Here is a 118,849-nt window from a genome sequence, read left to right on the forward strand (position 1 = left end):
ATATTTAATCAATCAACCTTTTAGTGCGAAGTGCATCCCTCCAACCCCACTGTACAGCTCCAGCACACGCAACCCGCCACACGTTGCCATGTTGACCATTTCTGAAATAGATAGAGTTATTCCCCCCTTCACCAGAAATGTCTTTTCACGCGACATTCAGGCTTGCATGGTAGAAGTTGAACATGGTAAGCGTGTTGCTCAGCAGTTGTTGCAATAAGAAGAGCACCCGCATCAATTAAATTTTATACAATAAATGGATAAACATTATTTCCCAAGCCCGTTGGAATTTTTTATCATTATTATTAATATCATTATAATTTTCAAAGCAAGTCGGGACTGTTGTTAAGTGTTAATTGAGTTTGTTTTCAGTGTTTCAACTTTTACAATATTTTTCTTTCCAATTATAGACGAGATATGATAATGAACTATCAAACTTCATAGTCTGTTTAAAGCAAATTATATACTACAAATGAATTAACCAACATCCTTCAGGAAAACAGACGCTCTGTCGTTTCAAATTAACTTGGACTGAACTTAGCAAGTTACCTGCCTCCGATAGATGGCGCTTGTATCTTACCGATGTTTCAACAAGCATTTTGTTGAGTTTACTTAATTATTAAAAGTGCAATTATTTGTTTTGTGGAGTCAATTGATGTCAAAAATACATTTTTGAGAGTCATGATAAATACTAACAAAATTAGAGTTTGTGTTAATGGCTGATGTACATTTTGCACTTTAATCCGTGGGGTGCGCTCAGCAATTCTATCGGCCCAAGTCGAAGGCGAGGCTTTGAAATGATTGACACATTTGAGTGTGGACGACTACGGGAGTTTACGAAAGGACGGACGATTAATATTTGGATTTACCTAGTTTGAATCAGGCTGAAGCGAATGTGTGACGGTGAGTTTTCTATTTATCCTTTACATTTGCTAAACTGCGTGGTGTCGTCTTTTTCCAAATGGTGATGAGATTGCAACAGCTAGTGGTACAACTATCTGAGCAGGCTCAGATCTGCCAGCCCATGCAGACCTACCGGTCGTCAGCGATCGGCCTATCCAGCTTTGTGCTGTAATATTGAGGAGATTTTGGTACAGTTTGTAACTCGGTGTTTGCAGTGTTGATTATGTTGCATCCTATCATCTTCATCCGACCTGGGATATGACTTAACCATCTAGCCCGTAACCGTCCGGCCTCGGTGTTCGTGTCAGAGTGTGAAATGTGCGTTTGTTTACCATGCCTCGGAAAATTTACCTGTGCCCAGCTCGAAAATGGCCGACATCTCCCACTTTCAAATCATTTTAAAGAATAAGTAACTGCGCCAGGTTTAAATTGGTTCTGTCTTAAGATCTAATGAAGTTCTGAAGAGATAAGAAAACCAGTCTAAAACAAATGGAATTTGAGAAAATCCATGGCTCAGGATGTGATGATCCAGCAAGTACACTTTCCGGAACATAGGCCTACTTACAAACCAGAATTCTTGTGGTTACAGATTTCCCTTTACTTATTTTCTGCCCAGAAATGCTTCCTGTACACCTGTCCATACATACATATGTATATATATATATGGACAATATATAAAAATATTTTGTTTTTGTTTATTTTTTTTGGTATCGAATAGCTATGAAAATGCTTTTAGTAATTTTGGCAATAGTGCCATTGAATTAACAAATGTCAAGAGAAGTGTTGTATATTAGACAAGCGATTACTTCCAGAGCCTTATTGTATCGCTGACTGACACAGTCAAGTGGACACTTAACAGTGATGATAAGCTCCCTATGTTTGTGCCATTGGTATTCTGTAATTCATCACATATCCTGTTCAGATAGTATCAGTTTTAGAAACATTAAAGCTGTTGCCAACCCATTTGCATCAAGTGTAATTGTATATACGCATACAAGCACAAATACCTTTGAAATACCAGAAAATTTCCCATATGTGTAGTGTCATTTGATGGTTTGGTATTTGTAGAAGCCTAAAGCTGCTTACTGCTGATAGGGAAGTAATAATTTGCCATGGAGTTTAGTGATAGGTTCTTGAGCACTAATTAGCTTAATGCGTAAATTTAATAATGATAGAGTGGGGTGTGGGAAATCTGATGGTGCTAATTACACGTTCCTTTTAACGGACATTTATACCTAAGTCTATTATATCGTCAGTTGTTCACGTACCTTAAGTCTCTCAAGACTGAAAACCTGTAGAACATAGGCTTGATAGGGTACTCTCAACCTGATAGATGTAGCTCTCCCTTCTTTATGTAACATGTTATTCCTTGTCTCTTTATTAGATAACTGTAATTATGTTCACACCTGAATAATTATCCCTCTAGTTAAAGTGGATTTGCTTGAAAGTAATGATTACTCAGTTGCATTATTGTTTCTAGCCGAGTAAATGAATAGAATGACGAGTACTACCTGTCACAAATTGTATGGTTATTTTAGGACTGTTACAGACATGTGATACATGACATTAAAATTGCTAAACTGAAATAAACTTCCACAATGTGTAAAATGTCCTGACAAACTAAAATGATACATATTTCAGCTTGACTTGTTTTTCAGCTTGACTTGTCTTCAGAGCAAAGAAAAGCTCTTTTTTGGTGAAGCCTTTTGATTTGGTTGCAGTATTCATTATTACAGGTATTAGTATGTGAACAAGTACATTTATCCTGATACAAGATACATGTACATCAGTTATCTGTTTTATTTACCATTTATGTGTATTAAATCCTTGCCACTTCCTCAGCCATTCCTTATTACGTAGTTTCACTGGTGAACATTTCAGTTAACGATGAAAGAAAAACTGGCGAGGGTATGTTGTAAATGAAATCTTTGATAATAGAATTTAGGATTATGAACAGTTTCTTCATGTAGAAATAAACAGGAGTGGATTGGGCTTCTGGTATATCAGCCTGTTCTGCTGAATATTTCTTTTAGCTGCATCATGTCCAGAGTGAAAACAATGTGACCTCTGTCAGTGTGTTTAGATAGCCTTTCACCAACACAGCATGCCCCCTTTCTCTCTTGGTTTTCTCCAACCCCTGACCTTTGAACTTTGGGCTGGTTCTGCTGGTGACATCTGGTGAAGCTGTGGGTACTGTGACAGGAGTGGTTGGACTTGAGTAGTGAGTGAATGCTCTGGGGAGGATGAAGGTGTACATGTCTAGGCAGTAAAACCTGTTTTTGTCTGCATTTTGTCCCACCTCCTTATATAAAGCACCAATGACTGTATGCAGGTACAGGTATGTACATGCAACCACTGGGTCATTAGTTCCTGGTTTACAGAGTACCCAATAGGACTGCATATGTTTATGTTTATTTATTTATTTGATTGGTGTTTTACTCCGTACTCAAGAATATTTCACTTATACGACGGCGGCCAGCATTATGGTGGGTGGAAACGGGCAGACCCTGGGGGAAACTCACGACCATCCGCAAGTTGCTAGAAGACCGTCTCACTTACGCATATGTTTATATGGAATAATCACATACCCTCACCTTGCTCATGATTGTGTAATGAGAATTGGTGTCTGTACGTGATTGTGTGACGTGAATTGGTGTCTGTACGTGATTGTGGGATGAGAATTGGTGTCTGTACATGATTGTGTGACGTGAATTGGTGTCTGTAGGTGATTGTGGGATGAGAATTGGTGTCTAAACATGATCATATGATGAGAGTGGGTGCCTGTAGGTTATTGTGTGACGAGAATTGGTGTCTGTACATTATTGTGTGAGGAGAATTGGTGTCTGTGGGTGATTGTGTGACGTGAATTGGTGTCTGTAGGTTATTGTGTGACGAGAATTGATGTCTGTAGGTGATTGTGGGATGAGAATTGGTGTCTGTACATTATTGTGTGAGGAGAATTGGTGTCTGTGGGTGATTGTGTGACGTGAATTGGTGTCTGTAGGTTATTGTGTGATGAGAATTGGTGTCTGTACATTATTGTGTGAGGAGAATTGGTGTCTGTGGGTGATTGTGTGACGAGAATTGGTGTCTGTAGGTTATTGTGTGATGAGAATTGGTGTCTGTGGGTGATTGTGTGACGAGAATTGGTGTCTGTAGGTTATTGTGTGATGAGAATTGGTGTCTGTACATTATTGTGTAACGAGAATTGGTGTCTGTGGGTGATTGTGTGACGTGAATTGGTGTCTGTAGGTTATTGTGTGATGAGAATTGGTGTCTGTAGGTGATTGTGGGATGAGAATTGGTGTCTGTAGGTGATTGTGGGATGAGAATTGGTGTCTAAACATGATCATATGATGAGAGTGGGTGTCTGTAGGTTATTGTGTGACGAGAATTGGTGTCTGTACATTATTGTGTGAGGAGAATTGGTGTCTGTAGGTGATTGTGTGACGTGAATTGGTGTCTGTAGGTGATTGTGGGATGAGAATTGATGTCTGTAGGTGATTGTGGGATGAGAATTGGTGTCTGTACATTATTGTGTGAGGAGAATTGGTGTCTGTGGGTGATTGTGTGACAAGAATTGGTGTCTAGGTGATTATGTGATGAGAATTTGTGTCTGTACATGATTGTGACGAGAATCGGTGTATCTAGGTGGTTGTGTGATGAGAATTGGTGTCTGTAGGTGATTATGTGATGAGAATTGGTGTCTGCACATGGCTGTGTGATGAGAATTGGTGTCTACATGACTGTGTGACGAGAATTTGTGTCTGTACATGACTGTGTGACGAGTATCTGTGTATCTAGGTGATTTTATGATGAGAATTGATGTTTGTACATGATTGTGTGATGAGAATTGGTGTCTGTACATGACTGTGTGATGAGAATTGGTGTCTGTACTTGACCGTGTGATGAGAATTGGTATCTGTACATGACTGTGTGATGAGAAATTGGTGTCTGTAGGTGATTATGTGATGAGAATTGGTGTCTGTACATGACCGTGTGATGAGAATTGGTGTCTGTACATGACTGTGTGATGAGAATTGGTGTCTGTACATGACCGTGTGATGAGAATTGGTGTCTAAGGTTATTGTGATTGCAAGAAGCAGTGATGTTGTCAACTGAAAGAATGAATGCTTGTGGTCTGACGCATGTTGTCAACAGTTTCTGGATATTTGTGGATGATTTTTTTCTCCTCTAATTGGTCAGGGTGCATCAGTGCTTGTGTTCAGGTGTAGATGTTAAATTTGTTAATGCACATGTACATGTAGAAATTGTTTTAAAAGTCCTTTCTGTTCTTTAGCATTCAAAAATTGTCTGCATCAAATACTTTCAGCAGCTCAAAGCTAAGCTTTGACAATTAAGTCAGTTGTAATATACTTTTAGCAGTCTTTGTGTCCGTTCAGTTGATCAGTTTTAAAGGCGATGGCCTAAATTTTTTATACGGAGATGCCTGACCTGCATACAGGAATGTCCTGCCTTCACCTGTGATAAGCAGGCCTTAGTTAAGGTTCAGTGGCTCAGTATCACAACGCCACCTCATTGAGCATACCAGTTAGCACTGTCATTTCCCAGTGTGGGGCGCTCCAGGTTAGCACTGTCAGTCTGTCATCCCTCACGGTGGGAATCACCACAGGACACGCATTCCACTGGAAACTTACCCAACCATGTCCCATTAAAAAACACCACCCTTTCCCCCCATTTTAGATGCATTATGCTTACCAATACACTTTCTTGACACACAGATTATGATCAGTATTTGCTGGAACATTCATGTACCGGTATGTACATAAGGGAAAGACTCGAAATTGAAGCTAGTCCAAGGCAAGTGGAATTTTGGTGGCGCTAGTCGAGTTAGATAAACATTGGTGCAACTGGGCTTTGCTTTATCAAAAGTTAATTTGGTTAAGAGTGACCTTACTTGTCTATTAACTTACATTGACTTACATGTATAAACTATAAATGTACATATGTCTTCTTCTAGACACAGTACATTTACATGACTATAGATTTTAGAGCAGTTTGATAATGTATTCCTTCATTTAACTGAATGACCAGCTAATATATGGTATGGAGGGGGATCATCTAACCAGTAGGTTCCAAGATTCTATTGGCCAGGGACTATTGGCAGTTGCTTATGAAATGATGTTTTCTGTGCTAGAAACTATCTGTTAATAAAGCAGTAATGTACATGTACCTGTAGTTAGTGTACCATGTACCTGTAGTTTATGTACCATGTACCTGTAGTTTGTGTACCATGTGAGTCCTGAACCTTGTGCAATACTTGCACCCATACCACTCCCTGCACGTCACATTTTTGCATGCTACAGGTTGGTGTAAAGTTAGCGCTTCATTTTATCAATAATAATATTGTGGTTTTATAGTACATGTATATTCATTAATGTGGGTAAATATTAAGGTCAAAGATTTCCAGTGTCCAAATGAACTCGACTGCTGTAGGTATTTCTGTGGTCTAGAGAAAGCTGAGACTCTTTATCTGCGCATAACTTCCATATACACATTCACATTTGTACAGACACAGACTGTATGGTACAGGTACACACAGACTGTGCTTTCCAGCTCACCTCAGTACAGTGTTTACCTTTGTAATATAATATCACACCTTTGTTAATGTGCACAATATGTCATGAAGATACTTATTGGAATACTGTGTGTCAGAATCACCTCTGACCTGGCAAGGAGGCTGAGAAACTGGCTGAGCTGAGTGTCTGATGTAAATATCCTAATATCAGTGTAATGTGTGTCAGAGTCACCTCTGACCTGGCAGGGACACAAAGTGTGCTGAGAGACTCACTCAGTTGAACATCTGATGTAAGTACCCTAATTCCTTGTAAGCCCAGGTGAGAGTATCAGAGTAGTGTCAACCGTCAATACGATGACGTTGGTAATGAAAGTCTGAGTGACAACCTATAACGATCATACACATGATCACAAACGTTGATGACGTATAATCACACATACTTGATTGGTGTGCATTCTTCAGCATTCAGTTCATTGATTCAGTTAATAAATTGTTTAAGCCATGGTACAGAGCCGTGCTTGGATGCATATATGTACATTTACAGAAAAGGACTTTCTGCATTATGTTTAATTCTGAAACTTTTACATCAAAAACAGATGTGAGCAATAACATTAAAGATGTAAAATTATTTAATCAGCCAACATACACATCCAAGAAATAAGGGTATCGGTGCATGTATTTGTGCGAGCATGCCTAAAGCTGTCATGGGCTTTCCATAGACTGTTGAAGTGCAGTACTCTATAAAAATACATTTACCTACATATACTTTATGTACAAGCTGTGTGTACCGATACTTCACTGTTTGCTGGAGTACACTTGTACTTACTTGTTGGACTAATAGTGCTGTTCTGCTGTCCCATAGTCTGACAATCCTAGCTGTCAAGCTGATGTCAGCCTGAGTAGTAAAACGGCAATTCAACCAAGAATGGTGGTGTATCTGAACCTGTATATGTGTTCCAATACACAACAACAAAGGAACATTAGGTACTTATTGCTGTGAAAACCTGATTTATTTGACACTTAAAGATATTTTGAGAAGGATATTGACCTTGCAACTGTAGGAAGTTATAGATTGACATGTAGGTAGTATGTGTAAGACACAATTTATGGCGTCTCATGTACATCGTGACTTGCAGACGGCATTGTGTATATATGTATGTATGTATGCTTTAGGTTTTACATGGTACTTAACAATTTTTCAGTCATATGACACCAAGGAGTCTGTCTTCTCGTGACATGAAGAGATCGACTGCAGTACAAATGAATAATACATGTATGTTATCCAGAATGAAGTGCACGTGTTGATATGTGTTAATGATCCTGACCCTCCAGTAGAAACTACAAGTCTGAGGACCTGATATAGTGTCTTAGCACAGCCTCCCAACATTATCCCTCCCCCCAGGAAGTTTTCCTCTTTGTTTCGGAATTTTCAGGTTGAGGCCTGCGCGTGACTAGAGATTGTTCAGTGTACAGAAATCCTGGACAGTGGAACACACGTAAATACTGATCAAGCCTGGTGAGCTTCTCTCACCCAGACAGCATCCCTGCCTTAGCAGGCCTCAGGCCACTACAAACATCAAAGAGAACAAAGTTAGAGTTTCTTAACCTGGGGTGTCAGTCTGTGTCCATACTACACAGGCCTCTAACAACACTGTCTCAGATCTGCGCCATAGATCCACTCTATTGTATTCCCAAATAACCCCTGGCATAACTTCCTGGACAAAATGGTTTGAATGCTTTAGCTCTCAGAAATTCTTGACAGTTTTGATGGTTATAAGATATTATTAAATGCCAGACTCATGTGTTTGTGTATTGTATTTGTGGCAGATGTCTGACATTTCAAAACAGGATAATTTGCTGAGTCCTCACTATTTTACTTGAGTTGTACATGTACATATATGTGTGTGTAATAGGTTGACATTTGCTGCTGTTAAGACTACTTGACAATTCTCATTTCTGCTTGACAGTTCTCATGTCTGCTTGACAATTCTCATTTCTGCTTGATAATTCTCATTTTTGCTTGACAATTCTCATTTCTGCTTGACAATTTTCATTTTTGCTTTTCTGCTTTGAGCGTGTGTGCCATGCACAAATAGGATTAACTTTATACTGAGACACACCTACATGTACGTACTTCAGGGACCTGTTTTTTTCATTAATTGTGCTATACTTACATGTATTAATGATATAATATATATATATATATATATGCTCGCGCCCATCTGATTCTGTCATTACACATAGTTCTGTCATCACACCTGTACTCACACAGGGCACCTGATTCTTTTATTACACCTGTACACACACAGGGTACATGGTTCTGTCACTACACCTGTACTCACACAGGGTACCTGATTCTGTCACTACACCTGTATTCACACAGGGTACATGGTTCTGTCACTACAACTGTACTCACACAGGGTACCTGATTCTGTTGCTACAGCTGTCCACACAGGGGAACGGATTCTATCACTACACCTGTACTCACACAGGGCACCTGATTCTGTCACTACACCTGTACTCACACAGGGTACCTGAATCTGTCACTACACCTGTACTCACACAGGGTACATGGCTCTGTCACTACACCTGTACTCACAAAGGGCACCTGATTCTGTCACTACACCTGTACTCGCACAGGGGACCTGATTTTGTCACTATACCTGTACACACACAGGGCACCTGATTCTATCACTACACCTGTACACACACAGGGCACCTGATTCTGTCACTACACCTGTACTCACTCACATATTCACATTCACATATCTGATGAAACCTCAGTATGGTACATATACTAGAACTTCAAGGCCTTTATCTAGCAGAATAGGGCAATCTTTTGAATCACAATTAAAGCTGAGTTTCAATATTTCATATTTGTAAATAACACAAAATATGAAAATATTATTATTTGGTATCCTACACTTCCAAACCATTTTGAAGGGCTCAGTAAAGCCATGGATCAGACTCTGGCTTCCGACATAAAAATATATCACAACTTCTGGTAATGTGACTGTCAGTGTAAACATTTCATGCTAAAACTAATACGAATGTTGACACATTGTAACACATCTGTGCACATCACTTGTACATGTACATGTAGGTAAAGTTTGATCATCCTACTCAATGTTGGCATGTGGTAAGTAGATGTGTACATACATGCAGTGCTGTCTGCACTTACTATTGATCTGACCTTCAGCAGTGCAACTCACCAGGGGATTTATGCTGGACCTATTCTCATATGTGAATATTAAATTAAATGAAATAATCAATAAGTCTCAATAGTCTCCAGTACAAATATGCACACATACACTGTGAGTTAATTCATACTTTTACAAGGGAACATTGTAACTGGAACCCAGGCTAATTTATATGCAGTACCCCTGGCCTGAGGGGTGTAATGGGCACACTGTAAATATACCCTGTGTTCTACTAGCACAGAGAGACTGCTTGGCTGTGCAGTTTATGATATAGGAGGGAACCTCGTACACTGTAGCTAACATGGTCATCAGTGGCCTGTATAGTTCTGTATGTTGTGACCAGTAATGCCTGCATGTACACACACAGTTCTATATGTTGTAAAAAGTAATGCCTGCATGTACACACACGGTTCTATATGCTGTAAAAAGTAATGCCTGCATGTACACACACAGTTCTATATGTTGTAAAAAGTAATGCCTGCATGTGCACACACAGTTCTATATGTTGTAAAAAGTAATGCCTGCATGTACACACACAGTTCTATATGTTGTAAAAAGTAATGCCTGCATGTGCACACACAGTTCTATATGTTGTAAAAAGTAATGCATGCATGTGCACACACAGTTCTATATGTTGTAACTAGTAATGCCTGCATGTGCAAACACAGTTCTGTATGTTGTAACGAGTAATGCTTGCATGTACACACACATTTCTATATGTTGTAACTAGTAATGCCTTTAGGTACACACATAGTTCTGTATGTTGTAACTGGTAATGCCTGTATGTACACACTCAGTTCTATATGTTGTAACTAGTGATGCTTGCATGTGCACACAAAGTTCTGTATGTTGTAACTAGTAATGCTTGCATGTAGACACACAGTTCTATATGTTACTAGTAATGCTTGCGTGTACACACGGTTCTATATGTAGTTACTAGTAATGCCTGCGTGTACACACACAGTTCTATATGTAGTTACTAGTAATGCTTGCATGTACACACACATTTCTATATGTTGTAACTAGTAATGCCTTTAGGTACACACATAGTTCTGTATGTTGTAACTGGTAATGCCTGTATGTACACACTCAGTTCTATATGTTGTAACTAGTGATGCTTGCATGTGCACACAAAGTTCTGTATGTTGTAACTAGTAATGCTTGCATGTAGACACACAGTTCTATATGTTACTAGTAATGCTTGCGTGTACACACGGTTCTATATGTAGTTACTAGTAATGCCTGCGTGTACACACACAGTTCTATATGTAGTTACTAGTAATGCCTGCGTGTACACACACAGTTCTATATGTAGTTACTAGTAATGCCTACATGTACACACACAGTTCTATGTATTGTAATGCCTTTAGGGGCAACAGAACCATTTCCAAAGTGTAGAGGGGTGCATTAGGCTACAGGTGACTGAAATGAGAAGGTCCAGGTTTTGTCTAACATACTCTCTAGAGATGGCTGATCTCAAGTCAACCAATCAAACACATCTCGGTAAAGACTGCCAGTGACTGATGACTGGACTTCAGTCTACTGCAGAATGTTGTCCACTGTGTGACGTGATAACAGAATTTCAGCCTTGTTGGCCTCTCGGTTATGGTTTGTCATGAATTCCACAGATATTGACACCTGATCTGCTGCCTGTGTCACAGCACTACAGTTACAGTTACAATGTAGTTGTATGTGGACTGGTCCATAAAACTGCTCAAAACATTGTTGGCTTCGTTAAAGTTGGACATAAAACTACATGCACATTTGTCTGTATCTGTGTTTAAAGAGTCTTCATGCCTGACTTACCTCTAATACAAGGGAACAAAAGGGTACAGGTATTGAGTTCACAAGATCAGGTGTGTATGTAAGACCTAGGGAAGTTCAGCACATAAAATGTAGGTGTTTGCTGGTGAAGTCCCATCTGGATTGTTGAAGAAGTGTGGTTAACCTATAGTAAGTTGGCAAACCCACAAAAAGACACGGTGAACCTAATCCTATACCTGAACCCAGGCCCCTTGAGTGGGTGGGTTTGAACACATCACATGTAGAAATTATAATTTGTTTGATGTACAAAATCATCTAGTATGCTGTTGAGTGAAGAATATCACATATATATAAATACATGTAAACAGTTGTCAGGTGGGTGGAGTACACTTTGCCCTTTGCTAGGTATTGGACACATTTCTTCTGATAAATTCACAGCTTACATGTACTTATTATCACACTATATACGTCTATATGTAGTGCATCCACATGAAGATACATGTGTCTTTCTCTTGATAAATGGTAGGCTGGTATTCCCCTCCACAGTTGACCCTACATGTACAGCTGTACCAGTTCCTTTACTAGAGTTCTACTACTACATGTACAGCTGTACCCGTTCCTTTACTAGAGTACTACTACTACATGTACCTGTGCCCATACGAGAGTTCTACTACTACATGTACCTGTGCCCATACTAGAGTTCTACTGCTACATGTACCTGTGCCCATACTAGAGCTCTGCTACTACATGTACCTGTGCCCATACTAGAGTTCTACTACTACATGTACCTGTGCCCATACTAGAGTACTACTACTACATGTACCTGTGCCGATATTAGAATTCTACTACTACATGTACTTTTTCCTACTACCAAGCCACATGTGCTTTCATAATAAACAATTTCAGGGCTCACTCTGGTTTGTTTATCTGCTGCTGTTTGTGCATGGTACATGGGGTTACCGATTCAGGGCTACTATCTCTGGTAGGCCAGCTGTTGAGTCTGGCGCCCTGCCTTCCACCTGTATTTTAGTGGGTATAACTAGGGGCCCAGTGTACAAGTGCCACAGTGGTTATCACCAGGTGCCCAGCAGCATGTATCTCAGTGGGTATCACCACTGGCTCAGCATAGCTGCTCCCTTCATTCAACCATACTGTACACATAAATGTAACTGAAGCATGTTGTGCCTTTCTCGAGGTGTTACTGTTCTGTGATGTAAAATGGTGTGGAAAACACTGAATTTACAAGATTTATAGACAGGAAGAACCACCAGTCGGCTGTCTTGAATACATGTACATGTATGACAGTTTGAAGTTTATATTTGTCTGGAAAAACTGTCCTTGAACATGTACCTTGTATCTTGTACATTTGCTCCTATAACTGTCCTTATGTAAAACTTCAGGTATGCTGGGAGGCTGAGAGACAAGGGGGCAGTCCTTGAACATGTACCTTGTACATGTGCTCCTATAACTATCCTTGTGTAAAACTTCAGGTATGCTGGGAGGTTGAGAGACAAGGGGGCAGTCCTTGAACATGTACCTTGTACATGTGCTCCTATAACTGTCCTTGTGTAAAACTTCAGGTATGCTGGGAGGTTGAGAGACAAGGGTACCTTGTATCTTGTACATGTGCTCCTATAACCTTATACATCAGACATACATGTATGTTTGCATAAATGTAACCTAGTCTCAAATTCTACACCCAGTCATAGTATTGTATTGTCAGGGCCTTTGAATACTAAGTATATATGGATTTTAGATTTTGTCATAAAAACTGAACTTGTAGTTTATTATGATACTGTTTTATTATAATTGTAAACACACTCTCTGTACTAGTGTATTTGTTCTGACCTGAAGGGTTCATTTATAGTCAGTTTTTCTGTTCATGGGTATTTTTTATAATGACCTCCTAAAAACAGTAGATGATTTTTAAAAAAACTTCTGCTCCGTCTGTGTGTATGAAGGCGTGTATAGAATAAGAGCACTGGAGGAATCTGTGCTGGCCATGTTATTGCCCTTGTGACACAGAGGCTAGGCTTGCTGTATGAAGGTGGGGCAGGCCTTCTTAGAGGTTTCTCTTTGTCAGACTGGCATACAGACATACCTGTCAGGTGAGTCAGAGCAGCACTGATTGCTGCAGTCACTGCCGCACAGCCTACCCCAAATACCATTAGTGTACATGTACATGTATGCATAGCGCATAATGTACCTGTTACCATGAGAGGGACCTTGGCACAGTGGCTATTATGTAGCATAGGTACTGCTACACGTACTACCTGGGGAGGCTCTAATACAGGGTAATACTAAGCTTCATATAAAAACCAATCATTGGATAAACACTATTCCAGATTAAATAAAAGGCAGTCAAGACTGGAGCATGAGCCTTGTTTTGAAAGAGTATGGTGTAATACTTTCTGTGACAATACATGTACATGTAATTGGTCATTAGTGCCCATGGACTGGTTATTCCACCAATTTTCACGAAAGTCCAGGTTAATCAGTACGTGTAACTTGGGTAAAGTCGGTTGGCCCACCTGTAGTGAATGACAATCAAATAAATAAATAAACAAACAAATAAATGTACATGTATGAGGGCTTTTGTACTTCAAGGGAATGGTCACTTGGTTGAGTGTGACACAGTCATGGCAAAATAAGCCATAACTCAGTTTTAAATGTTATACTAAACAAAACATAAAGCCAGTTTGCAGTGATTGCTCAATGCATCAAGTAGTGCAGCATTACAGACAGCAGGCCTCATGAGCTGACAAACTGAGAAAGAAAACATGATGTTCTAATTGTTTTGTCTTGTGTGCTGCTTGTTCGTCTTGAAGTTAAAAAGTCTGTCAAAAACACAAACATGGCAATAGCAAAAAGTTGCTAGAAGATGATGCACATGTTACATGTGTCTTGTTAGCTTGTGGTGAACAAGAGGCATGCCCGACACTTACTGGTATGTGAGGTTGTGCAGCTACATGTCCATTGTATGCCTGTGGTCATTGACTTACATATCACACATGTACAAGTTAAAATTTCATATTTAGTCACGGATGAATCTTTATACATATAGGTCTGTAATTTTGCATGTTAAGGTTTATGGTACAGTGCGCATGTACCAGTACTTCTAAGGAGCACTGAATGTTGTCAGCCAGAAGTACTGATGAGATACTAATATAAGAGTATAAGAGATGAGAAAACTCTGGCTCACAGATCACATTCAAACTGGCTATAGTGTTGCTTTCATGTGTAAACAAAATTATTGCATACGTGTACGTGTACATGTAGTCAGTAGTGATAGACTGATAGCCAAGTTCACACGTGTGCATGATTTGTGTTCATGGTCGGATTTAACCAGGTTACGTACACATGTAGCACAGTAGTGATAGACTGATAGCCAAGTTCACACATGTGCATGATTTGTGTTCATGGTCGGATTTAACCAGGTTACGTACACATGTAGTCAGCAGTGATAAACTGATAGCCAAGTTCACATCTGCATGATCTGTGTTCATGGTCGGATTTAACCAGGTGACGTACACATGTAGTCAGCAGTGATAAACTGATAGCCAAGTTCACACCTGCATGATTTGTGTTCATGGTCGGATTTAACCAGGTTACGTACACATGTAGTCGGCAGTGATAAACTGATAGCCAAGTTCACACATGTGCGTGATTTGTGTTCAAGGTCGGATTTAACCAGGTGACGTACACATGTAGTCAGTAGTGATAAACTGATAGCCAAGTTCACACATGTGCATGATTTGTGTTCATGGTCGGATTTAAGCAGGTTACGTACACATGTATTCAGTAGTGATAGACTGATAGCCAAGTTCACACATGTGCATGATTTGTGTTCATGGTCGGATTTAACCAGGTTACGTACACATGTATTCAGTAGTGATAGACTGATAGCCAAGTTCACACCTGCATGAACGGTGTTCATGGTCGGATTTAACCAGGTGACATGTACATCTACACTGTAGTACTGAGTTATGAGCCATGGATAATAGATGAGTTGTTGTGATGAGGAAACTGCTCAGGCTGTCTCTGCCATCCTTGGCTGACCTTGCCTTACAGTACATGACTTATACCATAACAGTGTGATATAAATCAATGTGTCTGGCTTCAGCCCCTGGAGACCCGGTGTATCAGAGCAGGACCAGAGCAGGACCGTGTGTACTTTTGGAGACCCAGCCTGGGGTGTATCAGAGCAGGACCAGGTGTACTCCTGGAGACCCAGCCTGGGGTGTATCAGAGCAGGACCAGGTGTACTCCTGGAGACCCAGCCTGGGGTGTATCAGAGCAGGACCAGGTGTACTCCTGGAGACCCAGCCTGGGGTGTATCAGAGCAAGACCCTGTGTACTCCTGGAGACCCAGCCTGGGGTGTATCAGAGCAGGACCAGGTGTACCCCCAGCTCATACGTAACAGGACAAAGTATATAGATTTGCAGATTAGCCAGTCTGTCCATGTCCCTTGTACATGTCACTTACATGTATCCATGTTGCACTTGATTGACTGGTTTACTCAATGCTCTTCTTGTATTTATCTTGGTGAAGTAGTATGAACATCACAAGTAAACCTGTGCATGTGGGTGATAGCAAACCAGGCTGGTGAAGTAGCATGAACATCACAAGTAAACCTGTACATGTGGGTAATAGCAATATCACCAGTAAACCTGTACATGTGGGTGATAGCAAACCAGGCTGGTGAAGTAGCATGAACATCACCAGTAAACCTGTACATGTGGGTAATAGCAATATCACCAGTAAACCTGTACATATGGGTAATAGCAAACCAGGCTGGCGAAGTAGCATGAACATCACCAGTAAACCTGTACATGTGGGTAATAGCAATATCACCAGTAAACCTGTACATGTGGGTGATAGCAAACCAGGCTGGTGAAGTAGCATGAACATCACCAGTAAACCTGTACATGTGGGTAATAGCAAACCATGCTGGTGAAGTAGCATGAACATCACCAGTAAACCTGTACATGTGGGTAATAGCAAACCATGCTGGTGAAGTAGCATGAACATCACCAGTAAACCTGTACATGTGGGTAATAGCAATATCACCAGTAAACCTGTACATGTGGGTGATAGCAAACCAGGCTGGCAAAGTAGCATGAACATCACCAGTAAACCTGTACATGTGGGTAATAGCAATATCACCAGTAAACCTGTACATGTGGGTGATAGCAAACCATGCTGGTGAAGTAGCATGAACATCACCAGTAAACCTGTACATGTGGGTAATAGCAAACCATGCTGGTGAAGTAGCATGAACATCACCAGTAAACCTGTACATGTGGGTAATAGCAAACCATGCTGGTGAAGTAGCATGAACATCACCAGTAAACCTGTACATGTGGGTAATAGCAAACCATGCTGGTGAAGTAGCATGAACATCACCAGTAAACCTGTACATGTGGGTAATAGCAATATCACCAGTAAACCTGTACATGTGAGTAATAGCAAACCATGCTGGTGAAGTAGCATGAACATCACCAGTAAACCTGTACATGTGGGTAATAGCAAACCATGCTGGTGAAGTAGCATGAACATCACCAGTAAACCTGTACATGTGGGTAATAGCAATATCACCAGTAAACCTGTACATGTGGGTGATAGCAAACCAGGCTGGTGAAGTAGCATGAACATCACAAGTAAACCTGTACATGTGGGTAATAGCAAACCAGGCTGGTGAAGTAGCATGAACATCACAAGTAAACCTGTACATGTGGGTGACAGCAAACCAGGCTGGTGAAGTAGCATTAACATCACCAGTAAACCTGTACATGTGGGTAATAGCAGTATCACCAGTAAACCTGTACATGTGGGTGATAGCAAACCAGGCTGGTGAAGTAGCATGAACATCACCAGTAAACCTGTACATGTGGGTAATAGCAGTATCACCAGTAAACCTGTACATGTGGGTAATAGCAAACCATGCTGGTGAAGTAGCACGAACATCACCAGTAAACCTGTACATGTGGGTAATAGCAAACCATGCTGGTGAAGTAGCATGAACATCACCAGTAAACCTGTACATGTGGGTAATAGCAATATCACCAGTAAACCTGTACATGTGGGTGATAGCAAACCATGCTGGTGAAGTAGCATGAACATCACCAGTAAACCTGTACATGTGGGTAATAGCAAACCAGGCTGGTGAAGTAGCATGAACATCACCAGTAAACCTGTACATGTGGGTAATAGCAGTATCACCAGTAAACCTGTACATGTGAGTAATAGCAAACCAGGCTGGTGAAGTAGCATGAACATCACCAGTAAACCTGTACGTGTGGGTAATAGCAAACCAGGCTGGTGAAGTAGCATGAACATCACCAGTAATCCTGTACATGTGGGTAATAGCAGTATCACCAGTAAACCTGTACATGTGGGTGACAGCAAACCAGGCTGGTGAAGTAGCATTAACATCACCAGTAAACCTGTACATGTGGGTAAAAGCAGTATCACCAGTAAACCTGTACATGTGGGTGATAGCAAACCATGCTGGTGAAGTAGCATGAACATCACCAGTAAACCTGTACGTGTGGGTAATAGCAAACCAGGCTGGTGAAGTAGCATGAACATCACCAGTAATCCTGTACATGTGGGTAAAAGCAGTATCACCAGTAAACCTGTACATGTGGGTGACAGCAAACCAGGCTGGTGAAGTAGCATTAACATCACCAGTAAACCTGTACATGTGGGTAATAGCAGTATCACCAGTAAACCTGTACATGTGGGTGATAGCAAACCAGGCTGGTGAAGTAGCATGAACATCACAAGTAAACCTGTACATGTGGGTAATAGCAAACCATGCTGGTGAAGTAGCATGAACATCACCAGTAAACCTGTACATGTTGGTAATAGCAATATCACCAGTAAACCTGTACATGTGGGTATTAGCAAACCATGCTGGTGAAGTAGCATGAACATCACAAGTAAACCTGTACATGTGGGTAATAGCGACATCATCAGTAAACCTGTGCATGTGAGTAATAGCAAACCATGCTGGTGAAGTAGCATGAACATCACCAGTAAACCTGTACATGTGGGTAATAGCAAACCAGGCTGGTGAAGTAGCATGAACATCACAAGTAAACCTGTACATGTTGGTAATAGCAAACCAGGCTGGTGAAGTAGCATGAACATCACAAGTAAACCTGTACATGTGGGTGATAGCAAACCAGGCTGGTGAAGTAGCATGAACATCACAAGTAAACCTGTACATGTGGGTAATAGCAATATCACCAGTAAACCTGTACATGTGGGTAATAGCAAACCAGGCTGGTGAAGTAGCATGAACATCACAAGTAAACCTGTACATGTGGGTAATAGCAAACCAGGCTGGTGAAGTAGCATGAACATCACAAGTAAACCTGTACATGTGGGTAATAGCAAACCAGGCTGGTGAAGTAGCATGAACATCACAAGTAAACCTGTACATGTTGGTAATAGCAAACCAGGCTGGTGAAGTAGCATGAACATCACAAGTAAACCTGTACATGTGGGTGATAGCAAACCAGGCTGGTGAAGTAGCATGAACATCACAAGTAAACCTGTACATGTGGGTAATAGCGACATCATCAGTAAACCTGTGCATGTGGGTAATAGCAAACCATGCTGGTGAAGTAGCATGAACATCACAAGTAAACCTATACATGTGGGTAATAGCAAACCAGGCTGGTGAAGTAGCATGAACATCACCAGTAAACCTGCACATGTGGATAATAACAAACCTAAAGTACATGTATCAAAGCTGTTTAGACAGATATAGCTAAGTGCGTCTGTTGGTTATAGTCCTGTATGAAGCTTAAGAATATGAGTGTGTGCTCTGTGATTCTGGTCACTCCATGGGTTGGGTTACGGACAGTGAATGACAGACTTTATCACTGTGTGGAGGCTTCTCCTCAGATAAAGCTGGCTTCCTTATGGGGAGGGTCAGAAGCCATCATAGATATGTCTGCTGGAATGTGTCGGGGGGAAAAAAATACATCTAGTATGTGTTAAAGTACACTGTTAAAGACTTCAAAAAGTGATACTATATGGAATTATTTAAGACAACATCTCAAGAAATGTTCAAACCAGAGAGGAGTTTCCTAGATAAATACATGTACATGTATGTCTTCAGTACATGATGAATGGTCATAGAATCCGATTGTGATTAAGCCATGTGGAATTGGCATACATTTAGTCAGCATAATGTATGTTAGCTTTGCAAGCCAGTGTGTAAACCAGCTGGTGAGTGACCGCTGATACAAAGCTGTCATAAGCAATTTGTACAGGGTGTTTATAACGTGGTGAAAGAGGAGGAGATTCCAGTCATGATTCACCTGTCAGCACATTGGTCACTAAACACTTCCTGGATTCTCAGAATTGGCTGGATTAGCCCGAGCATAATGGATAAATTGTCTTTAATAGTCTGTCTGAAGCGATATGGTTGTGAGACATATATCCACTGTGTCATTCAGAAATGAGAAAAGGCTGATTAAGTATGAAAAATTTATAATTACCTTTTTTATTAATTTTTAATATTAAACTTTCATGTGTTTAATGATCATCTGAATTTTGAATTTTCTTGCGTTTAATCTAAATTTTGAAGGCACATTTCTATTAAGGAGAAAAAAATTTTGATTAAAAATTGCTGTTCATTAATTATTTATAATTATGTATCTTACATGTATGAGTTTTTATGTCCTTGTAAGATGTTAATTTGATGCATGCGTAAATCAGTCCCACAGCCCAGGTGATTGGTAGATACATGTAGATCTTGATAACTTTGGCAGCAGGTCTTGTAAAGGTGTTTCTTGATGAGTATGAGGAAGTATGAACCAGCTGTAGAACACAGCAGTCACCAAGGCTTATGTTACCCAGGGGTAGTGTGTAACAGATGATGAGGTGCATGTAAACCATGTAAGGGTGAGGAGGAATGCAGAGACATCTGGGATATCCCAGCTGTCTGTTACAGGCTTGTCCCCAACGTAAACTCTGTCTGTTTGTCTCCATTCATATTAACTACAACATAAGCCAGACTGAAGGCCAGTATGGATCTGTACATCTGTCACAGTAGTCAAATATGTGCTACCGTAGATTGCATCGAGTTTAGCATAGGTTTTAAAATGTGCATCCCATGATTCCTTGTGTCTAGTTGTCTCTAATTGGACACAACTTGGGGTCATTGGGGGTCTGAGATGTGTGTTCACAGGATTGTATATACCTGTAACAAGAACAATAGACACACTCACACTTCACTGAACATGCCACTGTCAGCTCTAGTAGCTGCTACACAGCTACTGCTGGAATGCACATCTCGCCTATGGTGTGCCCAGTGAGTCGGCCAAAACATTTCAGTGAGCAACGAAACTTTGGTAGTAGTAGGTCTGCCATCACTACATTTCTTCTGCCAAGAATGCATGTTTCACGTATGGTCTGCGAGAGTTTGTTGTGCCAAAAGCGCAGGATTGTGGTCAGACGGTGGACCGGTAACAAATAGGCATTGCAATTCTGCTCGCTGTAAATGGGTTCCGTGTGGTTCAGTAGCAAAGTCCAAAGTGGTCTCACAAAAATAACTGTACATGCATTTCACTGAGCACGTGGCTGGATGTACATGTAAATTAGTGAACCTCTGTCTGCTAGTCTAGATTCGGTGGGAGATTTCACAATTGTGACTATTTCAAGGGGTGGGTCAGTGAAAATAAATGCATCTAGAGTTACCTGTTAACATTTAGGCGCACCTGACTCTGAGTTCTCAGTCATGGCAATCGGCTGTTACAACAATGCGAGAACGAGGTATATCTCTTTTCGGAAACTTTGCTGAAATGTGTTTTCTGTGTTGAACTGAAGGTACCCGATGTGATTTGGCGGGAAAATAGAATTCTTCTGAAATAGGAGGCTAATATCTCACAGGTCATTCTGCCCCCAACTGAGACTGTGCGAAAGTGACAGATGGGGGAAATTTTAGATCATTTTCAGCAAGACCAGTGGCCTGTTGGCCACAGACCCCCATTAGTTTCCATAAGCGACAATGTTAACGTTTAGCGCTGTAGCTCAGTCCCAAACATTCCGTGGCCAATAAGCTTTGGTGCATACCTGGCCCAGCCTGTGAGAAAGAAGCCATAAAAATCTTGACGTAGGTTGACTGTCAAAATCTGGACCTTTCAATGCCGGCAGCTGGGAGAGGTGCCTAGCTACACCAAGGGGACGTCACTCACAGCCTCATCACCACCTGTCTCCTTGCATCCTCTCACCCAGAATTTCAAACTTTCATCATTAAAACTCATACCTGCCCAAAGGTTAGACAATTTCCATCATTTTGATACCAAGCATGCACCTGTACACCAAAAACTGCAGGCTGGCAGCAAAAATAGACTTGACACCCTAAAGTACACAGTATTACATTCGTACCTCTCGAAGAACGGAAGTTGCAATGGGGGTCTGTGTCCTGTTACACACAACAAACATTTTTAATCGGGGTCTAGATGGACAAATAGGTGTATAATCACGCTTCTCTCAATCCATGCCTGGGGAGTCTACCCCATGCGGTGAGACTGCCAGCAGCTAGACTATCACCCGGGATTACTGTACCGGTTGGGGCTGATCACACCCCTGTCATCTCGAGCAACTCAAATCGGCTAAACTTTACAGCCAGAAATTTTAGGCTAAATATTACAGCCAGAAATTTTCGGCTAAACTTTACAGCCAGAAATTTTCGGCTAAATTCTGCGTTATTTGCGGGAAATTGTATCCTGCAGTTTTGTTTACTAACAGGATGAGTCTAACCCTCTGTATGTATGCAACTACATAATCACTACTGGTGAAGTAGCATGAACATCACCAGTAAACCTGCACATGTGGGTAATAGCAATATCACCAGTAAACCTGTACATGTGAGTAATAGCAAACCAGGCTGGTGAAGTAGCATGAACATCACCAGTAAACCTGTACGTGTGGGTAATAGCAGTATCGCCAGTAAACCTGTACATGTGGGTGATAGCAAACCAGGCTGGTGAAGTAGCATTAACATCACCAGTAAACCTGTACATGTGGGTGATAGCAAACCAGGCTGGTGAAGTAGCATGAACATCACCAGTAAACCTGTACATGTGGGTAATAGCAATATCACCAGTAAACCTGTACATGTGGGTAATAGCAGTATCACCAGTAAACCTGTACATGTGGGTGATAGCAAACCAGGCTGGTGAAGTAGCATGAACATCACCAGTAAACCTGTACATGTGGGTAATAGCAGTATCACCAGTAAACCTGTACATGTGGGTGATAGCAAACCAGGCTGGTGAAGTAGCATTAACATCACCAGTAAACCTGTACATGTGGGTAATAGCAGTATCACCAGTAAACCTGTACATGTGGGTGATAGCAAACCAGGCTGGTGAAGTAGCATTAACATCACCAGTAAACCTGTACATGTGGGTAATAGCAGTATCACCAGTAAACCTGTACATGTGGGTAATAGCAAACCTAAAGTACATGTAGCATAGCTGTTTAGACAGATATAGCTAAGTGCGTCTGTTGGTTATAGTCCTGTATGAAGCTTAAGAATATGAGTGTGTGCTCTGTGATTCTGGTCACTCCATGGGTTGGGTTACGGACAGTGAATGACAGACTTTATCACTGTGTGGAGGCTTCTCCTCAGATAAAGCTGGCTTCCTTATGGGGAGGGTCAGAAGCCATCATAGATATGTCTGCCGGAATGTGTCGGGGAAAAAAATACATCTAGTATGTGTTAAAGTACATTGTTAAAGACTTCAAAAATTGATACTATATGGAATTATTTAAGACAACATCTCAAGAAATGTTCAAACCAGAGAGGAGTTTCCTAGATAAATACATGTACATGTATGTCTTCAGTACATGATGAATGGTCATAGAATCCGATTGTGATTAAGCCATGTGGCATACATTTAGTCAGCATAATGTATGTTAGCTTTGCTTTGTAAACCAGCTGGTGAGTGACCGCTGATACAAAGCTGTCATAAGCAATTTGTACAGAGTGTTTATAACGTGGTGAAAGAGGAGGAGATTCCAGTCATTTTCACCTGTCAGCACATTGGTCACTAAACACTTCCTGGATTCTCAGAACTGGCTGGATTAGCCCGAGCATAATGGATAAATTGTCTTCAATAGTCTGTCTGAAGCAATATGGTTGTGAGACAAATATCCACTGTGTCATTCAGAAATGAGAAAAGGCTGATTGAGTATGAAAAATTTATAATTACCTTTTTTATTAATTTTTAATATTAAACTTTCATGTGTTTAATGATCATCTGAATTTTGAATTTTCTTGCGTTTAATCTAAATTTTGAAGGCACATTTCTATTAAGGAGAAAAAAATTTTGATTAAAAATTGCTGTTCATTAATTATTTATAATTATGTATCTTACATGTATGAGTTTTTATGTCCTTGTAAGATGTTAATTTGATGCATGCGTAAATCAGTCCCACAGCCCAGGTGATTGGTAGATACATGTAGATCTTGATAACTTTGGCAGCAGGTCTTGTATACATGTTTCTTGATGAGTATGAGGAAGTATGAACCAGCTGTAGAACACAGCAGTCACCAAGGCTTATGTTACCCAGGGGTAGTGTGTAACAGACGATGAGGTGCATGTAAACCATGTGAGGGTGAGGAGGAATGCAGAGACATCTGGGATGTCCCAGCTGTCTGTTACAGGCTTGTCCCCAACGTAAACTCTGTCTGTTTGTCTCCATTCATATTAACTACAACATAAGCCAGACTGAAGGCCAGTATGGATCTGTACATCTGTCACAGTAGTCAAATATGTGCTACCGTAGATTGCATCGAGTTGAGCATAGGTTTTAAAACGTGCATCCCATGATTCCTTGTGTCTAGTTGTCTCTAATTGGACACAACTTGGGGTCATTGGGGGTCTGAGATGTGTGTTCACAGGATTGTATATACCTGTAACAAGAACAATAGACACACTCACACTTCACTGAACATGCCACTGTCAGCTCTAGTAGCTACTACACAGCTACTGCTGGAATGCACATCTCGCCTATGGTGTGCCCAGTGAGTCGGCCAAAACATTTCAGTGAGCAACGAAACTTTGGTAGTAGTAGGTCTGCCATCACTACATTTCTTCTGCCAAGAATGCATGTTTCACGTATGGTCTGCGAGAGTTTGTTGTGCCAAAAGCGCAGGATTGTGGTCAGACGGTGGACCGGTAACAAATAGGCATTGCAATTCTGCTCGCTGTAAATGGGTTCCGTGTGGTTCAGTAGCAAAGTCCAAAGTGGTCTCACCAAAATAACTGTACATGCATTTCACTGAGCACGTGGCTGGATGTACATGTAAATTAGTGAACCTCTGTCTGCTAGTCTAGATTCGGTGGGAGATTTCACAATTGTGACTATTTCAAGGGGTGGGTCAGTGAAAATAAATGCATCTAGAGTTACCTGTTAACATTTAGGCGCACCTGACTCTGAGTTCTCAGTCATGGCAATCGGCTGTTACAACAATGCGAGAACGAGGTATATCTCTTTTCGGAAACTTTGCTGAAATGTGTTTTCTGTGTTGAACTGAAGGTACCCGATGTGATTTGGCGGGAAAATAGAATTCTTCTGAAATAGGAGGCTAATATCTCACAGGTCATTCTGCCCCCAACTGAGACTGTGCGAAAGTGACAGATGGGGGAAATTTTAGATCATTTTCAGCAAGACCAGTGGCCTGTTGGCCACAGACCCCCATTAGTTTCCATAAGCGACAATGTTAACGTTTAGCGCTGTAGCTCAGTCCCAAACATTCCGTGGCCAATAAGCTTTGGTGCATACCTGGCCCAGCCTGTGAGAAAGAAGCCATAAAAATCTTGACGTAGGTTGACTGTCAAAATCTGGACCTTTCAATGCCGGCAGCTGGGAGAGGTGCCTAGCTACACCAAGGGGACGTCACTCACAGCCTCATCACCACCTGTCTCCTTGCATCCTCTCACCCAGAATTTCAAACTTTCATCATTAAAACTCATACCTGCCCAAAGGTTAGACAATTTCCATCATTTTGATACCAAGCATGCACCTGTACACCAAAAACTGCAGGCTGGCAGCAAAAATAGACTTGACACCCTAAAGTACACAGTATTACATTCGTACCTCTCGAAGAACGGAAGTTGCAATGGGGGTCTGTGTCCTGTTACACACAACAAACATTTTTAATCGGGGTCTAGATGGACAAATAGGTGTATAATCACGCTTCTCTCAATCCATGCCTGGGGAGTCTACCCCATGCGGTGAGACTGCCAGCAGCTAGACTATCACCCGGGATTACTGTACCGGTTGGGGCTGATCACACCCCTGTCATCTCGAGCAACTCAAATCGGCTAAACTTTACAGCCAGAAATTTTAGGCTAAATATTACAGCCAGAAATTTTCGGCTAAACTTTACAGCCAGAAATTTTCGGCTAAATTCTGCGTTATTTGCGGGAAATTGTATCCTGCAGTTTTGTTTACTAACAGGATGAGTCTAACCCTCTGTATGTATGTACATGTAAGAATGGAAGCTGTACATGGGCATGTTTTGACAGTCTTCAGAGGCTTGTATACAACAGTAACATACATGTAAATTATAACATGAAGCATAATGTTCAGCCTATGTAGTTAATATAACCAAAACTAAAGGTGACCAGATAGTCATACACATCTACATCTAAATCATCTTCTGTATAGAAATGTTGAACCACGCATGTACACTGTAAACTCCACAAGTTTGCTTACATTGAGAGGTTAAGGATTTTAAAGCTAAACATTTTCTGAGGATAACAGATCCTTCTTTATAAGTCAGTTGTGATATATTCAGTAATTCACATTATTTGCTTTTTGTTTAATGTCCTATTCACAATGTTTTTCTCACATGTACACAAGGTACATGTATGATGTATCAGTGATTATGTCCTATTCACAATGTTTTTCTCACATGTACACAAGGTATGATGTATCAATGATTATGTCCTATTCACAATGTTTTTCTCACATGTACACAAGGTATGATGTATCAATGATTATGTCCTATTCACAATGTTTTTCTCACATGTACACAAGGTATGATGTATCAATGATTATGTCCTATTCACAATGTTTTTCTCACATGTACACAAGGTATGATGTGTCAATGATTATGTCCTATTCACAATGTTTTTCTCACATGTACACAAGGTATGATGTATCAATGATTATGTCATATTCACAATGTTTTTCTCACATGTACACAAGGTATGATGTGTCAATGATTATGTCCTATTCACAATGTTTTTCTCACATGTACACAAGGTATGATGTATCAATGATTATGTCCTATTCACAATGTTTTTCTCACATGTACACAAGGTATGATGTGTCCGTGATTATGTCCTATTCACAATGTTTTTCTCACATGTACACAAGGTATGATGTATCAGTGATTATGTCCTATTCACAATGTTTTTCTCACATGTACACAAGGTATGATGTATCAATGATTATGTCATATTCACAATGTTTTTCTCACATGTACACAAGGTATGATGTATCAATGATTATGTAGAGATGGATGAAAAAAAAAACCCACATACACATAGTACTTAGTCTAGATCCAACACTGTAGTGATAGTTTTGAAATTATTGTTTAATGATATTGGCCTTGGGCATACAGATATAACATACAAGTATACTGTACATACAGTTAATGACTCAAGTGTTAGTGGCCATATGGACTCCCAGGCCGGGGTTAGTACACACAGATACATGTATGTGCAAGTAAATAACCCCCAGACCTCGAATCATGTGGCAAAGATTGACTTCAGCCATACCAAAACTTGTGCAGTATTAAGACTATGTCATGGAAATAGGGCATTGAGTGAGCTCTCTAATGGAGATGCCATTAGCACATGTGTGGTAAAGAAGGGAGAATGTGGGCTAAATCTCTTGGGATAAGACTGTCTGGTTAAGCCACCATATTCTGGTAAAACCGCTCGGTTTTTACAAAGTCTTTATGAGAAGTGCTCTTCCCGACTGTCTCCACCTTCGGGTGTTACCCAGGCAGGAAAATGCCACACTTTGTGGCCATCTTTTTTTCCATTTCTTTTTTTTTTTTTTGAAGTACATGCATTCAGTTTAGCTGTTGTGTAAATGCCCATATAGAAGTCTGGTTGTGTGATGGCAAGGCAAGGGCCCTCCCTGGCAATGGAGTGTTCATGTATTGGCTTCTGCCAAACATTCTGTGTAACAAAATCACATTTTGTTACAGTGGATGTTTGTGTATTCTCAGTATACAACTGTAGTTCATTGCTAAAATAAACATTGAAAGCAGATGTGGAATAAGTATATGTGAAGTGTTATTAATTGGCAACAATGCACCAATGTGGTCACTGTCAGTACAAGTTCAGCTCAGGCTGGCTTCCTCTCCAGCCATAGATGAGAAGATTTGTTCGCTGTCTGTGCATGGTTGTGGGTTTCCCTCTCGCTCTACCCGTTTTCTTCCCAACATAATACTGACCAGCACCATTTAAGTGAAATATTCTTGAGTATGGCACAAAACACCAATCAAATAAATAAATGGGCAGCTATGTAAATTTATGGAACTGAAGAAACATCTCTGGAGAGGCCAAATATATACTTTGTGGTAATGGTTGTCTTGTTCCTGTAACTGACATTGGCTTATGAAGAAGGTTGTATTGTTTCAGTTTATGGGACAAGGGTGTGAACGGTGGGCGTAGGACATAGCCTGAGGTCCGAGAGACATGCCTGCTGGGGATTACGGTTACGATGACACTTCTCTGATGCAAGGGTACCATCACCCACCTCCGCAGTCTCACCCAGGTGACCAATCAGCTGCCAGCATCCTGCGCTCAGTCAAAGAACAGGTCAGTACACATGCACCCAACATTTGTCACAGGCAGAACGCAAATGGAAATGATAGTTGTCACTGTGTCAGAAGTAACGCAAGTTTCAGGAATGTCCTTATCAATAGGCTCAGGCTGTAACCAGGAAGGCTGTGGTGAACTGTACATGAGGTTTAATCTTGGCAGAATTTGGCTGTTTGGGGCTTTATTTTTACAATTTTAACAACTTGATGAACAGCACTTCATTTTCTTGGTTAAATAATTGGCATTCAGATCTGGAAAAGTATTTATTATGCTAAATGTGGTCGTAGTTGCCTTTGAGAACTAGACTAAAGTTTAGGTCATATACCATGTTTGGTACAGTTTCAAATTCACAGAAGGGTCATGGTTGAGTCCGTGCACTGACAGCTAAGGTGTTTGAAGAGAAGTGAGTTCAACACCAAGTTTAGACAAGGAATATTCACCATATCCTTGCTTCCATTTTTCTTGCAGCCATGGTAGCAATACACAGTCGATTGTGCTTTTTGGTGTAGTTTTACATGTATGTGAAGTTCATTGGAGACCACTTTCCACCAATAAGACCTGCAGTACTGTATGTCACACAGTTCCAAAGTTTTGCAATATACACTGTATGTGTGACTTTCCAGAAGGTCAATGGGTTATTCCTCGCAGTCCGGTTTCCTCCACGCATGAGGTCTTCCTTAAGAAATTCCCTTTTGAGTATAACACAACCCTAATGAAAAACTAGGATGGATTCGAGGGTATGGTATTTGTACATTTTTTTTTTAATTTTTCTCGAAAAGATAAGGATTTCAAAGAAACAAGCATTGAGAGAAAAATAAAATGACAAGTGTCGTAGCTTGGTTATTCTGTGTAGGTGACAGTGTACCATGCCTTACATGTACATGTGTGACAGGTGTAACTATTGTGCCCTGGCGTTTACATGACCAGGCTTTGATGCCCACACATTGCGTATCTGATTCCAAGACCAATAAGAAGCCGTTGGCAGTCATATCTAACAAACCCCACAGATTTCAACTTGTCCTAGCTGAGCTATTGTTAAGGTGCTTTGAGCATTGATGGGAGGTCTACCGCCTTTAGCATCCAGGCTTGCTGTCCCTCAATGACATTTCCCCCATTGACTTTCTCATGATGATAGTGAAAAGAAGGCTTGCTGCAGCTGCAATCATTTTGCCAAGTGCCAGTGAATGCGAAGAGGTTGTTATTAGACAGCTGAGCAGGAGTTATGTCTGTGACTGACCTGAACTCTGCTCACTCACTAACATCCACCTTGACATGTTCATAGTCGTTGTCTTCAGATATCACTAAAGCTGACTATGCATGTAAATCACCTTTTCAATATTACACAAACAACACACACCAGAAAGCATTTAGCATTCCATCGTTTTTGTAACAAAGACGAAAGAGAAATTTGTAAAGGGGGGGGGGGGGGGGAACGTGTGGATTTGTCATTTTGCAGTTCTAAGGAGCAAAGGATATATCAGAGTTTAAGTCATTTGAAAATAAACACAGTCATGTATGGTGTCCATGACAACCAAAAGTATTTTAAGAGAGTTTCACAATAATATCATCAGGATTGGTTTATATGCATGTATATAATTTCTTGCCTGAGAAGAGTTACATTTCGTGTTTTACAGACGAGCTGATACTAAGAGCAATTGAAAATCCACCGTTTTATTTTATCTTGATGTTTTTAATGATTTTTCCAGTTTTTCATGGCTTTCAAGTTCCAATCATGTAAATATGTCTTCAGTAGGAAAAATTGGCTGAAACAATCCCCATTTCCCACAGATTAGATGATTTTTAAGGTTTATTTTTATACCCTTCTCTGACATTGTGGGGAAAAGTTGATTCTGTCCTTGTAACATCAGTGTAAATTGGTGTGGCCTACTGGCTAGTATTGTCTCCATTCAATGGGCAGAAATCACTGTAATATTAGACAGGTTTTCTTGTTAATCAAAGTGAGCACATGTGCTTGATTGATTGTGTGGACACATAAAGCCTGAATTACGAATAACTTCCTGATTGAAGTCCTCATTGTTGTCATCTTTTTCTAGGAAGTACAATTTGAACGCCTTACACGAGAATTAGAAGCGGAAAGGGAAAGTGTAGCTCATCAACTGGACAAGGTAAGAACAAACTTCCTAACTCGTACATGTGACACCATGTTGCAGATTTTGTTAGTCAGTCTGATTTTGACATGTCACCATCGGTGGCACACCCTAATACTTCCCTTCATCTGTCTGTCATTTCCACATGTATATGCCCTGTCTACATGTACCTTTTCTCGTCATTTCCCGGAATGGTCTCCCTTATCTTATCATACACTTTTTTATATCACATATGAAGATCATGAGTATATACCCTGATAGTGATGGCTGTGATTGTCCAGTCTGTTCCGTCTAGGACTGCCTAGACAGCATTGAGATTTAGTGTGGGATTTTCTGCTTACCTCTTCCACATACATGTACACGTTACACTACACAACTGTGTGTGGAAATGGTTGACAAATATTCACCACCTGCTGTGACACACTCACATACATGTACGTGCACCTGTACACTTTAATGGTGGGTACATCCATACAATTTGCACAAAGTACTAATGACATATATATTCATATAAAATTTATTTTATTTCAATGATATTTCCTGTAAGTGCATCTAAATTAACTTATTATTCTGGGTGTGGGGGGAGCATGTGGAGAAAACGGAGTAAGATGTTTTCTGTTGAAACCATGTGCAGAAAGTTGTTGGTATACAGGTTTGTGCTCTTCTCCATGTTGTTTAGCTGCTCACACCGTCTCACAATTAGACAGGCTTCTTCAGAGGCTGTTACTGCAGTTAGCAGATGTAGGTTACATGGGAGTGAATTGACAGGCATGTACACGTATGTATTGCAGTTTTGCACCTCACAAAAATAGAAGTTAGTCGCGGAAAGTAGGCGGCATCCGTAAACAAGTACTATTATTACCCTGTACAACACCCCGTCTTTCCCTGAGCACATGGTTTTTGTGTGCCACAGTCAGAAACACACATCAGACACAGATCCAGATGTTCCTCTATATCCACCAGTAGCAACCTTACAACCACAGGATTAGCTATCTGTTACGGTTTGTCAACAAACAGCAAATCATGAGCTACTGTTTTTACATCTTTCCCTGCTGTGTCTGCACTTGAAGCTACCTATTTTGATCCTGTGTTTATATCCATGTAGAGCTACATGTAATTTAGCAAGTCCCTGCCTGGGTTACTAGGCACTGCCCGTCACCCCAGATACCTGTACAGATTAGGGGCTATCTGTTAGATTGTGCGACATGGCTTATTCCTTGATGCCAGAGAACTTTTCTGCCAATTACTGGGTGATTGATGAATGTTGTGGTAATACATGAGGTATTAGAAACATTCACAACATGTTGTGGTAATACATGTGATATTACAAACATTTGCAACATGTTGTGGTAATAAATGTGGTATTACAAACATTCACAACATGTTGTGGTAATAAAGATTGTATTACAAACATTCACAACATGTTGTGGTAATACATGTGGCATTACAAACATTCACAACATGTTGTGGTAATGCATGTGGTATTACAAACATTGGCAACATGTTGTGGTAATGCATGTAGTATTACAAACATTGGCAACATGTTGTGGTAATGCATGTGGTATTACAAACATTCACAACATGTTGTGGTAATAAATGTTGTATTACAAACATTCGCAACATGCTGTGGTAATAAATGTTGTATTACAAACATTCGCAACAAGTTGTGGTAATACATGTTGTATTACAAACATTAGCAACATGTTGTGGTAATGCATGTGGTATTACAAACATTCACAACATGTTGTGGTAATAAATGTGGTATTACAAACATTCACAACATGTTGTGGCGATACATGTGGTATTACAAACATTGGCAACATGTTGTGGTGATACATGTGGTATTACAAACATTCACAACATGTTGTGGTATTACTGTACATGTGGTATTACGAACATTCACAACATGTTGTGGTAATAAATGTGGTATTACAAACATTCACAACATGTTGTGGCGATACATGTGGTATTACAAACATTCGCAACATGTTGTGGCGATACATGTGGTATTACAAACATTCACAACATGTTGTGGTAATACATGTGATATTACAAACATTCACAACATGTTGTGGTATTACTGTACATGTGGTATTACAAACATTCACAACATGTTGTTGTATTACATGTGGTATTACGAACATTTGCTACTTGAATCAAGTACAGTTATGTCATTATAAGGCAAGAAGTCTCCACAAGGTACAAGAGCACAATCATAAACTGCCCTGTCTTTAGATGCACTGGATTGAAGAAACACCTTTGAAAACAATTCACCATTTCATGAAGATCATGAAACAGGCTAGAAAGTAAATCTGAAGTTAGGTCATAAAGTATAATTAAACAGTGGCTTGATGGATGCATAAAATATATTCTTACAGCAGAACACGGTTACATGTACATCTCAGACAAATAACAATTAAACATCTGTTGCTTTTTCTTAACCCTTCCTTCTACAATGTCTGTAGAAGAGATTTCAAATGAGAATCGGGGTGCCCCATAACATATACCACAATACTGTTGAGACTAGAACACCAAGTAGAAGAAATGTAGTCTTGTATGAGCCGTTCAAGTGTCAGCCTGGCTGTGTTATACGTAGGTTGTGGTGAACATGTAAGTGTAGCTTTTAGCGCACATAATCCTCTTTCTCCATAGATTTTAAATCAGGTGCTGCTACCTGATGTGTACATCTTATACTACAGGTAACCTCTCCTAAACCCATACAGTTTACAGGTACATGTGGATCATCAAATGCCTTACACACTTTAAAGGTACATGTAGATCATCAAATGCCTTACACACTTTACAGGTACATGTAGATTATCAAACGCCTTACACACTTTACAGGTACATGTATATCATCAAATGCCATACACACTTTACAGGTACATGTAGATCATCAAATGCCATGCACACTTTACAGGTACATGTGGATCATCAAATGCCATACACACTTTACAGGTACATGTAGATCATCAAATGCCATGCACACTTTACAGGTACATGTAGATCATCAAATGCCATGCACACTTTACAGGTACATGTAGATCATCAAATGCCATGCACACTTTACAGGTATATGTGGGTCATCAAATGCCTTACACACTTTACAGGTACATGTAGATCATCAAATGCCATACACACTTTACAGGTACATGTAGATCATCAAATGCCTTACACACTTTACAGGTACATGTGGATCATCAAATACCTTACACACTTTACAGGTACATGTAGATTATCAAATGCCTTACACACTTTACAGGTACATGTAGATCATCAAATGCCTTACACACTTTACAGGTACATGTAGATCATCAAATGCCTTACACACTTTACAGGTACATGTAGATCATCAGATGCCATACACACTTTACAGGTACATGTAGATCATCAAATGCCTTACACACTTTACAGGTACATGTAGATCATCAAATGCCTTACACACTTTACAGGTACATGTAGATTATCAAATGCCTTACACACTTTACAGGTACATGTAGATTATCAAATGCCTTACACACTTTACAGGTACATGTAGATCATCAAATGTCTTACACACTTTACAGGTACATGTGGATCATCAGGTGCCATACACACTTTACAGGTACATGTAGATCATCAAATACCTTACACACTTTACAGGTACATGTAGATCATCAAATGCCTTACACACTTTACAGGTACATGTAGATCATCAAATGCCTTACACACTTTACAGGTACATGTAGATCATCAAATGCCTTACACACTTTACAGGTACATGTGGATCATCAAATGCCATACACACTTTACACGTACATGGAGATCATCAAATGCCATGCACACTTTACAGGTACATGTAGATTATCAAACGCCTTACACACTTTACAGGTACATGTAGATTATCAAACGCCTTACACACTTTACAGGTACATGTATATCATCAAATGCCATACACACTTTACAGGTACATGTAGATCATCAAATGCCATACACACTTTACAGGTACATGGAGATTATCAAATGCCATACACACTTTACAGGTACATGGAGATCATCAAATGCCTTTCACACTTCACAGGTACATGGAGATCATCAAATGCCTTACACACTTTACAGGTACATGTAGATCATCAAATGCCATACACACTTTACAGGTACATGGAGATCATCAAATGCCTTACACACTTCACAGGTACATGTAGATTATCAAATGCCTTACACACTTTACAGGTACATGTATATCATCAAATGCCATACACACTTTACAGGTACATGTAGATCATCAAATGCCATACACACTTTACAGGTACATGGAGATTATCAAATACCTTACACACTTTACAGGTACATGTAGATCATCAAATGCCATACACACTTTACAGGTACATGGAGATCATCAAATGCCATGCACACTTTACAGGTACATGTAGATCATCAAATGTCTTACACACTTTACAGGTACATGTAGATCATCAAATGTCTTACACACTTTACAGGTACATGTACATCATCAAATGCCATGCACACTTTACAGGTACATGTGAATCATCAAATGCCATGCACACTTTACAGGTACATGTAGATCATCAAATGCCTTACACACTTTACAGGTACATGTAGATCATCAAATGCCTTACACACTTTACAGGTACAGGTAGGTCATCAAATGCCATACACACTTTACAGTTACATGGAGATCATCAAATGCCATACACACTTTACAGGTACATGGAGATTATCAAATACCTTACACACTTTACAGGTACATGGAGATCATCAAATGCCTTACACACTTTACAGGTACATGTAGATCATCAAATGCCATGCACACTTTACAGGTACATGTAGGTCATCAAATCTTACTTGGGATGTCTAAAGCTCCACTCAGCCTGGCTTTTAGCCCACCTGGCTCACCTTGTGATTTCCAGAGAAAATAGTCTCGCTTCACTGGACAACTTTTTCCTCACAAACTCCTGAAAGGAAATATCATTTATATAATTGCTTTTCATTCAGGTTTTGTTACCCAGTGAATTTGTGGTGATAACTTTCTACAAGAGACTGGAAGAGGAGAAAAGCAGGATAATATTGATTTTGTCCTGTGCGTTAGCTCATGACTGGTGTGGTTTTTGTGCCCATATGATACACGGCATCATGAAGCCCAGCAATGGCAATAATGTGAGAATGACTAGGCTATTGAATTACTGGTTATGTCATGGTTGTTTCGAATGGAATTACTTAATAATGTCATGGTTGTTCCCAATGCAAACAGATATTATATAAATGTGATCAGTTTTTTTTTGATAGCTGTAGAGCTGTATTTTTTCTCTTGTGTTGTTCTCTTGTAATAAGGGAGGTCATACCTGGTGTCATGTAATATTTATTTATTTATTTGATTGGTGTTTCACGCAATACTTAAGAAATTCGTTTATACGACGACGGCCAGTGGGAGAAACCAGGGCAGAGCCCGAGGGAAACCCACGACCATCTGCAGGTAGTGGGCATACCTTCCCACATAAGGTGGAAGAGGAAGCCAACATGATCTGCACTTCAACTCACAGCGAACGCATTGATGAGAGGCTTCTGGGTCATTATGCTGCACTAGCGCGATAACCAACTGAGCCATAGAGGCCCCTCGTGAAGTAAGGGAGGTCATACCTGGTGTCGTGTCATAAGGGAGGTCATACCTGGTGTCGTGTCATAAGGGAGGTCATACCTGGTGTCGTATAACAAAGGAGGCCATACCTGGTGTCGTGTAACAAGGAAAGTCATACTTGGTATCTTGTAACAAGGGAGGTCATACCTGGTGTCATATAACAAGGGAGGTTCTACCTGGTGTTGATTAACAAGGGAGGTCTCACCTGGTGTCGTGTAACAAGGGAGGTCATACCTGGTGTCGTGTAACAAGGGAGGTCATACCTGGTGCCTTGTAATAAGCGAGATCATACCTGGTGTCATATGTAACAAGGGAGGTCATACCTGGTGCTGTGTAACAAGGGGGGGTCATACCTAGTGCCTTGTAATAAGGGAGATCATACCTGGTGTCGCATGTAACAAGGGAGGTCATACCTGGTGCTGTGTAACAAGGGGGGTCATACCTGGTGCCGTGTAATAAGCGAGATCATACCTGGTGTCATATGTAACAAGGGAGGTCATACCTTGTGTCATGTAACAAGAGAGGTCATACCTGGTGTCGTGTAACAAGGGAGGTCATACCTGGTGTCGTGTAACAGGGAGGTCATACCTGGTGTCGTGTAACAAGGGAGGTCATACCTGGTGTCGTGTAACAGGGAGGTCATACCTGGTGTCGTGTAACAAGGGAGGTCATACCTGGTGTCGTGTAACAATGGAGGTCATACCTGGTGCCTTGTAATAAGGGGGGTCATACCTGGTGTTATGTAATAAAGGAGATAATTTCTGGTGTCGTGTAACAAGGGAGGTCTCACCTGGTGTTGTGTAATGAGGGAGGTCATACCTGGTGTCATGTAACAAGGGCGGTCATACCTGGTGTCATGTAATAAAGGAGATCATTTCTGGTGTCATGTAACAAGGGAGGTCTCACCTGGTGTTGTGTAACGAGGGAGGTCTTGCCTGGTGTCATGTAACAAGGGAGGCACAGTGTGATTGCCTGGAGGCCCACGGCAGTGTATGCTCAGTTAGAGACTGTGGTTGAATCTGTGTTGTGAACATGTTACTTCGGACCTGTATAAGATATGTGATTGATACGTATGCATTTCTAGGTACACCCAACACGTAGTCTATGTAAGATACAGATAGCAGAGTGTAAGCTTTCCATAAAATACACACAGGATAGATACATGTAGACGGCTGTTTTTTCATGTTGAAAAATTCCATTGTAGGAATGTAATGATAGGCTAGTGTACTGAAATGTGTCACAGGTAGTCAGTGATATTAAATAACAGACCAGGATCTTATCTATAAATAAAGTCTCTGTTTGGACTGGTGGATACATACATATACTTGTGCAAACACCTAGACAGCTGTCTGTATGACCAGTGTTTCATTTGAACAGTCTAATACATAAGCTGCATTGACACACAGTTGAATGGCCTAGTGTCCGGCATATAAGAACAGTGTATGCTGGCCGGAAACACCAGTCTTTGCAGAGTGGATTAAGGATGTACACTTTCTTCTTGTATGGGGAAGTTTTAGCATCAAGCTACCAGTTCTACATTCTATTTTATGAGCATGGCTCATAAGTCTGGCGGCTGGTCCACTGGGAGTTTTTCCTATTAGGTTATTTGTCATTGTTTGGCTAAGAAAGGCGTGGAAATTTGCCACTGAGTGGGTGAGAGCATGCCGGCTGAGAGACGACCCTGTAGAATTATAAAATATACACCGGGATTGTCTAGGTAAACTTTTGTAGGTATTCTGCACGCTCATGAATATTGATGAGGAGATATTCAAACAGTGTGAAGCAGTATTCCTACTACCTATTATTATTCTCACCTTGCATGATCTTGTTCACCAATTTGGTAACTTTTTGTGTGATTTTAGTGAATATGTGGAAGACATAGCACGAGATGTGGCTGGTATATTGGTTTGTTGTATCAAGCTATACCTATGTTAAGTGTACGTACGTGTACTGTAATTCTTCAGTGTTTTCACACGTTTGCAAGGTGTCCCTTCAAGCTTATTCTCCATAGACTGATAAAATTACACTTGTTTTGAAGCTCTGAAATTGGCCTATCTTACCAATGTAGTTTTGTCTCCAAAATCCCATGAGAAGTTGTTGTTACATGTGTGCAAAAAGGTCGAGGAATTTATAGGGTGCATGTACATGTATTAACCCACTTGTAGCAGAAAGTGTCTACAAATACCTGTAGGACTGGATGTTTGAGTCTAATCTATCACAATCTAATCAAACTGTTACCATCAAGTTGGTAAAAATCAGTGATATAATTTAGGTACAGTACATGAACTGGAGGGAAAGTCAATTTACACATAATACCTGTAGATGCTATTGTGTTCCTGTGCTCCTCTGCCATATGGTTTCCTGTTACCAGTGCATGTCTGTCATCAGTGTGATGAATCCATTAGCTTCTGAATGTATAGTTATAGTGTGCATATAGATAGCAGGTAGGAGCTCTGGAGGACATGGCCTGACTGTGTACATACGATTGTACAGCTACATCCTATATTCCAGCAGCTTGTTCATGTTGTGTCTCATGATCTCTAGTATGTTATCAGTGCTGGTCTTGTTTGGTCATAATAAATTTCCACAGCTCCTTTATTTACTTTTGGGTTATTATTGCAGAATGATTTTGAGTATGTCATAAAACACCATCCAGAATAAACAAAAAACATCATTCTTACACCAAATCAGAAGATATCAGGAAGATTGGCGACTCTTTGACTCCTTGCTTCATGTTTTAATAATTTAATAAATGCCAACATGTTATCCACCTCTATTATTTATATATAGGTGAATGTCAAGATCTCCCTCACTGATTAAAGTGTTATTTCACATACATTCACGCATTAGATATCACTACTTCAATTACATTTTCATATTACACACGCTAACCCAATGACATGGACATTTTGCTGTAAAATGTTTCAGTATGAGCTCAATGGCACAACATTATAATACAGGTTTAGCCAACTTTTAAAAGCCTACAGCTAAAAATACTTGCTTGACTTGTTCAAATACACAAAATCTTGATATTGTCAAGAAATAGAAAGCTCAGTGAGCTTGAATACATTGAGTATTGCTCTCATGATGGGAATGAGGTGGGAATGATAACCCTGGAGAGTGGAAGTTATCATTGTCACCTCTCACTCCAGCAATACTGATGCTATTCAACATTCTCTGTTTCATGTCCTTTATCTATTCTTCCTGCCCACCATTGTACATGTATATTAACAGTCAGAATTGTCAGATCCAGGTGACATTCCAACAGGCCTTCTGTGAAACAGGCTGATTTAAGTTTAATCTAGTCTCATGACATCAAGATCAGTTTATGCATGTACACATCTTAACTGACTCCACACCGCTCTGTTGTCTGTTTGATATTTGCAGTAAGCATGTACAGTAAGTGTACTTGTTTATATTGTGTGGATGTATTTGTTATCTGTGCACAATTTGGTGTGTATAGTGTGGATGTATTTGTTATCTGTACACATTGTGGTGTGTATAGTGTGGATGTATTTGTCATCTGTGCACAATGTAGTGTGGATGTATTTGTTATCTGTGCACAATGTGGTGTGTATAGTTTGGATGTATTTGTTATCTGTGCACAATGTGGTGTGTATAGTGTGGATGTATTTGTTATCTGTGCACAATGTGGTGTGTATAGTTTGGATGTATTTGTCATCTGTGCACCTTGTGGTGTGTATAGTTTGGATGTATTTGTCATTTGTGCACATTGTGGTGTGTTTAGTGTGGATGTATTTGTCATCTGTGCACAATGTGGTGTGTATAGTTTGGATGTATTTGTCATCTGTGCACATTTTGTGTGTATAGTGTGGATGTATTTATCTGTACACATTGTGGTGTGTATAGTGTGGATGTATTTGTCATCTGTGCACAATGTGGTGTGTATAGTTTATATGTATTTGTCATCTGTGCACATTGTGGTGTGTATAGTGTGGATGTATTTGTCATCTGTGCACAATGTGGTGTGTATAGCGTGGATGTATTTGTTATCTGTGCACTTTGTGGTGTGTATAGTTTGGATGTATTTGTCATCTGTGCACATTGTGGTGTGTATAGTGTGGATGTATTTGTTATCTGTGCACAATGTGGTGTGTATAGTTTGGATGTATTTGTCATCTCTGCACATTGTGGTGTATATTGTGAATGTATTTGTTATCTGTGCACATTGTGGTGTGTATAGTGTGGATGTATTTATCTGCACATTGTGGTGTGTATAGTGTGGATGTATTTGTCATCTGTGCACAATGTGGTGTGTATAGTTTGGATGTATTTGTCATATCTGCACATTGTGGTGTGTATATTGTGGATGTATTTATCTGTACACATTGTGGTGTGTATAGCGTGGATGTATTTGTTATCTGTGCACCTTGCGGTGTGTATAGTGTGGATGTATTTATCTGTACACATTGTGGTGTGTATAGTGTGGATGTATTTATCTGCACATTGTGGTGTGTATAGTGTGGATGTATTTGTCATCTGTGCACAATGTGGTGTGTATGGTTTGGATGTATTTGTCATCTGTGCACATTGTGGTGTGTATAGTGTGGATGTATTTATCTGTACACATTGTGGTGTGTATAGTGTGGATGTATTTGTTATCTGTGCACATTGTGGTGTGTATAGTGTGGATGTATTTATCTGTGCACATTGTGGTGTGTATAGTGTGGATGTATTTGTCATCTGTGCACAATGTAGTGTGGATGTATTTGTTATCTGTGCACAATGTGGTGTGTATAGTTTGGATGTATTTGTTATCTGTGCACAATGTGGTGTGTATAGTTTGGATGTATTTGTCATCTGTGCACATTGTGGTGTGTATAGTGTGGATGTATTTGTCATCTGTGCACAATGTGGTGTGTATGTTGTGGATGTATTTGTTATCTGTGCACATTGTGGCGTTTTTATAGTATGGATATGTTCGACATCAGCTTCATTAATTCACATGACATGTATGAATGCACTTTCACGTCACAGTTTTAAACACTGCATGGCCTTGCCATTTTATTTTTGTTCCAGTGTAAACTTGGTAGTGATACTGCCAGTATGAATAGCATGTCTAGCAATGATGACGCCTATCACTGGCGAAGCCCTGCCCACAATGATCTATCCGACTCCCGATTGGACGATGACAGTGACCTTCACGCCCCTAAAATCGAGAGCTCACTCCTCCTCGATTCCTGTCTGTGAGTATTGAAAGACGAACCCAGTGTCAACCAACTTACCCGACCTTACGCCCTGAGTTAACCCAATCCTCTTCATGTTCGTCTCACTAACTTTAGCATTTTATTAGGTCATTAGGGTCATTGACCCATGGATACCAGCATTAGGTTTGATATTGTTACCTGGGAATAAATGTCACAGGTAAGGTTTGGTATTGATCATAGGATACCTGTAACCCAAACTTATTCCAAAAGACACTTTGTCTGGAACTTTGGAGTGGTGGAGTTGTGTCCCTTGGTTACAACTTCATCTACCTATTATTACTTGCCTGCATTGCTTTAATTGAAAAAAAAAAGGAATTCATTTTCAAGTATCCCCTAATCCATCAATATTTGATGCCACTTTTAATTCCTTCCTTGCCTTTGTTGTTTATATCTGTCACTGTCCCAGAGCTAAATACAACCTTGATTTTGTAAACTTTGGCCTATGACCTCAGAGCAGCCTATTGGAGAGGTCACCAATGCCAGTGCTGTTAACCAATGGAGGACTGTATTAGATCATTGTGATGGGATATACATGTATGTGTGCCACATAGTTTGAGTTATTATCAGTGCTGGTATGCAGAACATCCCATGAGCTGGGAGAAGTGTTGATAAACTCTGACATGAACCAGTTAGTAGCTGGGCTGTCTGCCTGTTTGGCCTAGAGAGCAGCCAACACTTCCTGTCTTTGTCTCTGTCATGCATGCCAACTTGTAATAACTGTTCTCAGCTATTAATGGTGTGAATTTTAACACCCCTGTGCTTTTTTCTCACCTTATTTGTGGTCTTTGTCATAATTTCTCAAGACCATTTTTCATTGTTTTTTCACCATGAACGTTTAACTGTTTCCCCTCATTTTTTTAATTTTGGTTTGAAAACAAGGTAATTGCCTTGCTTCTCATCTTTTTCAGTCATGAATTTTGCATGTAACAATGGTTGTTGTTGTCTTTTGTGTCCTGCATGTTTTCATGTGTGCTTATCATTGCTGCTTTTTGTTTTTTTCATTCATTGCCTTTTCCATTATGTCTTTTTGTATGAATAAGAGGGTATCTTTTATGCACAAGTTTTTTTTCAAATTATTAACATGTTTTCTATTTATATTCAATGTATATTATGATTTTTTGACCTTGTGGATTGTAAACTACAGTTTACCCGTGTTTCTTTCAGCTGATAGATTTCCACATACTGATTACAAGGTTGATATTGTATATGTAGTACCAAGACATATATCTTCAGCCAGCTGTCATGTGCATTACTGTATAAATCTTCTGCTTAGATGCTTGACATACAAATAAGATTATGACAGTAAGCCAGCCCTTAATAAATTATAGTTTTGATCTTCTGCTGAAAGCTAAACATGCTAACTATACATGTCAAGTATATCTGGGTTATGCTAGGAGTCACCCTGTCATTACATCCTGCAGTGCTCCTGTCATTACATCCTGCAGTGCTTCTGGCATTACATACTGCAGTGCTCCTGTCATTACATACTGCAGTTTTCCTGTCATTACATACTGCAGTGCTCCTGTCACAGTTTATAGACCTACATGTATGCAGGTTCTGGTATCAGTCAGGTTGTGTTGTGATTTGCAGGAATGTAGGAATAGTAAACACCTTGTGGGAAAAGTCACTGGCTAGTGTTTGGCTTGTGTAACAGTGTCCAGGCAAACTGAGACAATTTGAGCTTGAACTGGGGGCTGATAGAGCTTCAGATGTTGTTGACAACTTCTGTTATACAAACAGATATCATTGCTGTTGTCCACTGGTGTCACAGCCAGAGGTGTAGCCTAGATTGTTTTGACAAGAGACCTATGTAATGTTATGACATGAAACAGTCTGACCTACATATAAACTCGTCACACTGAGACAGTTCCTTGGAAGTTAATAGAGCATACAGATTATTTTCTACCTGTAAGTTTATTTCTGTTAAATATGCAACAGTGTGAAGACAGCCCTATCTTGAGGTTATTAACCTGCAATGATGAATGTGTGGCATCCAGAGTGTATTGTTTATGTCCATTGTCAGAGAGAGACAAGGCGGAAATAGCCCACATGTACATGTAGATAGGACCCTGTGACAGACTGGGATGTTTTCACACTGTGCTCATCCAGGCACTTTACTCTCCTGCAGGGATACATGTACACAAACAATGGAAAGTATAGGGGATAAACAACAATGGATGAAATGCTGAGAAGTATATGTGTGTCTGACAATATGTTTGTCTGAATAAGCGTATTGCAAACAAAAATGGTTGAGGAACTACAGTAGGTGTATACAGACCACAGTCTACTTATATTATGAAAGTTCAGAAGAGGCAGGTTTTATTTCATGTTGCCTTTAGTCACTATTGATTTAAGGTTCAGACAGTAGTGCCGTAGTGTCGAGTAAAGGTGCAGGGAAAATGGCAAGTGGCTTGATGTCTGTGGTCTCCTGCTGTCCAGATCATATTGTTGGCCTTTTACCAGGTTCATGGAGGAGCATTTTAGTGTAATTCATCGAGAGATTATCCTGGCCTAATTGCTATAAAAGAGGAGGTGTGTCAGACATTTTCTCCTTACCACCTTCTGTTTTTTCTCCACCTGTAAACCTGACCCCTGTTCTGTAAGAGAAATGTATTCTTAGATAGAGAAAATAAATACATTGTACTTTAAGTAAATACCAAGAGATGTAGGTGAGTGTAGAGCCAGAGATGTGTAGCATTTTGCTGACTTATTTAGACAAGTATTTACTATTACAATTCCCCCTTCATACCCTAACTGGCACATAGTTCTGGACTGCTGACTTCATCAACTATGCCTGGAATGTTCATGAGGTTGAAGGCCTCCCTCAACCTTCCTTAAAGCTTTTTGTGAATACTGATAATCCCTAACCTCCAGTGTTCCATAGCCAGATCATGTGGTAACCACTGTTCATTGGGTCAAGTGTACACCAGCAAATCAGTAGGTGTAAGGTAGCCGCCTACTCAGCTAGGCCCAACACGTGCAGATTTAATTATACATAGCAAGGTGTTGAAGATGGTCAAAAACACCTCCAGATGGTGCAAGCTTTTTGAAGCTTGCCTCACCTGAGTTGTCAAAGACTGTGAGAAGCTCCAGAGCTTCTGATACTTCTTCATGTACCAGCATACCAACATTTCTGTCTGTTTTCTGCCTTGGCATGTAAATTATCACACCTGTGATAATTGTGCGGTGTCCTGAAGGTCTGGCTTTTAGGGGCATGCTTTAGGGACAAGCAGGGCGTTTTGGTGAAGAAATAGCTGATATGCTAACAAATCATTAGATCATTGCTCTTCTCATCATCAGTAACTTGATACTAACAAATCATTACATCAAATGTAGACAAAGTGCATCACTCGCCAGAGCATGTGAGACACAACCCCACCACTCCAGAGTTCCAGGCCTGTGGATGGAGTGTATATGTATGTGCCTGCAGAGGTTACCTGAGGATATCTAGAATATGTGCCTGCAGAGGTTACCTGAGGATGTCTAGTACATGTGCCTGCAAAGGTTACCTGAGGATGTCTAGTATATGTGCGTGCAGAGGTTACCTGAGGATGTCTAGTATATGTGCGTGCAGAGGTTACCTGAGGATGTCTAGTATATGTGCGTGCAGAGGTTACTTGAGGATGTCTAGTATATGTGCTTGCAGAATTGACCGAAGGATGTCTAGTATACATGTATGTGCCTGCAGAGGTTACCCGAGGATATCTAGAATATGTGCCTGCAGGGGTTACCTGAGGATGTCTAGTACATGTGCCTGCAAAGGTTACCTGAGGATGTCTAGTATATGAGCTTGCAGAGGTTACCTGAGGACATGCAGTATTTGTGGCTGCAGAGGTTACCTGAGGACATACAGTTTTGATTAGGCATAAATGTTCTATCCATGATATTTATAAGTTCAGTGAAACTGTTCCACCTGAGAGATATTTTGTTTGGCCTTCACATTATTAACTGTCCATTGATGTAACCCCAGAGTCCTGCTAAGCTAGACTAATGAAGCTAATTGGTTAATATCAGTAAGGTCAATGTAGGTTGATTCACTGTCAACCTATTCAGGTCATGCTTTGTACAGCGTAAATTAATGCATATAGATGTGCTCACTGAACTAATTATGGCCCACATTTTCATGTGGGTACAGGCTAGTTCAGGAAATAGATCTGCTGATGAAATCATAACCAAACTTCACTTTGACTCGTAGAGTACATTCCAGAACAAAAGATGTATGAGAAGATAGGCAGTATTATCCGGTCCTAAGCATCAGACTGCTGTTGTCACGATCAGTATTAAGGCTTGTCATATAAATGGCAAAGTGTTGAGCTAGAAAATCATGTCCATTTACTGATTTAGAAATTTAAGAAATCACATCACACACTTACAGTCAGGGGTTTGAACTATTAAATCCCAAAATAAATTGAATAAACATGTGAATTTTCCCAGTCCCTACCTTTAAACATTACCTGTTACTTGATGTTATGTTCCCTCTTTCCAGTGTTCACATTCATTCTTTTCACAGTTGGAGTGAAAATGGTATTTCAGTACCAGTTGACTGATTATTGTTTAATCTGATCCCTGTATGCGTAGCCTGTCAATTTTTTTATCACTGGTTGATTACAGGTGTCATTAAAGGTAAAGAAAACACTAGCATGGAGTATATGTCAGATAAAAGACCATTAAACACTTTTCACAAAAAAGGTTGGATTTTTTTTATTGTTTTTGGAATTTTTTCAACTGAATAAAATACATTTGAACCTTTACATTCTGTGGTAGCATTTCCTGAACATATTGGGACCAGTGACTTTACATATGGTTTTTGCTACTCAGCACATATAGACTACTAGATTGTATGATTCTAAATGAATACACATATACACCTATATATCTATGGGTGCACTTGCCAAATGGACACTAAAGTGAAGTACATGTATCTTATAACGAGCTTTTATTACTCACTTTTCAAATCAGGAAGCACATACAGCTGATTATAATCTTGTATTTCTTTCAGGTTCTGTTTGCAACGTGTGATTTAAGTACTGTTCAATTGTAAATTTGCATTGTACATTTATGTGTGTCAGTAACAGAGATAAAGTTTAAGACTTTATTGTTTTCTTTTAGACGAGAGTTAGAAGACAGGGGTACAATGAATTTTGAGTAAGTTGACGGTTGAGCTTTGTTGGTGGAGGTGTTCTAACAGTCTAACCTTTGTTACATGGTGTACATCTGTACCTGGATGTTATACGTATGCAGGGAGCTGTGTCATGTGGTGAGGGCATGATCTCTATTGGGTGATGGACCAGTACAGTATTTATACATAAAAAGTTTCAGCAAAGAGGTGTATTGGTTTCAGGGTACTGTGGTCTATAATATTAGTAGATCTATTTGCCTCACCCCCCAAGCAGTTGTTGAAATTAATAGAAATCTGACCAGTATTGTAACAAATCATCAGATCATTGCTCTTTTCTTCACCAGTATTGTAATACTAAACAAATCATCAGATCATTGCTCCTCTCTTCACCAGTATTGTAATAGTAACAAATCATCAGATCATTGCTCTTCTCTTCACCAGTATTGTAATACTAAACAAATCATCAGATCATTGCTCCTGTCTTCACCAGTATTGTAATACTAAACAGATCATCAGATCATTGCTCTTCTCTTCACCAGTAATGTAACACTAAACAAATCATCAGATCATTGCTCTTCTCTTCACCAGTAATGTAACACTAAACAAATCATCAGATCATTGGTCCTCTCTTCACCAGTATAGTGATACTAAACAAATCATCAGATCATTGCTCCTCTCTTCACCAGTATAGTAATACTAAACAAATCATCAGATCATTGCTCCTCTCTTCACCAGTATTGTAATATTAAACAAATCATCAGATCATTGCTCCTCTCTTCACCAGTATAGTAATACTAAACAAATCATCAGATCATTGCTCTTCTCTTCACCAGTATTGTAATACTAAACAAATCATCAGATCATTGCTCTTCTCTTCATCAGTATTGTAATATTAAACAAATCATCAGATCATTGCTCTTCTCTTCACCAGTATCGTAATACTTAACAAATCATCAGATCATTGCTCTTTTCTTCACCAGTATTGTAATACTAAACAAATCATCAGATCATTGCTCTTTTCTTCACCAGTATAGTAACACTAAACAAATCATCAGATCATTGCTCCTGTCTTCACCAGTATTGTAATACTAAACAAATCATCAGATCATTGCTCCTCTCTTCACCAGTATTGTAACACTAAACAAATCATCAGATCATTGCTCTTTTCTTCACCAGTATAGTAACACTAAACAAATCATCAGATCATTGCTCTTTTCTTCACCAGTATTGTAATATTAAACAAATCATCAGATCATTGCTCTTTTCTTCACCAGTATAGTAACACTAAACAAATCATCAGATCATTGCTCTTTTCTTCACCAGTATTGTAATACTAAACAAATCATCAGATCATTGCTCTTTTCTTCACCAGTATTTTAATATTAAACAGATCATCAGATCATTGCTCTTTTCTTCACCAGTATTGTAATATTAAACAAATCATCAGATCATTGCTCTTTTCTTCACCAGTATAGTAACACTAAACAAATCATGAGATCATTGCTCCTGTCTTCACCAGTATAGTAACACTAAACAAATCATCAGATCATTGCTCTTTTCTTCACCAGTATAGTAACACTAAACAAATCATCAGATCATTGCTCCTGTCTTCACCAGTATTGTAATACTAAGCAAATCATCAGATCATTGTTCTTCTCTTCATCAGTATAGTAACACTAAACAAATCATCAGATCATTGCTCTTTTCTTCACCAGTATTGTAATATTAAACAAATCATGAGATCATTGCTCCTGTCTTCACCAGCATTGTAATACTAAACAAATCATCAGATCATTGCTCTTCTCTTCACCAGTATAGTAATACTAAACAAATCATCAGATCATTGCTCTTTTCTTCACCAGTATTGTAATATTAAACAAATCATCAGATCATTGCTCCTGTCTTCACCAGTATTGTAACACTAAACAAATCAGCAGATCATTGCTCTTTTCTTCACCAGTATAGTAACACTAAACAAATCATCAGATCATTGCTCTTTTCTTCACCAGTATAGTAACACTAAACAAATCATCAGATCATTGCTCCTCTCTTCACCAGTATTGTAATACTAAACAAATCATCAGATCATTGCTCTTTTCTTCACCAGTATAGTAACACTAAACAAATCATCAGATCATTGCTCTTCTCTTCACCAATAACTGACACTAACAAATCATCAGATCATTGCTCCTCTCTTCACCAGTATTGTAATATTAAACAAATCATCAGATCATTGCTCCTGTCTTCACCAGCATTGTAATACTAAACAAATCATCAGATCATTGCTCTTCTCTTCACCAGTATAGTAATACTAAACAAATCATCAGATCATTGCTCTTTTCTTCACCAGTATTGTAATATTAAACAAATCATCAGATCATTGCTCCTGTCTTCACCAGTATTGTAACACTAAACAAATCATCAGATCATTGCTCTTTTCTTCACCAGTATAGTAACACTAAACAAATCATGAGATCATTGCTCCTGTCTTCACCAGTATAGTAACACTGAACAAATCATCAGATCATTGCTCTTTTCTTCACCAGTATAGTAACACTAAACAAATCATCAGATCATTGCTCCTCTCTTCACCAGTATTGTAATACTAAACAAATCATCAGATCATTGCTCTTCTCGTCATCGGTAACATGATACTAACAAACCAAGTCATCGCTGTTCTCGTCATCAGTAAAATGATACTAGCAAATCAGATCATGTCTCCTCTCGTCATTAGTAACATGATACTAACAAACCAAGTCATCGCTGTTCTCGTCATCAGTAAAATGATACTAGCAAATCAGATCATGTCTCCTCTCGTCATCAGTAACATGATACTAACAAGTCAGTTTTTTTGTCTTGTCTTCTTCATGGATAACCCATGAGCTGTGAAAAACATGGATAGACATTCTCAACCAGCATCATGTCTTTGTATCTAACTTAATGTGGTATAGAATATTCCACCTTGTTGAGCTGTTTGTAGACATTTCATTTCTGGATTCATAATTGCGTAAGAATTTATCTCTAAAATATCCCCACCCCACACGCCTCTCTCAATATTTGTCACCTTTCCTTGTTACATTGCTGACCACACACTTTATATCCAGCCTGTAACAGTTTGTAACTGGTGGATGGCTTTTTTCTAACCATCTAAATGATGTTCATCTTCTCCAGTAACATGGAGTACATCCATGATGAGAATTACCACGGGATGAATCCAGCTTACATGTCCAGCATGATGAATGGTGGTAATCCAGCTTACGACCGTCATAACGAAGGCTCCCCACACTCCTCCAGGCTGTCTGTGCAGAGTGGTGGCAGTAACCACCATGGAGACAATAGGGTAAGAACAAACCTCACCCCGGCTCGCAGAGAGAACTCATACAGCTTCTGTAACCCTCAGGGATTTCATGAGGGGTTTACACACAGCCATAGTGCTTTTTGAACAGAAGAGATCCATAATCCAAAGATATGTAGAGTGTCCGGATATTGGAGTAACGCTTGATTACCAGTGAAAGCTTTGAAACCGTTAACTGCACCAACCACACCACTATTAAGAAGGGAGTTATGTCCCTTGAGTGTTCTTGATTGAAGTTGACTAAATGAGTCATCTCCCTTGATTTTTGCTTTAAAGTGTGTAAAAGAAAAATTTTTGATAAAAAATTGTGTTGTGAAAATTCTGTAACAGATGAGATTGATTCTGTTGCTTTCCTGATTACAGGATTTGTTGAATTGTGTAAAAGGCCATTATGTCTTTTTGTTCCCACAGAATGTTCACAAGCTAAATAATATCAGAGGACGAGGCTCCATAAGCTCACAGGATCACCAGATGGATAATTACATGTCGTACAATGCTATCAATCGTAACTTGGACAGCCCCTCCCCCCACGGAGGCGCTCAGACACCCACAAGAGGACCCCCAACCCCAACAAGGTTCACACACCATGACATGGGCCTGGGCTCTCACAGCTACTCAAATCATGCTTACTCATCAAACTATTACCCTGTGGACCCTCCAATGGAGCCTCATGATAATCACGGCTCCCCTGTGTCACATGACATCTACAACCATCATTTAAGTCCTAGGTAGCGGTTCTTTGCTTTCTCTTTTCTGTTGCGTAAGACTGTCCCAATTTGGTGGTATCTGAAAACTAACATTTTTCCAGTTAACAAAACTTTGAAGTTCTCTTTTCCATGTTCTTTTATGAATTATTTTGACATGAAATGATTAATTTATTTCAAAATTTACAGTAATCAGTAATCATAAAGTATTAGCAAGTAATGAACAATGTGTAGAACAATTTGGGACATCTTGCATTTATAACCTTTATATTTATTTAACATTGTTTATTTATGCATGTTATTTATGATAACATTATTATTTGCTTTGCTTAGAGATTATAGTATTCTCACAGTTCACAGGGCTGCAGTTGTTCACATCTAGTTTATTTACTACACTGGTTTGTTTGTTAACCCTGCATCTCCTGGCCTAGAACTTCTTGCTTGATGCATGCATGTATGAACATGTACACTCTTCATGCTGCATAGTTTGATACAGTTTGACCACAGTAATGCCACTAGTCACAAAAATCTTGGCAAAGTCATCATTGTCACAGCAAGTCTGTTAACCTGCGGAAAAGATAAAAGCCTTGAGTTCAAGTTTTGCCCCTGAACTGTAACTGGTGGATGGTCTGACGTATTGACCAGGGTCAGTTCAGAATGGTTGAATATCTGAAATATTGACCATGGTTAAATAAGCAAGACAAAAGCCAGGAGGTGCAGAAGCTTTGTTTATTTCCTTAGTTTTTTTATTAGTTTTACTTATTTTTCTAATCACTGCCATCCCCTTTCTGTCCTCTACCTTCCCATCTCCATGACATCATCGCCAAACTCGCTATGTGGCTCACGGGTTAACATCCATCGCTAAATCATCACTGGCTGTTATTCTCACAATATTTACACCTGTTTAACACCTGTTACCCCTTGTGAAAGGTAATGTGTTATGAAATGTTTTGCTAAGTTTTCCTAATCCATGGAGTTTTGACAAAGAATTTTGTATGTTCCCTGCACCAGTTCCCAAGACTATGTATTATCTACTCAGATATGGTGTGCTATGTAGCATATATACATTAATGCTGATGTGAATGCAAGGGAATTCTACACTCTGGTACAGTCACACTCAAATTTTAGTAGATTTGTAGAACAAACAATTATACCTGTGCATCTTGATAATTTGAGAGCATGAAGTAACATGATTCTTAGTGGTTGTGTTAAGTTCCTGGTGATAGGTGACTGGAAAACAGTGGTGGACAGAGATTCAAATCCTGCCAGCCCACCATAAACAAGGCACACAAAAACACAAACAAAAACGCTATAAAAGTATGATCTATCCTGACACTCATCACAGCATAGTCCCAACACCCATCATAGCATAGTCTAGACATCCATCACAACGTAGTCCCAACACTCATCATAACACAGTCCTAACACCCATCACAACATCATGACATAATCCGAACACACATCACAAACTAGACCTATCACTTATCATGAACTAGTCGTGACACCCATCACAACTACCCCCGAAACCCATCAAAAACCAGTCCCGATACCCATCATAAACTAGCTCAGACACCCACCCCAAGGTAGTCTAGACACCCATCCCAACATAGTTCAGACACCCGTCTCAATGTGGTTCAGACACCCATAGCAAACTAGTCCTGAAACTTATCACTGCATATTCCAGACACCTGCAATAAACTAGTCCCGACACCCATCAGATCATAATCCAAACACCCGCCACAAACTCAGGCACCTGCCACTGCAAATTTGATGAAGTTTGAGACTAATATAAAATCTGTAGTAGCACTGATTACAGTGTTTGATGTTGAGCTGATGATATTCCAGAGACCATGGTTACCCAGGCAGCCGTGGCAGTTACCAGGCGGGGTCAGATCGGGGGACCCCAACATTTAGGGAGCATGGCTACCACGGAGACCCCAGAAACATGGACCCCGAGCCAAGGTATGGTGAACCAGCCCCGTACGATGGATATGACGACAATATTCCTCGCCAAGAAGCTTTCGGTAACCAGCATGGTCATAATTACAGAGACTCACCAGGCTTAGAGGATGGTTACCGTAGCAACCATCCAGATGGAGGGCCTTATGGGAGCCACCCAGATGACCATTACCCAGGGGATCACTATGACGACCATTATGGGGGACCCCATGGGGATGACTATTACCCACCTCCCCCACCCCCAAATGGTCAGTTCCGGGAAGATGATCGCTATGGAGACATCCACCCTGATGACCGACGAGATGGAACCCAGTATGACGGTCGCTATGATGGCCCCCCTGATGAGCGGTATGGAGGCCCCCATGATGACAGTTATGGGGGCCCTGCTCCAGATAGCAGGTTTGAGCCTCACCCTGATGACAGGTACCTCTGATTAATTGCTCTCATAACACAGATGTGGGTGCTGCTTGTGGAATTTTGTTAAAACTAACCATACATGTGAATGTATTCTTCTCACATTTGCAGTTCAGAGTCTCTTTGTTTTACAAATTCCATGTTATGTTTATACTGCAGCATATGTTTGAAATGATCCCAAGCAGCATTACCAAGCTACATTTGTGAGTAAGCAATGCAAACAAACTGTAGTAGTTGTTGCATAATGTTTTGAATACCCTGTTTTGGTAGACAGCAAAAAGAGCTTTTTGTATTTTGTAAGTAAGTCCACAGTATTTAGAATTTGCTGTAAATGGTAGCTGTGGGGTTTAGGCCTTAGTCCAGCCTTGCGTACTATAAATGGTAGCTGTGGGGTTTAGGCCTTAGTCCAGCCTTGCGTACTATAAATGGTAGTTGTGGGGTTTAGGCCTTAGTCCAGCTTTTGGGTACTATAAATGGTAGCTATGGAGTTTAGGCCTTAGTCCAGCATTACGTACTATAAATGGTAGCTGTAGGGTTTAGTCCTTAGTCCAGCCTTACATACTATAAATGGTAGCGGTGGGATTTTGTCCTTAGTCCAGCCTTACGTACTGTAAATGGTAGCTGTGGGGTTTAGGCCTTAGTCCAGCCTTGCATATTGTAAATGGTAGCTGTGGGGTTTAGGCCTTAGTACAGCCTTATGTACTATAAATGGTAGCTGTGGGGTTTAGGCCTTAGTACAGCCTTATGTACTATAAATGGTAGCTGTGGGGTTTAGGCCTTAGTCCAGCTTTGCGTACTATAAATGGTAGCTGGGGGGTTTGGGCCTTAGTACAGCCTTATGTACTATAAATGGAAGCTGTGGGGTTTAGGCCTTAGTCCAGTGCGTACTATAAATGGTAGCTGTGGGGTTTAGGCCTTAGTCCAGCCTTGCATACTATAAATGGTAGCTGTGGGGTTTAGGCCTTAGTCCAGCCTTACATACTATAAATGGTAGATGTGGGGTTTGAGCCTTAGTCCAGCCGTACGTACTATAAATGGTAGCTGTGGGGCTTAGGCCATAGTACAGCCTTATGTACTATAAATGGTAGTTGTGGGATTTTGTCCTTAGTCCAACCTTACGTACTGTAAATGGTAGCTGTGGGGTTTAGGCCTTAGTACAGCCTTACATACTATAAATGGTAGCTGTGGGGTTTAGGCCTTAGTCCAGCTTTACATACTATAAATAATAGATGTGCGGTTTAGGCCTTAGTCTAGCCTTATGTAAGATTACCCATGGGTAATGCCTGATGTCTTCAGTATGACAGATCTTCAAATATGTCAGTATTAGATCTGGCCTGGTACAAGGAGATGCTGTCGTGATATGATGGAAAATTTGTTGCAAATCTAACAAAAAACAAAAGTTATTAACACTGATAGGGGTAATGTGCTTGTTAGGTATCGCGAGCTTCCACCAGACGACCGTTACAGGGACTCCCCAGAACAGCTCCAAGACCCCCAGAGGGAGCCACCATACGAGGACGGTTACCAAGCACAGCACCTGGAAGACCGGCCAGACTTGTACCCTGTGGAACACTTCCAGGACGGGCCACCAGAGGGCTACCTCGAGCCTCACATAGAGGAGAGGCTACGCCAGGCCCCCCCAGAGGGTGACGACAGATACAGGAATGTGGACAATGGTTACGGGGAGAATCGCTATGATGGTTTGCCGCCTGTCCATCAGGACCCGTTTGCTGATGACCCCTTCAACGAAGGGGGCCCTCATGACCCATCCAGGTATCATGCACCCCCTGAAGACCCATATGCAAGACGAACCCCGTCCCCTGCTGCTGGCAGCGACAGATACGGTAAGCATGGTAAGGGTGCACTGTGTAACATGAAGACAACAACGCATTAGAATGTAAAAGGGAAGAATCCATGTATTATGCCAGGGTGAATTTGCATAGTTGTGTAAATCTGAGAATATGTAAGCCTCCTTTGTGCGCAGTGCAAATCTGAGAATATGTAAGCCTCCTTTGTGCGCAGTGTAAATCTGAGAATATGTAAGCCTCCTTTGTGCGCAGTGTAAATCTGAGAATATGTAAGCCTCCTTTGTGTGCAGAGCAAATCTGAGAATATGTAAGCCTCCTTTGTGTGCAGAGCAAATCTGAGAATATGTAAGCCTCCTTTGTGTGCAGAGCAAATCTGAGAATATGTAAGCCTCCTTTGTGCGCAGTGTAAATCTGAGAATATGTAAGCCTCCTTTGTGTGCAGAGCAAATCTGAGAATATGTAAGCCTCCTTTGTGCGCAGTGTAAATCTGAGAATATGTAAGCCTCCTTTGTGTGCAGAGCAAATCTAAGAATATGTAAGCCTCCTTTGTGCGCAGTGTAAATCTGAGAATATGTAAGCCTCCTTTGTGCGCAGTGTAAATCTGAGATTATGTAAGCCTCCTTTGTGCGCAGTGTAAATCTGAGAATATGTAAGCCTCCTTTGTGCGCAGTGTAAATCTGAGAATATGTAAGCCTCCTTTGTGTGCAGTGTAAATCTAAGAATATGTAAGCCTCCTTTGTGCGCAGTGTAAATCTGAGAATATGTAAGCCTCCTTTGTGCGCAGTGGAAATCTGAGATTATGTAAGCCTCCTTTGTGTGCAGTGTAAATCTGAGATTATGTAAGCCTCCTTTGTGTGCAGTTTAAATCTGAGATTATGTAAGCCTCCTTTGTGTGCAGTGTAAATCTGAGATTATGTAAGCCTCCTTTGTGCGCAGTGCAAATCTGAGAATATGTAAGCCTCCTTTGTGTGCAGTGTAAATCTGAGAATATGTAAGCCTCCTTTGTGCGCAGTGCAAATCTGAGAATATGTAAGCCTCCTTTGTGGGCAGTGTAAATCTGAGAATATGTAAGCCTCCTTTGTGTGCAGAGCAAATCTAAGAATATGTAAGCCTCCTTTGTGCGCAGTGTAAATCTGAGAATATGTAAGCCTCCTTTGTGTGCAGTGGAAATCTGAGAATATGTAAGCCTCCTTTGTGTGCAGTGTAAATCTGAGAATATGTAAGCCTCCTTTGTGCGCAGTGTAAATCTAAGAATATGTAAGCCTCCTTTGTGCGCAGTGTAAATCTGAGAATATGTAAGCCTCCTTTGTGCGCAGTGCAAATCTGAGAATATGTAAGCCTCCTTTGTGCGCAGTGTAAATCTGAGAATATGTAAGCCTCCTTTGTGCGCAGTGTAAATCTGAGAATATGTAAGCCTCCTTTGGGCACAGTGCAAATCTGAGAATATGTAAGCCTCCTTTGTGCGCAGTGTAAATCTGAGAATATGTAAGCCTCCTTTGTGTGCAGAGCAAATCTGAGAATATGTAAGCCTCCTTTGTGTGCAGTGTAAATCTGAGAATATGTAAGCCTCCTTTGTGGGCAGTGGAAATCTGAGAATATGTAAGCCTCCTTTGTGCGCAGTGTAAATCTGAGAATATGTAAGCCTCCTTTGGGCACAGTGCAAATCTGAGAATATGTAAGCCTCCTTTGTGTGCAGTGTAAATCTGAGAATATGTAAGCCTCCTTTGTGCGCAGTGTAAATCTGAGATTATGTAAGCCTCCTTTGGGCACAGTGTAAATCTGAGAATATGTAAGCCTCCTTTGGGCACAGTGCAAATCTGAGAATATGTAAGCCTCCTTTGTGCGCAGTGTAAATCTGAGAATATGTAAGCCTCCTTTGTGTGCAGAGCAAATCTAAGAATATGTAAGCCTCCTTTGTGCGCAGTGTAAATCTGAGAATATGTAAGCCTCCTTTGTGCGCAGTGCAAATCTGAGAATATGTAAGCCTCCTTTGTGCACAGTGTAAATCTGAGAATATGTAAGCCTCCTTTGGGCACAGTGCAAATCTGAGAATATGTAAGCCTCCTTTGTGTGCAGTGTAAATCTGAGAATATGTAAGCCTCCTTTGGGCACAGTGCAAATCTGAGAATATGTAAGCCTCCTTTGTGTGCAGTGTAAATCTGAGAATATGTAAGCCTCCTTTGTGTGCAGAGCAAATCTGAGAATATGTAAGCCTCCTTTGTGTGCAGTGTAAATCTGAGAATATGTAAGCCTCCTTTGTGCGCAGTGGAAATCTGAGAATATGTAAGCCTCCTTTGTGCGCAGTGTAAATCTGAGAATATGTAAGCCTCCTTTGTGCGCAGTGTAAATCTGAGAATATGTAAGCCTCCTTTGGGCACAGTGCAAATATGTAAGCCTCCTTTGTGTGCAGAGTAAATCTGAGAATATGTAAGCCTCCTTTGTGTGCAGAGCAAATCTGAGATTATGTAAGCCTCCATTGTGTGCAGTGTAAATCTGAGAATATGTAAGCCTCCTTTGTGCGCAGTGTAAATCTGAGAATATGTAAGCCTCCTTTGTGCGCAGTGTAAATCTGAGAATATGTAAGCCTCCTTTGTGTGCAGTGTAAATCTGAGAATATGTAAGCCTCCTTTGTGCGCAGTGTAAATCTGAGAATATGTAAGCCTCCTTTGTGGGCAGTGTAAATCTGAGAATATGTAAGCCTCCTTTGTGCGCAGTGTAAATCTGAGAATATGTAAGCCTCCTTTGTGGGCAGTGTAAATCTGAGAATATGTAAGCCTCCTTTGTGGGCAGTGCAAATCTGAGAATATGTAAGCCTCCTTTGTGCGCAGTGTAAATCTGAGAATATGTAAGCCTCCTTTGTGTGCAGTGTAAATCTGAGAATATGTAAGCCTCCTTTGTGTGCAGTGTAAATCTGAGAATATGTAAGCCTCCTTTGTGTGCAGTGTAAATCTGAGATTATGTAAGCCTCCTTTGTGCGCAGTGTAAATCTGAGAATATGTAAGCCTCCTTTGTGCGCAGTGTAAATCTGAGAATATGTAAGCCTCCTTTGTGTGCAGAGCAAATCTGAGAATATGTAAGCCTCCTTTGTGCGCAGTGTAAATCTGAGAATATGTAAGCCTCCTTTGTGCGCAGTGTAAATCTGAGATTATGTAAGCCTCCTTTGTGCGCAGTGTAAATCTGAGAATATGTAAGCCTCCTTTGTGCGCAGTGTAAATCTGAGAATATGTAAGCCTCCTTTGTGTGCAGTGGAAATCTAAGAATATGTAAGCCTCCTTTGTGCGCAGTGTAAATCTGAGAATATGTAAGCCTCCTTTGTGCGCAGTGGAAATCTGAGATTATGTAAGCCTCCTTTGTGTGCAGTGTAAATCTGAGATTATGTAAGCCTCCTTTGTGTGCAGTTTAAATCTGAGATTATGTAAGCCTCCTTTGTGTGCAGTGTAAATCTGAGATTATGTAAGCCTCCTTTGTGCGCAGTGCAAATCTGAGAATATGTAAGCCTCCTTTGTGTGCAGTGTAAATCTGAGATTATGTAAGCCTCCTTTGTGCGCAGTGCAAATCTGAGAATATGTAAGCCTCCTTTGTGCGCAGTGTAAATCTGAGAATATGTAAGCCTCCTTTGTGTGCAGAGCAAATCTGAGAATATGTAAGCCTCCTTTGTGTGCAGTGTAAATCTGAGAATATGTAAGCCTCCTTTGTGCGCAGTGTAAATCTGAGAATATGTAAGCCTCCTTTGTGCGCAGTGTAAATCTGAGAATATGTAAGCCTCCTTTGTGCACAGTGTAAATCTGAGAATATGTAAGCCTCCTTTGGGCACAGTGCAAATCTGAGAATATGTAAGCCTCCTTTGTGTGCAGTGTAAATCTGAGAATATGTAAGCCTCCTTTGGGCACAGTGCAAATCTGAGAATATGTAAGCCTCCTTTGTGTGCAGTGTAAATCTGAGAATATGTAAGCCTCCTTTGTGTGCAGAGCAAATCTGAGAATATGTAAGCCTCCTTTGTGTGCAGTGTAAATCTGAGAATATGTAAGCCTCCTTTGTGCGCAGTGGAAATCTGAGAATATGTAAGCCTCCTTTGTGCACAGTGTAAATCTGAGAATATGTAAGCCTCCTTTGTGCGCAGTGTAAATCTGAGAATATGTAAGCCTCCTTTGGGCACAGTGCAAATATGTAAGCCTCCTTTGTGTGCAGAGTAAATCTGAGAATATGTAAGCCTCCTTTGTGTGCAGAGCAAATCTGAGATTATGTAAGCCTCCATTGTGTGCAGTGTAAATCTGAGAATATGTAAGCCTCCTTTGTGCGCAGTGTAAATCTGAGAATATGTAAGCCTCCTTTGTGCGCAGTGTAAATCTGAGAATATGTAAGCCTCCTTTGTGTGCAGTGTAAATCTGAGAATATGTAAGCCTCCTTTGTGTGCAGAGCAAATCTGAGAATATGTAAGCCTCCTTTGTGTGCACAGTGTAAATCTGAGAATATGTAAGCCTCCTTTGTGCACAGAGCAAATCTGAGAATATGTAAGCCTCCTTTGGGCGCATTGTAAATCTGAGAATATGTAAGCCTCCTTTGTGGACAGAGCAAATCTGAGAATATGTAAGCCTCCTTTGGGCACAGTGTAAATCTGAGAATATGTAAGCCTCCTTTGTGTGCAGTGTAAATCTGAGAATATGTAAGCCTCCTTTCTGCGCAGTGTAAATACTCCTAAAGTTGTCATAATAATGTAGGAATATGGAGTTATCATAGCTTCATTTATTGGAGTTTGATTTGTTTCTCAAATGTATAATTTTTACAAATGGCATACGATTACATCATGCAATACCTACATGTATTGTGACCTAATTTGTTGTCTACAGTGCCACCATACAAAAAATGGTCAAGTCTCTGTACTGATTCTACAGGGATGGCTGAGCCAGTCAAATCATCTTGTCACATATTTTCAGTAATACATGTGTGAACCATTATTGTGTCTGAAATAAAAATTTTCTATTGATTCTTGAAATCACAGGAAATCATAATGTTTGTACAGGATTACATTGCCATGAAGTTTGTGACATTTTGTTTTTACCTGTCTCAGGTTACGGTGAGGCCCCCAGGTATGGGCAGGAGGCCCCGACCATGGATAACTACGGACCAGACAGACGGGTTGGGCGAGACCCTTACGATGATGAGGGCCACAGGCCCCAGGGCTATGACGATATGGACAGACCTCCTTATGAGGATGACCCTAGGATGGGGGGCCCACACAACTTGTCTGCAGAGGATGAGGAGGGTGAGAGAAATATTGGCCAAAACACTTAGTTGTGTGTGTATTATGGATTCAAGTGTTCCAGAGGTATCAAGAGTATGCCCAGATAAGGTTTTATTCCAACTGTTTGTAATGACCATGAAGGAATGAAATATCATGTCATATTTCAAGAATACAGTTTGAGCCTCTTTACCAAGTGGCTGCTAATCGTGTGTACAAACCAGTGAGTGTGAATCTGTTTGTGCAGGTCATCGCTGGAGGAACCCTGATCTTCAGGAGGTCATTGAGTTGTTGCGTAATCCTAACGATGAGATCAAAGCCAATGCTGCTGCCTTCTTACAGCATCTCTGTTACATGGACAACGATATGAAGGCCAAGACAAGGTAGGCGAAATTTCAACATTCTGGGGGGGTGGTATCATAGGCAGTATTCACCTTCAAACTACGTACAATGTATCTGCTGTATTAAAGGGACTTAATTACCTCTGATTTTTTGTTGTCAGGTAAAGTATATAGGAGTTTGTAGTAAGCCAGTATAAACATTTGATATCATACACGAATACAAATGCAGACGGAATTCCAACATTCAGGTGGAGTGAAGCACGCAAACTTCCTAGTACATGTGCACATGTATGAAGTTACTTTCAAGGGAGATAATTAATGTAGCGTGTACATGTGAGCTTTTGTTGAGTTATCTCCACTTCAGAAATGTTCTCCTGGGCCCAGTTTCATGAAGCACTCTGAATGTTATGTTCACTTAACTACCAGGGCAACCAGTACTGTGCGCATTACGTCATTATGGTTGTTGCGAGCTCGTAATGTTAAGAGAGCTTTGTGAAACTGGGCTCTGATCTACCAGCATCAGTGTCTGTTGACTTACGGGACTTGTCTTGAAAACAACCAAATAAATACCCTATTTCTGTGACAGGAGTTTGGATGGAATACCCCCCTTGGTTGAAATGCTGGCAAGTGATTTTCCAGAGGTGCATAAAAATGCATTGGGAGCTCTTAAAAACCTGTCGTATGGCAAAGAGAACGATCTTTGTAAGGTAAGAAATCCGTCTGGGTTTTTAGAGTTGACCAGGAGGGTAGAGCTACATTTACACATAACTCATTGCAGTAGGTATGATGCCTTGTGATGGCAGTAGGGCAGTAGGTATGATGCCTTGTGATGGCAGTAGGGCAGTAGGTATGATGCCTTGTGATAGCAGTAGGGCAGTAGGTATGATGCCTTGTGATGGCAGTAGGCATGATGCCTTGTGATGGCAGTAGGCATGATGCCTTGTGATGGCAGTAGGCATGATGCCTTGTGATGGCAGTAGGCATGATGCCTTGTGATGGCAGTAGGCATGATGCCATGTGATGGCAGTAGGCATGATGCCATGTGATGGCAGTAGGTATGATGCTTTGTGATGGCAGTAGGTATGATGCCTTGTGATGGCAGTAGGGCAGTAGGTATGATGCTTTGTGATGGCAGTAGGTATGATGCCTTGTGATGGCAGTAGGTATGATGCCTTGTGATGGCAGTAGGCATGATGCCTTGTGATGGCAGTAGGGCAGTAGGTGTGATGGCAGTAGGTATGATGCCTTGTGATGGCAGTAGGGTTGATGCCTTGTGATGGCAGTAGGTATGATGCCTTGTGATGGCAGTAGGCATGATGCCTTGTGATGGCAGTAGGCATGATGCCTTGTGATGGCAGTAGGTATGATGCCATGTGATGGCAGTAGGTATGATGCCATGTGATGGCAGTAGGTATGACGCCATTTGATGGCAGTAGGTGTGATGGCAGTAGGTATTACGCCTTGTGATGGCAGTAGGCATGATGCCTTGTGATGGCAGTAGGCATGATGCCTTGTGATGGCAGTAGGTATGATGCCATGTGATGGCAGTAGGTATGACGCCATGTGATGGCAGTAGGTATGATGCCATGTGATGGCAGTAGGTATGATGCCTTGTGATGGCAGTAGGGCAGTAGGTATGATGCCTTGTGATGGCAGTAGGTATGATGCCTTGTGATGGCAGTAGGTATGATGCCTTGTGATGGCAGTAGGTATGATGCCATGTGAGGGCAGTAGGTATGATACCTTGTGATGGCAGTAGGTATGATGCCTTGTGATGGCAGTAGGGCAGTATGTATGATGCCATGTGATGGCAGTAGGCATGATGCCTTGTGATGGCAGTAGGTATGATGCCATGTGATGGCAGTAGGTATGACGCCATGTGATGGCAGTAGGTATGATGCCATGTGATGGCAGTAGGTATTACGCCTTGTGATGGCAGTAGGCATGATGCCTTGTGATGGCAGTAGGCATGATGCCTTGTGATGGCAGTAGGCATGATGCCTTGTGATGGCAGTAGGTATGACGCCATGTGATGGCAGCAGGTATGACGCCTTGTGATGGCAGTAGGTATGACGCCTTGTGATGGCAGTAGGTATGATGCCTTGTGATGGCAGTAGGGCAGTAGGTATGACGCCATGTGTTGGCAGTAGGTATGACGTCATGTGATGGCAGTAGGTATGACGCCATGTGATGGCAGTAGGTATGACGCCTTGTGATGGCAGTAGGTATGACGCCATGTGATGGCAGTAGGTATGACGCCATGTGATGGCAGTAGGTATGACGCCATGTGATGGCAGTAGGTATGATGCCATATGATGGCAGTAGGTATGATGCCATGTGATGGCAGTAGGTATGACGCCATGTGATGGCAGTAGGTATGATGCCATGTGATGGCAGTAGGTATGATGCCTTGTGATGGCAGTAGGTATGATGCCATGTGATGGCAGTAGGTATGATGCCATGTGATGGCAGTAGATGGCAGTAGGTATGATGCCATGTGATGGCAGTAGGTATGATGCCATGTGATGGTAGTAGGTATGATGCCATGTGATGGCAGTAGGTATGACGCCTTGTGATGGCAGTAGGTATGATGCCATGTGATGGCAGTAGGTATGACGCCATGTGATGGCAGTAGGTATGATGCCATGTGATGGCAGTAGGTATGATGCCTTGTGATGGCAGTAGGTATGATGCCATGTGATGGCAGTAGGTATGATGCCATGTGATGGCAGTAGGTATGATGCCTTGTGATGGCAGTAGGTATGATGACTTGTGATGGCAGTAGGTATGATGCCATGTGATGGCAGTAGGTATGATGCCATGTGATGGCAGTAGGTATGATGCCATGTGATGGCAGTAGGCATGATGCCTTGTGATGGCAGTAGGTATGATACCATGTGATGGCAGTAGGTATGATGCCTTGTGATGGCAGTAGGTATGATGCCATGTGATGGCAGTAGGGCAGTAGGTATGATGCCATGTGATGGCAGTAGGTATGATGCCATGTGATGGCAGTAGGGCAGTAGGTATGATGCCATGTGATGGCAGTAGGTATGACGCCATGTGATGGCAGTAGGTATGACGCCATGTGATGGCAGTAGGTATGATGCCTTGTGATGGCAGTAGGTATGATTCCTTGTGATGGCAGTAGGGCAGTAGGTATGATGCCTTGTGATGGCAGTAGGCATGATGCCTTGTGATGGCAGTAGGCATGATGCCATGTGATGGCAGTAGGTATGATGCCTTGTGATGGCAGTAGGTATGATGCCATGTGATGGCAGTAGTGCAGTAGGTATGATGCCATGTGATGGCAGTAGGTATGATGCCATGTGATGGCAGTAGGTATGATGCCATTTGATGGCAGTAGGTATGATGCCATTTGATGGCAGTAGGTATGATGCCATGTGATGGCAGTAGGTATGATGCCATGTGATGGCAGTAGGGCAGTAGGTATGATGCCTTGTGATGGCAGTAGGCATGATGCCTTGTGATGGCAGTAGGCATGATGCCATGTGATGGCAGTAGGTATGACGCCATGTGATGGCAGTAGGTATGACGCCTTGTGATGGCAGTAGGTATGATGCCATGTGATGGCAGTAGGTATGATGCCTTGTGATGGCAGTAGGGCAGTAGGTATGATGCCATGTGATGGCAGTAGGTATGATGCCATATGATGGCAGTAGGTATGACGCCTTGTGATGGCAGTAGGTATGACGCCATGTGATGGCAGTAGGTATGATGCCTTGTGATGGCAGTAGGTATGATGCCATGTGAGGGCAGTAGGTATGATGCCTTGTGATGGCAGTAGGTATGATGCCATGTGATGGCAGTAGGTATGATGCATGTACCTTGGGTTGGATGATGAGCTGTGAGGTTAAGTGTTGTTATTACAGCGCCATGTAGAGGAGGGACACTACGAGCATGTAAGGATCAAGTACATGTATGTGTATTCATGAAATGGCGATATTTGCACCGACTCAGTGACTCAAAAGATGCCCAGAGGGAGATCATGACAATAGAGTTGCTGTAAAAGAAGCCATACATGATCAAGATTCACCAAAGAGTTGGAATTGAGGAAATATGTTAAAATGAACATATATACAATTAAACAGTGTAACACAACACCCTAAACAGGTAAACAGGTAAATTGAGCTGCAGTATCGGACATTAATAAGAATAAAATCTTACTGAAGGTCAAACAATATCGTGAGCATGCATTTACATGACTGATAAGATATAAGTATCAATAATAGCATCAGGCATGTAGCCATAGGATGATGTGACAGTCACAGATAATACATCATAAGGTGATATGACTAAGAGATTCGCTCAAAGAAGTCAAATATTTGGGGGGGGGGGGCAGCGTCTTCAACAGAAGCTCCGATATACCTTTCAAAGCAGGATGAGGACCAACATCCCAGGTGCTTAATCATATGATCTTTAATTCCCATGAACACACACATAGGAGCTGCCCCTATTGACGTAGTAGCTGCCCCTGTTCACGTAGTATGTGCCCCTATTCACATAGTAGCTGCCCCTATTCACATAGTAGCTGCTCTATTCACATAGTAGCTGCCCCTATTCAAGTAGTAGCTGCCCCTTTTCACCTAGTAGCTGCCCCTATTCACATAGTAGCTGCCCCTATTCATGTAGTAGCTGCCCCTATTCACCTAGTAGCTGCCCCTATTCACATAGTAGCTGCCCCTATTCACGTAGTATCTGCCCCTTTTCACCTAGTAGCTGCCCCTATTCACATAGTAGCTGCCCCTATTCACGTAGTATGTGCCCCTATTCACCTAGTAGCTGCCCCTATTCTAAAGAAATGACCTGAATATTTTGACTGATCATATGTTAACAAAGTATTTCTGTAACATAGGACAAAAAGGTTGCGTGTGTCGACTGCCTGCTGCTATTTACAATAAACAAAGGTTCCTTAGCAGAAACTCCAGATTTTTTCCTCGTTAGGTATCTTTCCAAAAATGTGCAAGTTTGCAATTTGGAACGAGATAAAGCATCAGCCAGAATCTTATGTTTCCTGGCACATGTGAAGTCGATTTGCAAAAATTGTTTATAGCATGTGAGTTTGCATATTAATTTCATCACCATTGGGGGTGGAGACCGAACCATCCTATTGATGCGCACAACAGGCACATTATCACAGTTAAACCAAATGCGCTTAGACTTCCAGCTGCAACCCAAAAGTACACAAGCCACAACAATGGGTACGACTCCAGCAGGGTAAAAGAGAGTGAATTGACCTGCATCTCCTGGGGCCATGGCCCGTGAAACCACAGGCATCTGTAAAATCCACTGAAACCAAGCCCTAAAGCGTCTGTAAATAGCTCGAGGTCTGCTGCATCAGTAATTTTATTTTCCCAAAACAATGAAATTACATTCCCATTCTGTAGGAATTTAAACCACATTTGCAGGTCCAAGCGGCAGTCGTGACAAATGGTGACCCTGTGATGAAGCTCTTTCATAGAGACACTTCAGAAATTGTTCTTTTGGTGCATGTCCGTTGGAACGTGATAGTATTAATTAGCTCCACAGGACGAACCACCTTCTCGCATAGCTTCTGTATCAAGAGTGATGTCAAGATATTCCAGCTCTGTCACTCTGTCCTAATGTTTTCTTTTGGGAGAGGGGAATGGCGAGTTTGTTAAACAGTACCGACAGGAGAGCCATGGTCCTCTTAGCACACACATCACTGCTAGCTATCACTGCTTAAGAACTCATCGAAAAGATGTAACAAATGTTTTATACTGTAGTTGTTTTGTACAATCCAGTAAATTGCCTCAGATAACATGTCAAATAATTTGGAACCAGAGCGTGATCCAAATACAAGAGGCTGGTAGAAGTAGTATTGAGAACTCCATTTGATTCCATGCAAACATAGAAATTTGACTTACTTCGGTTGGTGTCATTGGTGATTGATAAGCAAAATTTGACAAGTGGTCTAAAGCTTGACAAAAGCCACCGCGCTTTGATGCCTGTGAACAGCCTTGTGAAGAGTGCATTGTCCCTTGTAGCCCTGTTGATCCTTTTATTGAAATTGTCTAGAACTGCTGCTGATCTTGCTGAGAAAGCTTTATGTTATGTGCAGAAAGTGGTCCCTCCAAACTGACTAGATCATTTAAGATCTGGACGAGCGATGTGGTTCACGATCTGGTCCGGCTTGAGGTTATTGGAATTGGATGACAGTCCAATAACCCTGCCATGAAAACCAGCATCATCTCGAGGGAAGAGTAGACTTGCAAGGCTTATGTCCTTACCTGCAATATAATTTGTCTCTCTTAACATGGCAGGGATGGTACGTCTTGAGACGCATAACCCATGTCTCTCAATGAACCGGCTGCAGACGAAGGTGGAATTGATGCGGCACGCAGCATGAAGGGTGAATTTCCACAGTTGTTTGTGTTTGTCGTAGGATTTGAATGGTGGACATTGAGAGGCCTGTAGACGTAGTAGAACCATGTAGGGATGAGACACCGGCACGGTATTTGCCTACATTGTGGACTGAAATTGCCCTAGCAGAAGCAGTGTTACTGTCGTGAGCCTGTTGAATATTCATGGTCGGGGGATACTGCGGCTGCATCAGGCGAAGTTCGCCTATTGATGTTTGCAGAAATTTCTGATGGAACAGAAATATTAATGTCCTGGAGCTTGCATTTAAGCTCTGTGGTGGACCAGTTCTGTGGCAGATTGTTATCTGGCTGGTGCTGGCATTGCTAGTATTACCACCAGTAGTCATGAAAATGCAGAAGGCGGACTGGTAGGATAGAAACACCAGTATTGTTACGTTTACAAGTCATACTCATAGTCCTAAAGCAAATCGTAGGTATCTGACAATGCCAGTGGTGACCAGTTGAGTGAGTGAGTGAGTGAGTGCTTGGGGTTTAACGTCGTACTCAACAATTTTTCAGTCATATGACGACGAAGGAATCATTAGGGTGCCTTTACGTGTAATGTGCCTCCATGTTGCAGGACGGATTTCCACCGCTCTTTTATTTAGTGCTGCTTCACTGAGATGACTTACCGAAGGCAAGTAAGCCGCCCCGCCCAAGCCATTATACTGATACGGGTCAACCAGTCGTTGCACTATCCCCTTCATGCTGAACGCCAAGCGAGGAAGTTACAACTTTCTCTTTTAAAGTCTTAGGTGTGACTCGATCAAGGATTGATCCTGGATCTACCGGTCCCGAAGCAGATGCTGTACCAGCTATGCTAATCGGGCCGGTGTGACCAGTTGATGCTTGACATGTAAGATTGGATGAGGTTGTAGAAACTTGATGGTGAAGCAACAAGATGGTGGCATCCACACTGAAGCATGAATCAGGACTGATGACATATAGCTGCTACGTAACATGACACATACAGTATGATGCCATCGGAAGACATGCTGTTTTTGTGGCATTAACTCTGAGCACAAGAAGTGACGACTTTTGGATTAAGAATTACTGTGGAGCATGCTACAGTCTTACTCTACAGCATAAGCACATTGCTTACTGAATTCACATTATTTTGGATTCACATGATCCAATCCATCTCGTATTCAAGTATTTGGTGTTGACATGAAAATGTGGGTACCACAGAACCGTATGTCTGGTCAGTACTTCCTTACCCAGCTCAGCACAGTGCTCTTCTATATACCATAGTACTGTTGACAAAGGCTAATTATGTAAAGTAAAAGATACAAATCAAGATGGATTACTAGTGTGTTTCATGGGACACCTGATGTCTGGTTGTATTGTACAGAAGGCAATCCGTAGCTGTGGGGGAATCCCGTGTCTGGTGAGACTACTGAGGCGCCCCCTTGATGATGAGGTCAAGGACTTGGTGACTGGGGTGCTCTGGAATATGTCCTCCTCAGAGGTAGGTCATTACACCAAACAATACATATCTGTGATGTAAGCAATATCAGAGAATTAAGCAGAATTTAGGAAATATGCAGTATCAGAGAATTAAGCAATGTCAGAGAAGTGAACAACACGAGAGAAATAAGCAATATCAGAGAAGTGAGTAGTATCAGAGAAATAAACAGTGTCAGGGAAATGAACATCAGAGAAGTGAGCATTATCAGAGAAATAAGCAATATCAGAAGTGAGCATTATTACAGAAATAAGCAATATCAGAGAAGTGAGCAGTATCACAGAAATGATAGAGAAATAAGCAATATCAGAGGAAATAAACAATATCAGAGAAATTAGCAGTATCACTGAAATGAGAAATATCAGAGAAATGAGCAATATCAGAGAAATTGGCAGTATCAGAGAAGTGAGCAATATCAGAATTAGGCCATATCAGAGAAGTGAGCAGTATTACAGAAATGATAGAGAAATAAGCAATATCAGAGAAAATAAACAATATCAGAGAAAATAAACAATATCAGAGAAATTAGCAGTATCACTGAAATGAGAAATATCAGAGAAATGAGAAATATCAGAGAAATTGGCAGTATCAGAGAAGTGAGCAATATCAGAAATAGGCCATATCAGAGAAGTGAGCAGTATTACAGAAATAAGCAATATCAGAGCAGTATCACAGAAATGATAGAGAAATAAGCAATATCAGAGAAAATAACAATATCAGAGAAATTAGCAGTATCACTGAAATGAGAAATATCAGAGAAATGAGCAATATCAGAGAAATTGGCAGTATCAGAGAAGTGAGCAATATCAGAATTAGGCCATATCAGAGAAGTGAGAAGTATTACAGAAATAAGCAATATCAGAGAAGTGAGCAGTATCACAGAAATGATAGAGAAATAAGCAATATCAGAGAAATGAGCAATATCGGAGAAATTGGCAGTATCAGAGAAGTGAGCAGTATCAGAAATAAGCAATATCAGAGAAGTGAGCAGTATCAGAGAAGAGAGCAATATTGGAGACATAAGCAGTATCGGAGGACTAAGCAGTATCGGAGAAACATACAGATACAGTTTGATTGATTTATGTCCTTCTAGCCATTAGCAATGTAACTATTCATTCAGCACACTCATCAAATTGCATAATCAGTGTCTAACTCGTGTACATGTATGTGTCTAAAAATCAATCGGACTGTGTGTGAGTTTGCCAGTTACCTGCCAAAGGGCAGTGGTTTAATCTGGACACTCTTCCAGTCATAGACCTCACTGCCGTTATGCAAGTAAAGCATTGTTTAGAAAATAAATTCAAACACCAGTGAAATAATATACTTATTATTATTCCTCTTTGCAGGATCTGAAAAAGCCAATAATAGACGAGACATTAGTGGTGCTTGTGAACTTTGTGATCATTCCACCGGCGGGCTGGGACCACAGATACCCTCCCTCCTCCCAGAAAATTCCTGTCAATGTACACTGGACCACGGACCTACGCAATGCCACAGGAGTGCTCAGGTCAGCACCACTGGATAACCAGTGGCAAATATGTAACCTTCCACAGGAGTCTGTTTGCCTGTCCATTCCTTTTGTTAACACACCATCTGTTAGGCAGTTGTAGCCAAGCCAATCACACTTTTATCACATGTACACTTACATGTATGCTTTTAGGAGGAACCCAATTCATTTACTGCACCTTTTTTTATTTTTAAAATATGTATTATGAAAATATTTAGGTGTCCAAAATCACTGTATGGAATTGGCCCCTGTGTCTGGTTCCCTCCACATCCAGGGCAATCCTCCAAAATGAGAGGGACGTACAATGTGCATGTTAAAGCATGTATTGCTCAGAGGCAGTGTTCATGCATGCACCTGTGTACAGGGAGAAACCCATTCATTTTCGGTGAGCTCTTTTTTTTTTGTAACAAAATATGTATGGTATTTTGAGGTTTTATATTTAGTTTAAAGTTTAAAGTCATTACTTTAAGTAATAATTGAATCAACCCCTACAGTATTTCATTTCCTCCACCCATAACGCAATCTTCCATATCCTGAGGAGAGAAGGTTAAGCAGTGTGATTGGACCAAGCATGTACTGCTCAGTCATCATTCATGTATGTATGGATGGTGTGGTGTAGTGAAGCACAAGTAAGCTGCCCCCAATTTGTAACACGTAAACACCCGTGTTCATTGACCCACTTTTACACTCTGTCTGTTACGTATGTCTCACCAGGAACGTGAGTTCTCACGGGTTTGAGGCGAGGAAGAAGTTGCGGGAGTGCCAGGGACTGGTGGATTCATTAGTGCTATATCTGAGGGCGGCCCTGGAGCAGCATGTCTATGACAACAAGTGTGTGGAAAACTGTGTGTGTATCATGAGAAACCTGTCCTTCCGCTGTCAAGAGGTCATCGACCCGGACTTTCACAAAAAACGGGCCACGCTACGCCGACAGCCAGTCCCAGAGAAAGGTACGGGGTGTAGACAGGGGTGGTGCGTGAAAAGCGGAAAGGAAATATTAGGCAATGGTTTGTACCGTCCCAGACAAAGGTTTGGATTACAGACTTAGGGTGGCAGAGATTGGGGCTGAGAGATCACATGAATACTGGAAATGTGAGGCAATGGTTTGTTCTGTCAGAGACAAAGGTTTGGGTTACAGGCTTAGGCTGGGTAGACATGATGAAGGGGAGATCACACGAGTACTGGAAAGGAAATGTAGGGCAATGGTTTGTTCTGTCAGAGACAAAGGTTTGGGTTACAGGCTTAGACTGGGTAGACATGATGATGGGGAGATCACACGAGTACTGGAAAGGAAATGTGGGGCAATGGTTTGTTCTGTCAGAGACAAAGGTTTGGGTTACAGGCTTAGGCTGGGTAGACATGATGATGGGGAGATCACACGAGTACTGGAAAGGAAATGTAGGGCAATGGTTTGTACTGTCAGAGACAAAGGTTTGGGTTACAGGCTTAGGCTGGGTAGGCATGATGATGGGGAGATCACATGTGTACTGGAAAGGAAATGTGGGGCAATGGTTTGTACTGTCTGAGACAAAGGTTTGGGTTACAGGCTTAGACTGGGTAGACATGATGATGGGGAGATCACACGAGTACTGGAAAGGAAATGTGGGGCAATGGTTTGTTCTGTCAGAGACAAAGGTTTGGGTTACAGGCTTAGGCTGGGTAGACATGCATTAATATGTGGGTACATAGGTGGGAAGAAAACATGAAAACAGCTAGAGAAATGTGGGGCAATGGGTTATGATGTCTCCAACAAAGATGTGGATTATGGGCGCTTGCTGGGCAGACATTGAGGTGGGGGGAAATACAAGGGTATGATTTTGTATGTGTAATAGGATGAGTGTGGGATAGGTAGGTAACACAAAAACATGCAGCATTTGGATTTCGTGACCTGTTTGCCCTTAATTGTTGTAAAATATTTGGTTTCATGAGGGGTTTTGGGGAATAAGGTATTGAAAGTTGTTGCTGGATGTAGGACCTTCACAATGTGCCCAGTCCAGTGCTGGGCTCAGTAACCATGACCATCAGTGTGTTTGTGGTCTTATTTCAGGAGAACAGGCAGGCTGTTTTGGAGGAGGAGGGAAGAAAAAGAAGGCCGGAGGGAAGTATGATCCCAAGAAGCCTGACATAATGAGTCAGGGGTGAGTGTTTGTGTGTTTGTATGTTTGGTGTTTGCATGTTTGGTGTTTGTATGTTTGGTGTTTGTGTGTTTGGTGTTTGTATGTTGGGTGTTTGTATGTTGGGTGTTTATATGTTTGATGTTTGTATGTTTGGTGTTTGTATGTTTGGTGTTTGTATGTTTGATGATTGTATGTTTGGTGTTTGTATGTTTGGTGATTGTATGTTTGGTGATTGTATGTTTGGTGTTTGTATGTTTGGTGATTGTATGTTTGGTGTTTGTATGTTTGGTGATTGTATGTTTGGTGTTTGTATGTTGGTGATTGTATGTTTGGTGATTGTATTGTAGGTGTGATGTGTCTGTGGGTTTGATCTATTTAAAGGGATACAGATTCAATTCTGAATCGGTGATGTGTGAGATAGGCAAGTCCAGACTATACCTTGAATGTGCTGAATTTTAGGTATGATACACTTATTCAAGCCTGCCAGATTTAACCCAGAAAATCCTATCTCCATTGTCACCCAATCAGTTTCGATTCTGTTTCCCTTTAAGGTTTGAGGTATAAAATTGCTTCTTAAGTGTCCCTAAGCGCAGTGAAAAAGAGTCTATATTCTGACTAGAGGAAGTGGGTATGGTGTGTTAAAAGAAAGAGAAGAACAGTAGTACAAACAATATGCTTAAAGAAAAACCAGTAATTTTCCTCTCCTGCATGACGCAATCTATCGATGCCATTGACCTTGTTTTCCAGTGAAACGATGACCCCGAACGCCCCACGCCCGGGAATGGAGCAGCTGTGGCACCCGGAGATTGTGCAGGTGTACAAGGAATTTATGGTGGAGTCTAGTAACCCAGTCACTCTGGAGGCACTGGCCGGCGCCACACAGAACATAGCAGCCTGTGACTGGATGGTGAGACAGGGCTGATCACAGCTTCATACATTACACCTCACAGTCTTCTGAAGATGTAATATAGTAAATGTTTTGTACATCATAGATTTGAAGAGATCAGGTGGTACAAGACCAGATGCTGATTGGACAGGATAATACATGTTTGCAATATGTGCACCATTCTTCACATAGACTCCTGATATGTGTAGGTTAAACAACCTGGCCACACTGATGTTTTGTATAAAGGAAAATATTCCTGGGTACAGAAAAACTTCAGTCTAACAATATATTAATTGTGGCTTTGTACAATACTATTTCAGGGAACATCTCTCAAGTACAGTAAGTTATCTCATTCATAACTTAACAGGATTTTTCACTGTGGAATTTCTCACCAACATTTCTCATTACTCTGCAAACCAGTAATGATGATTAGCTGGTGAAAAAACAAAGAAATGCTAGGTGATTTACCATGCTTCAGGAGCATGGTTAAGGCTTGTCACAACTCTGGTGTTTTGTTCTGTACAGCCTTCAGTGGAGTTCCGGGCTGCTGTAAGAAAAGCCAAGATGTTGCCGGTGATTGTGGACCTGCTGAGGATGGAATCTGACAGAGTGGTCTGTGCTGCTGGTATCGCACTCAGAAATCTGGCCATAGATGAGAAGAACAAAGAGCTTATCGGTATGTCGTCTAGAATCTCTACCAGCCAGGCAGGAGAACTACATGTAGTACCTAACCCTCGGAATTTCTCCTTTCTGATTACATTCTTTGTGTTGTTTATATATATATATATATATATGTATGTGTTTTCCGAGACATAATAAATACATGTTTGTTTTTTCAGGAAAGTATGCTATGCAGAGGTTGGTTTCCAAATTGCCAGCCCCAAATGTGAAATCTACGTCCCCTGATGACACGATATGTGCCATATTGGCCACCCTGCATGAGGTCATCAAGGATCATGCAGACTTCGCATTGTAAGTTTACTACTTACTGTATTCACATGTGCTGTGTATATTCTACATTTATTTCGCTGTCCTGTATTTTCCAGTAGTTTGGTAAAATATCCTACATGTCTTATATCTTGTCGCTTATTTTCTCCAATACTTTCCTGTGTTGTGGGGGGCCTCCATGGCTGGGTGGCTAGTGTGCTACATGTGGTGCAGCGCAATGACCCAGGCTCATGCTGCATTCCTCTCCGGCCGAACATTGGCTCTGTATGGTTTCTTGCCGCATTAATGCTGGCCAGCCATCATACAGGTGAAATATTCTTGGGTACAGCATAGAACACCAATCAAATGAATAACTAATCAGGTATATTTCATACCTCTTTTTGCTTGTCTTGTCCTATGCTCTCCTGTATTTGGCCAGTTCCTTTCTTCTGTGTGCAAGTATTTGTGTTCCAGGTACTTACAATGTTTTCTGTTTTCACACTTTCTATTGTCTGGAAGATTGTGTACATGCTATTCATGGGATTTGATATAGTGCGTTTTGGGGATAGAGTAGCCCTTAGAATCATGTTTTTGTGTGGGAATCATATGAATGCATGAAATTTTTACCTGTGTTGCAGATTTTTGTTCCGAGAATCGGGTGTTCCACCGCTGAGGGACATAGCTCAGTCCAGACATCGGTACACAGCCAGAACCATCAAGTTTGCCTCATCGGTAAGTGACACTCATAACAAGGGACATTGTCTATAATTAGTTTGACCTATCGCATCATGATTTACCATTGGTTGTCTCACAGTGTGTGTGTAGAACTTGACCAGATGCATTGGTTTGCAGCTTTATTACTGCTATGTACAAACACTGTTTACAGCCTGATTACCTTTATGTACAAGCATTGTTTACAGCCTGATTACCTCTATGTACAAGCACTGTTTACAGCCTCATTACCTCTATGTACAAGCATTGTTTACAGTCTCATTACCTCTATGTTCAAGCATTGTTTACAGTCTCATTACCTTTATGTACAAGCACTATTTATAGCCTTATTGCCTGTATGTACGGGCACTTTTTACAGCCTTATTATCTCTATGTACAAGCACGGTTTACAGCTTTATTACCTCTATGTATGATCACTATTTACAACGTGTGTTAAGTCATCTTGAGCCATTGGTTTACAGCTTTATTACCACTGTGTACAAGCATTGTTTACAGCCTGATTAACTCAATGTACGAGCGCTGTTTACAGCCTGATTACCTCTGTACGAGCACTGTTTACAGGTGGATTACCTCTATGTACAAGCACTGTTTACAGCATTATTAGCCCTATGTACAATCCCTGTTTGAACGTGTGTTAGGTCATCTTGAGCCATTGGTTTACAGCCTTACTACCTCTATGTACAAGCACTGTTTACAGCTTTATTACCTCTATGTTCAAGCACTGTTTACACCCTGATTACCTCTATGTACGAGCACTGTTTACAGCCTCATTACGTCTATGCACAAGCACTGTTTACAGCCTCATTACTGCTGTACAAGCACTGTTTACACCCTGATTACCTCTATGTACAAGCACTGTTTACAGCTTCATTACATCTATGCACAAGCGCTGTTTACAGCCTCACTACCTCTATGTACAAGTACTGTTTACAGCCTCATTAGCTTTGTGTACCATCACTGTTTACAGCCTGATTACCTGTATGTACAACCACTGCTTACAGCCTCATTACCTCTGTGTATGAGCACTGTTTACAGCCTCATTACAGTTATGTACAAGCACTGTTTACAGCCTGATTGCCTCTATGTACAAGCACTGTTTACAGCCTTGTTTCCTCTATGTACATACCGGGCCCGATAGCATAGTTGGTAGAGTGTCCGCTTCGGGAGCAGTAGATTTAAGGTCAAAGCTGGGTTGAGTCACACCTTAGACTTTAAAAGAGGAAGTTGTAATTTCCTCACTTGGTGTTCAGCATGAAGGGGACAATGCAACAACTGGTTGACCCGTATCAGTATAATGGCTCGGGCGGGGCGACTTACTTTGCCACTGGTAAGGCGTCTCAGTGAAGCAGCACTAGACAAAAGGGCAGTGGAAATCTGTTCTGCAACAAGGAAGCATATTACATACACTCTAAGGATTCCTTCATCTTCATATAGCTGAAAAATTGTTAAGAACGACGTTACACCCCAAGCACTCACTCACACTAATCTATGTACAAGCACTGTTTACAGCCTCATTACCTCTATGTACAAGCACTGTTTACAGCCTCATTACCTCTATGTACAAGCACTGTTTATAGCCTGTTTACCTCTATTTACAAGCATAGTTTACACTTTATTACCTCAATGTAAAAGCACTGTTTACAGCTTCATTACCTCTATGTACAAGCACTGTTTACAGCCTCATTACCTCAATGTACAAGCACTGTTTACAGCCTGATTACCTCAATGTACAAGCACTGTTTACAGCCTGATTACCTCAATGTACATGCACTGTTTACAGCCTTATTACCTCTATGGTTGATCACTATTTACAACATTTGTGTCAAGACATCTTGAGCCATTGGTTTACAGCTTTATTACCCTTATGTATGAGCACTGTTTACAGCCTAATTACCTCCATGTACAAGCACTGTTTACAGCCTAATTACCTTTATGTACAAGCACTGTTTACAGCCTCATTACATATGTGTACAAGCACTGTTTACAGCCTCATTACCTCTATGTACCAGCACTGTTTACAGCCTCATTACCTCTATGTACCAGCACTGTTTACAGCCTTATTACCTCCATGTACAATCACTGTTCATAGCCTGATTACCTCTATGTTCACGCACTGTTTACAACATGTGTTAAATCATCACAGTGTGTATATTTATTTATTTGATTGGTGTTCTACACCATAGTCAAGAATCTTGACTTATAAAACGACCACCAACATCATGGTGGTAGGAAAGCGGGCAGTGCCAAGGGAAACCCACGACCATCCGCAGGTGGTTGGCAGACCTTCCCGCCAGGAAAGAAACCGGCATGAGCTGGATTGAACTGACAACGACCGCTTTGGTGAGAGGCTCCTGGGTCATTGCGCCACAGTGGCATGCTAACTCCCTCGGCCATGGAGTCCTCCAGCGTGTATGAAGCAGCAAGTAAAAAATATAAACAAATAAATTAGAATATCCTGAAGTTGATGGCCTCAGTATTGGCCTTTACTGGTTGATTGGTTTGAGTGTCTCTCTGGCTGCGGCAGATCATTCCTTGAAGGATTAGGCTGCGGCAGATCATTCTTTGAAGGATTGGGCTGCGGCAGATCATTCCCTGAAGATTAGGCTGTGGCAGACCAGTCCTTGAAGGATTAGGCTGCGGCAGATCAGTCCGTGAAGGATTAGGCTGCGGCAGATCAGCCCTTGAAGGATTAGGCTGTGGCAGATCAGCCCTTGAAGGATTAGGCTGCGGCAGATCAGTCCTCGAAGGATTATGCTGCGGCAGATCAGTCCTTGAAGATTAGGCTGCGGCAGATCAGCCCTCGAAGGATTAGGCTGCGGCAGATCAGTCTTTGAAGGATTAGGCTGCGGCAGATCAGCCCTTGAAGGATTAGGCTGCGGCAGATCAGCCCTTGAAGGATTAGGCTGCGGCAGATCAGTCCTCGAAGGATTATGCTGCGGCAGATCAGTCCTTGAAGGATTAGGCTGCGGCAGATCAGTCCGTGAAGGATTAGGCAGCAGATCAGTCCTTGAAGGATTAGGCTGCGGCAGATCAGTCCTTGAAGGATTAGGCTGCGGCAGATCAGTCCTTGAAGGATTAGGCTGCGGCAGATCAGCCCTTAAAGGATTAAGCTGCGGCAGATCAGCCCTTGAAAGATTACGCTGCGGCAGATCATTCCGTGAAGGATTACGCTGCGGCAGATCATTCTTTGAAGGATTAGGCTGTGGCAGATCAGTCCTTGAAGGATTAGGCTGCGGCAGATCAGTCCGTGAAGGATTAGGCTGCGGCAGATCAGTCCTTAAAGGATTAGGCTGCGGCAGATCAGCCCTTGAAGGATTAGGCTGCGGCAGATCAGCCCTTGAAGGGTTAGGCTGCGGCAGATCAGTCCTTGAAGGATTAGGCTGCGGCAGATCAGTCCTTGAAGGATTACGCTGCGGCAGATCAGCCCTTGAAGGATTACACTGCGGCAGATCAGCCCGCGAAGGATTACGCTGCGGCAGATCAGTCCGCGAAGGATTACGCTGCGGCAGATCAGCCCTTGAAGGATTAGGCTGCGGCAGATCAGCCCTTGAAGGATTAGGCTGCGGCAGATCAGTCCTCGAAGGATTACGCTGCGGCAGATCAGTCCTTGAAGGATTAGGCTGCGGCAGATCAGTCCGTGAAGGATTAGGCAGCAGATCAGTCCTTGAAGGATTAGGCTGCGGCAGATCAGTCCGTGAAGGATTAGGCAGCAGATCAGTCCTTGAAGGATTAGGCTGCGGCAGATCAGTCCTTGAAGGATTAGGCTGCGGCAGATCAGCCCTTGAAGGATTACGCTGCGGCAGATCAGCCCTCGAAGAATTAGGCTGCGGCAGATCAGTCCTTGAAGGATTAGGCTGCGGCAGATCAGCCCTTGAAGGATTAGGCTGCGGCAGATCAGCCCTTGAAGGATTACGCTGCGGCAGATCAGCCCTCGAAGGATTAGGCTGCGGCAGATCAGCCCTCGAAGGATTAGCCTGTGGCAGATCAGCCCTCGAAGGATTAGGCTGCGGCAGATCAGCCCTTGAAGGATTAGGCTGCGGCAGATCAGCCCTTGAAGGATTAGGCTGCGGCAGATCAGTCCTCGAAGGATTAGGTGGCATATCAGTCCTCGAAGGATTAGGCTACTCATCAGTCCTTAAAGGATTTGGTCACATTGTCAGCTGTAACTTTAAGTCAGGAGATTTGTCAAGAAGCTGACAAAGGCAGCTCCATCCACCCATCAACCTGACTGCCAATGTTTTACAGCACCAGTTATTCATCATCCTGCGGAGGGATGTGGGTTTTCTTCCACTGTAATGATGGCCTCCGTGATAATAAATAAAAACAAAAAACTGTGTTATAAAACTGTTTAATGCAGTAACATTGCATATTAATCATTTTGGAGGAACAGTTATATAAATGATTCTCTGCTCTGATAGGTGTTGAGGACAATGTGGCAGTTCCGTGAGTTACAGTCCGTATACAAGAGAGAAGGTTACACAGACAGAGATTTCCTGACAGTCTCCACAATGGCCAGGTATGTACACAGGTAACACCTCACCAGACCTCTGGATCAGCGCTCCTCTACCTCCTGTGTACAACAGGTAAATGTGCTCATTATTTCATCATATAACCTTGGCCACTGAGAAAGGCATGCTGCAGCTGTGTACAGGCAGTATGGTGTGGTCAGTACAGAGGGTGTGGTCAGTACAGAGGGTGTGGTCAGTACAGAGGGTGTGGTCAGTACAGTGGGTGTGGCCAGTACAGAGGGTGTGGCCAGTACAGAGAGCTCATAATGCGAGGTAGATTCAGTGTCGAGTCATTCTGGATATAATACTACAATGGCTTCAAAGAACAGCTCTCAGGTGTTAAAAGGTATGCTGAATACACATGGGATACTTAGTACACTGTGTACTATGAAAAATTATTGTTTGTCTGCAAAATTTATGTTTAAGTGACAGTGTATTTTTTACAGGCCCGAGTCTGCCACCAGCCCTCCCCCTAGCAACGTGAACACACCGTACAACACACTGAGTCGACCCATATCTAACCAGGGCTATGACGACACCACGCTTAGCTCTCCTTACTCAGTCTCGAAGGCCAATCACCATGCTAACCATGGCCATAAGATGGCCACAGGTCGGATGATGGGCTACAGCAACCCTGCCCACCTGCACGCTCCTGATACAGGTGAGAAACTGGCTGGTGGGTGACGAGTTATAGGACTGAGAGGGAGGTGGAAGATGACGAGTAGGCTAAATGTTAGCTCATTCGGTGTCCTGAGATTCTGTGTACTATAATTATTGCACACATTTGTATTTATACTTGATAAACCATTTAGCTAACAACATTGTTTTTTGTAAGTAAGAACAACTCTTGTGAGATAACAGGTTGATGTAAAATCAGCTGAGAGAGGAGGTGCAGGTTTGGTGTCTCCACAGTGTTAGCAGAACTTCCTATGGCCCACAGGACATTGCCACAGGACATTGCCACATACATGACCTGAATGTTTCCAGGAATATTGTGAACGATTTTGGACAAGAACATTTTGCCCCTGTTCCATACCATTTTGCTTCATCCTGCTTAATGATGTGCTCATTCTTTTGTTTTTCTGTAGATCGTTATGGAAATAGAGAGAGACAGGATCACAAGGTTAGTGACACGGTTTACTGAATTGAAACAAATTTCAGGGTAACGGTGTAAATTCATTTACATGTCTGTGTAAGATGTTTAGCGGTAATATGACTTTTCCTGATGGTTGCACATGGTAATTTGATAAGCTGTTATTGTCTTCCCCAGCAACCAGAGCAGCATATCCCAATGCGCGAGATAGGATCTGGCTATGCAGCAGTGGAGGATCACCCCCCGAGTTATAACGATTATAAACGCTCAAAACCACCAGTAGGGGGTGTCCCACTCTTCCCCAATTTGGAACCGGTAAGTAAGACAGAATGTGAATACCTCTGGCTTTTGTATGACCTGAGTATCAAGCTTGGAGAGATTCTCTGGTGTTTCTGTGAAGAAGGAAACTGGTATATTGGTGTCCTGTGGATTTGTTGGCCTCTGCACTACAGCTCTGCTCAAGTCTTTATTAACCAGTTGCAATATTTCTCGGCTTGTCTCACAGTATAGGTTTTGTTTTATGACTGGTGTGCGCCCAGTAGTGAATTGGACAGCGCAAAAATAGTTCAAGGCACCATATTTCTTCATAGTTGAATTTGGGTTTTGAGCAGAGCGGTTCCATGTCTTTTGATACTAGCACAGAGGCTGTTAATATTTTAGAGTGAACAGCTGCATTCTGTAGTTCTAACAACACACCTGTAAAGCTTCAGGTTGAAGTTACCTGTAAATCATTTTCTTCTGAGAGTGAATATTCAAGTATGAGGACAAAGTAAAGTTAATAAAGTTGAAAAGGTAAAACCTGGCCAGTTCTGTTTCTGATCCTGACTTTCTTGATTCTCCCAGGGTGCGTCCGTGCCAGAGGAGCCCAGGGAGCCTTTGTATGCCCAGGTAAACAAAAGTGGGCGTCGCCGACCAGAGGAAGGTGGTGCACCTGCTCACCTGATGTTAGAGGGAGGAGCAGGTCAGGGTGGTGCCGACTCGTGGGTCTAAGACCTCTTCACACAAACAACTGTTGCTATGTGTCTGCGATCATCATCTGTTTAGCTCTCAGACAGTAGCTATCGAAAGTGTTAAAAAGCGCTAACCAAACCGGACCAAATGCATATATTGTGAGAGTTGAGCCCAGGTGACACTGAAAACTGGATGCTTACCTCCTCTTCAGCACTCTGAACTGATCAAATGACAGTCCAAAGAGGGAAATAGATACATAGTATGTCACTGCATACAAGTACATTGTATCAGAATTGTTCTTATTTTATTCTCCATGTGAGCAAAGAACAGTAATATCATTGGATGTAAAATATTGACAGACTTACGGTTCATCCAATCACCTGTGTTCTTGTACTTCATCAAGAGCTTTGTGCTAAGCAGTGGCTTTTAGAACTTTATGCAGTAAAGTATCTGTGACTGTGTTATATCTGTCAGCTAGGAAGATGTTTCTGTTGGGAGCAGCATTGTCTGTCCACGTCTGCGCTGTTTAGGCCTCTGCTGGCAGATTGACATTATGTACACCAGTGTTCAGCTTTTAGTCTAACACCTATAGAACTATATTATTTTTGTACTTTTTGACAGCTACATGTAGTACATATGATTTCACAAAGTCACAAATGTAGATGAAATCTAAGTATGTACAGCTTTAGTGAACAGAACTTTGGGGTAAGTGAGCCTATTTTGTGCTTTCCTGTTTGTATTCTGTGTGGACTGTCCATGATATGGTACATCAGCATAGTGAAGATCATCATTGATCACAGGTAATACAGGTAAACTGGCTGGTACCAGCTTGATAGCAGTTTTTAACCCAAAGATGATTATTTCTTTAATACAGACAATTATAGGTATTATATTAGTGATATGGAATGAAAACTGGTCTGTATCACCTGAGATCGGAAGTTGATCAGTTTTAGTCTATTATTCACATTTGATACAGTTAGATCAGTGTGTGATTGCATGATGCAATATGTACAGGTGGTGGCAGAGTAATCATCTACCTGTACATAGACAACATTACCCCTGTGTTAGGTGTTATTACAACATGATGCAGGTATGCACAGGCAGTGGCAGAGTAATCACCTACCTGTACATAGACAACATTACCCCTGTGTTAGGTGTTATTACAACATGATGCAGGTATGCACAGGTGGTGGCAGAGTAATCACCTACCTGTACATAGACAACATTACCCCTGTGTTAGGTGTTATTACAACATGATGCAGGTATGCACAGGTGGTGGCAGAGTAATCACCTACCTGTACATAGACAACATTACCCCTGTGTTAGGTGTTATTACAACATGATGCAGGTATTCACAGGTGGTGGCAGAGTAATCACCTACCTGTACATAGACAACATTACCCCTGTTTTAGGTGTTATTACAACATGATGCAGGTATGCACAGGTGGTGGCAGAGTAATCATCTACCTGTACATAGACAACATTACCCCTGTGTTAGGTGTTATTACAACATGATGCAGGTATGCACAGGTGGTGGCAGAGTAATCATCTACCTGTACATAGACAACATTACCCCTGTTTTAGGTGTTATTACAACATGATGCAGGTATGTACATGTGGTGGCAGAGTAATCATCTACCTGTACATAGACAACATTACCCCTGTGTTAGGTGTTATTACAACATGATGCAGGTATGCACAGGTGGTGGCAGAGTAATCATCTACCTGTACATAGGCAACATCACACCTGTGTGAAACAAGTATGATGCTGGCTGTGTACTGTTACCAAATGTCATCTGTGTTGTCTCAGGTGTGATACTGATTGTTGTGTTTTCATCTGTTAACATCGTGTGATACCAGCTACCATCCTGTCAATGGCCTGAAACTGGCTCATACTGCAAGCACAAATGTGATCACCCACCTGCCTTCAAGTTCCTACATTATTCACAGGTGGTCACAGGCGCCCAGAAAGGACCAGGTGGAAAAGACATCTAAACACATGTGATCTATGATCACAACATCATCTGATCAAGTGTAATCAACATACCCCTACACGTGCCTAGAGTTCATACCATGCATAGCGGAATTTGGATTTGATTGAAAATGACCATTTTTGGAACAGTAGAGGCATGATAAAGCTGTACCTACCAGATGTACTGTCATATTGGGAGGGAAGTGTCGTTCAGGCGCTGCAGTCATTGTTACATGGACATTTATCTACTTTATATTCTGGTGACATTAAAGACTACATTTTGTGTTTATCTGCTCAGATTCTCTGGGCTTCATATGCATAACATATTTTTCCCCTGTTTTGTACACTACATGATGCTTATACATTATTGTTATTATTACATACCTATACATAACTATATAATTACGCATGTGTCAGTTTGTCACTGTACATATCATAATGGTTGTGGAACTGTGCACTTGATGTACAGTTACTTTGATACTTTAGGTATAGGCCTATCATGCAGGCAAACATAGGCTTACATGTAGCTTTTTAAATATTTGCCAATGTTCTAGTGGTCCATCATTGAATCTGGTAAGGAGAACATTCTGTATTTCTTCAAGCTCATATCAATTTGTACATCACTGACATTAAAACCTTGTTTGTTGATTTTGTTTTCTTTTTTTTTTTCATATACTTACATATCCAGTAAGGTTGTACATTTTGGCTTTGATCTTTTGTTGCAGTCATATCTAACATTTTATCATAATTAATTGAGGGCATGTCTTTATTTTTAGTATTTTATATTTTCTTTTTCACATAGAGAGAGTTTATTCACCAACAGTAAAAGAGCTTCCCAATAATTCAGCGTTTTAAATTTGTTTATCTCATTTTTTTATTATTATTATTTGATTTCATTAAATGCGGTCATGAAATGCCTAAAATTAAAAAGTGTTGCTTGTCTATTTTCTTTCTTTCTTGTCTGCAACAAAATTAGAATGAACTGTGTATTGTTTCAATGGAATTAAATGCTTCGTTTAAATAGAATATCAAGAATGAAAATGCAAGCCTTTCTTAATACCACACCATACCATGGAGTAGCTTTACTCATGGTACTGACCAAAGTGTAGTGAGCACCATGTAGACATGGAGTAGCTTTACTCATGGTACTGACCAAAGTGTAGTGAGCAACATATAGACATGGAGTAGGTTTACTCATGGTACTGACCAAAGTGTAGTGAACAACATGTAGACATGGAGTGGGTTTACTCATTGTACTGACCAAAGTGTAGTGAGCATCATGTAGACATGGAGTGGGTTCACTCAAGGTACAGGCTAAAGTGTAGTGAGCACCATGTAGACATGGAGTGGGTTTACTCATCGTACTGACCAAAGTGTAGTAAGCACCATGTAGACATGGGGTGGGTTTACTCAAGGTACAGGCCAAAGTGTAGTGAGCACCATGTAGACATGGAGTGGGTTTACTCATGGTACTGACCAAAGTGTAGTGAGCACCATGTAGACATGGAGTAGGTTTACTCATGGTACTGACCAAAGTGTAGTGAGCACCATGTAGTCATGGAGTGGGTTTGCTCAAGGTACAGGCCAAAGTGTAGTGAACAGCATATAGACATGGAGTAGATTTACTCATGGTACTGACCAAAGTGTACTGAACAACATACAGACATGGAGTAGGTTTACTCATGGTACTGACCAAAGTGTAGTGAACAACATGTAGACATGGAGTGGGTTTACTCATGGCACTGACCAAAGTGTAGTGAACAACATATAGACATCTAGTGGGTTTACTCATCGTACTGACCAAAGTGTAGTGAGCATCATGTAGACATGGAGTGGGTTTACTCAAGGTACAGGCTAAAGTGTAGTGAGCACCATGTGGACATGGAGTGGGTTTACTCATCGTACTGACCAAAGTGTAGTGAGCACCATGCAGACATGGAGTGGGTTTACTCATGGCACTGACCAAAGTGTAGTGAGCACCATGTAGACATGGAGTGGGTTTACTCATGGTACTGACAGCGAACAACATGTAGATATGGAGTGTGTTCATTCATGGTACTGACCAAAGTGTAGTGAGCGCCATGTAGACATGGAGTAGGTTCACTCAAGGTACAGACCAAAGTGTAGTGAGCACCATGTAGACATGGAGTGGGTTCACTCAAGGTACAGGCCAAAGTGTAGTGAACAACATATAGACATGGAGTAGGTTTACTCATGGTACTGACCAAAGTGTAGTGAACAACGTATAGACATGGAGTAGGTTTACTCATCGTACTGACCAAAGTGTAGTGAGCATCATGTAGACATGGAGTGAGTTCATTCATGGCACTGACCAAAGTGTAGTGAGCACCATGTAGACATGGAGTGGGTTTACTCATGGTACTGACCAAAGTGTAGTGAACAACATGTAGACATGGAGTAGGTTTACTCATGGCACTGACCAAAGTGTAGTGAACAACATGTAGACATGGAGTGGGTTTACTCATGGCACTGACCAAAGTGTAGTGAACAACATATAGACATCTAGTGGGTTTACTCATCGTACTGACCAAAGTGTAGTGAGCATCATGTAGACATGGAGTGGGTTTACTCAAGGTACAGGCTAAAGTGTAGTGAGCACCATGTGGACATGGAGTGGGTTTACTCATCGTACTGACCAAAGTGTAGTGAGCACCATGCAGACATGGAGTGGGTTTACTCATGGCACTGACCAAAGTGTAGTGAGCACCATGTAGACATGGAGTGGGTTTACTCATGGTACTGACAGCGAACAACATGTAGATATGGAGTGTGTTCATTCATGGTACTGACCAAAGTGTAGTGAGCGCCATGTAGACATGGAGTAGGTTCACTCAAGGTACAGACCAAAGTGTAGTGAGCACCATGTAGACATGGAGTGGGTTCACTCAAGGTACAGGCCAAAGTGTAGTGAACAACATATAGACATGGAGTAGGTTTACTCATGGTACTGACCAAAGTGTAGTGAACAACGTATAGACATGGAGTAGGTTTACTCATCGTACTGACCAAAGTGTAGTGAGCATCATGTAGACATGGAGTGAGTTCACTCAAGGTACAGGCCAAAGTGTCGTGAGCACCATGTAGACATGGAGTGGGTTCATTCATGGCACTGACCAAAGTGTAGTGAGCACCATGTAGACATGGAGTGGGTTTACTCATGGTACTGACCAAAGTGTAGTGAACAACATGTAGACATGGAGTAGGTTTACTCATGGCACTGACCAAAGTGTAGTGAACAACATGTAGACATGGAGTGGGTTTACTCATGGCACTGACCAAAGTGTAGTGAACAACATATAGACATCGAGTGGGTTTACTCATCGTACTGACCAAAGTGTAGTGAGCATCATGTAGACATGGAGTGGGTTCACTCAAGGTACAGGCTAAAGTGTAGTGAGCACCATGTAGACATGGAGTGGGTTTACTCATCGTACTGACCAAAGTGTAGTGAGCACCATGCAGACATGGAGTGGGTTTACTCATGGCACTGACCAAAGTGTAGTGAGCACCATGTAGACATGGAGTGGGTTTACTCATGGTACTGACAGCGAACAACATGTAGATATGGAGTGTGTTCATTCATGGTACTGACCAAAGTGTAGTGAGCGCCATGTAGACATGGAGTGGGTTCACTCAAGGTACAGACCAAAGTGTAGTGAGCACCATGTAGACATGGAGTGGGTTTACTCATGGTACTGACCAAAGTGTAGTGAACAACATTTAGACATGGAGTGGGTTTACTCATGGTACTGACCAAAGTGTAGTGAGCACCATGTAGACATGGAGTGGGTTTACTCATTGTACTAACCAAAGTGTAGTGAGCATCATGTAGACATGGATTGGGTTCACTCAAGGTACAGGCCAATGTGTAGTGAGCACCATGTAGACATGGAGTAGGTTCATTCATGGTACTGACCAAAGTGTAGTGAGCACCATACAGACATGGAGTGGGTTCATTCATGGTACTGACCAAAGTGTAGTGAGCAACATGTAGACATGGAGTGGGTTCATTCATGGTACTGACCAAAGTGTAGTGAGCAACAACAAGTAGACATGGAGTGGGTTTACTCATGGTACTGACCAAAGTGTGGTGAACAACATGTAGACATGGAGTGGGTTTACTCATGGTACTGACCAAAGTGTAGTGAGCACCATGTGGACATGGAGTGGGTTCATCCATGGTACTGACCAAAGTGTAGTGAACAACATGTAGACATGGAGTAGGTTTACTCATGGTACTGACCAAAGTGTAGTGAACAACATGTAGACATGGAGTGGGTTTACTCATGGTACTGACCAAGGTGTAGTGAGCACCATGTGGACATGGAGTGGGTTTACTCATGGTACTGACAGTGAATAACATTTAGATATGGAGTGGGTTCATTTATGGTACTGACCAAAGTGTAATCAGCACCATGTAGACATAGAGTGAGTTCACTCAAGGTACACACCAAAGTGTAGTGAGCATCATGTAGACATGGAATGGGTTTACTCATCGTACTGACCAAAGTGTAGTGAGCATCATGTAGACATGGAGTAGGTTTACTCATGGTACTGACCAAAGTGTAGTGAGCACCATGTAGACATGGAATGGGTTTACTCATGGTACTGACAGCGAGCAACATGTAGATATGGAGTGGGTTCATTCACGGTACTGACCAAAGTGTAGTGAGCGCCATGTAGACATGGAGTGGGGTCACTCAAGGTACAGACCAAAGTGTAGTGAGCACCATGTAGACATGGAGTGGGTTTACTCATCGTACTGACCAAAGTGTAGTCAGCACCATGTAGACATGGAGTGGGTTTACTCATGGTACTGACAGCGAATAACATGTAGATGTGGAGTGGGTTCATTTACGGTACTGACCAAAGTGTAGTCAGCACCATGTAGACATGGAGTGAGTTCACTCAAGGTACAGACCAAAGTGTAGTCAGCACCATGTAGACATGGAGTGGGTTTACTCATCGTACTGACCAAAGTGTAGTGAGCGCCATGTAGACATGGAGTGGGTTCACTCATGGTACTGACAGTGAACAACATGTAGATATGGAGTGGGTTCATTTACGGTACTGACTAAAGTGTAGTGAGCGCCATGTAGACATGGAGTGAGTTCACTCAAGGTACAGGCCAAAGTGTAGTGAGCACCATGTAGAGATGGAGTGGGTTTACTCATGGTACTGACCAAAGTGTAGTGAACAACATTTAGACATGGAGTGGGTTTACTCATGGTACTGACCAAAGTGTAGTGAGCACCATGTAGACATGGAGTGGGTTTACTCATTGTACTAACTAAAGTGTAGTGAGCATCATGTAGACATGGATTGGGTTCACTCAAGGTACAGGCCAATGTGTAGTGAGCACCATGTAGACATGGAGTGGGTTCATTCATGGTACTGACCAAAGTGTAGTGAGCACCATACAGACATGGAGTGGGTTCATTCATGGTACTGACCAAAGTGTAGTGAGCAACATGTAGACATGGAGTGGGTTCATTCATGGTACTGACCAAAGTGTAGTGAGCAACAACATGTAGACATGGAGTGGGTTTACTCATGGTACTGACCAAAGTGTAGTGAACAACATGTAGACATGGAGTGGGTTTACTCATGGTACTGACCAAAGTGTAGTGAGCACCATGTGGACATGGAGTGGGTTCATTCATGGTACTGACCAAAGTGTAGTGAACAACATGTAGACATGGAGTGGGTTCACTCAAGGTACAGGTCAAAGTGTAGTGAGCAACAACATGTAGACATGGAGTGGGTTTACTCGTCGTGCGGGTCAAAGTGACGTAATCACATTAGGCTTCAGAGAGACTCCAAGGCTATCAGGCATGCTGTTGTCGAACAATGTATGCATGGATATCTGGTCATTTCCATCCGTCTCTGAGGACCACAAGCCCTCCAGCGATGAAGTTCTCACAGGGCTAACTTATACAAATGTTAGTAAATTAATTTTTCGTACCACTCCTTACGGTGCTCTAACCTGGAGACGTCATCCAGGAAAAGGGCTTTCCGAGAAATGTTTATTTATTTATTTATTTGATTGGTGTTTTACGCCGTACTGAAGAATATTTCACTTATACGGCGGCGGCCAGCATTATGGCGGGAGAAAAGCGGGCAGAGCCCGGGGGGAAATCCACCACCATCCGCAGGTTTCCGCCTGACCTTCCTACGTACGGCCGGGAAGGAAGCCAGTATGGGCTGGACGAACTCACAACGACCGCATTGGTGAGAGGCTCCTAAGTCAGTACGCTGTTCTAGCGCGCTAACCAACTGAGCCAAGGAGGCCCCCTCCGAGAAATGTGTATTGCTAAATTTCGGAACAATGCGTCCGCCAAGGGTCGGCTACGACGGTGTGTCAGGAGAGTAGCCTTACACCGGTCGACGACAGACGGCAACTCACAGGAGAGTAACGCTACAACTGGCGACGACAGAAAGCAACTCACAGGAGAGTAGGCCTACACCTGGCGACGACAGGAGGCAACTCACAGGAGAATAACCCTAAACCTGGCGACGACAGATGGCAACTTACAGGAAAGTAGCCCTTCTCCTGACGACGACAGACGCCAACTCACAGGAGAGTAGCCCTACACCTGGCGACGACAGACGGCAACTCACCGGAGAGTAGCCTTACGCCTGGTGACGACAGAAGGTAACTCACAGGAGAGTAGCCATACACCTGGCGACGACAGACGGCAACTCACCAACGACAGTTCGAATATCCGAATATGACATTATTTAAACGCTTATTTCATGACTGTATGACATGAAACTGGGATTACATGAACTCTACAACAATTTGGACTTCTATGACCTTGTACAGGGCTTTGGTTTAATCTAAGACTTGCTTGGTGGAATGGGATCCCATATATCTGACGGTGATTTCCACTTCACTAGGTCACTTGGCTAGTTCCAGCTGTCGTGCTAAAGTTCAAAGAATCACAAGCTTTTGACTTATTAAGAACACCAAGCAGCTCTGTCTGACGTAATACCCATTTCATTATCCGTTGCTTTTGTTTACTTCATTCGGTACCCGTCTAGTTCCCTTAACAACCACCATGTCTCTCAACGTTTGCTCAGTATGTTTTTCTTTACCGAATATCGCTTTAATGTCAGTCCCTTGTATTCATAGGCTTCGAAACTCTGTGGTAAAGTCTGCATTAAGTAAAGTAACATTAGCGGCATGACAACTGTGGAGGATTACTACGGTCAGGGTGTGGTTCTCTTCGGTTACAAGACTTCTGGCTGTGAACTGTGCCCTCATGTTGTTTTTGGTGGAGATCCGGTATGTACGCAGTCAGAGCCACCTGTTCTTGTCGAGAACAAAACAAACCACGTAGTACTGTACATTAACCAGGAAACACGCATATTCCTAGTTAGCTAACCGATATTTCTGCAGCCATGTCTGCATGTTTGGCCTACAGCTGAAATTTTCATCTGTCTGGGTGAATAACACACTAGTTAAAATACAGCGATCCATGCTACGTTCACACCAAATGTTATACTAGTTAAAATACAGAGATCCATGCTACGTTCACACCAAACGTTATACTGGTTAAAATACAGCAATCCATGCTACGTTCACACCAAACATACCAGTTAAAATACAGCGATCCATGCTACATTCACACCAAACATACTAGTTAAAATACAGCGATCTATGCTACGTTCACACCAAACGTTATGCTCCATTGATTTACCTTTCCATGAGTAATGTATAGCCATGAGCCATACATAGAGCTTACGTGTAAGATGATAAGACACCTTGTAGATTATTGTAGTTTCTAATGCTTTATGTTCTAAATTAAACTATCGTTTTGTTCAAAAGTGGCCAAAAAGGCTAAAATTTTTCTGATAATTGACAGCTGGATTTATTAAAGTGTAAATTCCTAGTAGTTCCTCAGACACCGTTTTCAGTTATAATGGTGCGAGGTTTAATTAAATGTTGAGAATAATACCGGTACGTAAACACAATATGTGGTTGGGTGCAGAGTGTAATACCGGTACGTAAACACCATATATGGTTGGGTGCAGAGTGTAATACCGGTAAGTAAACACAATATGTGGTTGGGTACAGAATGTAATACTGGTATGTAAACACAATATGTGGTTGGGTACAGAGTGTAATACCGGTACGTAAACACAATATGTTGTTGGGTGCAGAGTGTAATACCGGTAAGTAAACACAATATGTGGTTGGGTGCAGAGTGTAATACTGGTACCTAAACACAATATGTGGTTGGGTACAGAGTGTAATACCGGTACGTAAACACAATATGCGGTTGACCATTTATTATAATAAGCCACAGAGCTTGGTTATGCCTTAATTGTACATACTATATACGACAGCAGGATTAACAGTGAAAATCTTGAATAAGGGCTACCATTATAAATCAATCATGGCTTTTGCTTTGCTGCTGTTACCTCTTGGAATCTCACATGCAAGCTTCATGGCTGTATCGGAGTACGGCCTGGTGACTATCAGTTATAAATATCGATCCCCTGTGGTAAACGCTGGCGCGCCTGATTGCCGTCGCTACGCTGACATGACTGGGTTAAACACTCAACTGCGTAACCACAAACTAGGCATTAATGCTGTGGTGTTTAACACTCCGGCAGATAGGTGCCCGCAAAGGGGGTTGAATTCTGGAGGCTGGAAGCCAACTGGATATAACATGTGTAGTCCATTGTAACAAATGAAGTTATATAGACGTTTACACCTAATAGAGTTTATTTGTTGACTCATATCTGACCCTCCAAATCGTTATCCGCAATCTCTGACTAAACATGTTCACAGAAGATCAATCCATAATAGATATTCGATTTGCGCCGAGGTTTGGCGAAGAATTTGGACACGATCTGTATTTGGATCATCGTGTTTTCATGCAACTCATGTTTGGTGATGAATCCATGCAACTCACCCGCGCCCATGCGCGTTCGGTGATGAATTCATGAAACTCACTGGCATCAACGTTCAGTGATGAATTCGTGCAACTCGCTGGCGTCCACGTTCGGTGATGTGCAACTCGTTGGCGTCCACGTTTGAAAGTGAATCCATATAGCTTGCTGGTGTCCACGTTTGCTGGCATCCACGTTTGGGGTTGAGTGCATGCAAATCGCTGGCGTCCACGTTTGGTGATGAATCCACGCAACTCACTCGCGTCCATGCGCTTTCGGTGATGAATCCATGAAACTCACTGGCATCCACGTTTCAATTCGTGAAACTCGCCTGCGTCCACGTTCAGGGGTAAAATTTATTTGTCAATTTTTACATGTAAATTTATATAAATTTACAGTAAGGCATTTATGGGATAAATAGAATATGAAATTTGTGACCCTCGATATCACTATTCATTTCCTCCGAGCCTCCGTCGAGTTTAATAAATTTGATATCTTCAGGTCACTTCAGGCCGCTTTATTATCCTGCCTGTTATTTGATCAGCATAGCCTGGCCTAACATTAACACATTCGTTATCCTCCAGAACCCTAGCTTTCTTTACGAATCTGGCGAAATGATTAGCTAAACCCTCATCTTTGGAGATCAGACATTTAGCGGCCCCCTGGGGATGAGTTGGTATCCACAAATAGCCTGCAGCCATATGGGCTATTGTTCAACTGGATGGATTCCTGTTTAATTGTCTGTCTGTCGCAATGATCAGCGCTGAGACGTCCTAGCCTCCGAAGGTTAGCTCTAGCTATTTTTGCATTTAAGAGGGCAGGCCGAGAGTGATGTTCTCTCGTGAGCAAAGATGGTCTCCTATTGATCGGTGGGGGACCATACTACAGGGGAATGTCATGCCGGGGAGGACTGAGACAGGGCTAGCTGGGTACTGACAAAATTACCCTAGGGAGAATGAGGAGTACAAATCAAATCTTGGTCACGCATCTTGTGTATTACAACGCATGCGCCGCCAGCTGTGCGCGCAATTCGGAGACTGCTCGATGGTGGACAGTACAAACACGTGGATATTACAGCCGTGTATGCCTGACGATATTAGGGTGGAGCCTAGGCCTATATGTAATCACAATACAATTGACAATTTTATAATTAGGCTTCTTCGTATGGACTGACAGATTATCGAAACCAGCCCCGGCATCTTTTACAGCACTGTGGAGAAAGTAACACTTTGGTGGATCTTTGTGTAATATGCACTTGACATGATATATGATGTAAAATCCCTGCTAAATTTGATTGAAGGCAATGTCTGCCTTTATCACACGATCCTCGTGTTACATACTTGCCCACGTCGTTCCCATGTATTACCGATGATGCACACGACCGTGCATCCAACATCAGCCCAAATGTGAAACACGGTTAGCACGTTATATGGCTGTTGTTTTTCTTGAGTTAGATGTTACAGGTATAAGTCTATGGGATAAGCCTAACATCTGACAGCTTGAGAGTCCGTAGTATACTCCTGCACTATATACTTCTTCTCACTGCTAAGCTCTTAACTGTAGTCTTCACGTAAGTCTCTCTGATCTTGTGTGAGAAATAATTTGAAGCAACAGCATTCCGAAAACCAGATGCTGTTTTACTTGATGAATAAGCCTGCGCTGAGGCCGGGGTGAAGCCTTATGATATTGTAACCCCCTTCTTATAAGTCATCTATAGCTATATATCGGCAAACAATGGGATTGTTGTACTTACTGTTACTGTTGAATGACTATTAATGTGATCAAGCATTTAAAGCGGACCCTAACCGGACGTCGGTGGATGGTGAGGGTGGAATAATTTGGGTAGAGCCTGACGGAAACATGGTGGCGTCATATAACGTTAGTGTATAATATAGATGTCACGACTTCTTATATACACTGGGCATCTACACCGGGCATTTACACTGGGCGTATACACTGGGCATCTACAAAAGGCATCTACACCGGGCATCTACACTGGGCGCCTACACTGGGCATTTAGGCCTACACTGTGCATTTACACCGGGCATCTACACCGGGCATCTACACTGGGCATGTACTCTAGGCATCTATATCGGGCATCTTCATTGGGTATGTACACTGGGCGTCTACACTGGGCATCTACACTGGGCATTTACACTGGGCATCTACACTGGGCATTTACACTGGGCATCTACACCGGGCATCTACACCGGGCATCTACACTTGGCACCTTCACTAGGCATCTACACCGGGCATCTACACTGGGCATCCACACTGGGCCTCTACACCGGGCATCTACACTGGGCATCTACACTAGGCGTATACAGTGGACCTCTATACCGGGCATCTACACTGGGCGTCTACACCGGGCATATGTTCTGGGTAACACTGGGCATCTACATTGGGCATATATAAACAGTGGGCATATACACAGGGCATCTAAGCTGGGCATCTACACTGGATATATACACTGGGCATCTACATTGGGCATATATAAACAGTGGGCATATACACAGGGCATCTACACTGGATATACCGGGCATCTATATTGGGCATATATAAACAGTGGGCATATACACAGGGTATCTAAGCTGGGCATCTACACTGGATATATACACTGGGCATCTACACTGGGCATATATAAACAGTGGGCATATACACAGGGCATCTACACTGGATATACCGGGCATCTATATTGGGTATGTACACTGGACATTTAGACTGCATGGGCATCTACACTGGACATCTACACGGCAACCGGAGTAGGCCTATTCCGGCTTTTAATTCATTGTTCTCGACACGATTTTAATATATAAAAAAAATTAATTCGTAAAGAACAGTACAAATAAACGACTATTTTAAGGAATTATACTGTGATTGGGTCATAATTGTGTTAGAACACATATATAGTAGACATATAGTAGCGGTAGCGATGTTCCAATATTATGACGTTTTGAGGAAACCTGTAATGGATTTACCGTTATAAGCTCGTATATTAGAGAGCTATCTGGGAGGAATATAAGATCTGTTATATTCGCCCCAGGATCTACTCTATATAGTTATGTAAGTCCATAAGGTTCTGTCTACCATTAATACAACTTACAAGCTAACATGTAAATCTTATTTTCCTCCTTAATTTGTACATTCCAGACTTTGAATGGTCATATATATGCCGTTGATGTAGAGTATATTGTACAGGATTATAATGTTCCGTGTTATGCAGCTTCAGTAAATGATATCCAGGCCTAATTAATACACTTCCCTGCAGCTTATAACCATATACATGTACAGGTCTACTTCACACATGGTTAAATATGTAAATGTTCAAATTCAAGGAATTAACACAACGTGCACACGAGCCTTACAACGTCATTCGTCGCTTTAAGGATATGCAGTATACCGGTAGTCGGTATTTTGAAAACTAGCCAATGGAGTCTGCAGGAGGAGATTGGGGTATCGGGAATGTCAGTTCAAGTTATTGGTATTTGAAGACGTTATAGTCCACCAGTACCCTTCTCCCATCGCCCAGACTGGGGAGGACTCGCCGCTCGATCTGACAGTAGCCTGCCTAATATCTTAAGGCAGCTCGGTAGAGCTGGCATTGTTAACTTCCGTACATTTGTCAGCAGTTTTCGCAGATCTCAGGACTTACATGTGGTGACTGTGGGAGTGGACACGACCTTGGCAGTTATCGGCGTATCTACTACTGTGAGCGCACAGAACTACAATGCTCGCGCAGTGGTGAATCTTTAATGGAGGCTGTAGTGAGGGCTGTACGAAGCGGACCAGGGCTATCCTATGAAAGAGGTCAGGCCTGTTTGCTGTAAGGAGAGGTACTGTGTATACGTACTCTACATATCGTGAGCGGCGACATTTCAATGTAGGACGGTGCTGTCCGTCAGTTATTAACGCCAAACTGTACCTACTGCTACAGGGTGGGTGACATGAGCTGTTTACAGTGCTGATAGGACCAAGTGTGGCAGGGAGTTCAGAGGTCGGCACAGGGACATGTATACTGGGATGTGCCAGTCTGGAACGCGTAACAGCTTTTACTGAATGTATACGATAGAGTTCCTGGACCCCAGGGGACGCTGAATGTACACGAGAGAGTTCCTGGACCGGAAAAGACGCTACTGAATTAATGTACACGAGAGAGTGCCTGGACCGGAGGATACGTTACTGATTGTACACGAGAGAGTTCCTGGACCGGAGGAGACGTTACTGAATCTACACTAGAGAGTTCCTGGGGCGGGGGAGACGTTACTGTACGTACACGAGAGAGTTCCTGGACCGGAGGACACGTTACTGAATGTACATGACCGAGTTCCGGAACCGGATCACACATTACTAAATGTACACGAGAGAGTTCCTGAGCCGGCGGAGACGTTCCTGTATGTACATGAGACAGTCCCTGGACCGGAGGAGGCGTTACTGTAAGTACACTAGAGAGTTCCTGGACCGGAGGACACGTTACTGAATGTACACAAGAGAGTTCCTGGACCGGAGGAGACTTAACTGTATGTATATATGTATAAACGTTGTGAATTCCTCTAACCCTGACGAAAGGCTTCAGTCAAAGCTGTAAACCACCCACCCACGTGGAGTCCCACAACGTACACAGTGTCACGGAGCCTCTAAAGGTAAGAACTTTATATCCGTAATGTAGATCCGGTGACGTTATCATATACTGTGTGGTTTTAGCCAGCTAAGATATGACAAAGTGTTCATAGGTTCACACATCATATGTCTATACTCTGTATTAATTAGGCTACGTATGTGTTAATTTAGCATTTGTCATGTACGTTCCTCGTGCAGTTATAGTTCTTTGGGGATGTAACAAATTCTCTTCACGTGAAGCTTGTGAAATGCCGTCAAACACAATCTAATGCAATCTATCACATATAATTGTATAATGCTATCTTGAGACTTTTTTACTATTAAATTGATATGATGATACAATTAACACCTCATTAGTACACACGCATGAGACAATTACGTGAATGCACATTCTCTGTCTGCATGACTTATACCACAGATACATATGTATAATCGTATCAAATATGATGTCCAGATCGATCTTTTCATATTCATGTAAACATATTTACTTATTCATCGGATTGTTGGTCAAAGCGTTACGATGGTCAAGTGTATGGGAAACTGTGTGATCTGACAGGAAAGCACTGCACCGGTAGCGAGGCCCAATCTATATATTGTTTGGATGCATTTCCAAGGCCAGATTATGTTTATGGTGGATAACGACTTGTGTTATGTTCTTTTTGTTTATCTAAGAACAGACGTTAGTATATCCAGTAAATCTACCATTCATGGAGTCTGCACAAATTCTATTCCAAATATGTAGTATGTACGTAAATTCGTATGTTTTTGAATATATGCACGTGAATGACGAAGGCCTAAAGAAAGGCGGGTTCTTGAGCCGTTCTGACTTGCACATACTGTGCCACGGTTTTTATGATGTCAGTTTATACATATCAAAATTAGTCCGATATCTATAGCATCTGTTCCAGTTTGTATGGCCACGCCTTTCTCAGTACTTCTATTTGAATGAATGCGTACACTGTACATTCGGCAGATGACGACGATAACTGTGTTCTTCTGCTGTACACCGCTCTTACAGCTTCAGTTCACACACAACTCTTCACGCTTCACGCAACATCAACAACTAATTCATTTTCCATATTTCTTAAAATATATTATATCCAAAATATAAATTTCCATTTTCTCCCCAAATTTGGTATACAGACTAAAATGGGGATAAAATATTTCTACTTTAACCTCGAACTGAGTCGATCACATTTCTGGTTTGTGAAGCAACCAACAGAAATTAGAGACACTTTTCGGACATAGAAAACTGCTGAATCCGCCGTTGGAATTATGTGTGTCACATTCACCTCTAAACGTACACCGATTGTTTCCAGTGCGTGCACTTATTGTTTCCTATGCATATGTCCATTAACATACACCGATTATGTTTTCTGGATTCATTCATTGTTGTATATACACACACTCATTGTTTGCCATATGTACAATCTCATGCTATTTGTACATTCATGATTTCGTATATGTACAATAGCAACATTTTTGCCATGCAACCATGGTTTGCTATATGTACAATCATTGTGTGCTAAATGTATAGGTCCCGTTTTCCATATGCACATTCACCGTTTGCTTTATGTACAACCATTGTTTCTTTTTTGTACACTCAGTGTTTTCTGTACGTTTAGCCGTTTTGTTCATGAATTAAGATCACCCTATTTCTTCTAAAATTTTGGCTCCTGGTCTGCTCATTTTAGCCAATATATATATATATGTAATTCTAACAGGAATATTAAGTTTCTTTTCTTCACATGGCTATGCCATCTGATGAACATCATACTCATATCTTTACTTTTCCAAAAGGCTGGTAAAGAAATGTAATATTCTGCTTTCAGCACTACTAATATCTGTCCCAAATTTTAGAAGAATTAGTGTAAGTTTGTACATGTTCCCCGTACTCGTTATATCCCATACCTTCAGCTCTGTCTTGAGACTGTGATGCACGGCAGCACTGAAATAGAGTACATACATGTATAGTTTGATCCTTCACCCATTTTGTCCTATACGCCGAGATAGCTGCTGGTGATGGTTTATAGCCTGATAGTATGAACACATAGTGTGTATGGACGAGGTATCACACATGTATAGGTCTACACAATGTGTATTGCCACTCTACCTCGTTCAATGCATTTAGATTGAGAGAAGTTCTACCCCATATTGTTGCTTTGTGAACAAGTAGGAAGCATATGTGGAGGAGCTAACCCACTTTTCGCTTGCGTTAATAGAAAGTGAGGGGAGTGAGTTTCCTGGAGGAATGCTAAAGGTTTCACCTTTGACCAGTCTTGTCAGATTTGATATTCCTAGATGGGATGCACTGCCACATGGGTACAAGCCTATAAATACACAACAACCGCCTCAATTGGCTGGTGAGCGGTTTGTGATTGCTATAGGTGAGTGCTAGGTGAGCGCGTGGTGACGCGGGTGAGTGGGCTTGGGGTCACGTGCCACGTCTACTGAGAACGGCATTGACTGGTGAGGAGAAATACGTTACGGTGTGTTGCACACGGTGTGTGTGGGGGTGTTGGAGGGGGGGGGGAATTAAACATGTTAAAATTTTTATATGTGTCATAACTGAAACCACCGTGAACCACCGTTCCAGACAAATGACCAAATCGATTACCCTACCTCACTTTTTTGTTTCTAATAATATATAAGCCTATACGTGAATATTTTATTTTCTTGCCGCGGGCGCATAGAGTTAATGCATAGTTGAGGTTTGACGATACATTGGATATTAATATTGATTTCTCCAGGTCAGATGGGCTGGTTGTTAAAGTATTTTTCTTGTGTATCATGTATATTGTTACCGGAAGCAGTTTACGCACACGTGCTACTATTTTATGGAAGTCAATAATTAAACAGTTCAGATTATATCTTATAAGAAGTTGTATCTTTGAACTCTCTCCCTGCATTTCCGCGCCATTTATTTTTTTACAACTATGTTTCTGTGTTGCAGTGCAGGGCAAAACACCAATCAAATAAATAAAATTTAGTGTTGTATAGCCTGTCATACAATGTTTGGTGACATAATATTTCTTTGGAAGTTTCGAACAGTTTCGTGCATTTTTTCCAAGGTATACTACTGAAGCATGCAACATGGCGTTACTATGGCACGTTGCAGATCAAGTTCGAGTTTTCGCTCGTCTTGGTCATTTCCTACAAATTTATAACCGTTTTTTGTTCTGTTTTAGACTTTGATATACTGTCAAATAGCAGATGTGTATATTTTGGTACACAGGTATACCGTTTGGAACACATTACAGCATATGAAACTTTAAATAAATTTCTATAACATTAAAACTTCGTTCATGAAGGTGCCTATCTACATGTATTAAAGTGGTTCCAATGTCTTTGCAGTCCCGCAAATACGTTAATAATATCGGCGGCAAACCTCACCACATGCAGCATAGTGAACTAAAGCATGCTGAGGTTCTGGTCAACTTTTCTGTTCACCAGTGGATCGTTGGCACCCCTACTCTTGGAACTGGTGACACTATTGATAGGCTATATAGATCTAATAGTGAACTCAATAAGCCTATAAACACGCGGATGGTGGTGGATTTCCCCTTGGCTGAGCCCGGTTTCCTCCCACCACTGTGTCGGCGCCCGTCGTATTTATCAGTGAAATATTCTACAGTACGACTTAAAACACTGGTCAATCAAATAAAGAAATAAATAAAGTAAACCTATAACAGGCAGACTGAGTATCACCAAGCAAATTTAGCATAGTCAGACAAATTTAGTATCGTCAGACAAATTGAGAATCGACAAAGTGAATTCAATAGGCAAACAATTCCATAGGCCTATATTTTAAAAGTCAAAAGGATAACCTAGGCAAATGTGGGGCTGAGCACATGCAAGGGGTGGCACATTTTTGACTGGATGGACCGGGAAGGGCCATTTAATTTATAGGCCTACTTGTCAAAACATGCAAGCTAAAGCATAATGGTAACATATAATGGTCACACATAAAGGTCACAGGTAATGGTCACACAATAATGATCACCTATAAATGGCACATATAATGATCACATAAAATAGTCACACATAATGGCCACAGGTAATGATCACGCAATAATGATCACCTATAAATGCCATAAATATTGATCACACATAATGGTCACACCTAATGGACACACACAGTGGTCAGAAAACAATGGTCACCCATAAATGCCACACATAACGGTCACTCGTGCGTCATATGTTACTGTTAAAATACAATCTGTTCCTATAAATGATTATATATAATGCGTGGCATATTTCAAGTCCTCATGGCGCCGTGGCTTAAGCAGAAATGAAATGTAGTGTTTGGTAATTTGAGATAAATTAGTAATATTCACTGTAACTCTTTAAAAAATCATCATATTTAAGTGTCTGAGCCATGCTTTCCATGGTCTCTCGATCCGATTTGGGGTGCAAGGAAATAACGCATGCCTGTGGTTGTGAATGACGTCACACAGGGGATGCACCGTGCAGGGGGAATTCCCGGATGTACTTCAACTGTTGAACCGCTGGTCTGGATGAAAACGACAAAAACTTGTAGGTTATCTACAGTCATTTTAGTTTGACGTCCTGTTGAGAGGGTGTCCGTGAAGCTTGTTGTCTATAAGGTAGGTTTGGTATTGTTACGCTCAGTCATAAATCATCAGAATTTTCAATTAGGAGATGTTCAACGGAACTGAATGGAGATGTTGAGGGTGCCGGTATAGGTGGACTATCCGAGTCCACCGTAAATGCCTTGGGGCAAGCGATACAGTGTCAGTAGCAGGCTCACCGGTTGACTTGTCCATGCTGTAACATTTTTCACCGGTATTCGCTCTCGCCATCTTAGACAATCCTTCGTAGAATATCAGTAATCTGGTAATTAGCACAACCGACTCCGGGCAAGTCGGATACGGCTTCGTTGTAACTGTGAGAATTCAGACGAAAGGTCGCTAGACCTACGCAAGTAATGTACACAAATAGCCTCCAGGCCCTTAGACCCACAGGCAGTGTAGGTAGTGTTCATTTTCACTGAAAAGAAAAAGCAGTGAATAATTTATAAAAGGTAGAGGACCTGTACCACAAAGAAAAGGCCAATATATAGCCATGAAAATTGTTTGAACAAGGCGTTTATAAAGTCATGGAACGTCACAAATGTAGCCCAATCGGAGGCCTGGTATGAAAGGCTGTAGACATGAAGTGACGAACCGGACGCCAGTACACAGCTTTATCTCTCCCATACAGTGATGACATGAATACCACTGTTACCATATACAGCGTCAAATGCTTGCAACTTTTCATACCCGTGATGGGTGCCCCAAATCAGCTCATGTCCCCAAGAAAGCCCAAATTAAGATGAAGCTGAAATTGTAAAAATGTATTTACCTTGATTATTTTGATGTTGATAATGTATAATATGTGAACATTACTTACCAATTACTTGTAGGGATTAACTGACATCATTGATTTTTTTACCTACAAATTATGCGACGGTTGTCAAATATAGCCCTACTTGGCTGGAGGAAATCCCAGAATAAGCCTAGAGACATGGAAGTGTAAACATGTATTCATCTAAAGTTTTGTCTTGTAGTATGGTGTACGCCACGCATGTGTTTTGTCTTGTTGTATGGTGTACGCCATACATGTATTTGTTGAAAATCCGCTAGGCCTGTTGGACTACTCTGTACTTTGTAAGCCCTATCATCGTGTTTGTTCACGTGTGCCTTTACATTTAGAGTTGCACAAATGGCTATAAGTGTTGGGTCTAACAAAACCTGATGGATGTGTAGGCCTGTGTGGCCTGATGTGTACCCTGGGCTGGGTGGGTCTGGTGGGTCCTGCGTGGGATCGCGTGTAGGACATCTGACGAATATTTGGTATATGACGGTGACGTGTTGAGAGACATGATACAGCCATATTAACGATGATAAATGTGACAAGTGTGATCAGCTGTGTGTACAAGTGTCAACAATGGAAAAGACGAAATACTCTTACGGGGCGGAACTCGTCATGCAGGGCGTGCGAAGATCGCCCACGTGTCATGGTCCCATTCATTGTGTAACTTCACCTCCTCTCTAACTCTCCCTCAATGTACATATATATGGCTAGACAGATTCTTCATCACCGTCAGCAAATCCTATTTGTGTTCATGTTTCATCTGACAAATCCATCTGGTCCCCGATGAGGTCAAAGGTTATCCGGAGTCTTGTCCCCAAAACTAATCATCTGATGATCACGTGTGACATAGTAGATAGTGGTACACATTACTCTGATGATCACGTGTGACATAGTTGATAGTGGTACACATTACTCTGATGATCACGTGTGACATAGTTGATAGTGGTACACATTATTCTGATGATCACGTGTGACATAGTTGATAGTGGTACACATAACTCTGATGTGTGCGGTTTCTCTGAAATCGGAAGTAATGTTGATTGGTAGCATGATAATGATAAAAGTTGTTTGCGTTTCATAGCGTGAACCTTCAGGGTTAGAAGCACATGCCGCTTATAACAGACCTGGGTGCAATGGATTCGCCTGTTATCATAGGCGTGTGTACAGACACTGACATGCCTGTCCTCAGTTTAGTATCATTTTCTCGAATTAACACATTTATGTCTAGCTACACAATTGCCGTAGTGGGTGAACATGGAGTGAATAGAAGGCGTGCCGAATGTGACATAAATGGAACTATCACGTAGGCCTGTAGTGTTGTCGGGACAGGGTACATGTATATACGTGGCGAGTTTCGAGGGTGTATGTCTGGTATAGTGCTAATTGGTTGGTGATTTGAAATTTGGTATTGAAACACATGTAAATATAACCTAGAATGCGCTCTTAATGTATGACTACTCAGTGCTTGGTGTTTGAATGAGGGGTAGGCCCACGCGCAAGCCATCCAACCCTATACAATCCAAACTTGACTCGCCGCAGATTTCAGTGCGACTAAAACAAACAGATGATTAAATTATATAAAAAGAAAAACAAGACCGACGAATATGTACATGTATGTACATCACATGCTCTGTATGTACAAAGTTAGCACAGGGCAATGCGCATGCATAGACAGTGCAAATAGTGCGCCTACTTGTTACAATCTTCGATATGGGCGAAGATATATGTGCGTTTAAAATATGGAATTCTGACTGCATAACAAACGATGGTACACTGAATCTGTCTGCTTCATGAATCCGACAAAAACAATCATAGCAGAATTATGCGCGTAATCTACTCAGACCAGTGACAAAGCCGGTTTTAACTACGAAAACAACGCTACAATCCACATCTCTGATCCACAGCGTCATTCATTTCTGTAAACTGTAGTCATTTCTTCACTATAGACACGGTGCAAAGTGGAAATGGCATATAACATAAATAGTCATGTAAGACCATGTAATGGAGTGGCGCTGCAGTTTGTAAATGCACTTGTCGCATGCATATAGGCATACAGAGATTTCCAGAATGACAATTGAGGTTAACACATTATTCTGGGAGGGACGTCCATATTTCCTTATTGCTACAGGACACGTGTAAGTTGCCACTTGGAGGGGGAATTGTGCAGCTCCCGCTCAGGCTAGATTAATAACTATGTATGTATTTTTATTTATTGATTTAATCAATTTATTTTCATTCTTAATCAATTTATTTTCATTTTTAATTAGTTCATTTAATATTCGTGAAAACGTCTATTATTAGTCAAGTGTTTTACCTTCTCTTATATTAGGTGTATTAACAGCGCTTTTATTAGGTTTTTTAACAGCTCGGATGTTAGTTGTTTTTTAGCAACACTTACATTAGGTGTTTTAACAACACTTATTTTAGGTGTCGTAACAGCACTTATATTAGGTGTTTAACACACTCATATTATTTGTTTTAAAATCTCGTATATTACGTGTCTTAACAACACTTATATGAGGTGTTTAACAGCACTTGTATTATGTGTTTTAACACCTTAGATGTTTTAGCAACACTTATATTTGGTGTGCTAAGTGTTTAACAGCTCTTATTTTAGGCGCTTAAAAGCACTTATATTAGGCGTTTTAACATCTCTTATAATAAGGCGTATAATAGTACTTATATTACGTGTTTTAACAGCCCTTATTTTAGGTCAATATATTGCTGATTATGACTTTCGGGTAGATCCGCCTCACTTTACTATCTCAGTCTGACCTTAGTTTATTTACTTAGGGGAAAATATCCTAGGTCACAGAATAGAAATGACGCAACTCCGTTTGTCTTTCTGGCTTACAGTCATGGTCTCCATCCAGATACAGAGGCGCTTGTTCCTGCTGCCTATCGTCAGTTTCATTTTCCTGCTGGCCTCTGTGTTCACCACGTGAGTAGATGCGCTTCAGAGCCACGCATACATGACTGATAACTCAAACAGAAAACAGAGTAAAACTGGTAAAATAATAACTCAGACAGAACGCAATTAGACTAATGCAACAGGTAGAACAAAAGGTAAAGATATTAATGATGTAGGGAATACAATCAAACTGAAACAGAAACATTTCTGCAGAGATAGGGCGGGATATAGAATAAGTAAATTCTGTACAAAAAATTATGAATTTTACTTTTCACGTTTAAAATGTTCTTGATAAGACAATATATCTATAAAATTGTTATTTGTAGCCATAAGTGATCTGACAGGAGTATTTCTTCCAGCTAGTTGTGTGTGTGTGTCCGTCAAAAACATCAGTTGATCTTAGTCGCTGAAGAGGACAGTTAAAACGGATTTGTACGACAAGAGACTCATCGTTGACCATTGACTGGACACAAATGACCTCCATTAAACAATACATCCAATCAAATAGGGTTTATCTTTATCCCAATCATCTGCCATCCTCTCATCAGTGTTGGAGGGGTTTCCATTTTCACGTAAGCTTCAGTTGATATTACTATAATTTATTTATTTCCATATAACCGTAAAATGTTAGCTTTACATTGTCAATGTCTATAGGTATGGCGTGGCTGCTGGACTGGGGCATGTGAACCCGGGATTTCCTTACATAAGGTAAGATGTTATAGTCTTATATACTATATTGCTCAGAAAGCCTCATTACATTTACTAGTTCGCGAATCCAACTCTCACTTTTTGTCAAGTCAGAAGATTTGCGAAAGGCTGTCATTTTATCAGGGATATGTGTGATGTCTTCATTTCATGTCTGTCACAAGCCCTGTCGCCTCACACAAGCCTCCCGACCTCTTGCAAGCCTTCTTCCCTCTAACAAACCTTCCCGCCTGCCACAAACATTCCCGCCAGCCACAAATCTTTCCGCCTCTAACAAATTTTCCCGCCTCTAACAAACCTTCCCGCCTGCCACAAACCTTCCCGTCTACCACAAACTTTCCCTTCTGCGTAAGTATGGTACTCTGCTCAATCTATTTTAAAGAATAGGCGTCGACTTAGTCTTTATAAATAGTAGAATTCTTTAATAATAATGAAGCATCACCAGTTTAAATAAATTAATATATTATGTATCCTTAATACATTAGCATGATGTGATTTCTAAACATAGTTTTTGTATTTGTTAAGCATGCATCTGAAGTGCGAACATATGGCGGAGACACTATTCGAGATGGTCAGTTATTGTCAGCAGTAGTTTCTGTTGTAATTTCACAGTTACACGGGTCTCAAAGTTCCTGAGCGTGGAATCTTCGGTCAGCTGCTCAATATGGGTGCCATTCTGCGTAAGTATGATACTCTGGTCAATATGGGTGCCATTCTGCGTAAGTATGATACTCTGCTCAAGATGGGTGCCATTCTGCGTGAGTATGATAATCTGCTCAGTATGGGTGCCATTCTGCGTAAGTATGATACACTGCTCAGTATAGGTGCCATTCTGGGTAAGTATGATAATCTGCTCAATATAGGTGCCATTCTGTGTAAGTATGATGATCTGCTTAATATAGGTGCCATTCTGCGTAATTATGGTACGCTGCTCAGTGTAGGTACCATTCTGTGTAAGTATGATAATCTGCTCAATATAGGTGCCATTCTGCATAATTATGGTACGCTGCTCAGTGTAGGTGCCATTCTGGGTAAGTATGATACACTGCTCAATATAGGTGCCATTCTGCGTAAGTATGATAATCTGCTCAATATAGGTGCCATTCTGTGTAAGTATGATAATCTGCTCAATATAGGTGCCATTGTGCGTAATTATGGTACGCTGCTCAATGTAGGTGCCATTCTACGTAAGTATGATAATCTGCTCAGTATGGGTGCCAATCTGCGTAAGCATGATACTCTGCTCAGTATGGATGCCATTGTGGGTAAGTATGGTACTCTGCTGAGTATGGGTGCCGTTCTGAGTGCCATTCTGCGTAAGTATGGTACTCTGCTCTCTATAGGTGCCATTCTGCGTAAGCATGATACTCTGCTCAGTATGGATGCCATTCTGGGTAAGTATGATACTCTGCTCAGTATGGAGGCCATTCTGCGTAAGCATGATACTCTGCTCAATATAGGTGCCATTCTGGGTAAGTGTGATACTCTGCTCAGTATGGATGCCATTCTGGGTAAGTATGATACTCTGCTCAGTATGGATGCCATTCTGGGTAAGTGTGATACTGTGCTCAATATAGGTGCCATTCTGGGTAAGTGTGATACTCTGCTCAGTATGGATGCCATTCTGGGTAAGTATGATACTCTGCTCAGTATGGATGCCATTCTGAGTGCCATTCTGCGTAAGTATGGTACTCTGCTCTCTATAGGTGCCATTCTGCGTAAGCATGATACTCTGCTCAGTATGGATGCCATTCTGAGTGCCATTCTGGGTAAGTATGATACTCTGATCACTATAGGTGCCATTCTGCGTAAGCATGATACTCTGCTCAATATAGGTGCCATTCTGGGTAAGTATGGTACTCTGCTCGGTATGGGTGCCATTCTGTGTAAGTATGGTACTCTACTGAACATCTGTGCTATTCTGGGCGTTATCCTGCGCAGGTACTGTACTCTAGCTGAAATGTGCTCTTGTCACTTAGATTTGTGGTCCTAGTCCGCATTTGATTATAGCAACCCATTTTTGTTGTTATTGAATTGCTTATATATGAGGAAATGTACCCTGTTCTGATTAGTGGAGTACATATATGACATCCACAAGAACTTTGATTATGTATCATGTATAATATATTAATTGTTATCTAGGTTTGAATTGAAGGATAAAGATAAATATTTAAACATTGTGTTAAGAATGCGCATGCGCATTACTACCGTGTGTGTGTATGGATTTACGAATTTGGTTGCAGCTGATGCTAAAAACAAGCTGATGCTTGTAAAACAGGTTTACATCACTAACACTGTTTCATCTGATCACAGAAAAGGTTTATATAGATTCATGAAGCGTTTTTTTCGTTTTCAGTTGCCCTCAATGTGTGTGCGCGGTACCTCCGGGTGAAGGTGTACAACACAGACGTGAGCTGCTTAAACAAAACCTGCCTCGTTCTCGGCTTGCTCTCCGCATTCGGCCAGACCATGGTGGCGAACTTCGAGGTAGGGCATCGTCTTGCGGAATTTCATTTTTCATCCGTTGAAACTATGGGCACAGTTGTTTTACTCCGATCAATTGTAATATCTGATGGTTCAACCGATTAATATGGGGATTTTGTTAATAACTACTATTCGATATTCCACGCACGGTGCCTTCAACTTTTGCTTTGCAAAATATTAAACACTTTGAGTGGTGTGACTTGAACGGACATAATTGCACAGCTGATCCAGCTATCTAAATTCGTTGTTACGTTTGGTTCCGGCATCAATATAACTTAACTATAGCTGTCGGCCTGTATTATACCGATTCCTGTCATTGGGGATTGTGGCCAGTGGCGATATATGTCAGATGATTCAGGGGAGAAGAGGGACGGAACAGACAGGCGTAGTGATACTGCATTACCCCTGTGTGTGTGTGTGTTGTGGGAGGGGGGGGGGGCTGTTTTCATCTTCTCCAGGATACAAACCGTGCAGTCCTTATATTATTATCCTGTGTTATTTACAGACAGTAGTGATGCGCGGACCGCACTACGTGGGGGCTGCCCTAGGTTTTGGGGTGGGGGGCATCTACTGTTGGATACAGACCGTCCTATCCTGGAGACTTCGCCACGAGTCTCGGATCACACGACACCTGGTTTTCTGGTCACAACTGCTCATCAGCGTCCTCATCTCGGTGTTTGCCATCACCTGTATCCTTTGCCTTCCGTTTAACCTAGATGTATAGAGATGCTCAGTTCCACCATTATGAAAGCTCGGGTAATTGTGAAATGTTGTACGACCCCACCACCCAATCGACATTACAGATGCAATGCTCAGCCATAAAGGCTATTCCAGGTCAGTTCTCTCATGAAGAGCTGTCAGAAGCGCTGCTTATTCCAGACTTATACCTCACAGAGAAACCACTGAACCTCACAGCCTTCACTCCAAGTTTAGTATTTCCACACTGAGAAAAATAAACGAGTTATAAGTTAGTCACGTAACTAACTGGAATTAGTCACACATAAATTATTCATGTAATTCATGAATAATTAGTCAAAGTAATTTATTATTCATGTAAATTAGTCAAATGACTCACTTGTCATACCCTCACATGACGCATGTATCGGTGTTTCACAAGTTAGCTAGTGTAGCGGACGTCGTAAATTATTGAGTACAAACTCAAAAATAAAAAGAAAATCATAGGATCCTGTAAATTCTTTTTTAGAGGCGCACTTTTAAAGGTGGGCCTTTCCTAGTAGCAAATGTGTATTCTAAACGTGAATGGCGCCAGAGTTAAGGTTTCCATTTCACCTGACCACCATTTCATTATTTCTTTTCCTTGATTATGCAAACAGTTTCCGTTTCCAAAATTATTTTCAAAGGTTATAAAAATGATGAGGCGAAGAATGAAGAGGTACGTACATTAGAAATGCCTAGTCTAGTGGACTTAGATTATGTCTGAAACATTGCATGTGTGAGAAGTGTAGTTGTATGGTCGAACTTTCTCCAAGTTATGTGCTGATACCCCTTCAGTTCATAGTCTGTAAAATTTGAGGTCGTTTTTGCAAATTTTGCGTAAATGTCATAAATTTCATTGGTACTTGGTGAGATACCGTTGTCGGTAGTCAGGCAGAATACATGGGAGTTACAAACAAATGCAAGAGTGGAAATACCAGGCCCAAGGGTCACGAAGCAGTCTGGTTCTTAGGCCAGACTTTCATAACAATTTACCTGGCTAAAATTATAAGTTACTTTAACAGAATTGATTTGATACTAAAACTTGTCTTGTACTTTCCTGACCAAACAGAAAATCAGCCTATAAATTTAAGTTCAGGCATAATGCCACAAGTTACGACGAAGTGTGACTTCAGACTATGACAAGTTCGTAATCCTATGGCCAGATATTTGATTTGGTATTCTTGTTGCACAGGGCCCCGTGCGGACCGCATACCTGACATCCACAGTCGCAGAGTGGTTACTAGCCATCTCCATCATGTTCTTCCTCCTGACCTACGTCCCCGAGTTCAGAAACGTCACTGTCAAACCGCCTTGTGTGGAGTGCGACTCGGTAAGGCCGGAACAGAACGGGGGCCAGTAACGTCATTCTAAAACTCAAGTAAAAAAAAAAAAAAACAACCTTTACGGACTTCGTAATACTGTGGTTGTCCGATTTACATCCATATAGAACGCCGTGAACAGGGTGACTAAATTCGGATATAAGGCAGCGTTATTATTTAGAGATATCAGAAAAATCATGACAGTATTAATTAGCTACATAGTAGAGAATTGCATTCCAGAATTCTTGTAGTATTCTTGTTGATTCTTTCACCCGTAGTATGTGAACCGCCGAGGTCTTTTGGCGAAAACCCATTAAGTATTTATATTATTATTATACGTTAGAATGTTTGAGGTATGTAACAGGTAGCTCTTGTCTTTTCCATATTCCAATTGTGTGAATGTAATGGTGTTGCTACATGCATGCTTGCTAGTTTATTTCTTCCGCTCCTTGTCCAAAGTTGTGTGTGTTTCTAACTAGATAAGTGAATGACACTGCCTGGTGCTCTGTATGGATTGGTCCCGTAGTGGGCGGGGCAAGGAGAGGACGTCCTCTGAAAACAAGTCATGTATATGGCTGCCGAAATAACAGAGCCGGTCTACGTCAACAAAAACTTTCTGGATAATGGTTCCCGCGGGGTTTTAATGAAACCTGTTATAATGACGGTGGATGCCAGTTCCACAAAGCTTTATAAGGATTACCTAGGTTTTGACCAGTTTGACCCCCATCTATGTGGAGGACGTGTCCTCAGATGCTGACAAACAGAATACGGAGAGTATTCAACGTCCTCGCGTCCAGGGTCTTACTTTGTGTTAAGTTCTTGCTTTGCATTCGGTTTTTGCTTTATATTCATTTTTAGCTTTAATTTATATTTGGTGTATTACTTTCCCTGCATGTTTACCCCCAGCATCGCATGCTTACCCCCATGTTTACCCCCAGCATTGCATGCTTACCCCCAGCATTGCATGCTTACCCCCAACATTGCATGCTTACCCCCAGCATCGCATGCTTACCCCCATGTTTACCCCCAGCATTGCATGCTTACCCCCAGCATTGCATGCTTAACCCAACATTGCATGTTTACCTCCAACATTGCATGCTATCAGCAAGATAAACTTTGTATTTTCAGCATTGTTCATAGCTCTGCGGTCACTGGCAGGGAGCACACGCTGCGAAATATACAGAGTGGAGCAAAAGTCTGGACCCATAGACAGTTTACTATATAACAATTCACAGTTTACAATAAGTGTTCGAACTAACTTCCACCTTCCTCCACGCACTTTCTTACCCAGGAGACACATGGTCTTTGCACGTTTCGAAGCATAGAGTTATTCCCTCTTATGGTTTTAATTTCTTGTGTGATGTTGTCTATTAGTGCTTTCATTGTTCTTGGTTTGTTAGCATAAACCACAATTTCCTATGGGTCCAGACTTTTGCCCCCCCCCTGTATATCGCTGTTTGACGCTTTCACACCTCTTTATTTGCTGACAGTGTTGTTTATTGCTGTTTTGTTGTTGTTGTCGTTGTCCTAGGTGGGGAATGTAGCTGGTAGCAATAACAGATTGGACGTCGACTCTAAACTGATGGAGAAGAACGGAAATTCTAGTGTATGAAATAAGACTGCCTCGGAGAGAAAAGCCATCTACCGTAGACTGCCAACACATGCCTAATTAGTTACAGTAACGGTAGTCCACTCTCTGTTTGTTTACATTATAAGGGATTAATATATTTAACGTCTAAGGGATAGAAGTTTATTTATTGCTTTGAATGTGTTTTGTGTATGTGCAAATTTTGCGTTTGTTCCATTTTGTAAAAAAAAAATATAAGGCTGAAAACGGAGAGAATATGGACATTGTCTCTGAAAATTGATTAGGTCGTGACATGTTTTGGAATATCAGAGATTCAGATCATATTCGCCTGGATATTGACCTATATGTGATATTGACCTGTATGTATTAATCTGGGCCATACCTAGAGATCTGGCTTGAATATGCATATAGCTGAGATAGCTGGGTATAATTGGTAACGAGCAATGTGTTCAAATTGTTTACTTTGACGATGGATTATTTTCCTTTCATTTGAAATGCTATGCTTATTAGCTTCTGAACTACCTGGGTTTTATCTTGTTTAACAGTCGTGTGCACAGCTTCACTCTGTGTAAACCTTTATAACTGACCACCCAATTCCACTATCATGTATTAACTCTCCCGTAAAAGGCGACAGTTCTCTGTGCTTTGTCGTTAGTCTCTTTTGCAGGATGGGCTTTTTTGGTATTGATTCAACGTCGTTGAATCCTTGACCATATTCGGTATAGTTCCTATATTCTTGGCCTTTATATCTTTGTTCTGTCCTCCGGCCTGTGACACGTGTAAGTGGGTGGAGTGGGAGATTTACAACTTCAGAAATCAGGGCCGGGATTTTCTGCTAAACTAGAGCACATATTGGTGTTTCGTAGTGAATGAAAGTTACTTGCTCCATTGACTGCACATGCCGTTAAGATTGTAACAAAACATAGAAATACGGAAAAGATAGGTTAAAATATATCTTCAATTTATTGCGCTCTCGATCCCACCATGGACAAACATCAAAACATTGTATTTGTATACATATTTTGTGGTTTTCACCAATGTTTCATACATGTCATTTCCGTGTAATCAAACCACTGGTCATACATCATCAGTTTTATATTATTTGTACTCATTTCATGCGTTGTCTTTCTGTGGGAAAACTTGAAGTTTAGCGATTATTTAACCCGAATGTCTATGAATGGACGTTGCTCCTATGTGATGACGTCAGCTCTATATAGTGCCATTTGTTTTTGTTAAACCAACTTTTAGTTTGCAGACAACGTGCATCAATTAATGTAATATTTTTAACTTTTATGCTTTTAAACCCATGACAACCAACGCAATTCTGTCTCCAAAGGACAAAATGAAGTCACTATAAACATATTGCACATGGCATGACTTGCATCCAAGCGAAAGGAAAGATATGTATTTTGATAGAACAGTGGTTTTCTAAGAAAACTATATGGCGTTTGTGATTAGATCAGTGTATTTTGTATAACTTTGTTTGTATGTGGTTGTTTTGATAATTTGACTGAATGTCAACAGATTGATCGTTTAATATGTCATGTTATATGAAGTCATCTCATTTCAAGGGTGTGGTCGTGAGTTTTACCCGCTTTCCTCCCACCATAATGCTGGCCGCCGTCGTATAAGTGAAATATTCTTGAGTAAGGCGTAGAACATCAATCAAATAAATAAATAAGTCGTTTCAAGAGTGCATGTGTATATTTATTACATACAAGAGCTATTCATTTGTATATTTGTATGGAGGTGTAGATGAGGGGTATAACCTGAACCAGACGTCCACTGTACGGCAGGTGTACGGCAGGTGTCGTGCACCTCACATGCATACAACATTGACCTACATTGTACTTACATGTCAGGAGTGCAGGGCCTACACGTCATGAACAACCAATAAACCAAGTCTCATGCTCGAAATGAGTGCTGTTTCTGAGTCGTGCTTGTTTTGTTTTTTTTACTCGTATAGACTCTAACACTGAGCTCAAGATCGCCGAGGATAAACAGTTAATATTTATGCGTATAGAGTCAAAGGTCGAAGCAGTCGTCATATGACAGGCAGGCCGGTGATGCTAGCCAGAGTATAAACGGTGGCTCAGTACAGCTGAGCGGAATGCTGACGGACGGTTTACTGCGGGCTGACGTCTTCGTGCCCGGTATAATTAATGTTTAATTATAATAATCTGTGATAAACCATTTTTTGTTGTAATTAAGTGTTTTGTTTTCGATATGCATGTATATGGAGATATCGAAAGATGTGTAATTATGTTAACAAAAATCGAACTTCAATCATTCAATTTATATTCAACATTTGCTCTGACCAATATTCTACTCGAAGAGACATTTATAAAGGCTCAGCCTGTTTGGCAATCCAGCTGAATAATTAAAATTTGTTTGAATAAAATAATTAAGAAAAAAATCGGATAACATCTATTCCACACAACTTGTATAGCTTTTGGCGAAAATCAAAGAATTGAAAACACGTTAAGTGGCGGTCGCGACTTGGTGTGGTGACGCTCTGGCATAACCCGTAAGTGTCGCACTAGTATTTGCTGACACTTCTGAAAAGACGTGAACACTGACGAATTACGGCCCGACACTGACGAATTACAGCCCGACGCCGCCATTAGTCTCGCCTCCGAACGTTATATTGTACACACAGTCGGAAAAAGTTCTAGTCAGACATCAGTGAGGTGTCCATCGTGTTGGTAGACCTGCCAAACATCAGTGAGGTGTCCATCGTGCTGGTACACTTGTCAAACATCAGTGAGGTGTCCATCGTGTTGGTAGACCTGTCAAACATCAGTGAGGTCTCCATCGTGTTGGTAGACCTGTCAAACATTAGTGAGGTGTCCATCGTGTTGGTAGACCTGTCAAACATCAGTGAGGTGTCCATCGTGTTGATAGACCTGTCAAACATCAGTGAGGTGTCCATCGTGTTGGCAGACCTGCCAAACATCATTGAGGTGTCCATCGTGTTGATAGACCTGTCAAACATCAGTGAGGTGTCCATCGTGTTGGTAGACCTGTCAAACATCAGTGAGGCCTCCATCGTGTTGGTAGACCTGTCAAACATCAGTGAGGTGTCCATCGTGTTGGTAGACCTGTCAAACATCAGTGAGGTGTCCATCGTGTTGGTAGACCTGTATATAGAAGATAAGAACTTGGGGATCAGTGTGCACCAGACTCCACTGTGCGGGGATGCATGTCCTATATGAAGAGTGTTTGCATCAGCGTAAAGCTTTGTTCCACGGACACGTCATTGCGTTTGTGATAGTCCAGACGAATGTCCCACGGACAAGTCATTGCGTTTGCGATAGTCCCGGCGAATGTTCCACGGACACGCCATTGCGTTTGTGATAGTCCAGGCGATTGTTCGACTCATTCGACTCTCAAAACACTGTGATCACCCATCAAAGAAACCGTACGGGTACTGGTATATGGACGATGAACTGCCTCATTTCAACGTGTATAATCATCTATAATGAAACGCAAGATTTTCCGAAGGGCATGTAATTTAGTATTCACCCAAGCACCACACGGAACAACTTTTGCACGGCTCAGCTTGTGAAAGTGTTCAGGCACCACACGCCGCTTTTGGTTTGTGAAGTGTACAGGCAGCTTTTGACCAGAGGAAGTGTACTGTGGCTTGTGGAAGTGTAGTGGTATATCCACGCAGGTTTTGGCTTGTGGATGTAGACAGCATCCTCCACGCAGCGTTTGAATTGTGGAAGTGTACTGGCAGTGGTACCTACACGCAGCGTTTGGCATGTGGAAGTACATAGCCTCCGCCATGCAGCGTTTGGCTTGTGGAAGTGGAAAGGCAGTGGTACCTACACGCAGGTTTTGGCTTGTGGATGTACACAGCCTCAGCCATGAAGCGTTTGATTTGTGGAAGTGTACAGGCAGTGGTTTGGCTTTTGGAAGTACATATCCTCCGACACGCAGCGTTTGGCTTGTGGAAGTGGAAAGGCAGTGGCACCATCACACAGCGTTTGATTTGTGGAAGTGTACAGGCACCTACACGCAGCGTTTGGTTTGTGGAAGTGTACAGGCTCTTCCACGCTTTTTTTGTGGATGTGTACAAGCACCTACACGCAGCGTTTGGCTTGTGGAAGTGTACAAGCTCTTCCACACAGATTTTGGTTTGTGGAAGTGTATAGGCACCTACATGCAGCGTTTGGTTTGTAGAAGTGTACAGGCTCCTCCACGCAGATTTTGGTTCGTGGAAGTGTACAGGCACCTACACGCAGCGTTTGGCTTGTGGAAGTGTATGTACAGGCTCCTCCACGCAGATTTTGGTTCGTGGAAGTGTACCGGCACCTACACGCAGCGTTTGGTTTGTGGAAGTGTACAGGCTCCTACACGCAGCGTTTGGTTTGTGGAAGTGTACATGCTCCTCAACATAGCGTTTGATTTGTGGAAGTGTACAGGCTCCTACATGCAGCCTTTGGTTTGTGAAAGTGTACAGCCTCCTACACGCAGCATTTGGTTTGTGGAAGTGTACATACTCAAACGCACACAAACTAATATCAAATACTGTGTTTATTTTACAATTAAACATGTGTTTCTTAACCATAACATAGTATCAGTTTAGAGTTGAAACAGATATAACATGTGAGCATTTGAAATGCTATAATAGAAACATTGTGCACTATTCGATGTCACAAATAACACGTAAAATTGCATAACCCATAATACCATACATTAAGGCAGAAGTTAGTATCAGATTACACGTGAAAATCACAGAATCAACAAATTTCTCACATAAGCGTAATGATATAAATGCAAATGACTAGATTTTACCAAGAACTCAAAAAAAAAAAAAAAAAAAAAAAAAAAAAAACTATTACCACATAGTGTTTCAAATAGTTGTTTAATTGCCAAGTGTACGCTATATATCAGGTATGCTGTATCAGGTATCACTCTACTGGCTGTATTCAGATTTGGACCTCTGCTATAAAGATTGTGTTTATCAAGCTGAGCATGCAAGTCCCAGACGTATTCCTGTGCTGTGAATGCTTCCAAAATGCCACGCACAGCACAGGAATACGTCTGGGAATTGTAGACCTGTCTGTGTGCTTAGCTTGATGGAAGTATTCTCTGCACAGGAATACGTCTGGGACTTGTAGATCTGTCTGTATGCTTAGCTTGATGGAAGTATTCTCTGCACAGGAATACGTTTGGGACTTGTAGATCTGTCGGTATGCTTAGCTTGATGGGAGCATTCTCTGTACAGGAATACGTCTGGGACTTGTAGATCTGTCTGTATGCTTAGCTTGATGGGAGCATTCTCTGCACACAAATACGTCTGGGACTTGTAGATCTGTCTGTATGCTTAGCTTGATGGAAGTATTCTCTGCACACGAATATGTTTGGGACTTGTAGATCCGTCCGTATGCTTAGCTTGATGGAAGTATTCTCTGCGTGGGAATACGTCTGGGAATTGTAGACCTGTCTGTATGCTTTGCTTGATGGGAGCATTCTCTGCACAAGAATACGTCTGGGACATGTAGGCCTGTCTGTATGCTTAGCTTGATGGAAGTATTCTCTGCACAGGAATACGTCTGGGAATTACAGACTTGTCTGTATGCTTAGCTTGATGGGAGCATTCTCTGCACACGAATACGTCTGGGACTTGTAGACCTTTCTGTATGCTTTGCTTGATGGGAGCATTCTCTGCACACGAATACGTCTGGGACTTGTAGACCTGTCTGTATGCTTAGCTTGATGGAAGCATTCTCTGCACACGAATACGTCTGGGACTTGTAGACCTGTCTGTATGCTTAACTTGATGGAAGTATTCTCTGCACAGGAATACGTCTGGGACTTGTAGACCTGTCTGTATGCTTAGCTTGATGGGAGCATTCTCTGCACAGGAACAGGTCTGGGAATTGTAGGCCTGTCTGTATGCTTAGCTTGATGGAAGTATTCTCTGCATGGGAATACGTCTGGGACTTGTAGATCTGTCTGTATGCTTAGCTTGATGGGAGCATTCTCTGCACAGGAACAGGTCTGGGAATTGTAGGCCTGTCTGTATGCTTAGCTTGATGGAAGTATTCTCTGCATGGGAATACGTCTGGGACTTGTAGATCTGTCTGTATGCTTAGCTTGATGGGAGCATTCTCTGCACAGGAACAGGTCTGGGAATTGTAGGCCTGTCTGTATGCTTAGCTTGATGGAAGTATTCTCTGCATGGGAATACGTCTGGGAATTGTAGACCTGTCTGTATGCTTTGCTTGATGGGAGCATTCTTTGCACAGGAATACGTCTGGGACTTGTAGACCTGTCTGTATGCTTAGCTTGATGGAAGTATTCTCTGCACACGAATATGTCTGGGACTTGTAGATCTGTCTGTATGCTTAGCTTGATGGAAGTATTCACAACACAGGAATACGTCTGGGACTTGTAGATCTGTCTGTATGCTTAGCTTGATGGAAGTATTCTCTGCACAGGAATACGTCTGGGAATTACAGACTTGTCTGTATGCTTAGCTTGATGGGAGCATTCTCTGCACACGAATACGTCTGGGACTTGTAGGCCTGTCTGTATGCTTAGCTTGATGGGAGCATTCTCTGCACAGGAATACGTCTGGGAATTACAGACTTGTCTGTATGCTTAGCTTGATAGAAGTATTCTCTGCATGGGAATACGTCTGGGAATTGTAGGCCTGTCTGTATGCTTAGCTTGATGGAAGCATTCTCTGCACACGAATACGTCTGGGACTTGTAGACCTGTCTGTATGCTTAGCTTGATGGGAGCATTCTCTGCACAGGAATACGTCTGGGAATTGTAGGCCTGTCTGTATGCTTAGCTTGATGGAAGTATTCTCTGCATGGGAATACGTCTGGGACTTGTAGACCTTTCTGTATGTTTTGCTTGATGGGAGCATTCTCTGCACACGAATACGTCTGGGAATTGTAGACCTGTCTGTATGCTTAGCTTGATGGAAGTATTCTCTGCACACGAATATGTCTGGGACTTGTAGATCTGTCTGTATGCTTAGCTTGATGGAAGTATTCACAACACAGGAATACGTCTGGGACTTGTAGATCTGTCTGTATGCTTAGCTTGATGGGAGCATTCTCTGCACACGAATACGTCTGGGACTTGTAGACCTGTCTGTATGCTTTGCTTGATGGGAGCATTCTCTGCACACGAATACGTCTGGGAATTGTAGACCTGTCTGTATGCTTAGCTTGATGGAAACATTCTCTGCACACGAATACGTCTGGGACTTGTAGACCTGTCTGTATGCTTAGCTTGATGGGAGCATTCTCTGCACAGGAATACGTCTGGGAATTGTAGGCCTGTCTGTATGCTTAGCTTGATGGAAGTATTCTCTGTATGGGAATACGTCTGGGACTTGTAGACCTTTCTGTATGTTTTGCTTGATGGGAGCATTCTCTGCACACGAATACGTCTGGGAATTGTAGACCTGTCTGTATGCTTAGCTTGAT

The 118,849-nt window shown here is 41.5% G+C and overlaps 2 protein-coding genes across 9 annotated transcripts; both read left to right on the forward strand.

Moving 5' to 3' along the window:
• The first annotated feature begins 792 nt into the window (after positions 1–792).
• LOC135468556 (catenin delta-2-like) lies at positions 793–83,609 on the forward strand. 7 transcript variants are annotated; one of them, XM_064746876.1, is made up of 25 exons: positions 793–900; positions 28,099–28,278; positions 30,336–30,407; positions 41,065–41,231; positions 46,362–46,397; positions 49,543–49,711; positions 50,138–50,454; positions 52,276–52,812; positions 54,238–54,647; positions 59,680–59,874; positions 60,098–60,233; positions 60,778–60,898; positions 67,947–68,063; positions 69,407–69,567; positions 70,282–70,517; positions 71,615–71,705; positions 72,432–72,591; positions 73,096–73,246; positions 73,410–73,542; positions 74,136–74,229; positions 78,648–78,745; positions 79,184–79,398; positions 79,826–79,860; positions 80,008–80,145; positions 80,674–83,609. In XM_064746876.1, the coding sequence occupies exons 2-25, from the start codon at positions 28,156–28,158 to the stop codon at positions 80,818–80,820; spliced, it is 4,059 nt and encodes a 1,352-aa protein (XP_064602946.1). In that variant the 5' UTR covers positions 793–900; positions 28,099–28,155; the 3' UTR covers positions 80,821–83,609. The 7 variants fall into 7 exon arrangements, with proteins under 7 accessions (XP_064602946.1, XP_064602948.1, XP_064602947.1 ...); XM_064746878.1 differs by having other exon boundaries at positions 50,138–50,301; XM_064746877.1 differs by lacking the exon at positions 46,362–46,397.
• Positions 83,610–95,249: 11,640 nt separating this feature from the next.
• LOC135467782 (DNA damage-regulated autophagy modulator protein 2-like) lies at positions 95,250–113,325 on the forward strand. Of its 2 annotated transcripts, none has more exons than XM_064745628.1 (9): positions 95,250–96,315; positions 104,525–104,609; positions 105,234–105,287; positions 105,897–105,964; positions 107,641–107,771; positions 108,274–108,457; positions 109,103–109,161; positions 109,678–109,815; positions 111,336–113,325. In XM_064745628.1, exons 2-9 carry the CDS (start codon positions 104,527–104,529, stop codon positions 111,414–111,416), a joined length of 798 nt encoding a protein of 265 aa, XP_064601698.1. In that variant the 5' UTR covers positions 95,250–96,315; positions 104,525–104,526; the 3' UTR covers positions 111,417–113,325. The 2 variants fall into 2 exon arrangements, with proteins under 2 accessions (XP_064601698.1, XP_064601699.1); XM_064745629.1 differs by lacking the exon at positions 95,250–96,315 and adding an exon at positions 100,270–100,899.
• The last annotated feature ends 5,524 nt before the right edge of the window (positions 113,326–118,849 follow it).

Source organism: Liolophura sinensis, chromosome 6, assembly GCF_032854445.1.
Source record: "Liolophura sinensis isolate JHLJ2023 chromosome 6, CUHK_Ljap_v2, whole genome shotgun sequence".
Lineage (NCBI taxonomy): Eukaryota > Metazoa > Mollusca > Polyplacophora > Chitonida > Chitonidae > Liolophura > Liolophura sinensis.

Excerpts from the sequence above, each read along its gene's own strand:
- LOC135467782 (XM_064745628.1), top strand. The coding sequence starts at position 104,527 with ATGGTCTCCATCCAGATACAGAGGCGCTTGTTCCTGCTGCCTATCGTC. Across the intron at positions 104,610-105,233 it reads CTGGCCTCTGTGTTCACCAC|GTATGGCGTGGCTGCTGGAC; the intron begins GTGAGTAGATGC and ends CAATGTCTATAG. Across the intron at positions 109,816-111,335 it reads CTTGTGTGGAGTGCGACTCG|GTGGGGAATGTAGCTGGTAG; the intron begins GTAAGGCCGGAA and ends TCGTTGTCCTAG.
- LOC135468556 (XM_064746876.1), top strand. The coding sequence starts at position 28,156 with ATGCCTGCTGGGGATTACGGTTACGATGACACTTCTCTGATGCAAGGG. Across the intron at positions 68,064-69,406 it reads GGAATATGTCCTCCTCAGAG|GATCTGAAAAAGCCAATAAT; the intron begins GTAGGTCATTAC and ends TCCTCTTTGCAG. Across the intron at positions 69,568-70,281 it reads AATGCCACAGGAGTGCTCAG|GAACGTGAGTTCTCACGGGT; the intron begins GTCAGCACCACT and ends ATGTCTCACCAG.